The sequence below is a fragment of the Apteryx mantelli genome, chromosome 17 (genome assembly GCF_036417845.1).
Source record: "Apteryx mantelli isolate bAptMan1 chromosome 17, bAptMan1.hap1, whole genome shotgun sequence".
NCBI lineage: Eukaryota > Metazoa > Chordata > Aves > Apterygiformes > Apterygidae > Apteryx > Apteryx mantelli.
In genome coordinates, this window is record NC_089994.1 from 16209714 (window position 1) to 16327599 (window position 117886).

General features: G+C 47.7%; 8 protein-coding genes and 1 long non-coding RNA gene across 18 annotated transcripts; 6 read left to right on the forward strand and 3 right to left on the reverse strand.

Annotated features, from left to right (window-relative positions):
• The first annotated feature begins 4898 nt into the window (after positions 1–4898).
• On the forward strand, positions 4899–17295 carry ABCB9 (ATP binding cassette subfamily B member 9). 2 transcript variants are annotated; one of them, XM_067306986.1, is made up of 11 exons: positions 4899–5698; positions 6365–6479; positions 6908–7038; positions 8199–8404; positions 8599–8796; positions 10183–10311; positions 11525–11713; positions 12272–12445; positions 13540–13699; positions 13938–14074; positions 15174–17295. In XM_067306986.1, the coding sequence occupies exons 1-11, from the start codon at positions 5098–5100 to the stop codon at positions 15510–15512; spliced, it is 2379 nt and encodes a 792-aa protein (XP_067163087.1). In that variant the 5' UTR covers positions 4899–5097; the 3' UTR covers positions 15513–17295. The 2 variants fall into 2 exon arrangements, with proteins under 2 accessions (XP_067163087.1, XP_067163088.1); XM_067306987.1 differs by having other exon boundaries at positions 6959–7038.
• A 6126-nt stretch (positions 17296–23421) lies between these two features.
• VPS37B (VPS37B subunit of ESCRT-I) lies at positions 23422–38730 on the forward strand. The gene is made up of 4 exons (XM_067306988.1): positions 23422–23526; positions 32274–32445; positions 33119–33201; positions 34371–38730. Exons 1-4 carry the CDS (start codon positions 23422–23424, stop codon positions 34869–34871), a joined length of 861 nt encoding a protein of 286 aa, XP_067163089.1. The 3' UTR covers positions 34872–38730.
• A 3152-nt stretch (positions 38731–41882) lies between these two features.
• On the reverse strand, positions 41883–57379 carry HIP1R (huntingtin interacting protein 1 related). 2 transcript variants are annotated; one of them, XM_067306989.1, is made up of 32 exons: positions 57219–57379; positions 53939–54002; positions 53331–53473; positions 52702–52758; positions 52476–52556; positions 52259–52335; positions 51866–51927; positions 51090–51230; positions 50542–50599; positions 50368–50443; positions 50102–50239; positions 49215–49273; positions 49069–49141; positions 48650–48833; positions 48477–48565; positions 48258–48374; positions 48013–48114; positions 47653–47847; positions 47306–47453; positions 47122–47208; positions 46795–46902; positions 46528–46664; positions 46083–46193; positions 45797–45855; positions 45382–45412; positions 45189–45251; positions 44503–44603; positions 44148–44253; positions 43899–44022; positions 43749–43810; positions 43457–43660; positions 41883–42898 (listed from the first exon to the last, which is right to left on the reverse strand). In XM_067306989.1, the coding sequence occupies exons 1-32, from the start codon at positions 57309–57311 to the stop codon at positions 42851–42853; spliced, it is 3198 nt and encodes a 1065-aa protein (XP_067163090.1). In that variant the 5' UTR covers positions 57312–57379; the 3' UTR covers positions 41883–42850. The 2 variants fall into 2 exon arrangements, with proteins under 2 accessions (XP_067163090.1, XP_067163091.1); XM_067306990.1 differs by lacking the exons at positions 41883–42898; positions 43899–44022 and having other exon boundaries at positions 43581–43660.
• Positions 57380–59715: 2336 nt separating this feature from the next.
• CCDC62 (coiled-coil domain containing 62) lies at positions 59716–75675 on the reverse strand. 4 transcript variants are annotated; one of them, XM_067307050.1, is made up of 13 exons: positions 75201–75524; positions 74756–74948; positions 73918–74084; positions 73060–73161; positions 72561–72732; positions 72375–72476; positions 71393–71481; positions 70346–70446; positions 69027–69770; positions 64915–65095; positions 63826–63957; positions 62049–62141; positions 59716–59918 (listed from the first exon to the last, which is right to left on the reverse strand). In XM_067307050.1, the coding sequence occupies exons 1-12, from the start codon at positions 75234–75236 to the stop codon at positions 62055–62057; spliced, it is 2106 nt and encodes a 701-aa protein (XP_067163151.1). In that variant the 5' UTR covers positions 75237–75524; the 3' UTR covers positions 59716–59918; positions 62049–62054. The 4 variants fall into 4 exon arrangements, with proteins under 4 accessions (XP_067163151.1, XP_067163150.1, XP_067163149.1 ...); XM_067307049.1 differs by lacking the exons at positions 59716–59918; positions 62049–62141; positions 63826–63957; positions 64915–65095 and adding an exon at positions 75644–75675 and having other exon boundaries at positions 68897–69770; positions 75201–75374; XM_067307048.1 differs by lacking the exons at positions 59716–59918; positions 62049–62141; positions 63826–63957; positions 64915–65095 and adding an exon at positions 75644–75675 and having other exon boundaries at positions 68897–69770; positions 70346–70449; positions 75201–75374.
• A 1201-nt stretch (positions 75676–76876) lies between these two features.
• Positions 76877–84612, reverse strand: DENR (density regulated re-initiation and release factor). The gene is made up of 8 exons (XM_067307152.1): positions 84570–84612; positions 83195–83309; positions 82192–82211; positions 81815–81899; positions 81030–81113; positions 78762–78878; positions 77693–77832; positions 76877–77149 (listed from the first exon to the last, which is right to left on the reverse strand). The coding sequence occupies exons 2-8, from the start codon at positions 83298–83300 to the stop codon at positions 77105–77107; spliced, it is 597 nt and encodes a 198-aa protein (XP_067163253.1). The 5' UTR covers positions 83301–83309; positions 84570–84612; the 3' UTR covers positions 76877–77104.
• A 252-nt stretch (positions 84613–84864) lies between these two features.
• GPN3 (GPN-loop GTPase 3) lies at positions 84865–89107 on the forward strand. Its single transcript, XM_067307087.1, has 8 exons — positions 84865–84998; positions 85081–85189; positions 85727–85894; positions 86380–86504; positions 87286–87401; positions 87721–87817; positions 88228–88356; positions 88867–89107. The coding sequence occupies exons 1-8, from the start codon at positions 84951–84953 to the stop codon at positions 88927–88929; spliced, it is 855 nt and encodes a 284-aa protein (XP_067163188.1). The 5' UTR covers positions 84865–84950; the 3' UTR covers positions 88930–89107.
• A 1999-nt stretch (positions 89108–91106) lies between these two features.
• On the forward strand, positions 91107–96368 carry ARPC3 (actin related protein 2/3 complex subunit 3). The gene is made up of 7 exons (XM_013958634.2): positions 91107–91195; positions 92459–92558; positions 93791–93867; positions 94152–94220; positions 94504–94630; positions 95181–95275; positions 96083–96368. Exons 1-7 carry the CDS (start codon positions 91190–91192, stop codon positions 96143–96145), a joined length of 537 nt encoding a protein of 178 aa, XP_013814088.2. The 5' UTR covers positions 91107–91189; the 3' UTR covers positions 96146–96368.
• A 1519-nt stretch (positions 96369–97887) lies between these two features.
• Positions 97888–107460, forward strand: ANAPC7 (anaphase promoting complex subunit 7). 5 transcript variants are annotated; one of them, XM_067307000.1, is made up of 11 exons: positions 97888–98056; positions 98877–99063; positions 99463–99582; positions 101188–101299; positions 101546–101699; positions 101803–101945; positions 102755–102872; positions 103294–103490; positions 104935–105159; positions 105591–105741; positions 106569–107460. In XM_067307000.1, exons 1-11 carry the CDS (start codon positions 97956–97958, stop codon positions 106756–106758), a joined length of 1698 nt encoding a protein of 565 aa, XP_067163101.1. In that variant the 5' UTR covers positions 97888–97955; the 3' UTR covers positions 106759–107460. The 5 variants fall into 5 exon arrangements, with proteins under 5 accessions (XP_067163101.1, XP_067163104.1, XP_067163102.1 ...); XM_067307003.1 differs by having other exon boundaries at positions 103474–103490; XM_067307001.1 differs by having other exon boundaries at positions 98877–98961.
• An 860-nt stretch (positions 107461–108320) lies between these two features.
• LOC136993535 (uncharacterized) lies at positions 108321–110336 on the forward strand. Its single transcript, XR_010885884.1, has 3 exons — positions 108321–108675; positions 108856–109093; positions 110274–110336. It is a non-coding gene; the product is annotated as an uncharacterized lncRNA (long non-coding RNA).
• The last annotated feature ends 7550 nt before the right edge of the window (positions 110337–117886 follow it).

The following is a 117886-nucleotide window of genomic DNA, read 5'->3' on the forward strand; positions in this document are numbered from 1 at the left end:
TGCCTGAGACTCCGCCGGCCTGGCTTGAGAGGAGAGGTGGGCAGTGGCATGGCAACATGTGCCAAGGGCAGCAAGAGTATAGCCTGACGCTCTCCAGTGCTGAGCTGGCACTGCAAGGTTCCCTCGGGAAGCTGGGGGTGCTGCAGCTCAGAGTTAGGTGAGGAAATGCCAGGTATTAGCTTACCTGGTCAAGGCTAATGAGAGTATGTCTCAGCCTGCCCAGGACTCTGCCTTCTAATCTGCATCTCAAATCAGTCCTTTGTTAGGCAGGGACAAAAAAAGCCCTTTGGAACCTATCATGTAATGACTGTTAAACGTAACCCAGCTCCAAAATGGGAGGAGAGAAACTGGGGAGGCTGGGGCTGCGGTGAAGCCTAGCAGCCTTGCGGTATAGTGCTGGATTCAGGAAGCAAGGCCAGCAGCGTTCAGTTCCTGACTGTGCCTCTAATGTGCTGGGCGACCTTGGGCAAATTATTTTGTCTCTCTGTATCTTGGTTTCCTGACTTGAAAAATGACCTTGATGTCCTTTGTAAAGTGCTTGGAGATCTGCATGCCAAAAGGTGCTAGACAAGGCTCAAGTGCCTTTGTTTGCTCAGTCACTTCTTTGACCCAGAGAAGGTTATGTAGTCCTCTCTGATCCCACCTGGACTTTTGTAGTAAAATTGGGCAGGAGGGAGGAGGCCTGGGAGCTGAACATGTGGGATCTATTCCCAGCTTCTCCTTTTGACAGCTCAAGCTCACTAGCTCAGATTCCCCTTTTGCAAAATGGAGAAACACATGGTGACACAGGGCAGCAGGAACTCTGTCAGGCAGTGCCGAAGCATCCTGTCCTGTCCGTAAGGGCTCATCTGTCTCTCTGTCACTCGCCTGCTGACAGGCCACGGCCAGGGCAGGAGCAGGAGCTGTCATTAACAAGAGAATCTAAAAGCTTCCCCTGGCCCAGTGCTACTCCAGCCTAGATCCCCTTCTGCCCTCTACCGATGGAGAGCTAACAGGCCTTCTGAGCACAGAGATGAAATCATGATTTCTTTATGTAAGGTCTCATGCTATGTAAGGTCTCGTGCATTCTTGGTGAGAACGGGGCTAGGATGGACCTTGTCTAGTCCCTCCTCTGCCCTGAGGTGGAAGCAGCTGTGCCGGCACTTGTTGGCACAATGTCTTACGAAGCTCAGCTCCCCCGGAGCTCTGTTGCCGTGAGGCCTCTCAGTAGCTGAGCTCATGTGAGACAGGGGTGAGCTAATTTTTAAGCAGCATCTCAAGGCCCAACCCGAGCAATCTGCTTTACAGGTGATTGCCAACATGACCACGGCTTACAAGCAGGAGCGGAAGAGCATGAAAAGGAAAAGCCGAGGCCTCCCCTCTCTTCCATTCAAAGTGGAAGACAACGTGTTTGGGAGCAACGCTGCCACTTCCCTGAAGAAGCTGAAGAAGGGCCAGTTTGTGTCATTTCAAATCGAGACAGTCCTGCCACCTGAGCAGAGTATGTCCGGGGTGAAGAAAACCAGTTAGCCTCTGGGGTTTGTTCAGGGGATCTTGTCGGGGTGGTGACAGTAGCATGAACTGTTCCCGAGGTTTATGGCTCAGCCGTGTGGGAGTCCAGGGCACGGATTTCCTGCCCTGTCCTGGGGAGAAAGGAAGGGGGAGGTTCAGACGAGGGCGTCTGTCCAGTCCCTTCCAGGTCCAGATTTGCCCTTGGACCATCCCTACAACGTAGAGAAGCGGCATCATCCTCATTTATGCTTTGGCAGCAAGAGACCAAATCTTGCCGAAAGCTCTGCCTTGAATGTAACGTGGATCCTGCCCCTTTGGGAGTCATTGCATTAGGGGCTGCGGAGTGGTCTGGGTGCAAGTAAGAACCAGAAGCTAGACCCAGAGGAGCCAAGCTGCAGTGTGTTTGCCGCAGCTTAACCGTCCTCTTCAGCTTAAACTGGGAAGAGTCGCACCAGCATCCCCTGTGGACGTGGGGATGGCTTGAATCGAGCTTTTGTCGTTTTGAGCAACGATTAGCAGAAATAAAATGCAGGATAGAAAGTGAACATTTTTTGTGGTTATGCAAGCAGAGGGAAACAGTTTTTCTAACTCAGTATTGCCATTCTGGTCTCTCCTGAAAGGGGGTGAGCTCTAGGAATCCTGCTTTGCCTGTTCCTGTGCCAGGGGGGATTATACAGAGTCTACAGGGTTTATTTAAGTCTGGCACTCCTGAGACGCTGGGAAATCCTGAATACTGCAGAGGTGACCCAGGCCAGCCCAAGCGTCACGTTTGTAGCATATGAGGGCACACAGATGTCAAAGGGGAAGAGAATCAACGCTAGCGTCCACCCTGAGGTAGCGTGGGCTCGTTGACACTCGGAGAGAAAAACATTTACAAGCTGGGTTTCCCGAAACTGGCTCCCTCACTGCACTGCCTGGGTTAGGGGTTAATTTAAAGCCCCGCTAAGCGCCTGCCCCGTTTGCTTTAAAGCTGACTCACATTTTGTATTTTCCCCTTTGCTGGAGCGCAGTAGGAATAAACCGGACACGTTCCGCTCTCCGGTTGCGCGCGAGCTTTCTCGGGCGGGAGGCTGCGAGGCCGCCGGGGCAGGACTTCGCCGGGCAGCAGCGTCCCGGCTCTCGGGGCCTTGCTGCCGCCTCCGCGCCGCGGCCCGGGGAGGCTCCGCGCGGCCCCGGCCCCGCTGCGGCGCCGCCGGGGGGCGTGGCCGGCGACTGCCGGTGGGGGCGGAGCGCTCGGAGGCCCCGCCCCCTGCCGACCTTGTGCCGGGGCGGCGCCGCGGCCCCGGGACGCGCCGCAGCGGGTCGGGCCGGGCCGGAGCGGGCGGGCGCGGCCCCCACCGCCGCCGCCGCAGGTAAGAGCCCGGGCCGGGCGTTGCGGGGGCAGCTGGGCCCTGCCCGGTGCGGGGCGGCGGGGCCTTTCCCCGGCTCGCGGTCCCGGTGGCGGGTGGGGCGCCGGGACCTGCGGGCCGGCAGATCCTAATGTGCTGCATAATCCGCCGCGCCGGGGAGCTCGGGGGTGGCGGCTCCTCGGGTGCCCGGCGGGAAGCCGTGTGCGAGGCGAGGTCTGTGCGCAGCGGAGGGAGGCGCGGGCCGCCGCCGCCGCCGCTCCCCCCCCCGCGGCCGCGAGCCCCTCCGTCCCCTGCTCCCCTCGCCACCCCCGCGTGCCCGGCTGCCGCTCGCCGCGGGGCAGAGCCCGGCCCGGGCAGGGGCCTGCCCTCCTCCTCCTCCTGCTCCTGCTCCTGCCCCGGGCCCCGCGGGGACCCCTCCGCCGGGACCTCCTGCCGGGAGCCCCCCCGTCCCCATCCCTGCCGCGGGTGAGGACGCCCCGGTCCCCGGCTCCCTGTGGCCGGGATGCGCCTGCCTCCCCGAGGCCCGGCTGCAGGCTGGCAGGGAGCCCTGGCCGCCGCCGCCTCCTCCTCCTCCTCCTCTTCTTCCTCCCCTTCCCTGTGGCTGGGGCTGCGAGGGGGAGCGCGGGTGGCGGCAGGGAGCAGCCCGGAGCCCGGCCCGTCCTCGGGGGGACGAGACCAGCCGGCGGGACTGGCGCTCGCCCGCACCGTGCAGGGGACCCCTTGGCGGCGGAGCCCCCCGGGAGCGGGCGCGATCCCCCACCCCAAGGGCAGAGGCTGCCGCACGAGGAGCGGCCGCTGCGTTACGCTCACACGTGGGTAGGCCAGCGCACGAATTTGTCCAAAAGCACCCAAACCGAGCCCAGCCCGCGGCGCTGTCTTTGCCCTCTCTGCCCGCCGCGGCGAGACCGAAACGCGCTGGCTGAGGACAAGCCTCTGCTGGTGCCGCTGCTCGTCTCGCGCCTGCAGCCTCCTTCGGCAGGCAGGCAGCAGCGGTTTTTTCGGTCGCACCTCCTCCGCTGGCCTGCTCCTTCCCCGGCGTCCAAGCCTGGCATCGTGTTTGCTTGACGTTGGCCGGAGAGGGAGAAAGCTGAAGCAAAACTCCCAGGAGTTTCCTGGAAACCCGCGTGCGTGGCTCTGCCTTCGCTGCAGGGAGCAAGCCCCCGCGCCGTGCCGCAACACGGGCTCGCCCCCGTCTCCCGCAGACGGACCTCAGATGTGGCCTCCGATTCCCACCCCCTGTTTAACTTGCTTTTAGGCTTATTTGGCATCTCTGTGTGGCGTGCTGGCAGAACAGCGCGTTTAGCAGTTAACGTTTGAGGGGGTCGGGGACAGCGAGGCGCGGGGGGCTCCGCTGCCAGCGCTTGGGTGTTATGGAAAATCAGGCTCGCTGGCCTCCATAACAGGGTCCGACCCTAGGTTCCTGCTGAGGCAGAAGTTCGAAGTCAGATTGAAGAAAAATAAAATTTAGTGACATACGTGTGGTAATTACAGCTCGAGCTGGGTGCCTCCAAAGAGGGACCCCGAACAAAGAAATTCCTGGGCAATTATACCCTTACAATCTAAATTCCCCACCCCTTAAGCGATAGTTTGGACCAATAGTAACAGTTAGGTCTGGGGTCTTCCCCTTCTTCACTGGGCCCCTCCGTTGTCTCTAGGCAGGCTGCTGCTTATCTTCAAGGTTGACTGCTCCTGCTGTCAGTGTAGCTTCTTTATCTCTCCAGCTTGAACCGGCTCTGGGGCCCCCTTTTACTTATCTAAGTAAAAGTTCACAGCAAGTTCACAGCCTGAGGTCTAAGGCTTCAGCAAATTTAGCTACTAATGCTAAGCAAGTTATGCTAAGCAATTAATTCTAGACAGCTTCAGTTCAATATTCTCTAACATGGGTTACCGAGCTGCCGCGGGGTTTGGTGTCGCCCTGGGCTCGGATGCAGTGTTGCGCTCCGGAGGCGTCCGGCGGCGGGAGCTGACATAGCTCTACGTGCTGACGTAGCTCTAACACACCCTTTAAAAAGAGGGGGACCTTATGCTTCGATATGTCTTTTTTTTTTTTCATCCCCCCCCCCCCCCCCAAGCGCTCGGTTGGCGAGGCCGAGCGCTCTCCTCCCGCGTTGTCTTCCCGGCCCCTGGAAATCGGGGACCGTCCCCCGGCACCTCTCTTCACCTCCCCTTCCTCTTTCTCCCCCCCAGGAGAGGCGGACATGGCGGCGCCGTCCCCACGCTAGGGGCGTCCCGGCCGCGTCCCGGCCCGGCGGCCAGCATGCGGGCCTGGAAGGCAGTGGCCAGCACGCTGGCGCTGAGCGGGGCCGACGTGGCGGTGACCACGCTGCTGTACGCCCACGGCCGCGGCGGCCGGGCCCTGCTGGAGGACCTGCGCCACTTCAACGTCTTCAACTCGCTGCTGGACGTCTGGGGCGGCTGCCTCTACCGCGGCTGCGTGCTGCTGGGGGCCGCCATCGGGGTGGCCACCAACACGGCCTACGGCCCCCGGCGCCTGCGGGCCTCGCGGGCCTTCATCGCCGTCGTCTGCCTCCTCATGGGCATCTACATGCTGGTGAAGCTGCTGCTCTACGCCGAGGTGCGGAGGACCATCAGGGACCCCTGGTTCTGGGGGCTCTTTGCCTGGACCTACGTGGCGCTGGCGGCCACCTTGGGCCTGTGGCAGCTGCTGGCCTCGGTGACGTCGTCCCGCGAGGCCCTCGGCTCCGAGTCGCGCGCCGAGGAGAGCTGCGAGGGCGGCTCGCCGCGGCAGAAGCGGGAGGAGGCGGCGGGTCCCACCATCCACAAGCTGCTGGCTTACACCAAGCCGGACGCCTTCTTCCTGGGGGTCGCCTCCTTCTTCCTCCTCGTGGCCGCCCTGGGTGAGCGAGCGGGGCCGGGGGGCTGCCACGCGCCCCGCTCCTCGGCGGGGGGACGCGGAGCCACGGTGGGGGAGCCCTGGGGCTGCTCTCAGGGCTGGGCTGGGTGGCGAGTCCTGCGCGGGCCGGGGTGGGAATGCAATGGGGGGCAGGAATGCAATGGAAAAATGCAGTGGGGGGCGGGAATGCAATGGGGGCAAAAGTGCAATGGGAAATGCAATGGGGGGCGGGAATGCAATGGGGGCAAAAGTGCAATGGAAAATGCAATGGGGGGCGGGAATGCAATGGGTGTGAAAGCGCAATGGAAAATGCAATGGAAAAATGCAATGGGGGTGGGTTTAAAATGCAATGGGGCAGGAATGCACTGGGGGCAAAAATGCCGTGGAAAATGCAGCATCTCCACATGCTGCTGGGGGCTGGGCCTCCCGGCTCATCCTGCACGAGGGCCGGGTGGCTCCGTGGCAGGGATGGGGTTGGCGCCGGGCCGTGGCAGCATGCAGAGCCGGGAGAGCCGAGGCCGTGGTGGGGGCGAGCGTGAGCGGAGGAGGTCGGCAGACAGGGGAGGCGGCTCCGCACAGCCGGAGGGAGGGACGCTGGCGGGGAAAAGGTGCCCGGGAGCCCCGGGGGGGCTTTGCGGCTCCGTGACCCTGGCCCTGTGCTCGGCGGCAGGAGAGACCTTCCTGCCCTACTACACGGGGGTGGCCATCGACGGCATCGTGGTGCAGAAGAGCATGGACCGCTTCTCCACCGCCGTGCTCGTCATGTCGCTGCTGGCCATCGGAAGGTAACCGCGGGGGCAGCCCGCGGCCGCTCCGGCGGGTGCCTGCGGCGCCGGGAGGCTGTTTGCAGCCTCGAGGAGGGAGCGGCGTTGTCCGAAAGCATGCTTTTAGCTGTAGCTCCGAATTACCCGTGCCTAGGGCCAGGTTGCGCCGTGCTGGCGCTGGCACAGCCCCGTCCTCGCCAGGCCGGCATCGCACCGGCCCGCTGTACCTGCCAGCAGCACGGGCACGGACGGCGGGAATTTCTTCCAGGGCTTCGAGCCGGTGCTGTGGAAGGGGCTGGCCGCAGCCGAGGGGGTTTGGGAGGTCATCCGGGATGGAGCCCCAGGAGCACCGTGCCGGCCGCGCCGTGTCCCGGCATCCGGACGGGGTTGTGTCGCGGAGGAGCGGGTTTCGTGTCCATTGCTCTATAACGTTTCTTATCTGCAATTAGCTCATTTGCCGCAGGTATCCGGGGCGGCGTTTTTACGCTCATATTTGCCAGACTGAACCTTCGCCTTCGCAACTGCCTCTTCAGGTCGCTGGTGGCGCAGGAGATGAGCTTCTTCGACGAGAATCGCACGGGTTGGTGCCGCCTCCTCCTCCTCCTCCTCCTCCTCCTCCTCCTCCTCCTCCTCCGCGGGTTTGCCCTAACCCCCGGGAGGTGCCGGGGAAGCCCGCGTGCTCCCTCCCGCTGTGCCGGTTAACGTGGGGCCCGTCCAAGCCGCTACCTTGTCCCAGGCACGCGGTGGTTTTGCCCCATGGTTTTCCCGACCAGCAAGCAGCAGATTGGGGCCAGCCGGAGTTGGCATCCGCACGCTGGTGTTTTAAAACCCTCTTAGGCAAAAGGCGCTTCCCCCAGAATGAGGCGCTTTGGGGAATAACTGAGTTTTCTGTGACTATCGGCACGCTGGTGCCTGCTAAAACGGCCGCGGGATTGCCCAGTGCCCTGGGGCCGCCGCGCTGCCGCCGCGCGACCTGACGTCCGGCGATCCCGGGCCGAGACCTTCATCGCTGCGTATCCCAAAGTTTCCCCTTCCGGCACCTCCCTCGGGTGCCCCGCCACTCGCTGCTCCGGGCACGGAAAACCTTGCCCCCGCACAGCTGCCCCAGGGCTCTCGCGGCTTTGAGTCCAGCCCGCGGCAGCTCTTCCCACGTTTCACTTCTCCTCGACGGTATTTTTAGTTTGGAGGCCGTTGCCATATTTAGCGATCGCTGGTGCCCTGGTAGCCGAGGACACCGGGGTGTTATTTTAGTGGTCTGTGAGCGAGCCTGGACTAACGGCACGGGAATTCGGCCTGGCTGGACTCGGGCACGCGCCAGGCATTCAGAAATTCAGGGCGTTTGGATGCTCGGCTCCACCGAGGAACGTCGCGGGAGCTTTGGCCCTTAGGAGCCGCCTGCGAGAGCGCGTCCGCAGGGTCGCTCCGGCTGCAGGCACGCGGCTAAAACACACCGCCGTCCCCAAGGCTGCCTGGCGCTCCGGGGTTAGCTGTGCCGGGACCAGCAGTCCCAGGCTCTCCGTCCTGGTGAGCCGGGATGCGGCGGGTGCCGTCGGCTGCGTTGCTTGTCCCTGGTGCGTGCAGCAGTTTGGGTTTTTTGCTTTGCATCTGCAGCAGCAGGGCAGCCCCCTTCCAAGCCACCAGCAAGGGGCTGGGGGAGCCGGATGGGGACGCGGCTCGGCCAGGCCCTGCCGCGGTGACAGGTCCACGCTCTCCCCTTCCCCGACCCCCTCCTTCCCGCAGGGGACGTCATCTCCCGCCTGACGTCGGACACCACCATCGTGAGCGACCTGGTGTCCCAGAACATCAACATCTTCCTGCGCAACGTGGTGAAGGCCACGGGGGTGATCATCTTCATGTTCAGCCTCTCCTGGAAGCTCTCGCTCGTCACCTTCATGGGCTTCCCCATCATCATGCTGGTGTCCGACGTCTACGGCAAGTACTACAAGGTAGGTGGGAGCGGCCGGCGGGGCTCTCGCGGTCACGGCCGTTGCGCGTGGCCTGTGCTCTGGCCTTGCTTCCTGCCCAGGAGCCGAAGCCTCCGGGGTGAGATGGGAGAGGGCGCGCGGGTGGCCGCGGCGTGCAGTGGTTTGCCTGGCTCTGCCGCGGCCTCGGCTGAGCCCCTCTCCTTGGCTCCCCGCAGAAGCTCTCCAAGGAGGTGCAGAGCGCCCTGGCCAAGGCCAACAACACGGCCGAGGAGACCATCTCGGCCATGAAGACCGTGCGCAGCTTTGCGAACGAGGAGGCCGAGGCCGACGTGTACTGGCAGAAGCTGCAGCAGGTCTACAAGCTCAACAGGAGGGAGGCCCTGGCCTACACCTACTACGTGTGGTCCAGCGGGGTAGGTGGCCCGCGCCGCGCGGGGACAGCGGGCTCGCTCCTGGGGCGGCCGCCTTTCTCCTCTTCTCCCCGGCTTTTCGCTCATCCAAACTAGACCCTGCTCCCCTTTAGGGCGCCGTTGCATGGGGCCACCGAGCGGTCCATCTTCTGTGGCGAGCAAGAACGTAACCGATAAGCGCTCAAGGTCGCGGGAACCCCCGTGCGCCGTGCTGCTGCACTGCGTGCTTGTGCCGGCGCCTCCTCGGAGGCTCCGGCTGGGAAAGGGCTGCGGCGCCCGTGCGACTCTGCTCGGAAACCGCCCGCCTGGGGGTGGCGGAGGCTGCTGGGTTTCTCTGCAAAGTGCTGTTTCATCGCTCCGGAGCAGATGCTTTGGGACTTCTCCCGCAGCGCTGAGGCTGCGCAAAGCCCTCGCGCGAGGCTCCCCTTGTCCCCGCGCGCCCAAGGATCTGAGCGGCTTCTGTTGAAAAGCTTGGGACTTAGGACATCCTCGCGCAACCATGGGAGAGTCGGGGGCTGCCAAGTTTGGAGGCAAAATTAGAGCATTTCTAGCATCGTTCCTGAGCTTCCAGCGAAGGCAGTGGCAGGAACTGGGTCAGAGCTGATCCAGCTGAGTCAAAGTAGTCAAAAACAGTCAGAAACGGCTCCTGTGGGGTTCGTGTAAAGAGCAGCCGCCAGATTTAGCAGCGCCCTAGTAGAGTCTTCCTCGGAGGAAAGGTAGGATCTGGAGGTCAGATCGTGGCAGGGAAATAGAGGAGGAACCTTTTCCCGGTATTTCTGTCTGTAAATTTGCAGCCGACAGCCTTTCCGCCAGCTCGGAAAGGTGGTTGAGCAGGGACGGGCCAGGGCTCCTGCGTTCGCTGCCGGTGGGATGGACGCAGCACCGGGGCATCGCCGCTTTTCCAAGCGTGCCGGGAGCAGGGAACGGCATGGGCTGTTATCCGTTATATAAGGGCCTCTCCCCCTTCTCGTCAGAGTAGGTAGAAACCCACCTACGCGCACAGTGATCTCCAGCAACAGTTGAGGTGTTTCGGGAGCTTGTATGCACAAGGAGGACTTTCCGCATTAACTCTTGGCTTGTTTTTGTTTTCCGGATGAAAATGTGTCACGTTCATACAACACAAGGTTTATTTTAGTGATGAGGGGACTGTGTGCACTGCATAATCTGAGTATAATTTATTATGCTTGAGGACGTTAGTCCAAGAGAAAAGTTCCTGAGATGTTCTTGTTTCAAATTAATCCTTGGCTGTTGCTCCACTGGACTTTGGTTGAAAAATCCCGGTCTGACTCCTTAAATCAGCCCCATTAATGTTGGTGCTCACTGCTAGGGCTATTGCGTGAGTGCGTTCGGTTGTCCTCGCTGACGTGTTGGGTCTTTGCTTGCTTCCAGCTGACGCTCCTGGTGGTCCAAGTGAGCATCCTCTACTACGGGGGACACCTGGTGATCTCGGGGCAAATGACAAGCGGAAACCTGATATCCTTCATCATTTATGAGTTCGTCTTGGGAGACTGCATGGAGGTGAGTCCGGTTTATCCCTGTGGGCCGCCCTGTATTGCCGTGCTGTTTGTCTGGTGGATCATCCCAGCCTCTGCAGCTCATCCCCAACGAGGCAATTGGGGGCAGAGGGGGCAGGCTGGCCCCGCTGGCGGGGAAGTCCCGGAGTTCAAGGCTGCCCGTTACGTTTCAGGGTTCATCAAAAGCTTCACTGTGTTGCCTTTTTTCTTTTCCAGCAATTAGCCACCAGCTGCTAAGTTGGCAACGCACTAGCGGGACGGGGTTGTGGGTGGGACGGTGGAGCCCACCCAGGCTTGCTTTCGTCTTGCAGAGGCGTAAGCTTGGCTAATCAAGGCAGAACTGATCAAGCCCAGGTTTTCTCGCAGCCGAGCGTGGTTTCGGGGGCGCTCCCGCCTCCGTGCGGCGGCGGAGCCCAGCCGGAGGCAGCCCGCCTGGCGCTCGCCATCTGTTCAGATGGCTGCGGGCTCTGGTGGCGTTTCCAGGCTGTGGGTTTGGTGCGTGTTTTGTTCGGTTTCGGGGTTTTTTTTCCCCTCCTGGTGGGATAGGCAGTTGCAATACAAGCTGTTTTGCAGCTCTGAGCTTCATGCTGAGAAGAGTCGATGTGTGATGGGGGTTGAGCCCATCAGGGCTGGGGTTGGTGCGCTGCAGCTGCAGCTGAGCAGGCAGAGCGGTAAATGCACCAGGGCTCTAACCCTGCAGGCAGCAGCCGTGGCAGCTGCCAGATGGCTTCAGGCTGGACCTTTCAGGCAACCTCCTGCTCTGCAGCTGCAATACGCGTGCTAGGGAGCGAGCCGGCCGGTCTCGCAGGCTGGTGCGACGCGCTGGCGTCCATGGTCTTGGCCCAACCGTTGGGTGATCTGGGAGCTGCTGGCCTTGAGCAAAGAGATAAGGGTGGTGGATTTCAATCGAAGTTTGGGTCACGTGTGTCCCGCACACCTCTTCTCTTCTTCCCAATCCATCTGTTTCCTCTATCCATTCCTCCCTGTGTGTTCCCATGTGCACAGCCCCCCCAGATGCCCTTTCCCCACACAGCACGCTCCGTCCATCTCTGCACATCTGCATATCCCCGCACAACCTGGCGAGGGGGAAGAGCTTTCTTTCGCGGTGCCCGATTGCTGCAGCAAATGTCCAACGATGGACTCGGGAGCGTTTTGACCGTTCTCCTTGCGAGCGGTTCCGACGGCCGTTCCTGTCACCATTGCCTCTTCCCTTCCAGTCCGTCGGCTCCGTCTACAGCGGGCTGATGCAGGGGGTGGGAGCTGCCGAGAAGGTGTTCGAGTTCATCGATCGCCAGCCGACGATGGTCAACGACGGCTCCCTGGCCCCGGACCACGTGGACGGGCAGGTGGAGTTCAGAAACGTCACCTTCTCCTACCGCACTCGCTCCTCGACCCAGGTGCTTGAGGTGAGCGCTGCCGGCGCGGTGCCGTGCCGTGGCCGGGGTCTCCCGTGGGCAACGCTTGCTGCCCCGGGGGCGATGCGTGAAGGTAGGCTTGGTAGCACGCTGGGGACAGGATAAAAGGAGCAGCGGGTGTTTAGGACCTTGCAAGGAGTGAGATTTATGCGGAAAACCCTTGTTCCCGGCTAAGGCATTAAACCCGCCAGCGTGGTTCAGGGCTTTGTGCCAAGCCGCTCCGGCCGTTTCCCTCGGAGGGGGGCTGGGTCGTGGGGCAGGGTGAGAGAGCGAAGCAGTTAGTTTGCAATTTTTGGAGGTCCCTGCTCTCCAAGCAGGTGGATTTGAAGCAATTTTGGAGGCTTCTTGCTTCCTCGGAAGAGCTGGGGAGGGGAGGAAACGGCCCGTCTTCTGCAGGAGCGATGGCCGGGGCTGCGTGCTGCCAGGTCCGAGGGGGGTTTCGGGAGCTGCGTCTCGGCTGCGTCTCCTGGGCAGTGCCCGAGCCGCTTCCCCGCGGGACCCACCCGGGGAAGGCCGGCTCCTGAGCGCGCCGCCGCGTCCCCGTTGCAGAACGTGTCCTTCACCCTGCGCCCCGGCCAAGTGACGGCGCTGGTGGGCCCTTCGGGGAGCGGGAAGAGCTCCTGCGTCAACATCCTGGAGAACTTCTACCCGCTGCAGGACGGGCAGGTGCTGCTGGACGGGCGCCCCATTGCCACCTACGACCACAAGTACCTGCACTCCGTGGTACGAGCCGCCCGTCGGCGCCCGCTCGCTCGGGGTGGGGGGCCGCTCGCGGGGACGGATGGTAGCGTTGCGGGTCGCTTTGGGTGTGAGCCGGCAGCTCCCAAAATGTCCCGGAAGCCGGAGGCTGGAGCTGGTCCCAGAAACGAATGCAGATAATCTGAGGGGGCGGAAGGGAAAGGGGCGAAGCTGGGTTTCGTGGGGAGGGGGAATTCTTCCGAAAACAGAACGAGAACCAGGTTGTCTAGTATTTTTTGGCTAGCCCCCTAAAAATGCGGTTCTGGTTGCTGGATTAACTACAGTGTAAATTGGATTTGAAATAGTGTTCCGCATTTCTCCAGCACTTGATACCTTTGCATTTTAAAGGAGCTCCCAGATACTGGGCGGTTAAAGCTCCTGGTGTCCCCGGCAGCAGCTGGAGCGCCACGGGGGCTCGGGGCTTTGCTGGGAGCAGGGTCCCGGCCCCTCGGGCTCGTCTCCGGGTCAGCACAGACCAGCCCTCGTCTCCCGCGCGAGCACCTGCCCTCTTTGCCCTCCCCACGCAGTGACCGGCCTTGGGAGTCAGTGGGAAACCCAGAAAACAGCGATGAGAGCCGGCTTGGAAAGCCAGACTCCGGGCGGCTCATTTACATTCCCTGCCCGTGCGCGGTGGGGATCAAAAGACAGACGCGTCTTTCAGCTTAGGAAGCCTGGTGTGGTGTTAGGAGCGTGGGGAGAAGTCGATTAAAATATGAGCGTATCACGCTGTCTCTCCCGTTCTGAGCAATAAGTTGGAGGGTTTAATCTATTTCAGTATACAGAAACGTTTAAAAAAAGGAGGCTAAATTCATGAGTGAGCAGCAGCGGCTCTAAAGGCTGGACCCGGAGGCTGTTGCCAAGCAATTAAGGACTTGGAGCAACCGTAGCTTCCCAATTTCTGAATTAAACGATGCAGGAGGGCTCACGCGGGGGGCCCGAGCGCGATGGCTGGCCTTGAACGGGGAACAGGCAAGAGCCGGCCCAGTAGCCAGGACTGGCGCTGGTTTCCCGCGCTGGGAATGGCCCAGGCGGCCGCCGGGTCGCGGCGTCCCCTCGGCTGCCGACCGCCCTCTCCGCAGATCTCCCTGGTGAGCCAGGAGCCGGTGCTGTTCGCCCGCTCTATCGCCGACAACATCTCCTACGGCTTAACGTCCGCCTCCTTCGAGTCGGTGGTGCGGGCCGCCCAGAAGGCCAACGCGCACGCCTTCATCACCGAGCTGCAGGACGGCTACCACACAGGTACCGAAAACCCGCGCCAGGAGAGGCAGCGGTCGGGCGGGAGCGGCTTTACGGAGCCGGCTATCGCCCTGCCGGCACCGAGGGCACGGGGTTTGGGTGATCTCCCAGGCTCGGGGGCTTCTCGGCATCATCTCCATGAGCATCAGTCGCCGATGCCGTGGCCATGCTGTTGGCTGGGAGCTGGATTCGATGGCAGCTCTCGATTTTGTTTTGACCCCTTCTTCTCCCAATCCAACAGAGGCAGGTGAAAAAGGAGCGCAGCTGTCCGGCGGGCAGAAGCAGAGAGTGGCTATTGCCAGGGCCCTCATCCGAAACCCCCCCATCCTCGTCCTGGACGAAGCCACGAGCGCGCTGGACGCTGAGAGCGAGCACGCGGTTAGTAGGCGACTCCGCCGTTTGGGCCAGGGAGGCAAACTGGGCTCGGAGCAAAGGCTGTAGCTTCGGTTTCCAGCCTGCAGGCAGGCTGGGTCTCCCCATGGTGCAGTCGGTATACGAAAGGTTAGTGCAAGGCACTCGTTCCGGAGCGCGAACCGCTTCCGACCCTGCGCTGTAGCCACCAAGGGGGGCACAATCCTGTGCTCCCCGATCGGTGCGGATCGCCGCCTCTCTGCGAAACGTGGAGGGCGTTAACCGGCACGCGGCCGCGCTGCGCAGCCCTCTGGGGCAGGCCGCAGAGGAATACCCGGAGGACGGTGCTGCAATAGGGAGAGTCGAATTGCCCCAGCTAAAACCCAGCGGAGGCACCAAGCGAACGGCGCTGCAGGGAAGGCCTGGAGCTTTCTGTGCACTGAGCTGCACAGTCGGGCTGGGATGTGGCAACCGCACAGCCCTGCTGGTTCAGTAATGGCAGAAAGCAAGCGGCCAGGTCCTTTAGAAGCATTTGCCCGGTCGCGGAGCAGCTTAGGGATGCAAGGAAAAGCTAGGTCGAAGTGGATGCACGAGGGCTGCTCCTGGAGGAGGAGCGCTGCAGGCTCACAGGTCCGGGGCAGGGCTCCTCGGCGGCCTGGGGGCTGTGCTGGGCTCCGGGCTTCATCCCCCCACTACGGGCTGCAGCTTCATCCAGGGCGCTTTGGGAAGGTCTGATGACTGCACCGCCTATTTCCAAAGCTCGCTCTTCAGTGTCAAGGGTGGCAATGAAAGCGTCTTTTATAGCACAGCCTACATCTCCCCAAGGTTATGCCCTTGGTGTCCGCGGGCAGCCCTCGCAGCGCCCCGGGGTGGGAGAGGTGACGCACCCCCCGCGTACAACAGAGAAAGGAAAGAAATGGGCCAAAGCCAGTCTTTTGGGCCGCACCGTGAGAGCTGGGAAGGACCTGCCGGAGCCGTTAATGCTACGGGGAGCCCCGCTCCCGCATCCTCTGCGCGCCCGGGGAGAGCAAACCTCCCCTGCGGCGATTCCTTGACGCGGCGCCGCGGAGCCGCTGTCCCTCCCTCCAGCGATGCTCGCGCGCTAACGTCTTTCCCTTCCGCGCAGATCCAGCAGGCGATCTACGGCGATTTGCAGAACCACACGGTGCTCGTCATAGCTCACAGACTGAGCACCGTGGAGAAGGCTCACAACATCGTCGTGCTGGACAAGGGCCGCGTGGTGCAGCAGGGCTCGCACAAGGAGCTCATGGAGGAAGGCGGCCTCTATTGCAAGCTGGTGCAGAGACAGATCCTGGGGCTCGAGGCGGGCGGCGCGGACGGCCACCGGCCCGCAGCCCACGGCGATTCGAGGAGGGCGCCCGGCGGGCTGGAGGAAGAGTTCAGGATAGACCGTTCCCTGGCGGCTGTGGCACCAGACGATTATAACGCCACGGCTCCCAAGTGAGAGCGGCGAGGGCCGGCGCTCGAGACGCTTGCTGGGACGCCAGGGCAGGAGGCGGCTTGCCGACGGGCTCGCGCGCCGCGGAACGAGGCTCATTGCGCGCACCCCTGCGTGCACTGCGCACACATGCACACACAAACACACTATCGAGCTTCCTGCATACAGTCCAGCGGGCAGATGCCTGCTGCTTCAACAGGGAACCAGATTTATTCGAGGGAGTTGGGTCTTTAGCAATTCCCAGCATTTCTACTGGGTTTCTTTTTCTTACAGTCAGTAATTCCTCTTGTCTGGGACTTTTCTCCCACTGATATGCATGTGTAACTGCTCTTAACTGTTATGGATGTTAAATGCATGCATGGAGGGGAAGATTGAAAACCCCTTCAGGAATTTCAGGAGGTAGCTTTCGTGGCTGGATAGGAGAGCAGTGACTATAAAACAGGGTCCTGCTCCTGCTGTCAGTGTGCGGGGCCAATCCAAAGCCTGCCGAAGTCCGCGGGAAGCTCCCTGCGGCTTCGCTGGCAGCTGGATCGCTCCCATGGTGCGGAACGCCGGGGGAGCGTTGCACTGAGTGCCTGCAGGCTCAGGCCCGCGACCGCTGCTGCTGAGCTTGTATCACCTAGTGAGGAGCCAGGGGACCGGGAGGCAGACGTGGCTTTCGGATTTGCTCTTGGTGCTTGGTGGGTGTTTGTTTTTAAGGATGAAAAGTTTAACCATAATTGTGTTAGGGTTTGGGTTTTGTTCCCCCCCCCCTTCCCCCAATTAATATATTTCTGTGTGCATTATGCAATGTCTGTCTGGTTCCAGCATCCACTGAAAGTTAGTCTGTTATTTAAGTGGTTTTTTTTAAACTCACAACCCCGGTGCTGGTTTGAAAAACTTTATTAAAAACAGGCATAATACTAAAAGACAGCACTTTATAAATCCCACCAAAGCTTCATTCAGCTCCAGGCAATGCTAGCGACTTCACTGCATGGAAAATCCATACAATCACTTGCTTTGAAGTCAAATTTCAGCTGCCTGAACTTTAAAATGCATTTCTTTCATTATTTATTAACTTATTTTTAGTAAGAGGGAAGGAAAAAAATATGTTGTTCCTAGTCTTTTGGGGATAATGGCTCTGGCTTAGTAGTGTTATCCTGCCATAGACTGGTACAGAAACCTATGCAGCCAGGCAGGTGCTATTGGAAAATATGGGGAAGATTGTTTCGGACTGTGCACAGTTGAGAAATGACCTCAAGCACTTTAGCTCTCATGTTTTCTGATATTTGAATGCTGCTGTGTTTTACTTTTGGGCAGTTTTGCAGTTTTGTTGTTGGCGATGTTTTGTTTTTGTTCAGTGACGTTTTACAAACTCTTTAGTGTCCTTGAGGAGGGATGCTCTAAAAATAAAATACTACCTCTGCCACTCGACATCTGAGCCAGTCTAGTAGGGGGTGGGTTTTTTGCACTCAGAACATCAGGGTTTTCAAGGTAACGTTCATCTGAGATGATGGATGAATATAGAGGCATAGTGCACACGCTCTGGCTCCCTGTGGGGAAGGACGGGATGCGGCTCCTGCAGAGCATTAGGCATGCAAACAATTCCAGCATCCAGTGATGGCTGTGAACCACAGCAGGAGGTATAACCAGTTTAAGAACTTGTTTTCATCCCGGATCCCATCCGGTAGACAGTCTCCTACAAGAGGCCAGGCAATCTAACCCGTTCTCAGGGCACAGCGCTTCGTGACTGGAGTCCTTCTAGCTGCTTGCTTTTGTGATATGATAAAAATCTGTGCCTTGGAAGAACGAGAGCTCTCTGTCTTTCTGTGCTTACGAAACCTCCGTCGCGCTCCGAATGCTCCCCTAAGTCATTCCTCAGTTAGTTCAACACTTAAGTAAATGTCCTGGTATCTCCCTGCTTGAGGCAAATTTGCCCTGCGGGCATGAAGAGGTGAGGGGTTCCACCCAGCGCTGCGGGGCCCGGGGTTAATTCTGCACTTGGGTCAGTAACTGTGAGCAGAATGGGGCTAGCGGTTCATAAAAGTAGAATTAATTTCTGCTTAGTTGAAAAACTGGGGGGAGAAAAAAACCTGGGACTTGGGAAGTGCTCTTAGGACAGTGCTAGTTAATACGAGAGACGCTAGAAAAGAGAGCTAGCAGCCCTCCCAGAGAGCGCAGCCTGAACTGGGGGATACAAACTGGTTAGTTTTTTTGCAAAGACTATGCTGAATGTCAGGAAGAGTGCCTGCTTCCCAAGCCCGTTGGGGTGATAATCCCATCTTTGTACTCCCAGTTGAGATCCAAGAAGCTTCACTTGAGATGGCACATTGGAAACAACAGCTTGTCTCGCCTCGTGGCAGCAGTCCAACCTGATAACAGGGCCTGACGGTGCTCGTTGCCACGGGTGCTGAACTCTCTTGTGCATCCAAATCACTCGAGGCTACTTTCCTGCTGAGCCGTACGTCTCCCGGCTTGTCCGAGTCCTCGTACTGTGCTGTCAGAGGGCAATGACTGGACCTGCCTGCCTGCTAAAGCTGTGAGGATTTTCTTACAGCCTGGAAGCACAGTGGGAATGCTGTGCCCTGTCAGGGATCCAGTCGTACTAATCTAACGCAGACTTTCTCAGTTGGCCCAGTATCCAAACTTGTGCAAACCCTGGGAACGTACAGAAAATCCCGCTTTTCAAAATCATTCCAGCTATGACTTCTCTTTATGCTGGGATTCCCCAGCCTCACGGGGTGCTGCTTTATTTAGCATCCCAAGGTATTCCATCGCCCCTTGCTCAGCATTTAATTTATGTACACCACCGCTTCACTTTGTTTTCATGAGGACTGTCATGACGGGTCCGTCTGAAAGTCCTCTTTTCAGACCTCTCACTCTTACACACACAGCCTGTATCTCTCAAGGGAGCCTAAGAAAACTTGGATGGGGATTGTTTGACCGAATTCATAAGGGCTTACTTGGAAAACTGTGGCTAAATAAATCAGAGCATGAGTACGAACGGATATTCTGTGCTACGTCTCCATGCGAGCACTTGCTCCTCTGAGGGCATGTGTGTGATGTGAAAACCCCGGCGCAGGGTCAGCGATGCCTTGTAGCCAGCTGCCCTGGCGGGGAAGACGAGTTTTAACTTGGTGCAGCAATGGGAATTCCTTCAGTGCTGGAATACGAGCTGCCTCCTGGAGCTACTCGCTGTCCCTTGGGCCTTGCCGCTTGCCTGCAGCCACTGTCTGTATTTCAGGCTATTCTCTCCTGGAGACAAAACCACTGTTCCCTCTGAAACCCTGAACTGCAGCATTTTGCGGCTGCGGGTTTGCCCAGGGGTGACGTTTACATGGGAACATGAACAAGATGTGTTCAGGCGCTTCTCAATTACAGTGATGCAGAGAAAAAGTTTCTTCTCCTCAGAGAAGAGGCTTTTCCCCACAGGGAACTCGGATGGGTTTATCTGAAGCCTTAACTCATGGAGCACAGTTTGCAGACTGTCACAGCGGAGCTGGAAGCAATTAGGCATTTGAAAGCACAGCTGATTACAAAGGTCAACTGTATATCCCATCACATGTTGTTTTTCCTGCTATTTTCAGCCCTAACCGGTCCCTCTAATAGGTATAACCACAGCTTTATTTGATTTAAACATTGGAGACTCCTATCCAAGATGAAGTTCAAGAGTAGATCCTACAGTCTTAGCTATTCCCCAGGGACATATGTTTACCCCCTGCACCTTCGCACAGACAAGGTATGTGTCTGGCTGGCTGACCCAGTAAACGGGAGCACAGTGGAATGGAAAAAGCACAGCTGTGTTTATTCCAACAACCTGCCTCCTGGCGCAGCAGGCTCTGCCTCGGTAAGCAGTTGTGTTTATTCCAGCGGCTGGGCTTTCTAGGCCTGCAACAGGTCTGGAAATACCACAAGCAAATACACAGAGCGCTCCCAGTTCAGGTTCAAAGATGCATCTCAGGCTGGCAAGGAAAAATAGCACCTGTTCCAGCTTCACTGTGTACTTAAGGCAAAGAAGGTATATAAATCTCATCTTCTTTTCACCTCTGTGGCTCCCTGAAACGAAAAAATACCGACAATCAATTCTTGCTCTCTCAAACAGCAGTGGGACCACTGTTTGTCTCCCAAAATGCTGAATATGCAGGTCACTTTCATACAGGAAGGAATCTAGATTACGAAGTCTGAACAGAAGTGTGGGCTTTGATGAATATGTAAAAGGAAATTAAATTGCAGATAAGCCTGAAAACTTATCTGTCCATTGAGCAATCAGACTAATAAGGGTTAATAAACTCCAAAGATTAGACTTGCAAATTCAGTCTCTACGTAACCAACCAGTTTTTCCAGGAAAAGAAAAGAAGTTGTTGTGAAGGTGACTTGCAAAATATGTTTAAATCTAATAAATATGCATTGGTACAGTGCTGCTGACCTTAAAAGGATATGAGGTGACAGAAGGAAATCCAGGATCAGGTTTAAAAATAATAAAATCTAACATCAGGCAGCATGCCAGTTCTCGCCATGACTGAAACCTGACTCTTTATTCGCCATGCCATAGTTTCGAGGGTAATTCTCCCCCATTTTTTGTTCTGTTTCTCCTCTAACATGAAATCTTGAATTCTCTACCGTGCCTACTTACAATTGTAATATTTGTGAATACTGTCACCTTTCAAAGGGATTTTAGCAAAGATAAATAGGAACCAAGGCTTGGTAGCTGATAAATAGCCTGTAGCATATGTTTGATAATCCCTGTAGCTGAAAATCCTAGTATATCTGCTGTCCTTCATATTCTGCCCGAGTGAGGCGCTGTCACAAAACCTTTACCATTCCTGAAGACCGCTGAATGGAAGCGCACCCTCCTACTTGCCCAGGGCAGTAGGTAACTATACCAAAGCAACTGAGCCCTCCCTTGCCTCTCAACCTCAACTGCTCTTCCAGCCAAACTTAAGAACTCAATCACATACAGATGTGCTAAAGTACTAAAAAGCTGACTAGATGTTTAATACAGATACACCTTTCCAACATCTCCAGAACCCAAACATATCTACACAGGAAAAAGTGTTATTTTCAATAGGGATTGTACCTGAGCACAAATGAGTTATGTTCTCCCTATGCATTTTGTGAGGACTCCATTCTTCTGTACTGTGTCTTCTAACTTTAACGTAGATTACCACTAAGTAATTCAAATAATCCACACCTTGATGTCTAAAGCAGTGAACTTGCATGAACTCCATGCAACATAAACAAAAATTAGTCATAGAATATCTCCTTAGAAGGTCACTGTAATTCAGAACAATCTTCCCTGACAGGATGTCGACATTATAATGATTATAACACTGTACAGTAGTTGCCCTTCACCAGAGATGCTCACCAGGGTATGTCTACAAACGTTTTCCAGCATGAACTATTCCTCCCCACCCTCAGTGTGGGACTGAGCAGTTACTATTATTCCTCATTGCAGAAGACACTGTGGCTGAGGGAAGCTGAGCACTGCACTCAGGATCACACAGAAAGGCAGTGGTCAAACTAGATTTACAACATAAGCTGAGTCAAACTCTTCTAAACCACGCTCCCCTCCGACCAATTATCTAGCTATGCTATAAAGTTAAAATCACTAACGTCCTTGGAAAAAAAGGGTTTCTCCTGATCCCTCAACTAATTTCTCTCTTTATATATATATGTGTGTGTGTGCGTGTGTGCACTCATATTTACAATATGTTTTAACACAAGGGTGTAACTCTGTCTTTTTGAAGGGAATGAGGAAATATGGTATAAGATATTGTGTTGGTATGGCAACTTTCTGCTGGTTTTAAGTAACAAGGTCACACTGCAGTGGCCATGGAAACCCATGTCACTCAGCTGAAAGCACACAGGGGAGAGCTGCTTACTCGTCTTTGCTTCGAGCAGAGCACCCCACGCAAGGAGGAGCTCAGAACATACCACAGCAATATGCAGGTACATTGACGGATGAGTGGACACACGCCCTTATCACTAATTGCTGCCTCCCCACCCGGAGCAAGCTCACCTTCCGGGTGCACAAACTTCTCTCGCTCACCTGCCTCTAAATACACTCCGTTCGCAACATGTTTGTATTGTAAAGGGACACCAAAGAGCCAGAAGGCCAAGAAGTGCTCCACTAGCAGCGCCACGTTGGCTGTCCTTACCTCGGCTAATACCAGCAGAGGGGGGTTGGGGAGATAAGAGGAATGAACAGCTGAGTTTACTTATTGCACAAAAGAACAAACACATAGCTGTTATCTCCACATTCAGTTCTTTCAGGAAGTACTGGGTCACTTCCTGAATGTGAATGTAACGTCATTACATTTTAATAGCATTACATCAGAGATTGATTCAGTTCACTATACTGATTTTGTTTTCCAATTAGGTAAAAAATGTCAGAAATAAAGAACAATGACCACACGGCCATTTCTTGCCCGTTGCCTCTGGCTCAGGTGCTTATTCTGGTTCTCTCTCATGTTACACGTATAGAGACGAGAGCACTCACACTCCTTTAGCTACAAAAGCACACCAGGTAGGTAGTGCATGCCTAGAGATGCGTACAACCTAGGACATGTTGACATAATTATTTCCAGGCATAATTTTATTCATCAGCTGTGGTAACGTCAGCAGTAATTGGAGAGCTAGGGCTCCAAAGTGTTATCACAGAGTGCTAATATATTAAGGTGTCAGTGATATGTAAGTATTTAGCATATGTACTAAATAGATATAAATCAGAACAAAGATGAGCTATGATGTTTTAATTGATGCTTCTGAATCTAAAGCTCAGAACTTTTGCTACATTTCAAAATATTTTGTTTCAATTCACTGTAAAATACATCTTTGATAGAAAAATCTTTTCTTGACCTTCACTCTTGAAGAGGAAGTGCTTAAAAGTGACAGAAAGACCTAACACTCAAATTTGGCAAGATATGATTTTTAGCTATTTTTAACCTAAATAGGTATTCAGCCTAGGCTGAAGAACAATAACGCAGTCACTCTTTGGAGACTTACTGCAGCCAAGCCCTAACCTGGCGAGGAAGTGCGAGTGAAATAATTCTACTGATCTTCCTTCCTAATTTACAGCTGTACTAAAAACAAAAGGAGCACAAAAACGCCCGCAATAACTTTGGCCTGCAGCGTTGTTACTGGTGGTATCTGGGGCAGATGTGAAGGCTCAGAGTTCACCTCCCCGCGTCCTTCAGGGCAGAGGACACAGTCTGCTCGGTGAGCTCTCCGTGCCAGCCCGAGGTCTGCATGACGAAACGAAAGTATCAAGCCCTGCACTGCAGCGATGAAATGAAAGTATCAGGCCCCCCAAATCCCCAAGGGCCTTTTAATCCTGCCACTATCCCTACGGCCGCCTGCCCAGGGGACAGCGACGGCCTTGCGAGCAGCAGGCATCGCAAGCGCGAGGCGTGCAAGGCGCGCGCCGTTGAGGGACTCCAACCGCCGCCACCCGAGGCCCAGGCCTGGCATCGCTAGGAGAAGCCCCCCGGCCTCCCTCTGTGGGGCAGCCAGGCCCCAGTGCCAGGCGCCACAGCTCAAACACCCCTTCCTTCCCGAGAGGGCCGAGGCCTCGCGGGCCGCCAGCCGTTGGCGCCTTCCCCCAAAATGGCGGCCGCCGGCCGGGGCCCATCCACAGCCCCCCGCAGCACCCGGCCTCTCCTCCCCCCCCCTCGCCTGCCCCTCTTTGGTACCTTCCGCCACCACATTCCCCTCGCGGCCTCCCCCCGCCGCCGCGCCCCCTTGGTACGCCCCGCCGCGCGCCCCGCCCCCTGCCCCGCCGCCGCCCCGCCCCCCCAGCAGGGGGCGCCGAGGGCGGCGCCCACCCTGGGCCGGGGCGAAACCGCAGCGGCACTTCCGGTCGGCGGCGGCGGCGGCGGCGGGAGCGGGGCCGGGGGAGCCGCGGCGGCGGGGGCGGGGGGGAGCCGCGGCGGCAGGGATGGCGCTGGACGCGCGGCGCCTGGAGGGGCTGAGCCTGCAGGAGCTCAGCGCGCTGCTGGACGACGAGGGGCAGCTACAGGAGATGGCCCGCGAGATGGAGGAGGTGAGCGGCGGCGGCGGCGGGGCCCGCGCTCGGGCCGCGGCCTCCCCCCTCACCGCGCGGCGGGGCCGCCCCTGGGCCCGCTGCTCGGGGGAGGGGGGGGCCGGTCCTCCCCCCCCCGGCGGCGGCGCCCTGCCCGCCCCGCTGGGCGCAGGTGGCTCCCCCCTGCCGGGGCGGCCGGTGAGGCGAGCGCCCCCGCGCCCCTCGCCCGGCACCGGGAGGGGGGGGGGGGGTCGGGTCCGTGCCCAGGCCCCGCTCCCGAGCCGGGAGCCAGCGGAGGGTGGCGGCGGGGGGGGGGGGGGGGGTTGTTGCAGCGCTGGAAACGCGCGGTTGGTGCTAAATTAGGAGCCCCTGACGGGCCGGAGGTGGTATCAGTTTTTCCATTAATGCGGCCCTTGTTGGGCGCCTTGGCCGCGCCGGAGGGTTTTGTCGGGATGAAGCCGGCGCTGTTCGCGCTCTCAGCCCAACTGCAGCCTTAATTCAAAACAATATGAAAGAGGTTTCTGTGTGCCCGGCTTGGCATGCCGAGCGCGTTGACCACTGTCACCCCCCCCCCTTTTTTTTTTTTAACTTATTTGAAATATCTTTGTCAGTGTATTAGACTCCAGGCCGTGCGTTTGGATCTATACTTATTAAAACAAAGCGGGAGCCTGTTCTCTTTCTGCTGCTGTGATTGTCTTCTGCTGGTTTTTAGTCGTTCTCTATGTGGCAGCAAACAGTGCGTATTGTAGTTTCGATATGAGAGTGTCCCAGCTTTATGTGACCACAAATGCACCTAAAGGACTAAATGAGTAGTCAGCTGAGAACATAAGATGAAACCACTTATAAGAAAATTTCAAAAGAAAAAAAAATAGGCTATATTTCTCTGACCCTTGTTTTATATATATATATATATATTTTTTTCAATCTAGAGGATAAAAGCCTTGTGGGAAAAAAGTGACAACATATTCTTTAGAAAAAAGCTTAGTTTATTGAGTAAAACCGATTTTAATTGCTTTACATGAAACTATGATGCTGGCCCTTTCGGTACACTCAAATAAATCGTTCTGGATCATGTCAGACCAAATTGTTGAAGTATTACAGATGAAGAGGCCAATTAAAGGCTGAGATTGAGATAATAAGGTGTCCTAGGGAAGTTACTTGTTGCATTATGCAACATCTATATTTTGTACCTTGTGTAAATAGATTTGGGAGACATTGTCAGACATGATAACTTTTCCATGTGAGGTTATATTTTGAGAACTTAAATAGTTGAAGAAACAGTTACTGCTGCAATAAGGGCAATATATAAGATCATTGAGGCTGCACGGACTTACTGGAGGGCAGGAGTAGCTTTATAAAACAAGACTAAATATTTAAGAGAAATCAATAGGTTATAATGGGCTTAGCTTTGAAAAGGCATTGCTGATCTGGCAAGGTGTGTCAGTAGATGACCTGGTTCAGTGTTTTCTTTGTTTTTTTGTTTGTTTGTTTTTGTCAACACACCCTTAGCACTGTAGGTCAAAAGTGGCTGGAAACCTGTATGACCTTAGTAGAAAAGCTAAGCATTGTAGCACTAGACCGTATTCTCAATTTGACCCTCTGGTTTTCCTCCTCAGTTGGCAGCAGAAGGCTTTGAAATTGTAGAGTAAAGTTCTCCAGGCCTGAGGGAATATTTTGTGGTGTTTGGAAAGTGTGGCTAGGTTTGAAGGTATCCAAGCTGTGTGGAAATACGGCTATGCTACTGTCTGGTGTAATCCTTTTTTTATTGTGTGCCGAGGCTTTTACTAGAGTCTGTTCTACTAGAAATGTATCTACCCACCTTGGAGTTGGCCGTGCTCAAATACTTCTTTCTCATTCTGGTTTTGCCTTCACTGGATTGTTTACTTTGACTGTTTTGCACTACTGGGTCCCGATTTTTGACTATGAAGTATGCGGCAGGAAGAGGGAGAGAGGAGAACTCTGAATATTAAGGAGAAACCATAGTGACTTCACTAGTACTTAAGGTAGCTATTTGGTTGTCTGTCAGGCCATGTGTATCTAGGTTGTAGGATTAGTCCAGAGTCCCCCAAATTAGCAGTTTTACTGTGGGATGCTGATTAATCATGATTCCTTAGTCACTCCTCTGAGGTCACTTTTATTTTCAGCAAAATTGACTAAAGCTGATTATTCCATAATTGAAAAAACCTTTATTCGCCTTGTTGCAAGGGAAACCCTGCTCAAAAAACGATGTTTTGTGCACAGAGAGGAGGATTTGGAAAACCACTTGGCTTTGTTGCTAATAGCTAAAAATAGGCAGCTTCCAGCCTTAAAGAGAATGTATTCCTGTGCTGCATTTGAGCAAGCTTTGTATATGTTGTTGAGGGGTATATATGTGTGTGTGTGTGTGTATACTGCATATATATTACACTGTAATATACAGTGTCCTTCATGCCGTAACCCCAGGTATGTGAAAATGTGGCATCAAAGAGCTAGACTACTTTTTCTGTCTGCAAGGTTGTTTTTGAAGCCTCTAGGCTTTCAGAGCTTGAACAACGAACATCTTGTCTGTTAGAAAGAGGAAGGAAGCCAATTGTCTGGTACTGCTAGTCTTTTAAAATTGAGTTATTTTGATAATCCTTTGAGGTTAATCTCTGTAGTACATCTACAGTATTCATCTTCATGAAATAAAAGTACATTGTTTATAATATAAAGTCAATCTCAGTGTGATCAAAATGGCATAGATAAGAGTATTCGTGACCTGACACTGGTGGTAGATCAATGAGTTTTCTCTTGCTATATGTATTGGAACATTGCTTTAGCAACAGTGAAACATTTGTGCTATTGACTCTAGAGTTCTATTGCCAAAAATTATTTGCTCTTCAGTACCTTAATTACGTGAAATCAAGACGTCAAAAATGTATTGCCTTCTCATTCCAGGATTTTAAAGTACACTGGCAAGCCCAGAAGGGGTTTTCAAGTGTAGTTCTTCTCTCAAAAACCGTTTGAAAAGAATGGGCAGCGCAGAAAGTCCAAGTTTAAACTATGTGAATGCATGCCCAGATTTCTTGGATTCCTGATCTTGTCCTAAAACCACATTGTGTAAGTGGTTATGTTCTTGTTTGCCAAACATGAAATTTAGTTACAAAGTTAGGAATTAGACTTGGTGACAACTACAGAATTGTCTTTCTCAGTTCAGCATCAAATGAATAACCTGCCTGTATCTAATGAGCACAAGTTGCTGTTTTGTATGGCTCTTTCCTCCAATGTAAACATTTAGGAATCGCAACTTACCTTTTAATCTTTATTTTGTAATTTTTGAAACTAGTACTTATGTAATCAGAAGACCTAAATTTATACTCTTGCTGTGTGACTGTGTATTTTATTCCTAATTTACAAGTATGTAATGTAAGTGAAAGAGAGAATGTGAGAATGATGAAGGCTAGAGGAAGAGCAGAGAAGCCTAAAACTGCCATGTGGATTATGCTATATTTAAAGCAATTAAAATGCTGCGGTTTAGAACTCTTTTTATTTATTTATTTATTTATTTATAGCTACTTAAGGGACCTTTTCATGAAGGCACTGATAGACTACTTGCTGTGGTGCTTGCCAAAGCAAGCTCATAATTATAGCAGCATTTGATGGATTTTGTGGGTAGCTGGGATTAGTGTAATTCAGACTGTATCTCAGGAGGCATCTGATCCGGAATTGTTCTTTTGGGAACAGACGCTTTTAGATGAATAGGAGCAGTGCTTCTCAGAATCATTTTGCACAGATCACTCTTGCTGGATATCTGCTGTAAACTATTATTTTGGAATACATGATAAATAAGCTAGTACTAGCTTCTGTTTTAACTTTATCCAGCATTTTTCTTCCTTTTAGAAGTGGGGTGAAACAAAACTGCAGTTCATGTAAGTAGTAGGATCTGAATTCCCTGAAGCAGTTGCTGCTGCCGGTGCTTTTCTTGGAACTGCTTATTTAATCAATTCTTGAGTAAAACTCTTCATACTTCTTTTAACAAGATCCACTTTTTAACCATCTTAAATTTTGAAGTGCTACACAAGCTATGATTTTTGTCTTTATTAACCTGTGTGTGACTGCAGCTTCATGTTCTTGCCCCGTACATAGTTTGGTTTCAGAGTGGTCTACTCAGTGTTAAGCAATCCTACCATTAAAATCCATTTATAAGCAGCTGTTTGTCCCATTCATAATTCATAGTGAAAGTTCAGCAGTTTAAAAAAATGCTTATGTTCTCCGTAATATCAACCTCTCTCATATGTCTCATGATTCTGCCTGGTACTTTTCCTCTGCTTTTAGATTAAAGTTTCTTGCTTGTTGAAGTGCTCATGACCTCAAGAGTCTTGATAGCAATTCTGCGAAAGAGCTGTGTGCTATTTGCTTATTTCTGTTACTAACTTTTTTTTCCCCACTGCAGTGCCATTAGGTAGGTGAACATCTGATGCTATAGCAGTTCCCCACTAATACAAATTTTTGTCACACAACACGTCTGACAACAAAATAACTCAATATCGGATTTACTCCTTGCTTGTTCGGTTATAGCTGATGGATTGGTCTTGCCTTGGGCTCGTGACAAGCTGCGAATGGATGCTGAAAGGTTACGTTATGCTGCGTTGATAATCTTAATAGACTAGTCATGCTGTACCATATCTTTGACCCTTGCATGGTTTTGTAATTGTGGGTTTTTTTTAATCTTAAATGAGTCAGCAATTTTTGAAAGCTTCTTTCTTTTAGGCTAACTTAACCGCACTTGCTTTTGTGATTCCTTGACTTAACTTCTAAATGCAGTGAAACAATTGCAGAAAAGCTCGTTGCTCTGACTTCACATCGGTGCCAGAGGTTACTTTGGTTTGTAGAATTGTGACTGTGTTCAAGTTGGATTGCTTTGGGATTATTATTTGCTCTTTCTGTTGCAAAATAGAACTTACTGACTCCACAAAGTTCAAACTTTTAATGAAACAAAACATTTAAATGTCCCGAATAGGTTTTCTCCAGCTTCTTTTTTTTTTTCTTGAAAGCCTGTCTGTCTTTAGTTTAGCTTGTGTTTGAGCGACAGGTTCTTCTCATGCCTTGAGTACGATTCAGTATGAATTTCTCATCTGTTCACCTGCCCATTTTTTAAAGAAATTTGACACAGTGAATGATGCTGGAAGTGAAGACTTTGAGAGTAACTTTTGATTTGATCAGTAAATGTCAATCGTGTTTTCTGTTCAATTCTATAGAAAGATATGTCCATCTTAGAAGTGCTGGAATATGGACAAAGTTGAGTCATTAAGTTGTGTGTTCTAATTTCAAGCAGTGAAAATTAATGTGCAATTGAGAATGCTTTTTTTTCTTTTTTTTTAATTTTTAAAACATTTTAAAGACTTTCAGCTAAGTTTAGAATAATCAGTAATTGCTAGATATCAAACACGTGGTGCAGGAAAGGATGTCATTCTACATTAGATGCAGGTAGCTTGCCTGGGGTTGTCTGCATTCAAACCAGGTAAATAAGATTTTCCAAATGCTGTTATAATATTGTTTTTTTCCCCATATTTCTGCAAGACAGGTACATCCTGTTAAGCTCATGTTTCTTCATCTTTACACATTCATAATGATTTAGAAATAAAAGTTCTTCAGAAAAATCTTTGTGGAATTTAGACATTTGTTTCCTCCTTCGCCTCCATAGTCTTGCGGAGGGACATGATGGTACTTGAGTCAGGAGAGTTCAATTTTGTGCCCGGGACTGAACGGTGGAGGTCCTGACATGGTCACTTCACCTTGCTCACCTCTCCAAAACATGTTTTTCTATTTGTCTGTTTAACACAGTTACTTAGGGTTTTTTTTTCTATTATGTAAATCAACTGACTGATTAATTTGCGAGCTGGAAGATGGGAAGGCTTTTAAATATGGGTCTAAGCATTCCCTTATACTGCAGGCATATTTCTTATTCACTCAAGCGATGAAATATTGCCTAGAGTTTGGAAAGTCCTGTTAATCAAACTAAAGCCGTTAAACTGTAAAGCCCCGTGCAGTGACTGAAGCTTTGTCTGGTGTCAAAGACAGAGCATCTGTTATTTAAGAAGCCGTTTCTGAGTCTCATCTCACTTCAGGAAGCCTTTTCTGTTGTTCTCCCTATTTTCCCCAAGTTCTTTTGTCTCTTCCTCATTATATATGATGTGAGTTAAACATTCCTTTTCTTCTTGGGTTTTGCCCTCATGAAATGTGTATAGATTTGCGTATCCTTCATTCCACAAGCTTTTTCCTCTCTAGAGAAAAGGTAGGTAAAATGTTCTTCATCCTGAAGAAAGATCAAAGTCCACTCATAAAACTAGTCTTCGCAGACTGACTGGGCGACTACTCTGAAATGAGAATGTCAACCTTACAAGCACTGAAAATGTAATCGCCAGATAAAATTGCAAGTTGCTTAAAGAAGGTAGTTTTCTCATTAAAATGGTGAAGGAGGAGAGGCATCAGAAACTATTATTATTATTATTTATTTTTATTTTTTTTTACACAGTCTTCTTTGGCTGGTAGTTCAGAAGATAAATAGTTTACAAAAAGCTGTGATGATGGCAGCTAGTATGGTTAGAAATTAAGCTATTAAATAGTGTGTATTTTAGTTCCATTAATAATTGTTAGGAAAAATGTAAAATAGGGGGACTTCAGCTTTCTAAAAGTGCAGTCTAACAGTGTTAGGTCATATAAGAACGAATAAGTGAAAGCAACCGGTTTAATTTAAATTATTTTGCATTGGATTCAAAAATGAGAAGAAAGGATTTTCTTTTCATCCTTGGAAAGTATTCAAGTTGAACACAAGTATAGAGTTGAAAGCTTATTTAGTTTTGATGTGAGACTCTTGAGAAGACAAAACAATACTGCAAACACAGTTTGTCCCGTTTGTACAATTTGAAAGATAATTTTATTTTGATTGATGTAGAATTTAGGACTCGGTGTTATCCTTGACTTGATGGTTTTCTAAGTGGCTTAACAAGAGCAGGGCAAAAGAGTAAAATTTTGGCCCCAGATATTGCGCCTCAAATACCGAGAATGTGTTTAAGTAATACTGAGTCAGATTTGAAGTTAGCAGATTAAAGTATTGTGTATAAACATTTCAAAAGGAAATAATGGCTTTTGAAGATGCTGTCGCTACGCGTGGAAAATATTTTTACCTGACGCACCTAGTCTTGTGCTCAGACTGCCAAGAACACCTGAACCGTGATCATGGCCTTTTCCGGGGCTTTCGATGGCTCGTGGAGGGAGGCTCCCCTACGTCGAAGCACGAGTGCCAGAGGAGGAGAGCACTGTACTCTTCATGTGTGCGCTGAACTCCATGAAACTGCACTTAACTAAAACCTGTTCTATCTAAACAGTGATCATGGGCAAGGACAGGGCGTGTTAATGTAGAAGGTCACAAAAAGTACATAAAATCTTTCACTGAATTGGAAGGCAATTTAATAGAACCAATCTGTCACGCCGTGGGAAAATCATCCCATGTGTTGATTCAGGCTCGAAATCTGAGAGCAGATCCCTTGCGTCTCTCTCCTTTTGATGTCTGAATCTTTCAGTGGCTCTAGTGTGACATCCAGGGCGGGTTTCCTCAGTCATTCAGCTTTTCCAAAGTTCATGCCTTGATAAAATTGTGTGCGTGCGTGTGTATGAGCAAGCTCAGGATCTCGCCCGCAGTGCTTCTGTGAGACTTGTCATTTGTTCTTTAAGAACACCGTCTTCAGGCTAAGCAGAAGGATTAAACTGAAAAACAGGATTTTGGCATCAATCCAGGACTGATCTAACATAATTTAGGAAGAATATTCTGGAGAAGGAACCACAATGATGTGCTCCTCGATTTTTTTTTTTTTTTTTTTTTTTGCGTTTTAGTAAGATAAAAGAGGATACTCTTTTGCAGTCTGGTTGCATCTTGTTGTAGGGATTCAAAGGTTTTTAGGAACAAGTGTTGCTACATCTGTCAGCGTTCATCACGGTGTTGGGGGGAATGGTTAAGACAGTGCATGCGGTAGGGATGAAGAAGCATCTAGTTAAATAATGGATGAAATTTTATTCAGAACGGGTTGGAGTAGCAGGACGTGAATACAAAGCTGCGAGCTCGCGGAGCTGTGGTTTAACCAGCCGGTCAGATCTTATGTAAATTAGTGACAGGGATGAGAAGAAAATCGAGTGACACAAACAGCATTCTCCTGCCACTTAGCAGAGATGTCTAAATGAGCATCCAGCGCCTGATTTCCGCAGGGTCGCCACTGCTGTAGTGACAAGGTGAAACCTGCTTCCTGCAGACGGTTCCCCGGAGCAGGACCCCTGTTTCTGTTTGGAACTGGTAGAAGCTTTTCTTTCTGCAGGCTCATTTGCTGATTCCTCCACCCCTTGTCAAAGGAGAAGAGGTTCTGATGGATCCTTTCCCACGACACAAACTCTTCAAATATTTGGAATAAAAATAACTACAATTTCTAGCTTGGGGAAAAAACCCTGATTAATGAACTTTGTTTGCTGCCTGTGAAAAAATTGTGCAGGAAAGTGGCATCAGATTGGTACTTTCTCCTGTCCCAAAAGCGGTTAATTCACAGGTGTTCATATCTGAAAGGAGAGATTCATATTCTCAGTGCAATTGCTCTGAAAGTTTTTTTTTCCTGTGTTGTTGTAGGTCTAATGCAGTAGTACTGGTGTTTCCAGAGAACCTACTTTTGTTGATTTAGAAGTTTTGAAAGTCTTGTATTGTCTGCATAATGATTAATCTTGCTTCATATTACCAGTGTCATTTCACACACACCTTTCTTTTGCAGGCCCAAAATGTTCAGCACAGCAAGGACATGACTCTTGCCAGCAACCGCAGTCTGGCAGAAGGCAATCTTTTGTACCAGCCAAAGTTGGAGTCTTTGAAAGCAGATTTGACTCAAAAATATCAAGAGCTGCAAGTCCTTTTTGAAGCATACCAGATAAAGAAGACGAAACTAGGTAACATCTTTTGTTGATGATTCTTATTTGCTGTTTTCTGAGTAAATATAAATCTATATGTTTATTTCTCTGTGTTTATGTAAATATAAACACTTTGTTTTCTGTCTCTTGTTCTTAGCTGTGTGATTTGGGGCACAAAATGAAATGTCATTCTCAAGTAGTTTTGAAATAGATCAGGCTTCTACTGATTTCTTAAGTACATTTTACACTTAGTAACACATACCTTGAATTCTTTCTATTACTGAGGTGCGTACCTAGTTATTGCTGACCTGTTCTCTAAGTGGTCAAACTTGTCTAATAAAACGAGCAAAATCTAGTTTGAATTTTCAATGATTAATCATAAATCAAATATAATCTCGCATCTAACTTTTTCATTTCATACTGAGTTATGAAGTATTGTATGTCTTATACTGCACTTGCTGAAGTACTTTGGTTTTCGCTATTGTAATATTTAATTATAATTAAATTTCAGCTTTAGCACTGGGGCAATATTGCTGAAATTCTTAAAAGATACATTTTTCTCATTGTAAATCACCCTGTTTAGAACAATGGAGTATGCTGACTCTATGTATGTGCCTTGGAAGACTTTTTACGCTTGCTGCAGCTGTATAGCTTCAGTTGGCAAGTCACTTATAGCCAGCTGTCATTTACTGTTATTTTCATGCCATTGCAGACAGCCAGTCCAGTAATGCTTCACTGGAGACCCTGCTAGCGCTCCTTCAGACAGAGGGGGCTAAGATTGAGGAAGACACAGAGGTAATAACAGTATGCTTCACTTCTGCGACTTACACCCTCGCCAGAGACTCTGAATGTGCATAGCTGCAGTGTACTGTTGAACATGCAATAGACTGAAGGGATATTACATGGTCTGGGCTTTTCTTTGAACTTCAAACAACAGTCATTTGATTTCAATGAGAATTTTTTTGAGTAGTTTTTACTCAGATACTCCTAACATCTTTGAAATTTAAAAAAGAAAAGGCTGTTTAAACAGAGAAGAGAAAGCCAAACCCTCTTAGTTCCTTTGCATTTTCTTCAGACTAGTAGCATATAAACGTCAAATTCTTTTTAATGGCGTTTGCCTGGTGTGTATATATTAATCCATTACAAATGTCAATTAGTCACGTAACGAAAAACTGCATGCCTGTGCTGGTTATAAGAAGGGAGGGCTGCCTTTGCTGCAGTTCCAGTGGAATATTCCGTGATGATTTCAACATAGCTCTCTGAGCGCCTGTGGTGACCCCTCACTGCGATACAGGTGCTTGAAGGGTGGTTTGCTTTTAGAATAATGGACGTGTTTAGTTTTGTTTGCTGATTCACTTGTAGAACATTCTCTATAACTACATAGCTTGTTAGCATCAGGAAAAAACCTGCTTGTTGGCCCCAAGTTTGACATCACAAAAAGATATTTTCAGGACAAGTTGAATTTCATTATTGTATGTGTGGTCACTTCTTCTCTTGATTATTAAAATATCATTTACCCAAAGCTTTGCTTTGCCACAGGTAAGGGTGAGTACTACACCTGGCTTAGCAATAATCTGCCTCTCTGTACTGAGACTTGCAGGGTTCTAAATGTTTCTGTTGACATTATAAGCAGTACTGAACTGTAATTCAGCTTAGCTGGTGATCAGGAAAGCTGTTCAGCTTGATTTATTCCTGTCTCTGATGACCAGGAAAATGTCCAAAGCCAGATTCAGATGTTTTTACTGCTTTTATGTCAGCAAAATTTTAAGCAGAAAATTATATTTAACTCCCAATGCTTCTGAGAAATTACTAATTCAAAATTCTGCTTGGAATTCTTGGTGTGTCAGTTGTCCTCCATATCCAAGCTGGAAAATCACAAGCAAAATTATGATATTTTAGGATATAAGCCATTTAGATTCCCTTGGAGTGTGTTGCTTTCTAAGAGATTGTTCAATATTTGACAGAACATGGCAGAAAAGTTTCTCGATGGTGAAATACCACTGGATTCCTTCATTGATGAGTACCAGAGCAAGCGTAAACTGGCTCACCTGCGGCGTGTAAAAATAGAGAAGCTCCAAGAGATGGTGCTGAAGGGACAGAGACTTCCACAGGTTCAGCCACAGGCTCAGCCAAGAGCACCTGAGACAACACCAGCGCCTCAAGCTTCCTACACTTCGGATGCAAACACTCCTCCTTCAGTGATGCCCCGACGAATACCACCCCCTCCACCTTCGTCAGTCCCGGCAGGACGCTTTCCTACTCCTTTTACTGCAGCCATGAATTCAGGACCAGCTGTTTCTTATCCAGGTGCTCCATATCCTCCTCTCCCACCTCGAGTAGGAGTTCAGCCTGCAAGTCAAATGCCACAGCCAGGATACCCATCTCAGTTTGTACCACAGTATCCTCCAGCTCTTCCCCAAAGACCACCTCGCCTTCCACCACATCCTGGCTTTATCCTCCAGTGAATATTTTGGTGCGCCTAACTTGTGTATTGGTGCTTATATTTCCTTTTTTTCCCCCTGTCAGAGACTTAATATGTAGGCAATGGAAAGCCTCTGTTTTTTGCACAATGGAATACAAAATCCGAGCTGTGGCACGGAGGTTTGAAATTGCGTTCAGTAAATGTGATTATTTTTGTTTTCAAATATCAGTGACAACAGTGTTGTTCTTCTAGGAAGGTGATAGGGGCTAAATTTTGTAAATCCAACAAATTGTGAAACAATGTACAGTGGATTTACTCTACATTATAAGTATCTCTTTGAATTCTTTAGTGATAGTGAAATAGCATCCTCTTCTCTTTTGATATATTCCCATCACAGCCAGATGTATGTGTGGCAAATTGGGAGCTATTTGTCTCTCTAAAGAATTCTCTGTCGGTGCCGGTATTTGGATGGTAACAGCCATATCTGGATACTGGGCACAGAGTTGCGATGGAGCTCATCAGTGGCCTTTGCAGCGTGCCCGGGCGACTGCATTGGTGGCAAGGTGCACAACCTTTCCGAGCTCATTGAGCACACACTGTTGTCAGAAGATGTTTTATGGTTTTTAAACAGTGGAAGTTACAAGAGTTTAATTCCTGCATTTCAGTTGTTACCTTGGACTTTTTGTAATAAAAGTACACGTTCTTCCCTTTCACAAATAGCTTGATAGCTTGAAAGTCCTGGTCTCTTAAAATTAAACTAAACTGTTTGTAGTGCCAGTTTAGAGTTTTATAGAAATTTTACCAGGCATTTTTATTTCCTTGCCTACTATAACTGTTTCTTATGTTTTTTCTTCTCCACACCTTGGATATAGAAATGATTTTTTTTTTCTTTTACACAGGTGCTTAGTTTTTGATATATGATTCCAGGAATCTAGGCAGGGTATTTTCTTATTCAAATACAGGGTTTTCAAATCATTTAATTGCCCACTTGAAGCTCCACAATTTCATTTTATCCTTCAAACTCCATCTCTTGTTTGGAAGAACTATTTTTAACTCTCCCATTTCATTTAGATTTGCAGCATTTGGCACACTTATCTATCGAAAATTTGCAATTAACATGTCTCTGCAAGCAGTCAAAACAGAGTAGTTTTTTGAGCTCCGTGGTGGATGTTTGCATCTTAATCCATTTTTGACTTTTTATGCCACTGGAGGGGGAGGCTTTTTAGGGGAGTTCAGATTTCATTATCCATGTGACTCTTGAAGCCTAAGGTGCGGACACATGCTGGTGTTTTAATCTAGCATGGAGGGAGGCAAACCTTAGCACTCGTTGCTTGCTCAGAATATGTCCGTAAATTCATTATCAGTTTCTCGCATCTACAACCAACTTTTGCCTTTCAACTAATTGATAGTAATTTAAGGAACACACAATCCATAATCTGTCATATTCTCTGCATTATTTCAAAACACTTTCTTATCATTGTCCTGGAATGCACTACATTGTTTGGAAGCCTGTACTAAAAACAGCTTCAGTCAAAACAGAAGATCCGATTTTTTTTCCTCTACGTAAAGCCCTTGATTGTCCCTTAATCATTTCCTCTGGAGTGTGGTGGTTGCTAGCAAATACTAATCTGAAATTAATCTCATAACAGGAAGCTCCCTATTCTGAAAATAGGGTCGTTTGGCTTGTTTTGCCTTATGAAGACAAAGGGCAGAAGGTTGGTCAGCATTACTGGCATCTGAACCAGTTCCCCACTGGAGGTCTGGAAAGTTTCTATAGACGGGGGGGTTGTGAAACCATGTGCATTGGGTTCGTTTGCAAAGTGTGTTTTTTCTGTAATCTAGTGATGGTACAGGATGTGTGTTTTAAAATAGTGTAATATCTTTTCTCGGTATTATTTTCTCATTGAGGCTTCGTATAAGCATGGTTAATTATTAATTGTTTCAAAATAATTTTGCTGTGCTATTAGTGCTGGTATTTGGATGGCAACTGTTGTATCTGAATGCTAAACATAAATCTGCTGTAGAAATGATTTGTCTTAGAAATAATAAAAGTGGGTGGGGCTACAAGGGGGGTGATTAAGTTTCCAAGTCTGTGCTTGGAGCCTGCTACACAAAAGCTCAAACACTCTCAAATTAGTTTTGCTAACGTTTATTAAAAGCAACCAGGTATATTTTACACTTATCAAGTGCCAACTTTTTTTCTGAGGATTGAGAAACCTCAGAAGTGATGGAGGTGATAGATAAGTGTATTGTGAATTTGCACTGCATTTTATGTATCTAACTCTATTGGTATTAGTAGTCCAAAAATATTTTTACTACTTGTTAAATTTTCTGTCTTTTGGTAACTTTTGTGATAACATGACCATTCAGGGATACTTTATCTAAAAACAAACTCTTGTGCAAACTAAATACAAACAAAGCTAATGCAATTTTTCTGTCTGAAAGCAAAACAATGCATTATTGCATATGCATGTGGCTGATGTGCCTTAGGATCACTACTTGTGATTGTACTATTAGGATATTAGCATTTTTATCATTTGAATGGCCATTGCTTAACTCTAATTTAAGGGCTCTTCAAGAGCACGTTCTTTTACAAAAATTTTACCCTTATACTTTAGAATAAACAAAGGCGGTATCTGCTATTTGTAAGCTTATAGTTGCCTTCACTGATTGATTAGTTTGAACATAGGTAATATAACTAATGTGATGTTTCAGTTATAACAATCTCATAACTGAAATCCAGCTGCTCATGGGAAATGTTTTGCCATTAATTGTGTGTGTGTGCGCACAAACTAATATGTAAATATATACTTGACTGCTGGCAATGTCTAAGGGTAAAGGAGCAAAAGGACTGTGGAAAGCTGTTTAAATCCTTTCAGAAGCAAATGCTGTAAGACACTAATCTGAATGAGTAGGGCAAGAGATGTGTCAATGTTTTAGACCCATTGCCCCTGACAGCTTCTCCTGTTTTGTTACAGCTAATAAAATAAATTCTGCTATGGCTAAGATGTTTAGAATCATACTAATTTGCACTGTTTATAAGATAGTGAGATTAAAATGCCATAGGCAAGCTGAAACTTGAGAGGGGGTGGCTCAAATATGCTTGCCAAAATATATATTGTCTTAAGAATTTTTAATTTCTGCTGCAAATAGCACGTACTTCCCCAAAATAATTAGAGCGGAGAAAAATCTTTTAAACATGAAGTGAACACCAAGTTCAAATTAAGATGTGTAACATGGCTTTAGAGTGGTGGTAGTGTCGAAAAAGCTCTCTTTGGCTGACATTACTTTTGCCAGTCTTTTGTATGCAGTTTTGTAAGTTATGGTTAATTAAATTGTATGTGGTTAGGTTTTCTTGAATGATAATCAGCATTGAATGGTTCTAACTCTGAGATGAGTTTCAGTGCACTTCAGTGTTGTCTCCTAGAGGAAACGGAGTCGATTGTCTCTAACACAGCTGATCCGCAGAGGTCACATCTGTACCGGTGGCCTGGAGGGACTACTTTGAATATAAGCTTTCACGTGGTTCCAGGAGGCAGAGCCCTGGGCGCAGTCCCGTCATGGGTAGCTGTTACGTTTAGTGCCCCAACTTCCACAACCTCACCCTTGACCTCTTTTGGACTTCTCTGCCCTCCCAAACTGGAATAATGACTTGAACGTAGAGCTCAATTTGGGAATTCCTCTAGCCTGAATACAGAAATACTTGTCTAGCATTGAGTTCAGAGGAAGCAGAGTCGTCCTGGCACCTGAACGCTTCCTCTGTGTAAGCCTGGACAGTCTAGCAGAGGGGCAGTTTTATATGCCTAGCAAGTTGTGAAATGTACAGTGGATTTGTTTGCATAATGAGTCTTTCTGTAATCTACTGTGGTCTGATTTTAAATAAAATAGCGTATCTCTCTTGGTGTTGTGTTCCCATTGTGGCCTCATTTAATCACGGTTGAGTTATATTAACGCTATTCAATGCTAATGGTGTTTTGAACGTAGCGATAGTTGTAGATGAATTGTAGAACATAAATATGCAAGGACATAACCTGACTGTGTATAATAAATACATCGATCATGTCTTTAGTGACTGGGTATAATGAGTCTATTTTGTATGCAGTTGATTGGGAATAGGTATCCTCAGATTAGATTCTGCACATCTTAATAGGAGCAAAGCAGTAAGTGGGCTGTTTTGCCCATTAGAATCTCTTCACTTCTTAGTTTCTTCTGATTACCTAAAATAGTGGAAGTATCTAGAAGCTTGCCCCAGAAAAGCTGAAAGAAGGGGAAAGCCACTTTTATTTATTAATAGAAGAAAAACTTAGATTTAAACCAAGTCATGTTAGGAGAAATGAGTCAACCGAAGTTATTTAGGAATATGAGTCAGAAGGCGGAAAAGACCTCATGTAATTTTCTGTAATACCTGTCACTATAACAGCAATGTAAAATAGAAGTCCTACTGCAGAAAAACTGATGGTAATATTTGGAAACAAAAAATCCCTTTCTGAAGTTTTTTCTTGCTGTGTCCTGTTTGCGGTGGCTCCGGAGACGCGATAACCTCGCTTCCTCTAATGCAGAAATAGGAAGCTACAGCTGTGGCAAACTTGCTGTGCTGTCGGTGCGGGAGCCTGACTCAGTGCAGGGGGGCGAGGGAAGGGGGTAGCGTTATATAAAAGCTGCAGTCCTGCAGCAGAGGAGGCGATGCCGGAGCTTCGCAGCCTCAAGAACGTGCGCACGAAGCTGCAAAAAGAGCCTCTTCTGAGGTGCAGTTCAGACGGCCCCTCCACATGGTTCTCGTGTATCATTCGGGACAGGAAAGGTGTTTCTAATGCAAAGGAGAGAGAGCTAAGGACACTGAGAGCTTGTCCTAGATCCTTCTATAATGCTTGTTCCTGTAATTTGAGTCCTCTTCTAGTTGGGCGTTCTGGTAAAGCCTTTTATAGCTACCTCTGTTCACCTCTGCACGGCTCCGTCGCTGGAAATGGGATATGTATTGGTTTCCGGACTGAATTCTTTTCAGAGGTTTTGTCTCGGGTGAAGTTTCAGAGCAGCTTTACGGGGCTCTGTGGTGCCCCAGCTCACGTCTTGTCCCTGGAGCTGTCGCTGGCCTCTGGCCTCCTACCGGCTCTCAACCTCACCTGAACCCAGCTCTCTGCCTGTTCCCCAGCCACCAAAACAAATCACGGACACCTGAAGCTCGGAAGACTGGTGCTAGTGAATACCCTGATCCTAGCACCTGCTGTGAGCTCAGGGCAACCTGCTCACGCTATTTCTACCTCCAGCCTGTCCAAGGGCACTTTTTCTGCACGCAATGACGAGGAGGAATTTTCCTCTTTCATAGCTTTTCAGTATTTTCAAAGCTGAAACCTTTTCCTCTCGCCACATGAGGTAATTTTGCACCTTGAGGCTTCTCCGTAAAGGGCAGGTCGTTCCAGCTTGCTTACCTGTGAGCCACTTATTAAATGGTTGTGTTCTTCTGTATTTCTGGTTTGCAGCCGTACTGCTGTTTCCCAAGGGGTTTTGTGGCTGGGCTGCTCCGGAGCACCGTGCCGAAGCCCCGAGGTGCCCAGGGCGCGCGGGCGGACGCACGGACACACAGCCCCGGCTGAGCCAGCACGGGGCTCGGGCACTGCGGCGGGGTCGGCCCCGCTGGGAAATAACCTTTCACGGGGCGGCTGCTGCCCATCGCTTTCTTAAAAACAAACTTTTACAGCTTTTTTTTTTTTTTTTTTCACCTGACTTCCTAGCGCACATCATGGCAGTCTTTCCTGTTTGTGTGCTTAATTCCAATGAGTTTTTAAATGGTTTAGGAGACACGAGGCAGAGTTTAGTGTGCACGCTTGCCACCTTGCTTAGGCGGTGCTAGCCTGGCGGGAGGCAGCAGAAGGTGGGATGCCGTGTCTTCCTTGGCTTGGGTATGTTGCCACTGCTTTCTCTTTTTCTCTCTCTCTTTTTTTTTTTTTTTTTAAATAGGTATTTATTTAGTGAAATTTGCTCTCAGTATTGTGGTCTTCCCCTGCCCACATGTCCAATAAGGGTTTTTTTTTTTTTTTTTTTTAAAGTCATTAGCAAGCTGGATCTTGTACAGCAGGATGTCTTGATAGCATACCAAAATAAGCCTTTGCATACAGTTTGCAGTGTTTTTTTTTTTTTTTTTTTTTTCTTTTTCTGTATTAATGTCTGCTATAAATAGCAAATACATTCCAAAAAATAGTGGAGTTAGTTAGTTAAGGAATGGACAGTAAGCTTAATTTTGGTATAAAAATGGCTTTAGAACATAGGTGGCACTTTAAATGGCCTTTTTAGATATGTTCACTTATATTTATTTTTGCTGTTTATTTATATTTTATTTTGCTGTTTTTTTTTTTTTTTGAGAGTAGGTACATGCTGACATGGATTGTTTTACCTGTAGCCTCTATTGTTAGTATTGATTTAAGTAAGCAAATCCTGATGAAATACAGCAGCGCTGCTGGCCAAGTCACGTTTACCCATGCTTTTAAAGCCCCATTTTCCTTTACCTTTGAATGCTTTAAATTTTAAATATAGCCGTGGCCAGCCTTAGCGCAGTGAGCTTCCACAGTTAGCAGGCTCCATTAAGCCGTATTTCCATTATGCAGTTTTGCACGTGGTTAGGATAACTTCATTCTCCCGGCAAATTAATCCTTATTCCCGCCTATAAATAGCCCGAAAGCTATCAGGGCAAGCAGGTCCCCTTGCAGTGGAGGAAGGGGCACCGAGCTGGCCGCAGGTGCTGCGGTTACGGCACTGGCGCTACCAGGGCAGCGTGTCCTCGGCAGTGCCCAGGCGAGCTGGTCCCGGCCGCCCAGCGCGGGCGCGATGCCGCCCGGGAGCAACCCCGCGCCGGTGAGCTCAAAGGGAGCCCTCGGACCAGCCCGAGCTGCTGGCGCTGCCTTGCACCGGCTTTATTTAAAAAAGTGCTTTATTGCGGGCGGCTGCCAGGCACGCGGGGCTGCTCCCCCCCCCCCCCCCCCCCCCGCCCCGGCCCCTCCAGTCCCAGCCGTGAAACACCCAACGCCAACCCCGATGCTCCGACCAAGCACGGCAAAAAATGTAGTTTAAATATGCTGCTTTAATAATCTACGGCGTGGTAGTAGTTCAAAGAGAAGATACAGTATTTTTCTTATACCCGAGTGTCTCTTCCAGAGACTAATTCCTTATTGCTGCAGACTTTTCGTCTTCTAATATCCCATGGCTCGCATAGGCCACAGTTATATTTAATTCTGCTAATTATCTTAAATATAAAACATAATGGAACTGATCCCCTGACATTGCTGTAGTAATAAAAAATAGAAAAGGAAAAAAAAAAAAAAAAAAAAAAAAAGTTTGTATCCTTATTGCCAGTGTGTGCTAGTAACTGTTTTTTCTTCCCCTTATAAAAGCCCTGTTCCTTGCGCCAGGTAAAGCTAAATTGTCCCTCTCCTTTGAGAACCAATCCCATGCAGAAACGAAGTTAAATTATTCCTCCGGCTGAAAAAGGGTAATTAAAAAAACAATTGCGAGAAAAGATCAAAAAATTCCCTACTTTAAAAACAGTTCACATTTCTTTAAAAGGGTCCGAGCGGTACAGTAGAGCGCTACATTGACTGAGAAGTCCTAGTGCTGATAAAATTAGGGAAAAAAAAAAAAAAAAAAAAAAAAACAACCCAAACCAACCCCAAATTAAATTAAAGAGGGAGAGCTGCTCCGAGAGGCCGCAAGCAGACCGGCGTGTCCCAGCGCTGCTGCCGTGGCTGCGAGGCGCCCGGCCGCCCTGCCCGTAGGAATCAAGTGTAAAACCCCCCCCCGACCCCGCAGCCCCCCCGGGGCGGCGGCAGCCAGGGCAGGGCCCGCGCCAGCCCCGGCACCATCTGTTTAAAACACAGACGTAAGAGCGGGGCGCCGCGGCCGAAGCCCCGGGAGGGCGGCGGGCGCGATGGACCCCTCGCCCTGCCCCGGCGCGGCCGCGGCGAGGAGCGGGCACGCGGCCGAGCGAGGCAGGCCCAGCCGCCCGCGGCGCTGGCTCCCCTCCCTCCGCGCACGCTAGAAGTTTATGACGTGAGCGTGGAAAAGGCCAGCGTCTTGCTCCAGCTGGAATGAGAAGAGGGAAGGGAAAAAAATACATAAATATATATTTTTATATGTTTTTATATGTATTTTTATATATATATTTTATATATAGTATATATTATTATCTGTATTTTATATATATTTTATACATTATATACCTATTTTATATTTTTTCTATATTTTAGTGTATTTTATATATTATATACCTATTTTATATTTTATATGCGTTTTATATATTTTAAATATTATATACCTTTTTATATATTATATACCTATTTTATATATTTTTTCTATATTTTATATGCATTTTATATATTTTTAAATATTATATGCCTGTTTTATACATCACACACCTATTTTATATAAATTTTATACATTTTATTTTACGTATTTTATATTTTTATATATTTTGTATTTTATGTATATTTAATATATTGTATGTGTTATATATTTTATATATTTTAATATATAAAATATACTATATATATTTTTAAATATATTTTTATATACATGCATACATATATAAATATACCGCCCTATCTGCACATCGGCAGGTATAGCCGTGCCGGCAGGCCCTACCTCGCCGTCCTGCCTCTGCAGGTGTCCGGGCTTCTGGGCCAGCGGCGGCTTCTTGAGGATGCCGCGGCGAGGCGCCGGCGCCGGCTTGGCCTCAGCGTCCTCGGCGTCGCCGCAGCCGCCGGCCAAGGCGTAGTGCTGCCGCCGCAGCTCGCCCAGGCGCCGGCGCTCGCCCTCCAGCCGCTTCTCCAGCTCCAGCACCTTCACCTGCGCCACAAGCAGCCGCCTCAGCGCCGGCGCCGCCCGCCCGGGGTCCCGCCGCCACCGCCGCCACCGCCGCGGCGCTGGGCCTTACCTGCGCCTCCATCTCCTCCTTCTTCAGCTTGATGAGGGACATGCCCGAGAAGTCCATGGTGTCTGCGGGCAGAGGCGGCGGTGGGCAGCGGCCCGGCGACGACGCGGCTCGCCGCCCGCGCCCCGCCTGCCCGCCCGCGCCCAGTCTCACCCTTCTCCTCGATCTGCTCCTGGCCCGACCGCGTGGAGGCCACCACGTTGGCGGCCATCTCGTTGACGCCCCGCGAGCACTCCTGCAGCCTGCCCAGGTTCCCGCTGCTCTTGTCGGCTTTCACCTGCGCACGGCCGGCGCCGCCGTTTCCCACATCGGAAGCGGCAGCCCCCTCCGGAGACGTGTGTGTCCGTCCATCCGTCCGTCCGTCCCCCCCACCCCGGCCCCCCAGCCCCCCCGGGGAGGTACCTTGGAGGCGGCCACCAGCTGGGCCGTGCTGGCGGCGATCTCGTGGGAGCAGACGATCAGCTCCTCGTACTTGCCCGTGTGCAGGACGACGCGGTCGGCCGCCTCCCTGCGGGCCGGACGGCGAGGGCGACGGCGCTCAGAGCTCGCTTACGAAGCAAACCACTCAGCACCCCCCCCCCCACACACCCTTCCGAGAGCCTAAAGTTTGGGGTACAAAGCATCCAAGCGGGCAGGATCGCGCCTCCCGCCCCGCGATGGATGAAGCCGATGATGAGATTCGTACAGGTTTGCATCGCCCGCCCGAGAGAGCCCCCGCGTCGCCCGCGTCGCCCCGCCGCGCACGGCCGGTACCTACACGAGCTGCGTGGCGCCCCAGCCCACCGCCTTGGAGGCGGAAATCAGCCCCTCGGTCCAGCGCGAGTTCTTGGCGTAAAACTCCTGCGTCGTTGCTGCCCCCTGTCGTCACGAGAACATCGCGGCCTGGGTGAGCTACGACGCCTTCCACGCTTATTCCCGAATAGGCACGAATATAACGACACGCTCATTAAAACCGGTTTTTGAAGTAGGTTAGTTGTATCGGCGGGTTTTGTTCCCCGGATCGGGTCCTGCGACATGCGGGGCTGCCTGCTCTGGGCCGCAGCGGTACGAACCCACAGCACAAGCAGTAACTTTCCAAAGCCAAGAGGTTCAGAAAACTGAGCCATAAAGCAACGGCAGTGGCACGTTTCAGTGCTCTATGAGCCACTTTCACTGGTCTGCTCAAATTTGGGTTGAAAAGCCTCACTTTAGAGCCCTGAGTCTGCCTATTTGGTTTAAAACAGGCAGGACTTTGGGCCATCATCTTGAGATGGACAAAGCTTTGTAAAGGCAAGAGCAGGATCTGCTCAGCACAGAGCTGAGATATCTGTCTCCATCAAGGAGGTTCCCCACAGCACCATTAACACCAGAAAGTGTGAAGTTCAGCTGATGTTTCTGCAAGTCATGCAAAATTCTCCCATATTTCACGCCAGCGCACAGGGAAGAGTGGAGGAAAGGACTTACCCGGCCACTTTCTACTATCTCCTTCTGCAAGCTCGTGGATGTCATTACAAGAAGTCGAATTGCCTGGATCAATAAAAAAAAACGGATTCTCGTGTTTGACAGAGATGTCATACTGAAGGGTTGATCTTGCCAATGGTGATGAGTCAGAGTTTTGCATAGTTTTTGCTACAAGCCCAGTATCCGCAGTACTGACCTTCATTAGGTCCGTGCAAGAGTTCAGGATTCTGCAGGAAAACAAGAGAAAAGTATTTAGCATCCTCAGCATTCAGGAAAGGAAGACTTTGGTCTGAGTTAGAAAAAAGGTTTTTCTGCAAAGACCAGCCAGCGTGCAGGTTGCTCTGCAGAAGCCCACAGAAGGTAACGGAGAGAAAGAGAAGCCATGGTCAATTGGCTTGCCTGTTCAGCATCCAGAAGATGCAGCACCAGATACCAGGTGAGGTTTTTGGGGCAAAATACAGACCAGCAGGTATGATAAGGATATGCTTTTATAGCCACCACGTAATGGACACGCTGCACAAACATGATTTGCCAGCGCTTTCTTACAGCCGCGCACACGTGAGGGTGTTGCAGGCTGGCCAAGCCTGCCCGCGTTAACCCTCTTCACTCACCTCTCGTTCACCTCGAGCTGGACACCGGAGCTTTCATTCCTGGCCTGACTCATCATCTCCTGTGGGGAAATGCAAGAGGAAGAGCTCAACGCCACATCATGGCGATAACTAGGCATGCTAGAGGTGGAAAAAAGAAGACACCAAGGGATAAATGGAAATTTTGTCCCCAGAACTCATTGTTTTGACCCATGTCACAGACAGGTACCGTAAGTCTCCAGTTGGTCACTGCCTTTGCCCAAGGGCACATGTTGAGGGTTAACGTGCCAGTCCAAGAGCTTCGTCTCACCTCTATCCGCCTGACGGCATCTTCGATAGCTGCCGAGGTAGAGGCCATCTCCTTCTCAACCATGTCCCCCAGCTCCTCTTGCTTGATGTCTAAGCTCTTGGGTCTCAGCTCCTGCCGAAGGGGGCAGGAGACAGCAACGAGTCAAGGGAGAGAAGAGAAGAGTGGTTATAAGGAATGAAACCCAAACGAGGTATTAGACTCCTTTCTTCCTCCTAAATAAATAAAACTACAAGACTAGTGTTCTGCAGACAGCTGGGATGGAGCACATCTACCACCACTGTGCAGCAGATATGGGCCTCAGAGGCATGACATGTGCAGATCTCCAAAGGACTTGGGAGAGCTGCTAGTCTCTGAGTTAATAGGATTTTAATGGAAAAGACTAATAGGGGTTTCCAAATCTCTGAAAGTTGGGAAGTTTTATAGTGCAGTTTATTAAGGCTCCTACCCGGGCCAGCTGGAGGACGCCCTGGAGCGCCGTCCGCACGCCCGCCAGCTCAGCCCGGCTCAGCGACTGCCGCTCCGTCAGCTCGCCCAGGTAGTCGAGGCTCTGCTGGCCGCAGTCGCGGCAGGTCTCCATCAGCCCTGGTGGAGAGGAAGGGTTGGCGCCGGGTGTCCAGGACCGACGCTGGCGGGAGCCCCCGGCCGGCGGCGCAGGGGGTTCCCACGCGGGGCCCCGGCGAGGGCGAGCTCCGCCGGGTGGTTTCTCACTCACGGTCGGCGTGGTCCGGGGGAGCCAGGCGGGACGTGGCGCTGCCGTTCACGATGGTGTCGGCGGTGAGGTGCGAGAAGAGGGCCAAGGCGCCCACCAGCCCGGAGGCATCTGCGCGATGGGAGCGTTGGGGTCAGGCGCCGCCAGCCCGCGGGCAGCTGCCTTCCCCTTGCGTGTGGGCTGCAGAACCCCCCCTCGAAGGTGCTCAAAAACCAGCGTGAGACCTCAGAAACGTCGGTATTAACCCCCTCTGTATTTAAACCTCTGCTGAAAGCGAAGCCTGATGCAAATGCAAGCGAGGTTGGGGCGATGCAGCAGCCTGGCGCGTACCTGCAGCGGTGGCCATGTAGCGCGCGTGCCCCTTCTCCACGGCGCTGGTGGACTCCAGGGCCGCCTGCACCCGGCTGAGCAGGTAATCTGCAATGACACGGGCGCCGAGGAAGGGGGTTTTGGGCTGCTTCACCCCTCCGGGAGGTGACGTGCCGAACGCGCCGGCGGCGAAGCGGCCGCCTACCTGGGGAGCTGGTGCAGCGGATGTGCAGCGGGTCGTCCAGCTTGGCCACCGCGTCCCGCACCACGGCCGCGGCCTCCCGCACGGCCTCCTGCAGGATGCCGAACTGGTCGTCCAGCAGCTTCTGCTGCAGGCGCTGCTCCTGGTTGCTCTGTGGGGCGCGAGGGATGCGTTGGCCGTGCCGCCGGGGTGCACCGCCGGCGCGTCGTCCCCCCCCCCCCCCCCCCCCCCCCAGAGCCAGGTCATGAGCAGAAGTAGGAGAAACCGGGCGCCCCAGCTCCATGCACCCTCCTGGATGCTGTCACCGCTGCTGGGTGCAAATCGGGTCCGTTGCACGTGCTTCACCCTACCTTCTCCAGCAGCCGCCCGTGCAGCTCGCGGACCTCGCCAGCGGCCCGCTCGGCCTCCTGGCTCCGCTGCAGCTCCTGCTCCCGGAGCAGGCCCTGCGCCGCCAGCAGCTCGCACTCCTTCTCGCTCGCCGAGCGCCGCAGCAGCTCCTTCTCCTCCTGCAGGGCCTCCACCTGGGCGCCCAGCTCCGAGCCCGCCTGCGGAGACCCGCGTCAGCCTCGCGCGCCGGCCAGGCTGGGGGGCTGAGGACGTGCCCAGCTCGTGACACAGCGGCCGGCGCCGTGGGGCTGGGCCAACGCTGCCTCGGCAGAGGCGGGAGCGCGCCCGCACCGCGTGCCCGGCTGCGCCGCGTGCCCACATACCTGCTTGGCGTGGCTGAGGGACTGCTGGACCTGGCTCAGCTCGTCCTTGCGGGCCTCCAGCTCCTGCCGCAGCTGCTCCAGCTGCAGGCTCTGGTCTTCCAGCTGCAAGCGCACAGCGGTGCGGGGGGCTGAGCGGCCTCCCCGGGCGCCGCGGCCCCGCGCTCCGGCCCCGCTTCCCGCCGAGGTTGCCCGCGTTTCGCCGGCGGGAGCCCATGCGGGCGCGAAGCCGGGGAGGGCACGCTCACCTTCATCTCGGACTCGCGCTTCACCTGCTCCACCTGGAAGGCCAGCTGCTCTTTGACGCGCGCCACCTCCTCCTGGCTCTGCTGCGTGACCGTCAGCTGCTTGGCCGTGTCGGCGTTCTGCGCGGGAGACACGCGAGTCAGCGGCCTTTCAGAGGGGCTCGGAGCAGGTGACCCGCGTGGGAAAACCATGCCGCCGCCCGGCCATCGCCCCGGCGGTACCTTCCTCAGCAGCTCGGCGTGCGTGTTGACGAGCTCGCTGTGCTTCTCCTTCAGCTTGGTGTAGCGCAGCTCCGTGGCGCTGGCTTTCCCTGCCGGGCCAAGGAGACCGTCAGCAGCCGCCCCGGCGCGCGTCCTCCCGCGCGCCTCCTCCACGGCCCCAAGCCTTCGCCTACTTTCGGCTTCGAGGTAGAGGCGCTGCGAGCGGTCGCCGTCCTGCTTGGCCCGCTGCAGCCGCTCCAGCTCGTCCCGCAGCTGCTCGTTGTCCACCAGCGCCTTCTGCTTCTGCTTGCGCTGCTCCTCCACCTCGCCCTCCAGGCTGTTCACCTGCGCCTTGAGCTGCGTGACGTAGCGCTGCGCCTGCGCGCGGGGTCCGGCGTCAGCCGCCCGCCCCGCCCCGGCTTCGCGCGCCCCCCCCCAGCCGGGCAAAGCGGCCACGAGACAGGCCGGAGACCTCTCCACCACCTAGACCTCCAGGAGCTTGGTCCAGGCGCCGGGAGAGACCGCGTGCCCGGCACCCGCCTCCGCGGGCTCCCCACGCTCCGGGTCTCCACACCAAAGCACCGACGTCGGCTCGTCCCCCGCAGGGCTTTACCTCCAGTTTGATTCTCTCCATCTCGGCGCGAAGCGTGTCCACCTCCTTCTTCAGGCTCTCGATCTGCGCGTCCCTGCCGAGAGAGGCGGGTTTGTCCCCGCGCCGCGGCCGGCCGCCCCCACCGCCGCTGCCGGCCCCCCCCTTACCTGTCGTCGCGAATGCCGTTGGGCGGCCCGAAGGTTTGCTCGAATATGTCCGAGGTGACCTACGGAAGGCAGAGGGCACCAGGTAAGCCCCCTGACACGTGGGTCCCACCACCTGGGTCCCACTGTGGGTTTCACCGCCTGTCCCACCACCTGGGTCCCACTGCCCGGGTCCCACCACCCGTCCCACTGTCTGTCCCACCACCTGGGTCCCACCACCATGGGTCCCACCACCCATCCCACCACCTGAGTCCCACCACCGTGGGTCCCACCGCCCATCCCACCACCTGAGTCCCACCATCGTGGGTCCCACCGCCCATCCCACCACCTGAGTCCCACCACCGTGGGTCCCACCGCCCATCCCACCACCTGAGTCCCACCGCCCAGGTCCCACCACCCATCCTACCACCTGAGTCCCACCGCCCAGGTCCCACCACCCATCCTACCACCTGAGTCCCACCGCCCAGGTCCCACCACCCATCCTACCACCTGAGTCCCACCACTGTGGGTCCCACCGCCCATCCCACCACCTGAGTCCCACCATCGTGGGTCCCACCGCCCATCCCACCACCTGAGTCCCACCACCGTGGGTCCCACCGCCCATCCCACCACCTGAGTCCCACCGCCCAGGTCCCACCACCCATCCTACCACCTGAGTCCCACCGCCCAGGTCCCACCACCCATCCTACCACCTGAGTCCCACCGCCCAGGTCCCACCACCCATCCTACCACCTGAGTCCCACCACTGTGGGTCCCACCGCCCATCCCACCACCTGAGTCCCACCGCCCAGGTCCCACCGCCCATCCTACCACCTGAGTCCCACCGCCCAGGTCCCACCGCCCATCCTACCACCTGAATCCCACCGCCCGTCCCACCACCCGGGTCCCACCGGCTGCTCCACGGCAGGGGCCGTGCTGATCTCGATCAGCGTCTCCGGCTCCTCGTCCTCGGGGGCTTCCTCGGGGATGACGACCACCGGCTTCACGTGCTCCGCCAGCGCGGAGGCCCGCAGGAAGTTGGGGGGGCTCTGCCGGGAGAGGAGGACGTGGCCGTGTCTCCTCGGTGCCTGGGGACCCCCATGGCCCCCGGCCTCTCCCGCGGGAGCTGCCCGCAGCACCGCGCGCTGCCACCCCGCCGTGGCGACGCCGGCGGTACCTCCGGCAGCCGGGGGATCTGGATGAGCCGCTTGAAGTACAGCATGTCGGACGCCCTCTTGAAGAAGTTTTTGAGGCTGGAGAGGGGGAGAGAAAACCCGTCCGAAGAGGAGCCGGGGCTGGGAAGGAGGGGAGGGTGCCTGGCGCCCCGTGCCGGCCCCGGCACCCCGGGTACCTGCGAAACTGCTCGTGGAAGCGGTCCCGGTGCCCTTGCAGCGTGTCGGCCGGCAGACCTGCGGCGAGAGGCGCCCGCGGCTCAGCCGGCGCTGCAAAGCCGCAGCAGCGCCGCCCGCGTCCCGCCACCGCCCGCGTCCCGCCACCGCCCGCGTCCGGGGGGGGTTCGGCCATAAAGAGCGGCCGGTGTCCGGCGCAGCGACCGCCGAGCCAGCCCCAAGCCGCCGGCGGGAATTAATTTGCTGGGAATGGAGCGGGCGAAGCCCGAAAGGGAGCCGCGCGCGCGGCTCGCCCTGAACACCCGCGGCGGTATCGCCGGGCCGTGCAGCGAGCTCCTCCGACCTGCTGCAGGCATTTATTTGGGAAAAGGGGAATTGCAACCCCGAGCGCCTGTCTCTGCCTGCTGCAAGCAGCAGCCCAGCTGGGGCGGATGGAGGCACCCGGACCAGGACGGATGGACAGACAGCCCCGGAAGGGAGCGCGCTCCGCTCCGCGGGAGGCAGCGGCGTGCACAAAAGCGCCCGGGGCCCTAACGCGAGCCGGACTCACACGAGTGCAGCTTGAACATGAGCTTGACGGCGTAGTGGTAGAGGTGGCTGCAGTCCTGGATCACCTGGATGAGCGGCGCCAGGCGGCACTGCACCGCCGACATCTGCGACACGGCCACGGCCGCGCTCAGCTGCCTGAACACTGCCGGGGAGAGAGGGCCAGCGCTGGGATCGCCCGGCCGCGGGCAACGCCGCCGCGGCTCCGCGCCGCCGTGGGTTTTGCTCTGCTGCGTTTGATCCCGCCGAGAGGTTGGGACGGGGCCCCCGGGCTGCCGGCGCCACCGCGCACCCCGGCTCCAAAAGCCCTGGGAGAAACGCAGCCGGCACGCTGACTCCCGCTGCTTCCCCGTTCAGCTCTGGAGTATTTATGGATATAAACCCTCGGCACAGCGAGGCCGAGAGGAGAGGCGGGTGGCCGGCGGGGGCCACGGTCTCACCAGCCGCGTCCCGCTCCCCGGGGCAGCTCCGTGGCCCCACCGTGCGATCAAAGGGAAGAAGCCGCCAGAAATTCCTGGCGGAGGAGGCCGGGGAAGCAAACAGGCGCACGCTCCCGCGGCAGCGGCCTTCGCTCCCGGCACCGGCATTGCCCACGAGGGCAAACGAGTATTAGGATAAGTCTCCGAGCCGGATTTCCCCGCCGACGCTTTATTTCCAAAATCTCCGCGTCTCCTCCGAGGTGGAGCAGGAGGAAGCTCGGCTGCAACCCGATTCCCGGCCAAAGAGCGAAACTATTGCTCAAGTGCCCCGGGCGGCGCGTGGCCCGGCCGCCCGCCTCACCCGACTCCGACAGCTTCAGCTCCCAGTCCAGGTAGTCGAACAGCTCCACCGTCAGCTGGAAGCTGCAGAGCAAACAAACCACCCCGTCACCGCCGCCGCGGCCTTTTTTCCGCCCTCGGATTTAGAAGACTCGGCACGTTCGGCCGCCGCGTTCCCGGGCGGCGCGGCGGCGTTTCCCAGCTCTTTGCCCCAGGCCCCATCCCCAAAGCCGCCGGAGCTTGCGGCTGCGCGGGCGGCTCTAAGTGCAAAAAGCCTCCGAAAATCAGGGTCGCGGGGCTCATTCCCGACGGACGACGAGGGGGTTCAGCCCCCGGCGGCTGCCTTTCCCCGGAGAGGGGGGGCTCGCGGGACGAGACCAGCCTTCACGCGCTACGCGTCTCCTCCGCGGCTTACATGTTATTGACGTCGGTCCCGGCCGTCTTCTCCAGCAGCTCGTCGGTCACTTCGAGGCCCGGGGGGAACTCGGGGTGCTCGCAAAAGAAAAACAACAAAAAAAGGGAAGCTGCAGACGGTGCCGCCGGTTCGGGACGCGTCTCCCCGCGCCGCCGTCGGCGGGCAAGCGGGCGCTGGGGGGCGAGGGGCTGCCGGCGGGCGGCGCGCCGTGCCGTACCTTGACGTGGAAGGAGATCTTGGTGAGGAGGAGGCGGGCGTAGATGCTCACCAGCTGCCCGTACCTGTCGTGCAGGTGGCCCTGGGGGGAGCGAGGGGCAGGCGCCGCTCAGCGCCCGCCCCGAAAGCCCCCAACTCCCCCCCCCCTTCCTGGAGCAGCCGCCGAAAACTCGGTAAAAAGACCCAAACCTCCGCCGCTCTCCGACCCCGCCGCGGGCATCGCTTACCCACAGGTCTCCCGTCTCCCGGATGTTGCTCCGATACCTCTGGCAGTCCTGGAGGACCTGGGGGACAAGGGCACGGGGATGGGGCTCGTGCGGGGCAGGCTCAGCGCCCATCCAGGCCGCCCCCGGTGCTCCCGAGCCCCCGGCCTTCGGGAGGCGGCTCCGGGCGGAAGCCGCGGCCCCTCGGCAGCAGCCGGCCGGAGGAGGGCTCCAAAGGGGCCGGGGAGCCGCGGCGTGGGATGAGCGGGAGCCCTGTAGCCCCAGCACCCACGTGGTGGCCGGACCCGGCACAAGACGACGGGGATTTTCCTCTCCCCCCTCCCTCCCCGGCCATCTGCAAACCGAGGTCGCAGCATCAGCCGTAACAGGAGATGCCGAGACCTGCCGGAGCAGGGAATAAAAAAAAGAAAAGTAGGACAAACGCTACGGGCAAAACGTTTTACTCAGCAAGGAGGTGGAAAACGCGCCGGGAGGCATTTCCCGACCCCGCTGCGGCAGCCCGGCCGCCTCCAAAAGGCCGAGGGCTTTCCGGCGTTAGGGAAGGGCGACCGGCCTGGAAGCACTCGGCGGGGAGCCGCGGGCCGCGGGAAGCCCTGCCGCGGGAAGCCCGCCGCGGGGCCGCGCGCACTCACGTTGGGGTGGCCGTCGCGCAGCACCTTGTGCAGGACGTGGCAGAACTTCCAGCTGAGGATGGCGCTGCTGGGCAGCGGCAGCCCGATGGCGTAGGACCAGAAGGTGAAGGCGCCCTTCTCGTGGTGGGTCCCCAGGATGATCCCTGGCCGCGAGTCAAGGCCCGGGGGGGACGCCGGAGAGCGGCACGCGCCGGCCACGCGCCTCTTCCCGCATCCCCCACCCCGGCCAGACCCTCCTCTGCCGGGCACAGCGGGGACGGACTCTGCTCCTCTTAAACGTGCATTAGAAAGGGGACCAAGCGCCACACAGGCCACCCGCGAGATGCTGCACCTGCATTTATTCCACTTATTCTTTCCTTCCACTTATTCTTTCCCGGATGCACCTTCTGCCCCTCCAGGACCTGCCCGCTCCCCTCGCAGCTGCTTGCCGCAAAGGTTTGCAGTCGCCTCTCAGCGCGTTTGCCCCTTCTTTGCTTTTCTACCGATCGCCGCGGGGACGGAGGAACGGACGCGATGGCAGCCCCGAGCGAGCGGAAGCGCTGCGCCGGCGTCCTGGCACGGCGGCCGCCGGTGGGGCCGGGAAGCCCCCGCCCTGCGGAAAAGGATACGGCGGGCATGTTTCTCCTTCACCGGCGCCTCCTGCGCGTTGATGGCTTTGCTGATGCTGACGGCCTGCGGGGGAGAGCAGCGAACGCGCTGATTTTACGACGCCCTTGTCGCCTCTGAGCCTCTCCCACCCCGGTGGTTTTCCTGCCCTGCTCCGGCACATCCGTGCTTGGCCTCAGTGACTTCCCCAGCTCCGCGCCCCCCCGCCGCCTTCCTTCCTTACGGGTTTCTTTGGCAGGTGCTGCTCCCGCGCGGGCTGCCAGCCACCACGGCCCGGCCCTGGCCTCGCCGGCTGCCTTGGGGGAGCATCCGCACTTCCCCACTGCTGCCCCGCGCTTGGGGCTCACCGCGCGCCGGCCCGGCCCCGGAGCCGTTGCCGGAGCCGTAACGCTCCCGAGCCCGTCGGGGGGTCAAGACCGAGTGCAAACCTTGGGGCAAAAGGGCCAGAGAGGAGCATCCCCGTCTCCATCCCCATCCGCATCCATAACCCATCGCCGCCCAGGGACCGCACTCGCGCCCCAAGCTCCAGGCTCGGTTATCAGGGAGCTGCAGGAGGAGCTTTTCCCCCTGGGCGTTTTGGATGAGCTGGAGCCTGAGCGGGGACGGGGAGAGCTGGGCTGCAGCGAGCCGCAGGACGGCTGCCGAGAGTCGCCCCGCTGCCTCCGCGCCGGCCTCTTCGGGAAGCCGCATCCAGAGACGGGCAGGTGCCGGTCGCAGACGCCGGGGCCGGGCCGAGCCCCTCGCATACCAACCCGGTGACTAAAGCGGGGGTCGCGGCGCCCCAAGGCAGGCACGCGGTTTGCATCCACCCTTTCTTTCCAGGCTGCTGGTAATTACGGCGGCGGCGTTTCCGCCCACGTCCCCCTGCTGCCAGCCGCCCGCCCGGCTCCGGTGCTCCTGCTCCCCGGCCGGCAGGCAGGACCAGCGCGGCGCCGCATCCGAGAGCGGCTCGCGGCAGTGGCACGTCCAGCGCGAGCCTTCCCCTGCGGTGGCACGAGGCTCCCAACCGCATGCAGCCTCGCCGACGCTCCCTTCCCAATACCTGCTCTCCCCTTTCAAATAAGCCAAATCACACCCAAAAAGTAACTCAGTAGTAACACAAATTACGCTCCTGGCTGGTATTTAACTCGCTCCATTCTTAACCTTCTGGCAGAGATGTTTCCATTAAGAAAAGCAAAAGAAAAGCAGGTTTGGCTTCATGCTACGCTGCCAAGGCCGGTGATCTCCAGCCGGGGAGCCGGTTTCAAGGGAAAATCAGCCCCGGCCCTAAGGAAATGACTCAGGAAGCAACCGGGCCACGAGGACGGGCTCCGTCGGCCCTTCTTGGCCTGGCTCCGGAGCCGGCATGCCGGCAGCACAGCCCTGCGGAGCGAAGGGGCCGGGGCGCCCAGTTTCGGCATCCTGGCGGCGCGGTCGCCTGCACGCATCACTCGCCCGCCGAGGAGACTCGTGCCACCGGCCCGGCCGGCCTGCGGCAACCACGGCTATAATTAGCCGTAAAGGGCACGTCAGCGACGGGGTATTGACGCCGGGACGGCTCGGCTCTGGCTGCGCGCGGCAGGCTTCGCTACGGGGAAGCGCGCCGCAGTGAAGCTCCTCCAGGCAGTTTTGCAGCGGCAGCAGGAGGCGAGGGCAGTTCTGGGTGGTGCACGGGGCTGTCAGCCAGCGACCGCGGGGTTTAGCTTCGGCTATCACCCAGGGCGAAAGCAGCCCCCTCAGCTGGCTTTTTGCCCTTTTTCCCCTTAACTCGCCCGGTTTCTGCCCCCAGTACGGTTGCACTGGTGCCTTTATGCCATGGGGACGGAGAGGGCTGTTCTCACCGAGGCTTTCTGCCCTCCCTAGCACCGGGAGCAAACCTGTGTGGAAAACACCAAAAAGCCAGCGGAGGGAGGAGGGAAAACGCTGCCTCCGGCCCCTCCTCGGCCCGGCCGGCGCCGGCGGCCTTCCAGTGCATGCGGCAGCACTAAGGACGCGATTATTTATCAGCGCTGCCCGGCCGGACGACTGAAGGAGACGCGTCCAGTAGGAACCGGAATTGCAAGTTTTCTTTTGTTGCTCCCCAAACCCAACGATCTCCGTTTCCTACCAAAAGCGGCCGAGGGGCACCTTGACCCCACGAGGCCTGAAATCGCTGCCTGCCTTTGCCAGGACTTTGCAGGGCAAAAGCAGCCCGGGGAGCCGGGGAAGGAGCAGCAGAGCAGAGTTCACAGCCTGCGAACGGCCTGTTTGCAGGAGGGGGCAGGCGAGGAAGCAGCTTCTTTTAGGGCGCCCAGAAACTGCCCCCAGCGCAGGGCGGGCAGAGAGCGGCTCCGGGGCAGCCGGAGGAGCTGCTTCTCCGGGCTGAGGCCGGGATGGATCCGACAGCAGGCGCAGGAAGGGGCCGCGTGCCGGTGGCCGCTTTGGCACGAGGCAGAGCCGCCCGGAGAGGGGCAAATCGGAGCGGTCAAAGGACGCGCCGGGAGGTCACCGGTTTTTGGGCTGGTGCCACCAGCCGCTCCGCGAGCCCGGCGCCTCCGTCATCTGCCTCCATCGTCCCCAGCCCCGTCTGAAACAGGCTGTTTTAACCCGAGGTTCAGGACAGAAAGCAGCTCTCTGTGCTCCCAGGGGGGAAAGCGCTGCCGGAGAGAGGCTAAGGACGGCGCCAAGGCTGGGAAACCCTCCGCGGCTGCCGGGCGAGGCAGGGGATCTCGCCGCGGGGCGGCTCGCTGGCCGCGGGAGGGCTCCGGCCGCACCCGCGGTCCGTCCCGAGCGGGCTGCCCGGTCCCCGCGGCCGGGCCCGGCTGAGCCCCGCGGGGGGCGCGAGCGGCGCCGCTTTTACTTTCCCTTCGCGCCCCTCGCTGCCCCCCGGGGCCACGCAGCGAAGCGGGCGGAGCCGCTCCAGGGACCGCGGGGACACGGGACACCCCGGGGGGGGACACGGGACACCCCGGGGGGGGCGGCCCCGGCCCCGCTCCCGCTCCGCCCGGCGCAGCCGCGCACCTTTCCCTGTTCGCCCGTGCTCACCCCACGGCAGAGGCCGCCGAGCCGCCGCCGCTTCCCCGGGACTCGCGCTCGGCGCCGCCGCGGGGGTCGGGACCTGCCGGCGCCCACGCGGCGGCGGCGCGGGAGGAAGCGACGGGGCGGGCGGCGGCGGAGACGCGCGCTCGGCGCCGGGGGCACCCACGGGGCGGCGGCGCCGCGGCTCCCCGCGCCGAGACCCGACCCCGCTCCGCTCCGCCGCCCGCGGAACCGGCCCGCCGCGCCGGTGCCGGTGCCGCCGCCGCCCCCCCCCCCGGCCCTTGCCTGGCTTTTGTCGAACTGCTCCCGCTCCGCCTCCAGGCTGTGCCCGCCGCGGCGGCTCAGCACCCGCGCCGGCACGTTCTTGATGCTGTTCATGGCGGGGCACCGCGCACCGGGCAGGCAGCGAGCACCGCCGCCCGCAGCCCCGCCGCCTCCCGCGGCCGCGCACTGCACCGCGCCGCGCCCGGCACCAGGGCGCCCCCCGCGGCCGCGCCCGGCACCTGCGCGGCGCCGCCCCGCCGCGGCTCCCGCCGCCCCTTCCGCGCACGGGGACAAACGTCCGGCCGGAGCCGCCCGGCAGGTGCCCCCGCCCCGCGCCGAGCCCCGCCGGGCTCCTCCTTCCCCCTCTACCAGCGCTTTAGCGCGCGCACCGTTCTGTCACCTGCTCTTACTAATAAACACTCCTGTGTCTTTCTTTAAATACACCCTACAACTACACCTACAACATACTGAAGGGACTCGGGGCTTCATCACCACTTTCTTAGTCTCCCATTCAGAAAGCCAAGTAGCAGAGAGCGTCTCCACGCCCGTGGAAAGCAGGCTGCACTGGAACAGAAGCTTATTTTATTTAATAAGAATTCAGTACAAGACTACAGTAGAAAGGGCACTCCCTGCAGGGCAATGCTTCCAAAAATAAGGCAGCGTTCTTCGCCAATAGATGCAGTTTCAGCTTCAGCCTCAGAGCACGGTAGATAATATAGTTGTTTTGCAAGTCACTTAATGCCTGAATAAATAACCCCCAATATTCTGCTTCTTCCAATTTCTGGATGGCAAGCCCCCCGCATGCCGGGAGAGCAGAGAACTGGAGGAGGAGGGGGCTGTGGGAGGGATGTACTGTCCAGGCAGGAATTCAAAGCAAAAACACAGCAGCAAAACAAACACAGAACAGCCCCAATACTAAATCCTACGGCTCTTCTTCCAATCCTTGTTGCATCACTTTAGCACAGTTTTAAATACCGATTTTAATCTCATGGGTACAGCATTACCATTCTAAATTCACAAGGGCAATTCAGCGTGTTTATCCAGTGGCGCTAAACACACTGAAGCTGGAAAGCACAGTGCACGCTAGGAAGCTGTGTGGATTTCTCCCGGGATTGATATACCAGTTTAACTCACCTAGTGCAGCATTGGTAGCTGGACAGCTTCAGAATGAGCAGCACCACGGTCTCGCTAGCAGTGGGGTTCTGGGGGGAGTTTTTGCCGTGCCCACAGCAGCAGACTGAGTACAGCGCCTGGAAAGCTGCTTAGCAGGCAGAAGAATCAAACATGCTTTAAACACTTGTGTAAACTAGCCCTTCTCTTATAAAAAACCTGGGAAGCAGAGATTACCTCTCCCCCTACAAGCAGTACAGGCAGAGGGGAAGAGTTTGCAGTCCAGAAGCTGCGATCAGAGTTGGTCTACTAATTTTAGAGGCCATTAGTACATGACGGAAAGTAGGCTCTCATTTAGGTAATGAAAGAGAAAGCTGAGAATCATATGACAGAGTTGACAAGAGGAAACCAAAGCGTAAGTGTTGTATTTCACTGCAATGAATTCACGGCAGTGGACGGGGAGGATCCTGCGACCGCACGGAGAACCCATGGAACGGATGCGCACTGGCGGCGGAGGTGACGCATTGCCCTGTTGCCCTGAGCCAATGAGCCACTCGCCAAATCTTCAAGCCAGTAACTACTTGGGACACGCAGCAGCGAGCCTGAGGGGTCCCTGCTGCCTCACCCCGCACGGCTAGGGACGTCGACCACCGAGCGGCTCCCACACGGGCAAAACGCTGGCGCTGGGCACAGCGACGTGGACTTGGCACAGGTGCCACCAAACTGCTCACAAGTCACACACGGCAGAGTGGCCATCCAAGGCCAGCCCTGCCCTGTGCTCGAGGATCTGGCAGCTGGGGTCACGTGGCCCCCAGAACTGTCATAAATTGTCCACTAAATCTGTTGCACAGTGTGTTAAATATGCAAGAAAAAGATAAAGCACACATCACCTTTATTAGCCTATTTGACCTTTTGGTTAAAAAACATGTTCAAAATGTGATAATGGAAAACGTCTCGCCCAATAGGTCAAGGCTAAAAATAGTTTAAATGCTCCAATAGCTGGTCACATTATGTCTGTCTGTCGCCATATAGTGCCGAAAGAGGCCAAACACCTGAGCTTATTATAAGCTTTTGTTAGAAGAAGAAATAGCTCACGACTGGGAGAGCTGTTTTGCCCATCTCACGGGTGACAACTCTCCAATTTCAACAATGTAGGAGGTATTTCCTGGTTACCACACTAATTGGGAACTTCCTATAAACATTATTCATATCTCTTTACATGGTAAGAACTTCAGAAGAAAAACCATAAACTAACAAAAAATGAACTCTTGCCTGTGTCATACACTATAAATATTTCTGAGTCACCATAAAAAAGGTAAGAAAAATAGTTCCTATGTCATAACAATTACGCATTTTAGATTCTTAAAGAACAAACTACTATTTAACCTAAGTTCTCAGCTATAAAAAGTTCTGTTTATCTTGGCATAATTCTAAGTTTTATTTCACGATGTAATACATTCCAGCATAGTTGCATCTTTCTGGCACTTGTGAATCTTTCAAACACTCACAGAAGAACTATGGTAAAAAAGTTAGGTGACTTTCCATTGTAGCTGATGGATTGATAATCTTCAGTTCTCAAAATTAATTCTATAACGGAAACATCTTCATCCACTGCAGAAAACAAAGGTTTGGATTAAAAGACAGGAAAAGTTCCTCTAAAATATATTATATGATCACATATACATCATTTTACTGTACAGATTTTCATACTGCAGACAGAAAAAAAAATATAGTAAAAGAAATAAGAAACGAAGAGGAGAAAGGTGAGCACACCACTTCACAGAGGAACAAGAGTCTCCGTGACACCACTCAAGTGTTGTGAAATAAAATCTTTCCAGTTTGCTTTGCAAAAAGCAATGATCTTTTTGCTGAAAGCTACTGAATCAGAGTTTACAAGCAGGGGCACATGCTACACTGCCTAAAACTGAATATACCCTTTTTCTCATTCCTTTTCTCCTTTGTGGGGCTTTTCAACTCTCCCCCGCCCAATCTGTGTTTCTAAAGAAAAAATGACTGACTGATGAAAATGGCCAAATCACTGTTAGCTAATTAGGAAATAACCTAATGCTTAGTGCACTTGCCATCAAATGATTTCAAAGCAATCAAGAAAAATCAACTCAATCACTTCTCTATAAGAAATTGAACAAACATGTTAGTTATTTCTGGACTTGCTATGAGCTGTGCAAAAACTGCTTTTTATTTAACTAATCACAGTGATTCAGTGCTTTTTAATAAAGAAAGAAAGAAAATAGGAATTATGCAGCAGCCAGTGACTTGCACAGTCACTAAATCTTGTCACAGATTCACAGCAAATTGTGGGTACATTTGTTTCATCAGTTCTTTCTCACTTGAAGTAAATGAGATTATTCCTGTAGGCCAAGCATGTGCTTACTGCTTTGCTGTATCAGCACGGTGCTCAGCACTTTTGGGGATTTGCTCCTGAAACTTTATAACATCAGTAGTTTCAGGATGCAAGTCCCAGTGCTGGTTTTGATCTATAAATCTCCAACTTCTGCCTAGTTTAGGGCTCATCTTTGTAGAGAAATTAGGCATCCCTAGGCAGGAATATTACAGCAATGTAAGGTAAGGTATTCTGGCTACTCTGCATCAATTTTGTGCGAGAACCCTATTAGCGTGCAGTAAACAGACCAAAGTCATTTCGAAGGAGGAGCATCTCCAGACTTAATGCAAAAAGTACCCGCAGAAACTACAGAACATTAGGGTGCTATAACCCATGCTGCTCCCCACAAGGCACGAAGGGTTTAACTCCACTGGAGTGAAACAGCGAAGGACAGCAGAATTTGAATACACAGAGAGAGAACTGAGCACCAGCTCCCCACTGGACCCAAGCTATTTTGTCTAAAAGCATCCCTGGTGTTCCCCTGAAGAATCGCTATGAACATCCAGTGCCCCACAGCTTGACGCTCTAGCTTGCTGTGGACTAACTTCCCTGTGCAGATAAGCCCCTGGGTTGTGCCAGCACTAGATCTCCCTTTTGTCAATTTTCCTCCCATTGTTACTAATTCTCATCAAGTCCCACGTGGTTTCTGGCGTTTTAACCATATCTGGTTACTCTTTTGTCCTCAGAACCAGACAACATGGTGCCTACTGCAAGCATCCACATTGTCATGTGAACGTGCAATTCACATTAATACAACAAATAATCAGACAGGGAGAAATTCCCCGATTAAAAAAAACAAAAACAAAAACAACCTGCTATAGGCAAGGCAGCTTTTCTATTCTGAAACATTTCTATTCAATACTTCTGTTTTTGGAGATCAGAGCCCAGGAACAATACGCAAAAACAGCCATTAGCCATGGCATTGAAAAACACTTCCCAATCTCTTATTCAACAATGCTCATATCCTTGATCCTGTTATCTGTAACACACAGAAGGACTCCAACTACAATGAACTGTGTGCAGGTACAAGAAAGACTGCAAGATCCGGAACGGAGCTGCACAATACAACTGCCCAGACTTTTTCTGGGCAGTGAGCATGAGGAATATGCTTGAGAACAGTATTATTATTTGAATAAAGGAAGTACAGGTTGCTTTAATATTTGTTTGCTGCTAATGTTATCTCACAAGAGTTTTATTGGAAATGCACTCAGAGCGGTGCACTTAGAATCTTGTGCCAGGCCCATCTCAGAAGTGCATACGCTTGTATTAATATTGCAGACGCACTTCTAAAGAGGGAACCAAAATAAAATCAAGGGAGAAAAAAAAAATCTCATACTCACTCAAGATCATAGAGAAAAGAATGGCAGCTTAGCCTCGCTTTCTTCTGCAGCTGGTAACGGCGTTCTGCAAAGAGCCTCTGCAAGTTCTGTTGTCTATATTGTAATGCAAAAACACTACATGGAAATCACAGAACTTAAAACAGGTAACAGAAAGCTGCCAGACTCAAACTAGTGAACAGCAAAGATACACTTTTTAATCCTCTTTTCTCCTCTCTCCCCCAAACAGGGGACAGAATCCAACAGGTACAAATTCTTACTGATCAAATACTAAGGGTTACATTTAAGGTATACTGTATTTTAAAGCCCAGTTTAAAACACCCTCAGGTAAAGCTGGTTTTAAGCACAGTTGCTTGGCCTGCATAAATTAAACAAAACACGCTTGACAAGTTTGTGCCCAGAATTGCTCTGAAAGTAGATCAAAGTCCTACAGATGTGGTTCAGAAGCTGCCCCCACCAGTAAATATGAGCCTGCTTTATTTTCTATCCACTGAAGCAATCTTTCTAAATGAGAAGCCAACTTCCAAGCTCAAAAACGCAGTATCAGGTTATAAAGCAGAGTCATGCTCTCTACTAAAGGAGAGCCGGTTTAGTCAAGCTGTGATATGCCAATCAGAAGGCAGGAGCCAGACATCTGATGGGGCTGCACAACAGCCACAAACAATCACTGCTTTGCAGAAGGTTTTTCAGGAATCCACTCTACAAGATAATCTTTGCAGAAGACTATGCTGCTGCTGTCTTTTGCACTGAATGAAATCCTGCAGATGAACTCCTGAACAAAATATTGTTTCAGCTCATGCAAACACTGGCACACAACCTTTATGCTCTGTCAGTCTGTCCCAACACAGTTAAGAATTTCTGGTTCTGAACACTATCGAAATTATTTTTATCTGTTACTTACAGTAATATTGTTCTGGCCAAGTTCATCTAAGTATATAAGGGGTGCAGCATTTGTAGGGAGAGGTAATACCTTTCACTGGAAAGCACCGCTGAGGTTTCAGCACATACCCGTTTCATTAAGAGTCTGCTTTAAAACCAAAAGCCCACATTCTCACTTTATGACATACATCAGTGCACATATACTCATTTCTAGTGAAAAGTGGTGCAATACCCTTGTCATAAATCTTGTCAAACATGGCAGAAATTCTTAAGGATATTCGCGAGAACAAACAAATGCCCCACTCCAATTACTTTTATTGCCCATATTCTGAGGACAAGAACCTCCCTGGCAGGGTTCAAGCTTATAAAATACACTGCCATGACAGCTACGTGCAGGTTATTTGTTTTGCCCATTCAGTACGTTCTCAGGCCCTGCAATGAAAGAACTGAAACTATTAACCTACAAAAACCTTGTTATTTATGCTGAGAGTCTGATTTATACTCAAATACAAAACTATCGTATATATCACTCCTTCATTTCCTATAGTGTCTTCCTTTCCAGAAACACACCTAACATGATAAACCAGTTCCGAATGCAAGTCATACTTGTGTTCACTTTTTTCTAGAACTCCTACAATTTGCTCCAAAATGACTTCTTCCTTCCATCTGTTTAGACACATGCAAAAATCAAATCCGGTCATGACCTTGAGGAGCCACAAAGAATCCAATAAAAAACGTCTCAGGTATTTCATGCTAAGGCACGCAGGAATTTTTTCTCTTCAGCAAAGTGCGAGGAGGATATTGTTTATAATGGCATAGCACAGGTCAAGCAGGAAGGAAAGGCTGTTCATGATGACTCTTCCCAGCTACCTAAATCTAGTCATAGGAGAGCAATAAATACCGTATTAACACCGCTGCTGTTTGGACTGCAGCGAGGGCTTGCGTGGAGGAGAGTGCTAAGCTCCAGATCAGCAACCATCTGTCGAGACTCGGCCAGCAAATGCTGCAGCTTACTTGTGCGGGAACAGGCTTCCTGGGTGAGACAGAAAGTAAGCCAAAATTATGAAATGATCTCTTTGGAAAAATTCCAAGGGTTATAACATACTAAGAATCATCACTTTCATTTCAAAATGTCTCAGTTCAAAATACTACTATATAACACTGTTCCAGAGTCTGTCATTACCCGTCTAAATGCTGACACTTCTGCTAAACAGGTAGGTCTTTCCTAGCACCAGCTTTCTAATAGATACTCGCATGCATGTGTGCATAGCACGACAGCTGAAAGCACGTGCCACTGAGGAGACAAAGCTAGTGTTTCAAATGGCTGAAAAAAGCAGCAAGTTTATTAGCAGCTCGAACAAGAGAATTTATCTTGGCAGCTGACAGAGGAAAGACAGTTGGTGACAGCTCCAAATGTCACACCAACCTCTTCCTCTAAGTCCATGCTCACATAAGTAATGAGCACAGCTGCAAGCTTGGGCAAACACTTCTAACCCTCAGCTCTTCAGGTTTCCGAGTTGGCCTGAAGTGTGCCATGTAAGGGGGCCGTGCAGATTTGGGGGTGGCTGCTGGGGCTCCTCTAAAAGCATCTGTTGAACGATACAGAGTTGGAAGCTGAGGCTAAACTTGGAAAAACAAACAACCAAACCCCACCCCACCAAAAAACAAACAACCAAACAAACCAAACAAAGGATGTTCCCAGACATCCATTCAAGCAGGATGGGGTGGAGAAAGAACTCTCTCCCAGTTTCTACTTGTATTTAGTAATTTCAGAATTCCCAGACTCAGCAAGCAGGGTGCTGAACTGCACTCCTGACCAAACTGCAGCCCCATGTCCGTACAGGACAAAACAGAATGTGCACAGTTACACAGCCAGCCAACCTGCAATTTGAGTCCCTACTTCTTGCATGATGATGCACATTCACCTTCCTTCCACCAATTGCAATTCCCCCTAAAATTAATGTAAGACATTCTGCAATAAAATACTAACTTGGTCAACGGTAGGATTGCAGCATCTTTTGGTTGGCTGAATCACTGAAAGGTTACTGATCTCCAGAGGGAAGTCTGCATCAGAGAATTTTTCATATCTTTGAGGCCTGTCTCCTTTTTGGGTGGATGTCAAACAACAGGGAGAATCCAAGTGAAAAGAATTCAGATCTGCATTTTCTTCACTGTTAATAAAATTAAGACATTGCCAGAAACAGTATCATCATTCTTTCTAAACTTTCAAAGAAAAACCATGGGACAAGATACTCATGGGTCCTGATCCAAGGCAATAGTCAAGCATGCGAGATTACTCTGTTCCTTAGAGTTGTTCCCACATTTAACAGCTTCATTATATCAGTTTCTTCCTCTGATGAACATTCAAGCTGTTTCAAGAACACCTCTATTACCACATGCTTTAATAACTATTTAACTTTACAAAGAGCAAACACATAAGGCAATACCTATTTCCTCCCAGTACTCTAGTACTCTTTCTTCTCTCAATCCATTCTCCCATTTTTTTTAATCAACCATTAAGCAAACTTAGTATTTGTAGGTGCACTTTTAAAGAGAATCTTACAGACTTTTAAAGTCATTATCTCACTTTGGAGATCACAGGACAGTTTCCTCCAAGAGACTTTATTTATTTATTTTTAATACAGAAGCAAACTGTACATTTGAAGTGCAATTTTGGTAAACTGTCATTAAACCCAAAACTCAGTTGCTTGACTACTATTTCAGTGTAGAGCTGAAGCCTAAGAGCTATTGGCATGAATATTCCCCAAGGTTTTAAAGCAAAACAAAGTATTAATTTAGCACCAAATACATTTTAGTCTATTTAGGAGTATCTGAAAAGCAAATAAAATGTCAGCTAAAGCAACAAATCATACCCAGCACGTTATTACTGTCCAAACACGGACTCACAACCACCACAAGCTTGCCCTGATACAAAAGGTCCTTTAGCCCTTAATATACATGTCAAAGGATTGAAAGTTTTCTCTGTTACACTTTCTCACACTAAAACTTAACTTTGTTATAGCCTAACCCTACAGAAACAGTTCTTAATTTTAATTGCTTAAAGGTCAATTTTATCACTACGTACCAAATTCCTCTCACAGCTCCAACACCAAATAATCACAGGTTAGAACTAGAATTAATAAAAGCTGTAGCACATTAGAAATCATCTCGATCATCTACTCTAGCAGTACAGGAAGCCAGCAGCACCCTAACTATATGTTAGGCCCCAAGGATTAGAATAACTGCCAGAGGAACGAAGTTTCAGAGAATAAGAGAAGTCACCTGCCCCCACGCTAAGTTTTCATACAGAACCGAATGCAGCCTGGAGCTTGGTCAAAGGTACGCCCGGGTATCTGCTGGCAGTTTCAAGTTATGCATTTCATTTTCATATTTCATGTTCATTTTCAACAGCTAATTTCTGCATCATACAGGTTTAAAACATGTATTATTCTTATTTGAAGAGTGAATAAAATAGTGGCTATCTCCCAAAATAAAACATTTCTGTATTCCTTACTCTTCTGAACACAGCAAGATTTACTAGTCCTGCCTGATCAGTTAAGTAACTAAAAAAAAATAAATTTTTAAGAAAATACTCTTTTCAAATTTGTAACGTTTCATTAAATATTCTTTAGATATTTATTTGGGTGAAACAATACATTCCATACCTGGCAAGACTGTTACAGAAAGGTTTTTTTTTAAATGACATTCCATCTAAGAAAAAGCCCATCTGAGAGATGCCAGCTCAGAATTGTATGCTCTGCCTCGTTTTACTTCTCTTGCAAAACACTAGAACACAACAGGCTTTTAAGAGAGAGGAGTTCATGTCTGCAAGCTTCTGAGAAGAAAAGGCCCTTTAGGAGAGATCTGACCAAGATGTAGCAGCCTCGAAGTAGGAGATAGAGGTTATTCAATGAACACAGCCAGTTTTGAAGAATACGCAAGTGGTGGTGGCGGGGGGGAGAAATAAACAGGTCTGGTTTTGAGGCAGTGAGCTGTTCTAGGGAACAGGGGGAGTAGGCCAGCAGGAGCACGCAGAACAAATAACTCTGCTGAGGCTCCAAATTTAAAAACAGAATCTGCATTAACATCCAAAGTCAGCAATATTTCTCCAACAGAAATGAAGTCAAACCAAGTCAGAGCACAAAGAAATGATTCCTGCATTACAGTATTTCACAATCACTCTTGCAGTTAGATAAGGTATTTCAGTAAGTTAAGAGCCTTCTTGTTAGCTGTTCCAGAATTCAGGAACTCATGTCAAAAATATTTGCTGGGTTGACAGGGAGGTGCCAGCACCCTCCCCTACACACCAAATACATCATCAGCACGAGGAAGCCAGCAATGGAAAACTGGAGGATCCACATTCAAGTCCCAGAAGGAATGTCATGTTGCCATTAATGCCTGAACAATAAGTCCACACTGACGACTGCAACACTAAATTTTCCTCCCATTTAAGGGGAGAGAATGTATTTGGTGGCAGATGAGACAGTCAGCAGTGGCTGGACAGCAGACAGTTTGGGGGTTTTCTCCAAGGAACAGAGCGCCTAGGAACAAATGCATGTATTGAGAAAACTTGACAGCTCAGCAGTAGCAAATCCCAAATGAGTAGAGCGGCTCTCCCTTGCTGAAGGAAGTCTGTTCTATCTACATTGTCTGTGTTGAATTTGTTCCTTCTCCCCCTCAAACCACCTCAGGAGCAAGACAAAAACTTGAAGCAGTTTTTATCTCAGAAGAGATTTGGAGGCATGGGAGTGCGTCATTTGTGCTGCTGGGGTGAGCAGATTAGAAAAGATCAGGGTAGACCTAAGGGGAACGGATAGAGCCTTTCTTATGATTTAAAGAAAACGGAAACCAGACAGTCCGTACACAATGTGAAGCTCAGCTAAGTTGCGCGGGTATGTGCCAAGACGGCACTCTTTTTTCACTGGCTGCCCATTCACCTTGTTTCTGAAAACATCTGTCTTTCTGCAGTAACAATTTCTGTAATTTCTTTTTTTGTTTTAAAACAATACAGAACAAAAGCATTGGTACATCAGGCATTTCCCTTCCAGAATGCTAATCTGTTCGGATGCTGGGCCAGACTTGCTGGTAAAATTCTTAGCAGGTTTAAACAGCTGTTCATTTACTGTACTCAAACTGCACCAGCTGAAGAACTGCTCCTCTTTCTCCTCCTCCTCTCTAAAAGGCAGCTATGAAATCTCTGTAAAACTTCAGAAATCCTTCTAAAATACAGTTGGTAATTGACCAGTAGGTTAGTTTTTTTAAAGGAAATAGAGGAAATTAACCTGCATGAGAAATCCACAGAAACATTCACAGCTTTGAACGTCCTTGCTTGTGCAGGCATAAAAACAACTTCTATAAATGTGAAGCAGCATTTATATCCTGGAGACGTTTGAAAACCACTGAGACATGTAAGTATTTTTATGACACTTCCCAGCATTAGAAAACTCATTCTGCTCATCTCCAACTACACATCCCTTTTCTTCCCCCAACACAAACACAAGGATACAGTCCCAAGACACACCAGAGAGCTGACAGATTGTTGTACTTTAAACTTTGCCATCTCATTTTCTTGCCCTGAGTGAGGAAAGCAGCCTGTATGGAAGAGACCTGTCCTACATTCCTACCTCGTCACTGTGTGATTTCTCAATAAAAATAACACAGTCACTATAGCATCACACAAAATACAAGTTTGTTTCTTGCCTTACAGAAACGTCACTTCAGAAGCCCAACTCCGGACTGAACATATTTTACCCAGAGTTAAAAGCAACATCTAGGCTCTCCAAAAATCAGAAGATTTTTAAAATCTGTATTTTTCCTCCTTAATGAGTTTATTTGGCAAATTATGCAGTATTGCAGCTTTTCCTGCACAGACAGCTCTTGTGGGTAAGAGATGTGAAAAAATAAATGCATAAAAATAATGATACCTTAGAGCTATTTTAACTTATTTTAAATTTTAATTTTCAAGTCGGTAGTCTAATTTTAAAACAGAAGTTACTTTCATCATCACTCGAGATAATGCAAATTATTGATAGCTTGTCCACCAAGTTTCTACATAATTATAGCTTGTACCAATCTATTTCTTAAATGTAACGAGTACATAACCTTTTCAGGCTGGCACACTTTCTCTCTTGTGCAGTCTTGAGAGAGTTGCAAGTTTTTCTGTGCCATGTATTTCCACTTCCTTTTATGGGTTTGAAAATCTTCATCCATTCCAGATCCGATATGGGCTTCCACCATGCAGCTTTTTTTATGATGAAGTTATTACTACAGGAATCAGATTCAGGCTTGTGAGTTGTACTAAGAGTCTCTCTGCTTTTTTGGCTGCATAAAATTTCATTTCTCTCTTCCCAGATTTTATCTTCATTATCAGTTTTGTCAGATAAGATAGTGTCCTGGATCAAAGTACTTTGTGAATCTACACAAGATTTAAAGTTGGGCCAATGCTCACATACAGGTAAAGATGACTCAAAGGTTTGATGCTCTCCACTTTCCAATCCATTCTCGGAAATTTCCCCATCTCTCAGAGGTCTTACGTTGTTTGTATCGCAAAATGCTTTGCTGTCTGGCTCATCGGAGCTTGATGCAACATCCTGCTTTTCCTCTTCTTCCATAAGGACAGCCAAGCCTTTCACAACTTTTTGACACCGATTTAAGTTTGCTGAGATAGTTTTCTCCAAGTCTGATGCATTCAGTAACAGTCCGTTCTCTACTTCGCACACCTCAGGGATGGTTTTTAGCCTACACTTCTGAACTCGTGCAGTTCCACCTTCCTCACATACGGTGCCCTCACTCCTAACCGTGCCTGTTTCACTGTTACTTTCAGGGGCAGGGAATGCCATACCGATGCTACAACGGCATGATAAAGAACCGTCACAAATATTGCATTCAAAGAGCATACATAACTGTACTCAGGGTAAGCCATACATTAACCACAAGCTGTAGCCACAGTTCAGCAGTAGTTTACAGACAGCCGTATCCTGCCAGAACCCTACAGAAGCCTGCCCGGATTTGACTGTAGGTTACTTTGCAGAATCACTCTGAGAGTTCTTTCATATTCTATATAGTGTGGTAATTCTGTCTGAACCTCTAGGGTGTGCACCAGTTTCCTAATTTGAAAGCAAAATAAACTTCGATTTTTAAACAAAAGAAATAGCAGGCCAGACTAATGCCCTTATCACCTGACTAGCCCATTTTTTAAAACAGCATGAACTGATTTGCATACAATACTTTATTCTATGACTGATACTCATGGCGTCTTCTGACCCCATAAAACAGGTATCTGACAACTGCATTGGGTATTTGTGGTTGAGCCCAGCAAAGTCTTGACACAGCACACATCTGTTTCAGAATGCTAACTGCAGCTGAACAGTAAAACATCTGTTCTCAGAAAGTAAGCTAGTATAAAAAATAGGTTACTTTACCTCATTTCATGTGTCTTCTTTTCATGCTTTTGCCTTAATTCCTGCGAACTCTCCAAATTGAAATGAAGAAATTGCAAGTCACGTTGCTGTTTTACATAGATCTGCTTAAAAATAGAGACGCACTTTAGTGAAAGTCTAAAGTACAAGAAACAGGTAAAAACACACTGCTTTTTATCCAAAAACATCCTCAAAATATTTTTTAGGCCAATATCTGTAGCCAAAACCTGCCAGATCTGAAGGGCCATCTCAGCATGTATTTAGCAAAACGTAGTATGCTTTGCCATGTTATGTGGATAAGGACAATATAAATTATTTCTATTAGAAGATTGCTGTGGTCTTCTAAAATAGAACTAATACAACAAATACAGTATTATTACTGTTATTTAATACTTAACATATCTTGTTATTATGTTGTTCAACGTTCTGCAAATTACAGCACAAGGATCGAGGATCATGGTGTTCAGCTTGCACTGCAGGGAATTTTGTGTAGAGGTAACACAAAAGTTCACATTGATCAACTATTAGCAGTAAAAAAAATTGAATGTGCTTTGGGAATCTCAAATGACTGCAAGCAAAAGCACTAGTTTTAAGTCTCTTTTGAAGCAGTTCTTCTAGTACACTATGCCTCTCCAAGCTGCAGGAGTTCACCTTGGGCATGTGTGTGAGGCAGCACACTCACAGCCCCCACTGCCTTTCACGTGACTTCTTGGAGCCTGGCACTTTCTGGTTATAAAAGTGCCCTGATGAACTGTTTATCTAGATAGGGTGCCCCACTTACTGCTGCGAGGGTGATATTTACTCATTGCAGTATTGAGTAAATACATTTATAACTCTAAAGGCTAACAGCACATGTAAATATAAGGATTTACATCATGGGTTTTTAATTAAAAAAAAAAATCAGCATTCTATAGTGATCCCAGCAGGGCAGCAAGAAGAAATTTGATTTTTTTCTTATTTAAGAACAGCTACTTCCAACTTTTTATACCGTTCTATACAGATCTAATGTTACTGCAAAATTCCTTCATAATCTCGTAATTAGGATTGTACCTGCCGCAAACTTGATAGTTCTGTGTCAGTCCGTACTTGTTTAGATTTGGCAAACTGAAGAAGTTGATCCTTTCTATTTGCTTTCTCAGCTGTTTCAAAACACACAGTTTTCAAATGACTTACTTTAATTGAATAGATACACACCAAGTACATTTGTACATGCATCTGTCAGTAGTAGCAGAAGCAAATACATAAACAAAATAAAAGCATTTTCTTAAGTTCAACAGGATCTTTTCCCCCTCCAAATAAAAAAACCCACTAAAATCATGAGACAACTAAACAGACCAAGTATTTTCCTAGGACCTAGGATTTTAGTAGTGGCAATATTTTACCTCATTGACTAATTTATTTTTATTTTTGATATTCTTTCATGGAAAGGAAATGACAGCAATCAGTTTTATTTCATGTCTGTACCGGGAAGGGCTACGAAATACTTCCCGTTATTATTATTTTTAACATAGTTATTCATGGGATCAATATTTGGCAAAGATAATGGGAGGAAAAAAGGGACAGGAAAGTAAACTGTCTCCCAGTATGGGACATCTTTGGTCATCTAATTTTTCAAGGCATACCAATTGTCTGTAAGAGTATTGAACCAACAATTGGCCTTTTTTCAGGAATAAACTATTTTCTATGCAACTTGCGTCAGGAGGAGGAAAATCACCCCTATCTTTTATATTAATACCATAGGCAGACAAGAGAGTCCCAAAAACTTTCAAGAGAGAATCCTCTGAGCTGTTTACTCCTCCACGCATTATCACATAAAAGCACAAAGTTGACTAGAAAGATTTTATAAACTGCTCTTGCAGCAGCCCTAAGATATTGCTTTCATAAAAGAATGACACACAGAGGCATATACCTTTATTAAACTGCAATAAAGGTAGGTAAGAAGCTGCCTCCTTCCTAGACATTAGTGGACTGTTATCTAAAAGTCTCCCATGTGCTGAAAGTTAAGGCGTGAAAGCCAACTGCCCACACTTACCACTAAGTGCAAGCTCATTCTTCAAGTAGCCATTCTCTTGTTTGAGCTGCATGATTTCTTCCCGCTGCTCATTATTTTCTTTCATCTTTTCACAGAGGTCATCTTTAAAACAAAATATAATGCTTCCAGAATGAAAAGGAAGCACACTGATTTATACTGAATTCAGTGCCTGGTATAAACATTTACCTTTCAGCTTATTTGTTTCAAGCAGTAGTTCCTTCAGTCTCAGTTTAAAGTCTTGCTTTTCTTTGTTGATACTGAATTCCTCTGACTTAGCTGCACGCAATGCACTCTCCAACTGTTTGAATTTAGATGTAAATTCAGTAATGTGATCAGTTGCTTCAAGTATATCCTTGTCCTGAAATATGAAATAAAATATATTCTTCACTACTGTTTTATCTTTGTGTCACGGATCTTGACAAAACAACAGTACTGCAGTAGTTATAGCTACTTCACAGCTTTTATTTTAGCTCTAGGGAGAAGGAAAAAAAAATCAAAGCCGGGAAACAAGCATGTTTTTGAAAGTAAATCAGTTTCCTGTTTGTTGACCACTTTTCCCTTCTCAAACAATTCTAAGAATGAAACAGTAATGTGATCAACAGTAACAGAACCACTGTGGTGTAGTCACTAATAACTTCACTGCAGTTTGACCATATTTAGTGCCTGATAAGACGACAGATACTACCTTCAACTTGAGCATAGTAAGAAGCTCCTGCTCTCTAGCTTGCAGCTGGCCTATTTTAGCAGACAGTTCCAACACGGAGCAGTTGAGATTTTGATTTTTCTCCTAGTGAACAAAAATAAGCGTCAATTACTACTTCAGTAATTCAAAGATACTATTTTTCCAGTAAATACATGCACAACTTTGTTTAAACGTCAGGAATGGGAATGTGCGATTCTGTGGGGATTTGGAGAAAGAAGAGTAAGAGTCAGCCTTGTTCCCCAATCCATTACAATCAAACTTGCTTGCCATCAATGGTCTTAACATCCTGCTTATCTTAATTTAAATTGATAAGATGCATGAAAATGAGGCGTACTGCCTTATTGTACTGTATACACAGGAAAAATTATCACAGTAAACACATTATTGCCAAATCAGTTTAAAAAAAAATCTGGAATGGTTAAACACCAATTATTTTCATGTTCTTAAACCAGTTACAAGATGTTACAGTTTGTAACAGTAACCAAAGCTGTAAGTAAAACTTTCTGGAACTTTCTAACCCAGTGGCAACACTGTTTCAGGGGCCAACACTGCCTTTTACAGTCAAAATGCCTTACATTTTGGAAGCAAGTTGGTGCTGAGCAGTGTTCCTCCAAACTAAGCAAATAAACAGCAAACTCCAAATCTAAGCTTGGGAAAGCCTTTTTTTTTTTTTTTTAATGAAAATCAGAGCCATGCCTTAATCTAACGTTATTGCATTAGAAGACAAATACAGTTCAGAAGCCTTAATCTGAAATATTTATTCACTGGTGGAACTCACAAATGTCACTGGCATTCTATACATGCATGGACTGTGAAATCATGCTATCACTCAACTCCTACCTCCAGAACTTGACAGTGAAGAGTTGTGTCTGTTGTTTTTTGAGATAGCTCTTTAAACTTCTGTTGTGTATGTTCAAGTGTTGTCTTACTGTCATTCTGCTGAGATTCTAAAAGCTTTAACCTTTTGGTTAGTGTTTTTATAATTTCATTTCTCTTGTGCAGCTCATCTGGAAAAAAAAGCAAGGAAGTATTTGTGAGAAAACAGCTCAGACACTACCTACGCAATCTTTAAAATGGCAGAAATAATTTAATCTAGTGTTTTAAAATCACATAATTCAGAAATGGATGCTAAGGTTGCACATGCTGAAGTAGAATCACATACTTGACATTTTTTCCCCTCCTAGATTGCATGTTCTCATATTTCCATTGTTACCAGGTCAGACGGATTATGAATTCTGTTCTGACCTATCTTTTGAGTATGGCTGTCAAACAAGACTATTCAGAGCTTCGAGGTGGTTAGCTGGGGTGGCTTGTGGACAGTGTCAAAACTGTGCAGCTGAACCTCAGAGCACAGAGCTCTGCAGTATACCACTATGTTTGCAAACTGCTCTCTTCCCCCATATGTAATTTATCAATTTTTTTTTTTTTTAAAGAGTCCACAGAAACAGCTTACAAATTGAAATGAGAAAGTGTTATCCGATTATCAAATCCACCTCAAAATCACGACCATTTTTGGTCCATCTATTGCATATGTTTTGATCTCAGAAAGGAGACGACCAAATTTAATGCTGAAGGGTAGGAAGCCATTCCTTAAAGGATGGAACACTGTTATCCAGGGGTCTAAGCACCTGAAGGTACTTACAAGACCAGAGCCTTGTGCTCTACGCACACCACTCACTTTCCAGTAAGTTGCACCGTTCTGCTAAAGTCAGTATTCGTTGCCGATCATCTTCCCAGGCTAGAAGCTGTCTCTGGTGCACTGCAACCATGTCATTGAGTTCCTTGTCACGATCTTTCAGTTCTGCAATTAAAAGCTGGAGTTCATGCCTCTGTTTCTGAATGGTGCTGTTCTCAAAGCTGGGGCTAAGTTTCTATAAAAGATAACAAGCGGGACACGTTTCAGCATAAAGAAAAAGTGACCAGCTCTCTGATAATAAACTCCAGGTTTGAAGTTATTCTAAAGTAAAGTATTATTTCTACATTTAAAAAGGAGACCATCCCAAAATGTTCCTCACACTTGCCATACCACCTGTGGCCCTTGACTGAAACCATTAGTGGTGCAACTGCTACTTTCGTGTCAGAAATAGAGTGCACTGATGGTTAAGCTTATTTTCGTTTTTTACCTGGGGTGAAGCAGGAGGCGGCAGTGATGAATTCATAGGGGTCGGGGGTCAGACTTCCACCACGCGCTGGTGGATACTCATAAATATTTGCGACCTGTAACATTCAGCTTGGAGGCTCCATCTGATTTGAGCGCTACATGATTACCCACCAGCACCGCTTCTGATCCGGCAGCCCTGCAAGGATAAAAAGCCGGTGAGAACGGAGGGAGGTCGGGGCACAGCCCGCGGCCTCGAGCAGGCGCCGCGGCCTGAGGAAGGCGCTTGCCGGGGCGCCACGAGCTTCGGCTGCCGTCGCCTCGCCGCCGTTCCACCCTGCTCCGCGGATCCCCCCCGGCCCGCTCTCACACGGAGAAGGGCCCGCGGCCTCCCCCTCCGCCCGGCGCCGGGGGCAGCCGAGCCCCCTCCCCCCCCGCGCCCGTTACCCCGCGCGCCCCCAGACCCACCGCCGCCCCCGCGCCTGCGCGCCGAGCCCCGCCCCCCCGGCCGTTAGGCCGAAGCCCCGCCCCCGGGCGGCCGTTAGGAGAAAGCCCCGCCCCCATGCCGAGCGGCGGGGTCGCGGGTTCGAGTCCCCGCGCCGCGTATTCGAGTCCCCGCGCCGCGTATTCGAGCTGCCCCAGGCCCCGGAAAGCTTTCCACGGCCTGGACCCCAGCACGAGAATCCGACTGGATGTTAAGAAATAAAGTAATAACCCCGCTCGGCTCTTTAAGGGGAAGGGCCACAGAGATTCAATTACCTGATTATATATGTTATTCCCAATTAACAGATCAGCTTAAAAACAAACAATCAAAATCACAGAAAAAGGAAAACAACTGGCAGAGGCTGAAGTATCCAACATGTCACCCGCTTCGGTTTAAACCTACCTAGGTTTGACAGTGACTAGAAAACATCAACTCCAGGATGCCGTTGCCAGGGAATATTTAATGTGATCAAATGGAGCCGTGAGATACACAGCACCAAATCTATGCTTGAAGCTGTCTGGTGGAAGTATGAGGGCTCCCACCCTTCACTTCGCCTCACCTACTGCACGAACGCGGTACGTGGAAACAAACAGCAGTCGCTATAGAGTTGTGTCGCTTACTACCGTTCTTCAATGCGCAGTACGCTTAAAAGCATAAAGTCAATGACAATGCCTCATCTAGAAGACTGGCAAGATCAGGAGTTAGTTCAGAATTATGGAAATAAGCTATTTTTAAAGCCTAATGTTCTTTAGTATTTCACTTAACACTATTAAGATCTTTTTTACATTCAACAGTTTTCTAAGAACAAAATATTAGGTTAAATTTCCTATCAGTTTTACACTGGCAGCAGAGTTGTGAGCACAAATTACTTCAGGCTCTTGTTGCATGTGACTTTACGAAGCCCGTACAGTTAGCTTGACTTGGATGACCTGTGCAAATGTTTGCAACAAAAATTGAAAAATAAGTCCTATAGTCTTATAAGTATCATCTTCCTTTACTATGAGCAAATCTTCAGCATGTGTCCCCCATTCCGACTTCTCAGTTTCTAGGCAGGTAAGTCAGAGGTATCGATTTCTGTTCATGAGACACCTGCTTTAAATATTCACTTAGTTCAGCAGAAATGATAGTGGATGAGAAATAAGCTTTTAATTACTTAAGTTATTATTTTCCTTTATGACTGTTAGAGGAAAGTAGCTCTAAAGAAAATAGAAACTGTATTCAGTGAGGAACATTTTATTTAAATCTACTTCATGCATAAGCATGATAAAAACCCAATTTAACTTTGGCAAATATCACAACAAAAAAACAAGCAGCCTATACAGAATGGTGAAAATGCCAAGGATATGGGTTCTCCACAGTTTCACTGCAGAATAAGTGTATTTAGAAGCCTCGCTTTGGCTACATCATTTATAACCATATAATTAAATAAAGGTAGTCTTTCACTATCACTTCTTGACTTCTCCGAGATCTTCAATGCTATCATCATCCACCTAGGGGGGAAATAAAAAAAAGCCAAAACACATCATATTAAGTATGCTTTCTTCATACATCTCCCACTCAGTACCCACAACTGAACAGGTAATGGAGTGTGGGGGAGAAAAGTATACAGCCCCATCCGATATTCCCTCTGGAAAATTCTATGCAAGTGACATGTGCCTTCAGGCACATTGACTTTTGAAATACTTTAAAAGACATTTTGAAACAAGAGGATTGCACTATAAGATTCCTTAGGCATTCACTGTTAAGAAACATTCAGGAAGAAGCCACAGATATTTGACATGCCTTCCTCACTGTAGGATCCAAAGCACCAGGCACTACATGCTTACCTAGTTAACATTCTTTGGACAATGAAAACAATATTTGACTTCAATTTTAATCACTCCTTAGCTTAATCATTCATAGGTAGGAGTTAAACTATTGCTCTTTAATTTTTGCACGTGTGCTGTGAATATGAAAACATTTTTCAAAATCATTGGAAAAAACAGAGGCTTCCATGGAAAACTAGAATCCTCACGAAAGAAGCAGTTTATTACCTCAGGCCACTTTTCCTGGATTACGTCGATAATATCATCTGTAAAATCCCCCTGAATGATGATTTCATCTTCTCCTGTTACTGAGGCACCGCAGGAAAATTTCTGAGCAAAAAACCTTTGTGCTTCCTTAAGATCAATTTCTGTTGACAGGAAAATTAACAGTTTAAGTACAGTCATTGTCATACAAATGTCTTCTCAATTTAAAAAAAAAAAAAAAAAACAGAATTTAAATCTTGTTTTCACTGTTGAGGGATTAGTGGCAGTTTAGAGTTAAGGCCATGTTACAATTTCCAGTTAAAGTAGAAATAAAGCCTGTTATTCACATACAGAACAATTCACTCCACAAATATGGCAGACTCCTTAAGGCAAAGTCATTGAGCGGCCTCTATATATTCTGTTCATGCAGGTCTGTGCTATATACAATCACCAGAAAAAAAAAAAAAGCAGAACTGATTTAAAAAAACTCTCTGGTTCTGAGTAACTTCCACAGTTATCTAAATAGCTTTTCCATAGACATGCTGAAGGATGATCTTTTTTGAAACATTCCTCAATGATTTTTGAGTTTGGCTTCTTGCAAGAATATACATATCCAGTTCAGATCAAGCAAATGCAAATTACTGTTCCCTCAAGAAAACTGATGCTACTTTCACACAGATGGTATGTAACTTACCTTGTTAATACAACCAAGGTTACAGCTCATCTTTTTACCAAATTTAGTGATCAACAGTAAAATATCATAGATGCGAATAACGTGATTAAGATGTTTGCAACTGAACTAAAGCTATGCAGAACAGCATTGTCAGCTTACTTAGGTATTGATTTGTCTGCCTTACTAGAAAGTGCACTTAATCAGTCTCAAGAATAGGTAAAAAATAATCCTGAGTAAGCAAACAAGAAAGGGAAATAAAAGGATGGAGAATGAGATATCTACACAGCAGGGAGAGAAACAGCTTCAGACTTGAGATCTTTTTTATTAACATTAAACAAGCTAAGACTCTAGCTAATACAATGAGGTTAAAGGCAAGCACATCTAAAACCTACAAAAAACATTTGACAAAAGCCAACTCACCAAATGTTGCCAGGCCACATACTCTTGTGACATATTTTTTCTTTGCTCTAGGAATTTTAGCTATTGTAACTTTCTGTGGTACAGTCTTCTTTTTCTGTTTTATCTGACCTCTTCCACCTTTAAAACAGAGTATAAAGTTAGATTATTGGTTAAATGTTACACTTAAAGAAAAAAGCCTAGAAGGTCAGATTTCATCACTATAAACAAAGGAACTATTATTTCTCCGTCTCTGTTTGTAAACAAATATATATTTTACACATTAAATATCTCATACTCAGATTATTTTAGAGAGGTCCCATGGCATCAAAGCACAGTATTACAAGAAACAGCAATACATGCATGTCAAATTTGCATTAAAAAACAGCATGCACAGCAGGAGTCTGTTATAATTATGAAAAAGGGACTTTCCCATGCTTTAATTACTGACCACTGGATTTGGTCAACATTTAGCCCCTTTCAGGAATTGTTCTTTAGTAGTTAAGAACAAATGGTTACTTTTATGTTTTTCACGAGCTTAGCGTACTTAGGGTTCGTGTCTGAGACAAACCGCTCATGTCCATTTATTGGTGCCCCAAGGACTTGCCTACTCAAGCTGCTGAGTTAAACAGCAGGCTAAGTTCTAGCTATCTGCATGTATCCTAGCACAAAACACAAATATGTGTTAGCAGAAAAACACCGTGCCTGTAAAACAGAGGCCTGCTACAGTAGCTTTACTTCCACATGAAGTAATATCTTCTTATTTACTATTTGTTTCTAGGTCAACCTGAGGGAACACTCAACATATCAGGCATTTATTAGTCTGAGCAAGGCATGCAAAAGATGTAGACAGCTCATTAGGATTCTTTAAGTCAGATTAAGATCTCAGCTAACTGCATACACTCATCAAGTTACTCCAGGGTAACCAAAGCTTTCTGTTCTAGAGCCTTCTCAGCATGAAAGCCTTCAAGTTGATGACAAGCAAACAAATCCCTTCCTATTAAGTCTACCAGCTATTTTTCTAACATGCAGCACTCTCAGTTCCACATTACTAAAAATTGATATCTGATAATTTAAGACAGTAAATTTCTGCCTTAAAATTTCTTCAGTAAATTTCTCCATTGTCTCAATTTTGCTCATTTTCCTCACCCTCTCTCTCTTATATTTAATCTTATGTCATCATGCTTAACAGTTTACCCTATCATACTAATTTCTTGTGAAATTTTTATATTCTTAGATTTTAGGAGAAAATCAAAGTAGTTTAAATATTATTTTATAACAAAAACAGGCTGAAAACTAACCCTGTCACCCCATACAATAAATTAATGTTGAAAAAAAAAAATGTTCTGAAGTCTGTGGAAAAGCATCCGATCTACAGAATGGAAATTACTGTCTTCACTACACATCCTACTGACAAGGTAAACATAACTGGTTAACAAGACAAAATCGAAACATCTGCAGTGATGTGTGGCTTACAAGCTGAAGCTTACCGGGCTATTAACAGCCATTTATGAAGCACTACAGACACAATTGGCGCTCCACAGGCAAATACATATTAACAACCCCAGCATTCTGATTTATGATGGAAAGTATGTTAAACAGAAAGAACTCTAATGAAGACAAATGTGTGTTTAAGCTACTTCATACATTTTATACCTTCCAAAGTGTTTTGGGAAATGTTTTTCATTAGCACTGCCACAAAAAGACATAGTAGTTAATGGAAGTAGCGGTAATTCCATTACACACCTGCTCTTTGGGATACTTAGTGTTAAATGCATAAAAACAAATCCTGTTACATGAATACTGGGCAGGGGTGGAAGAGAAGAAGGGAGAAAGCAGTGCAGTGAGGCATTATGATAGGAAGGCAACGTTTGTTCTAGTCTGCAAGCTGTCCTATAAACTGCTGTTAAACAGGACAAAAAGAAGTATTTCGGGAGGCATGCCAGCTGACTTTAGGTTGAGAAAAATTGCTTCCTGAATAAGTGCCGTAGCAGTGACAAGAACAATCAGACAGATACACAGAGCAGGTCATCTTTCATTTGCTATCATTACTACACTTTTTTTTTTTTTTTTAATCAGCATATCTAATTGTCCCGTCACCGTACCAACTGTGCTACTAACTGGAAGAAACATTTATATATTCAATTTCTTTTGTGCAAAGTCATCTTAGGTACAAAGTGTAGGTAACAACCAAGATGCAAGGATGCTGTGCCACAGTCCAGGCCAGTGATTAGAAAAGGATTCCCCAAGCTGCTTATAAATCAATACCACAATCAACTATGTAGACCTTGCCTCTCTTTTGCTTCTTCTTCTCTTCTTCTTCTCCTGCAGTTCCTTGGCCTTCTCCAACCCCAGCTTCCTGTTTAGGTGAATTTTCTTAAATATATCAGAAAGAAGGGAGAGAGGAAAGAGTAAAAGAGAAATTAGTGGCCAGACTACCACACTCTTACACAAACAATTTAGGGATTTAACAAAGTATCACTGTACAGCACTTCCTATTTCTGTAAGTGTAGCTTGCCTGATACTAGTTACATGTACAAAATAGCATAGCAGTTGTCCAAACTAAACTTCTGACATTCAGAAAAGCCTTCGCTCAAGGATATTGTTATGATTTCAGAACAGTCTCTTCACATAACAATTTACACAGACAGGGACAGAAATTAATGACAGTGTTATTAAAATTCCATATGCAAATCAACACACAACATCGTTAATGACCCTTTCTTCAGCAATTCACAATAGACAGGACAGACATAAATTTGGATAAACTAATTGCATCAGTTGATGGGAAACAAGTGCACGGATGACTGGCTGCAGTAGAAAATTTCTCTCTAACCCCTAAGAAAGCTCAAACATTATTTCTGTAATCACATATCATTTGTCCAGTGTTTTCTGACCTTATCAAACTGTTATTTTTACAGCAACCAAAGCATGCTAGACTCTTGAAAGACTGATTTAATTTTCAGACTTGATACAACTGCAAGTGGGAAGAGCTGAGAAGTAGAAAATGTCAAAGATTTATGAACAAGTCTAAGGGCACATACCTTCTCAGTTAGAAAACAGAGAAAGATTCTTACCTACTGTAAGTTTTGCAAACTCATCTGGAAAATTCTTTTCTAGCCATTGTCTACATTTAGTCACATCAGGCATGTATTCGCAGTACTAGAGAAGAAAGACCAAATAAATGTTGTTAGCCAAGTAACTACAAAATATGTCACAAACAAATACAGACCATTTGCTATTCAGCACAGCCATTTCTCTTTAGGGTGATTAAATACCAACACAGTACGCTATCGCACAAGAAGTTTCGTGACACCCTAAGGAAGACAGTGGCTGAAGCACAGAACTGTTACAGTTAAAGAAAAGCCAGCAAAGATCAGAAATAATCATCATAATCAGAAATCGTAGAACAGAAAGAAGATGAAGAAACTCAGACAACAAAAAATTAACTCACCTCTGTTGGCAATGAGCAGACTGGAGAAAGATGGAGAAAAAAAAAAGATTACAAAAAGATTTATAAGTAGTGTTAAATTGAAAATTATATTTTAAAGTTTTGGGTGACTTATGCCAATTTCTGGTTATAATCACACTAACTCAAAAGATTATTGATATCACTCAGAGTTTCAATTTTCTCTCAGTCGTCATTTGCTCAGACACTGTGCATTAGGATAAAACTCTCACAGTGAGAGCAATCAAATCAACGAAGGAAGCAAAGATGATGCTTTGGTACAAGATACAGAAAAAAACCACCAGCTCTACTTGAAGCAAAAGATATACCTAATAAAATACCACATGATTTGGTTTGTTTTCCTTTTTACGAGCGCAGACAGTGTCCAGGAGATGAGATCAACCTTAGAACACATCCAAACAAACTGTGCAAACTTTCATACAAAACAGGGATTCTTTCCCAAAGCCCTGCAATTGTATTCAAGTCCAAAGCATAACAACATAGTTATCTAAAACATAGCTTTCAAGATTATTTACTTTCTTAAAATTCAGCCATGTAACTACAAATGCAGCAGCGAGCAAAGCAGAATTCTAAACACAGTGCAACAATTTCATTAATTCTAATTTCATTTCTTATTACCATACTGATTGTCAGAGGCCTTTTTTGTGCTAAAGATTTTACTAGCTTTCTGCAGGAACAGATCACTGTGCCACAGTTCATAATCTGAGCACTGTCCCGTCAATGCAACTGTTTACATACAGAAAGATGTTAGTACCTCCATCTTTCCGACAAAGGGGGAACCCATCTATTCCACCATAAATGCTTTAGATGGAATACACAGCCTAACCTATTTTAGAAAGAAGATCAGAAAGGGCAAGCTGATCACTGTCTATTTGCTGAATAAAAGCTGACCAACAGCAGATCTCCGATTCTCTCATTCTTTCTGCTAGGCTGCCCTTATAAACAGCATATCATAAGAATCACAGACAACTGCCCCTTCAACACTTGCCTCCACAGTAGAGAACTCGAAGAGGATAGTCAGCATCTGACCTGGCACCGCTCCTCAAATCTCCTTTGCAGTCAGGGACCACAGGCTCAGCTACATCTGTAGCCATCTCACAAGCCTGCAGGTCACAGAAGGAAATAATCAGGGCTTAAGTTTGGATTTAAAATTATTCACATCCTTCCCAACACAACAAAAATCCCAGAGATTGACAGAACTAACAAGATAGAGAAAAGGTGCAATCATAAGAATACCAGGATAATCAGGGGAGGAGAAACAGGATCCCAGAAGTAATGAAAAAACATGGAGACGGTGGTTGCAAAAGATATGAAGCAGTAAGGAAACCCAGTACTTAAAGGAAAAAACGAAACACCAGGAAATGCAACAGAAAATGAAGAAAGATGCGTGAGAACAAAACATGGGAGCCACCAACATGGGTTAAGCAAAATGTTAAGTATCACATTAAGTCAATGGCAGGCGAACAGTGGGTACACTGGAAGGGGGAAGGTACAAGTATATCAGAAAGGAAAGGCTGTCATTTAAATCAGCATCTGAAGAACCCAAATCTGATACTGGGACACCGGCAAAAAAAAAAGGGGGGGGAGGCACAACCCACTAACACACTCAATAACGGTTTACATGCACGCATTTTCCAGGGAAGAAGCATAGAAAATAAGAGTCAACAGACACCAACGAAGGGGGTTGCAAGGCACAAGGATGCTCCGCAGGAACATGAGAGCAGGCTGCATGTGTGGAAGACTCAGAGCCAGGTTGTTGTAAGAGCTGCGTCTGGGCAGCGCACAGAGCTGAGGGAAAACGCCAGGGCACCAGAAGTTACGGGGTTCGTAGCAGGGGGATCACAAGGAAAGACTGTGGAGGATCACTGCTAGCACCAGAAAGGATGCTGGGGAACCAAGGGAGGTGATAAACGGGGGAGGAAGGGTGCTGGGGGCGAACACTGAGAGAGGGCTAGGGAGGGAGAGGGCGTACTGGGTCCCCAGAGAGGATGAGGGTCACGGCGAGGGAACACGGCGGGAGAGGGGGTCAGGGCCGGGGAGACGGAGGGTGCTGGATACCGGGGGTGGGGGCAGGCTCGCAGCAAGAGCAGAGGAGGGGGCTCAGAGCTGAAGGAAAGGAAGCTGTGGGGAACCGGAGACGGGAAGGAGGGTGCCGGGGCACAGGAGGTGAGGGGCGGTCGCAGCGAGGGGCTGGTCGCAGCGAGGGGGCTCAGCGCGCAGCGCAGGGAGGGTGCGGGGGGGGGAAGGGGGTTGGGGCGCAGCGCAGGGAGGGTGCTGAGGCGGCGCCCTCCCGGCAGGGAGAGGCCGGGGCAGGCCGGTCGCTGCGGGGGGAAGCCGCGGAGGTGGCGGCGGCGTGGCGTTACCCGGGCGGCCCCTCAGGCCGCGGCGGCGGGGGGGCGGCGGGGGGGCGGCGGCGGCGGCGGCGGCTCCTCCTCCTCCTCCGGCGGCGGCGGCGGCTCCCGCACAGCGCGCGGCACGTGCGCCCACCCCAGCGCCGCCGCCGTCTCGCGAGAGCCGCGCGCCGCGGGAGCGTGACCGGCGAGGGCGGCGCCCGGCGCTATGCGGCGAGTAGCGTTTTTTGAGCCTTCGGGCGTTCCGTAACTGAGGGGAGGCGGGCGGGGGTACGCCAGCGCACGCCATAGGCTACAGCAGCACGTGACGTAAGGCGCTACGGGGCGGTAGAGCGGCCAGCCGCTGCCGCTTCGCCGTGGCGCGGAGCCGGGAGGCCGCCCGCCGCCGCCGCCATGCCTCGCTACGCGCAGCTGGTGATGGGCCCGGCGGGCAGCGGGAAGGTGAGGCGGGGCGGCGGCGCGGGCGGTGGGGGGCGGCGGCGGCGGTGCGGGCGGCCCCTGACCCCGTGTGTGTGCCTTGTAGAGCACGTACTGCTCCACCATGGTGCAGCACTGCGAGGCGCTGGGCCGCGTCGTGCAGGTGGTCAACCTGGACCCGGCCGCGGAGCTCTTCAGCTACCCCGTCATGGCAGGTGAGCCCCGGGGGGGGGGGCGGGCCGGGCCCCTCCGCCTCGGGGGGAGCCCCGGGGGGCCGGGCCGGGCCGGGCCCCTCTGCCTGAGAGGGAGCTCCGGGGGGGTGGGCAGGGCCAGGCCCAGGAGTAGCTCTGATCTGACCGTAAAGGCAGGATGTGCCCCACGCTAAATGTAAGCTTTAACATTTTGTATGTATTTATAATAATTTATGTGTGTGTGTGTATATACATGTATATCACGTATATATGTTGATGCGCGGGGCCAGGCAGTGTAGGTAAGTAACAGGCCGTGCTGTCACTGTGGTTTAAGACCCTCTTTCCTACCTTGGTACAGCCTGAAGACGCTTGACACAGGAAAGCAGAGTGAGGTTTCTGGAGTGTAAATGGTATCTGAGCTGCCTGTTGCTCTTCCTGCTGCTTTGTAATACCTAGATTTCAAACGAGAGTTCTTGTGAGACTTGAGCGTATTACAGTAACCGGCCTCTGTGCATCACTATAAACACGTGTGCTAGAAACATATTGTGTGTCTTGTTCCAGATATCCGCGAGTTAATAGAAGTGGATGATGTTATGGAAGATGATTCCTTAAGGTTTGGTCCCAATGGCGGCTTGGTGTTTTGTATGGAATACTTTGCCAATAATTTTAACTGGCTAGAGGAAAGCCTTGGTCATGTGGAGGATGACTATATATTGTTTGATTGCCCAGGTAAACAAACATATGTATTTTAGTATCATATTGTGTTATCATATTTAAATATCATATTTCATATGCAGTATAAAATTAACAATATATTTTTGCTGCTCACAATCACTCGTACATTTTTTGTGTTGTAAACAGCTGTCAGAGTCACTTTCAGATGTTTCAGTAGGGAACCTGATCCTGATTAATTTGGATGGCTGCACAGATTTTTGACAGTGTCATATGCTGTGGCAATACCACAGCAACTGCTAATGCTAATTGGAGGTCAACAGAGGAAAAGAAAACCTTTATCCTTCTTCCATTCCTCCAGTATAAGTTCATCCAAATACAGTTAGACTTGTCTGAAAAGAAAGATCATGCTTTTTATAACAGCTTTTATTCATTTTAAGAGTAATGCCACTACTTGTATAATTGATAACTGTGAACTAGTATATGCTTCTTTATGTGTTAGCTTCACATTTCTGTATAGTAATATTCTAAGTGTGTCCTAGGTCAGATCGAACTCTATACGCATTTACCAGTGATGAAACAGCTGGTGGAGCAGCTTCAGCAGTGGGAATTCCGTGTCTGTGGAGTTTTTCTTGTTGATTCTCAGTTTATGGTGGAATCTTTTAAGGTATCCATTTGAAATCTATTGTAAAAGTTCATATTAGTAGAGAACAAGAAATCCGAGTAATGTAGGGAGCTGGGTTTGTTTTACCATGGAGATTGCTAACTGGGTGTGGGGGGTGAGGGTGGGGTTCTGATTGCTGTTGTCACCTGCCTACTGAGCAGTTATGGAGAAGATCGAGACATATCCTTCTTGAAGATGCCCAGCAAAAAGATTAGAGGCAACAGACACGAGTTGCAGCAGGGGAAATTCCAGTTGGATATGAGGAAAAAATCCTGCACTGTGAGAGTGGTCAGACTGGAACAGAGGCCCAGAGAGATTGTGTAATGTACGTTCCTGGAGTTAGTCAAAACGTGACTGGATGAGATCCTGAGCAACCTGATCTGACCTTGAAGTTGGCCCTGATATGGACCAGATGATCTTTAAAGGTCTCTTCCAATCTAAATTGTTCTGTGATTCTATAAAACTTTGTCAGATCTGCAAAGAGAGCATGCCCCTTTCCCAGTCTAGCAGTGAGAATCCTGAGAAGGGCTTTGAGTTTTGTTAGATGCCACTGGAAGGGACACAGATCCAGATTTGAAACTCTGGAAATAGATGGCAGATGGGAACTTCAGCATCTTCCTTTTCCAACAGAGATAATGACTCCCACTTGGCCTTCTGTCTGTGTTTAATATATTCAGTGGCTAGTTTTTGGTCATATATTCAGTAGGTAGTTAGTGGTCATGTCCTGCATGTTGGTGTTGTGTTTGTCTGTACTTAAATATGTCATTTTTCATATTCCTGTAAGTTTATCTCTGGAATTCTGGCAGCACTCAGTGCAATGATATCTTTAGAGATTCCACAGATCAACATCATGACCAAAATGGATTTGCTGAGCAAGAAAGCGAAAAGGGAAATAGAAAAGTAAGTTCCCCAAATATTTATTGTATAGTCTAACATCTGGAGGTAAACTTCACTCAAAATTCAGTCTAATGTTTCCCACAGTTAAAATCTACTCTTTTGGAGTGGGAAAAGATGCTGTTGTTTTATGTTGAGCAGAGTCTTTATATGTCTGGGATAAGATGCTTACAAAAGAGTGAAAAGGCTAACTCCATGCATATACATATTTATCTTTTTCTCTAATTATCTTCTGTTAAATCATTATCTAAAAGCATAATGACTTACTTGTTCTTTAGCAAAGGATTCTTTTGACGTTAATGATGACTTTTTTTTTTCCCCCTAGGTACTTAGATCCAGATATGTATTCCATGATTGAGGATTCTACAAATATATTAAAAAGCAAAATGTTTAAGAAACTGACTAAATCCATATGTGGTTTGGTAGGTGTATTGCTTTTCGTTCTAACTGGTACTCATAAATTCAGTCCTGTATTTATAAACCATACTATATGGCTCCTGGCTTCTTTGCTGTTATAGATACTATGTATACTATAAACAATTTTTTCCCCTAAAACTATATATTTACATAACAGACTTGCTAACAATACCAGGATCTAAAAGATTAGCAACTTTGGAAAACAGGTTTATCTAATGTGTAGGACTTGGGACTGATGGGCAGGTGTTCTAATTGGGGGAATGCTTCTGGTCTGCAGTGTGGTTTTAAATGGTATGTTGGGAGTCCAGGCAAGGAAGATGTAGTTTGGTTTAAAGAAGTGGCTTAGAGTGCTATGAGTGTAAAAGAACTAACTTGCTGCACTCTCTTACTAATGTCTTCTAAATGTTTTCTCTAGATTGATGACTATGGTATGGTTCGATTTTTACCGTTTGATCGCTCTGATGAGGAAAGTATGAACATAGTTCTGCAGCACATAGACTTTACCATTCAGTATGGAGAAGATCTTGAATTTAAAGAACCAAAGGTAAGGTCTGTCTGATGATAAGATGAAAAAGTTAAAAGGATCCATAATATAAGTCATAATATAAATATGTCCTCATAGTATAAATTATGTGTTTTGACTTGTTCAAAAAATGCATTGAGCCTGTGTGTTGTGTATACGCTATAGATCAGGAATAAGTTATGTCATGTACAATACAAGAAGACTGGTGTCTTAAAATCAGTTCCAAGTCCAGTCTAATTTGATTATTCAGATCATAAATCCTAAGGAACAAATTCAATATTTACACTCCTTTTTTGTACTTGTGGTATGCAAAATACCTGGATCTAGATTTTGACCCATACAATTTGGATAGCTCTAGAAACAAATTGCTTCCAGAGTTTTGCTACTTGTTTTATGGAATCATAGTAGACATTGTTCCTGTTGTGGGTTGTGTTTTTTTTTTTACTAATTAAAATGCCAGAGAACAGACAAATTATTACAGCTACTGGGGGGAAACAGTCAGGTTTTACTTTTTTGTTTTCTCTCTGGCAGGAGTATGAAGAAGATAAATCTGCTCTTGTTGATGAATATTTTCAAGATCATGTGGATGAGTAAAGTGCGTACGTACGTTCAAACGTATGTTTTCGTCAAACGAGGAAAATATCTTGGTTGTAAAATATGTCAAGTATCATGTTTGTGTAGTTTGTTTTTTATATATAAGTTAACTAAAATTTCTAATGAAAAGTGATCCTGTATGACCTCATAATTATTTTAATAAATAATTTCATTCTTATGTCTGTGTGGTATAAAATATGTATGTATTACCGCTGCTGTATCCAAGTTCCCAACATATAGTTGTCTCATTTAAGCATAGGAACATTTGGAAAAAGTCAGTCGTTTGCAGAAGAGCCACAGTCCAATACAAATAATTTACAAAAATATTTATCTCCAGTCCTGTGTAGTTTGTTCCACTATTAGATGAGTGAAAAACTTGTTTTAAAGGGTAAAGAATGTACTTAACTAACTGAATCTGCAGTAGGGAAGGAGATAACTGGCAGCTTCAAAAGGAAAACTGATCAGTAGGTGGACTCTTGACCTTCTTGAAAAAGGTGAATATTTTACATTCACTTTGGTGGATCCCATATTTTAGGCCTTCTTTTTAAGGCTGTTTTTGTACAACTCGCATGCGGCTTCAAGTGGTTTTTACATTGATAAAATCTTAAACACCGTAAAATATTAAAAAAAAAATTAGCTCAAATATAAATCAGTGCTGTTCTTGTACAGTCACTGCAGAAAGTGTGTTACTTAATGAGGAATTCAGTAACTAATAAGATAAGTAGCTGCTTTTTTGCCCTGAATAGAGAATTCATACTCATACTATGGACATTGTATGTGACCTGTATAGTAGAATGTGCATTGGTTTCACAGAGAAGCAAAATGAAAGCACTTTATCTTGGAAGAACATATTCACTGAAGTAACTAAGTACAAGTTAAAATAATCCTAAGAGGTATTGTTCCATGCCATCTGAGCAAATGCAAGGGTACCTCGGTCCTGCATGTGCATCGCCCCTCATCAGTATTTGTGTGCTCAGCCTTGCCAGCTTTATGAATTCTAGAACAAATCTCTTAATATTCACCATTCTTAAAACCTTACCTCCCAGAGTCAGACAATTATGAGAGCTGAGACCTCAGTTTTGTGATAGTCATCATGGTCACCACAAAGAGCTGAAAAACCTAATTCCTCAAGGCTTAAAAACATAGTGCAAAAAAACTGAATATATTTATTTTTAATTATTATTGTGGAGGTTAACCTCATTATGTGGGGAGTCTTTTATACCTGAGCGTAGCTAATCACATCAGCAGGTGCTTATGCCTGAACTCTGCCTTGGATTCAGCGACAGGTAGTCAGAGGCTGATGTAAGTTTGCCAGTGCAAACCTAAATGCAGGCATGGGCAATTTTAAGTTGTACTGGCTGAATTAAGCCATGCAAATACTGAGGAAGCTTTGGTGGCTTAGCTAACTTCCAAGCTTGCACATCCTTGGGGTGAGTCATGCTTGTAGGGCGTTGAAAGGAGAAACCTAAGTCCTATGGTTGGATTACTTTGACTCAGTTTCCACATCTCCCCATTTTTTCTCCCTGACTCATGCAATGATGTTATGCTCAGTCATTTGCCTGCGGACAAATGAGGCATGCTGGGTCACAGGGAAAGTTATGGCTAGGCTTTTAACAGGAGTGGATAGCTCAGTGAGGCTCCAAAAATAGTATACCCCTCCAAACCCCCAACCCAGTGCAGTAGCCCCACTTGTGTGCTTCCTCATACCCAGTGCAGCACCAAGCGCTCACAGCCCAGCCTGGCTGGCTGCACTTCGCAGGTCAGGTCGCAGCAGGAGGGGCACAGGAGTGCTGCCCATCAAGCACGCACCACAAAACTGGCTGCAAGCAAAGGGCCCCGCTCTGGTGGCCGGTGCTTTCCGTGCTCTTATCAAGCTCTGATCCTCGCAAGGGAAGGAAGCTCGCCTGTGTCAGCAAGGAAGTGTGATCTCACAGCTGCTTGAAAGAGGGCAGCATAGCACAGAGGACTCGAGAGGGCTTTACTTGCAGTGCCAGCCAATGCAAAGGGAGAGGGAGGGGGGGAGCAAACAAATCCCCCAACCGTGTGCGATTTCAAAGCATATTCTCCTGCGTGGCTGTGTTTCTGCAGGGAGCTGCGCTCCCTGGGCGGTGCGAGCTGCAGGCCTCCCCTCTGGCTTCCCCTTCTCGCACCGCCTCTGCTACCTCATTTCCTGCAGCACAGGCAGAGCAGGAAGGTTTACTGCAAGCTGGTCACCGCTCCCCTCTGCCCGGCCCTGCCGAATTGCATCCTGCCCTTCGAGATGCCGGTGAGGGGGATCCGCTGCACTCGCACCGGCACGCTGCGTGCTTGGCCTGCCCCAGCTGCTGGGAGAGAGGGCAGGAGGGCTTGGGGGAGGGCGGGCAGGCCTGCGAGGGCAGATGGGTGTTACACCCACTGCTGGGTGTAACAGGGCTGGGGTAGGGGGGAACAGGCTTTACTGCTTGGGTCTGACCATGGGCAGCTGCGTGCAGGAGAGACGGGGCTGTAGCTGCAGGAAGCCTTGCTGGGAAAGGGCAATTGCTGTTTATGGGAGGCTGCTGCGAGGCTGGTATCCTCCTCTTCCTCTTCCTCCTGTGAGGGATCCTGCCTGCATCTCTGGGGTGCAGCTAGCTGTGTTTCTGCAGTTAGGAGCCTGGCAGTGCCCCCCCAGCCACATCTCTGGGCACTCCCAGCTGGCTCCCCTGAGAAAGATGGCATTAAAGCAGTGCTTTACCATGGTTTAGTTCATACCATCTTCCTCATGATGAAATAAACTGATTTCCTGCTAGGTGCTGCTTATGCTGTTGCTGCCCCTCAGTTGCACTCCCCTGCTCCCCAGACCCCTGCAAAATGACTGCTGGGACGAGATGAAGGCTTCCTAGTGGCCTGGAACTGCACAGTGTGAATGTTTGGAAGGTGCCTTCAATTAGACTCGTCAGTTTTTAAAAATCTGTTTCCCAGGAAGAATCTTGTCTTTTTTTTTGTCACTGACAAATGCCAGTTTTAAAGTGCACAGGCTGGTCTATTTTGGTATTTTGTGGATATGCGATAAGCCTGGATTTGTTTATTATTATCTACTATTATTAGTTAGACATGGAATAAAATACAACTTTTTTTAAGGACCAAGTAACTTAAAAAAATTAATTTTCCCTCATACACTTCTATAATGGAAAGCCCAGTAACTTAGGCAGGAGAACAGGGCTGTTACCACCTCAGAGCTGTGCCGAGTGGGCTTAGACAGCCTGAGGGTAAGCAAATGCATGTAGATCTACCATACCAGTTTTATCATATCTTCCACCACTGCTACCATAAACAGTGTCTGTGATGATTCTTTTATGGTCTTCACCAGAATGTCATCGAGAGTTAGGCCTAATTTGAAAAGAGGCAATCGTTTGTGCAAAGTAAAATTGCTGGAAGCATCACTAACTAAACTCTGAATCCTATTTAAGGGACGCCCAGGAGACACTTCAGAACAATTTATGTTGCCACGAGGACAATGAAATGCCTATTTTCAGTAACATTCATAGCTAGCCTTCCCCTCTGTCCATAGGCTTACCATTCAACTTTAATGGATTCTGATACCAAGTTAATTGGAAACATGGCACTGTTACCCATCAGAAGCCAGTTCAAAGGCCCGGCACCTCGGGAAAGTAAGTTTACAATAATCTCTGAAAATTTGTTTTCATATTGCTCGTAATCACGTCACAGTTTCTTCAAAGCCAGCTCTAGCACTGCTCTGGTATACTGGGCATCTCAAGTATATGCTTTCTATCAATGTCCCTGAGCAAATGGGATGAGAAAATTATGACCAAGATTTAACCAGGCCTTTTAGATCTTGATTCTCAGAGTGAAGAAAGAAGCCATGGTTTAACAATGGAGTGCTTTTCACTTGGTAGAGGAGGAAAAACATTTTTAAATGTTTAAGTGGTGCAAACCAGGAAAAATAATTACTATACAACAGTTATCTGGAAAAACTGTGCTGCCTACTCCCTAATTCTCTTGCTTTAGAAATTAAAAAAAAAAAGCCTACAGTTACTATTTTCATGCTTCCTCCTCGGGTGCTCTACAGTCAAGTTCTACTGTGGTTTTTCAGTAGGCTTTGAGGACTTGTAACTGGTGTGAACCCTCTGACGTAAGAGGAAGTAGAGGTTGAGCTAAAGAGAACTAGCACTTTGGGGCTGAAGCTTTAGAGTCTCTGCTGTGCTGAAGGATGAGGAGTAAGAGAGAGAGCACTTTAGGGTACGCAGCTTCAGAAATTGAAACTTAAATCCTGGCATCCAGAGTCCACTGAAAAGTTTTACAGGTAGCCTGAAACAGATTCCACTTCAGCACTTCAAGTAGCGCTTCCCAGGCATATCTCACAGTAGTGTGGTGTTTCAGTTTGAAAAAGGAAACATTTCTGGATTTAGGCAGTCTTGTGTTTTAGCAAAAGAAGGTGAAAGTTGCAAGTGAGCTTGCGACTATATATTGTCCCCTCCTTTTTTCAAAGAGGATAATGAAGAAGTTTGATTGTGGTGTTGTACTTTCTCCAAAAGTATTTGTCTGCCCTCAGAAGAATTTTATGCTGATAAATTACTCAACTGGTAGCAGGAAACAGTATGAAATTGCTGAATTGTTGCCCTTTGTGAAGTGAGAAGCCATGGGGGAAAGGAGGAGAAGGGAATTAAAATTCCTGCTAAAAGTAGGAAGCTTAAATATTAAGGTCTGAATTCACCAGTCTTTCACACTGCAATAGTTACAGCATACTGGTGTTTTCTGCTGTTTGTAAATAGCAAGATATTTTCTTTGCAAGAATAATTGTTTATGTACTTCAGTGAATGAAAGTTATGGCTGAATGTAGTATGCTGGTCCACTGTTTAACTCTCCATTTCTTTTTTGTTAGCTAAGGACACAGATATTATAGATGAAGCCATCTACTACTTCAAAGCTAATGTTTTCTTCAAAAATTATGAAATTAAGGTAATTTTTTGAGATACTGTGCATTCAGAAAGTCTTCAGAGATTTGGTGCTGTGCATATAAATTTATTTGCAATACAATAGTTCTACCAGTTAACAAAAACACTCCTTCCTCTCACTTAACTTTTTAAGTTCGGTAAATGTCTTGAATTGCTAATTCCTCTCTTGTGAGGAAACTGTAGGCCAAAAATGGCCTGAACTCATTCCTGTTTTAAACTTTTATCAGTTCTATAAAGTCTTCCTTACTCTAACAGTGCTTGAGAACTGTGCTTACTTTTATTTTGCAGAATGAGGCTGACAGAACATTGATCTACATAACCCTGTACATTTCTGAGTGCTTGAAAAAGCTGCAAAAGGTAAGAGAACAGAAATCTGAGTGAAGGAGGGAAACTGAATCTGTTCTGGAGATTGCATTTAGGAGAATGTTTGATGATATTCTCCTCCTATTGGCACAAATAATACTGTTCACCTCAGTCCCAGTTGTCAGATCCACAGATATTCCAAAGCTGTGGATTGCCAAAAAGATGTTACATTGCTATCCTTGATGAATCCTTATACGTTACAGATAGATGAAATGTTTGGGTCTAATGCTCCGTAAGCTTTTGTTTATATCTTTAATCATTTGCCTGTTTTTTCCAGTGTAACTCCAAAGGCCAAGGAGAGAAAGAAATGTACACATTAGGAATCACTAACTTCCCAATCCCTGGGGAGCCTGGCTTTCCACTTAATGCCATCTACGCCAAACCTGCCAACAAGCAGGAGGAAGGTAAGAATAAAAAAAAGACCTCTGAAGGCTTGCTTTGGCCTGGTGTTTACCAGCTGCATTCTTGTGGCTATGACTAGAAAAGTGACCCATACAACTGCACCTTCTAGATCTGTAGTTCTGTCTTTGAGTGCACCGTAACCCAGATTTTCTGACCTCGGGGGCCCATGACTCCCCTGAATCTATAGATCCAACAGAACCAATAAGGAGTGACTCTGCCTCTTACATTAACGTAATCGCTAGCTAAATCCTGTAACTGAGCCCAAGCCAACTGCTGTGCTGGCAGAACAATAGGAAGCCCACAACAATGAGCAAAGGTAACTAAGAGAAGAAAACAGTTTAGATGGTTGTCTTTACCGATACAAGTATCGTAACAATCCCAAGTATGGCTGCAATTTGAATAAACAGACTCAGCCAGCCAGTGAGTGCCTGCAGATGTGCAAACTTGCATTTTCTGCTTTAAGCAGTTATATCTATTGCTTCCCTGTTAAATTCAATTTGACTTGGTGCTGCCTCAGTTTACACCCTATTTTTCGCTTCTGCTGTGTTTCAGAGGTGATGAGGGCCTATTTGCAGCAGCTGAGACAAGAAACTGGTCTTCGGCTTTGTGAAAAAGTATTTGATCCTCAAAGTGACAAGCCTAGTAAGGTAAGAGTTTAATGGGATATTCACAGAATTAATGAGAGACTTGGTTTGTCTTTCCAGAAATATGTGGAGAGAAGTAAGATGATGGGGTGAGGGATGAGATGTGGGTAACTTTGGAGCAAGCTTCCCTGGTTTTACAAGGCTAGTGCAATAGCAGACTGCAATTTATCAGTAAATTTAATTTGTAATGTGCCAAAACAGCAAATGCCATTTTAGGTTACTTTAAAAAGCAAGGTGGTAATAAGTGTGTCTGGTTAAATTCTTTAAAGTATTGCATACTAGTTGTTGGCTGAGGATTCTTTAAGTTTTCAGGTAGAAATTCTCAGGCATGGAAGATACTGTTCATCTTTCCAGTGGGCTCTGATTTGATGACTTCTTTGAAGTATACCAGTCTGCTTCATATCCAGATTAAAAAAATAGACAATCAAGGCATTAATTACCTGCTGTCTGTGCATACATTTCATGTGTAAACATGACTGCATTTAACATTAAAATTAGGCTAACTTTGTTTCAAAAGGATAGTTTGCTGATGCATCCCTTTTGTTTATTATTATATTGGAACAAATAGTAGAAAGTTGAATGTCCGACTTTATTTTGATGTCTACAGCCCTATATTATAATTCCTTGGGTCCACTAAGGTCATCTTGATCACCTGAAATTCCAGTAGAAACCAGCATGGAAAATTGAATGTGCAAAACTGGATTCTTAACATTTGCCATTTGTCAGAGGTTGAACACCTGAAGTTCTCATTTTGTTTATCTCATGGAAGCTACTGTTGTGTGTCTTCTGATTTTGTACTTGCTTTTCCAGTGGTGGATCTGCTTTGTGAAGAGACAGTTCATGAATAAGAGTCTGTCAGGTCCCGGGCAGTGAAGAAGCAAAGCAGCAACAATGTCAGGCATTTCCACAAGTTGTATAAAGTATTTTGCCTTTATTTCGGATATATTTTGTACTATGGAAGAATTAAGTGCTTATGAAGAAAAAAAAAATCAGTCAATGAGAAAAATACAGAGATGAAACAAAAAGATCATTTGAGTACTGTAACCCAATATTATTAAGCTGGTGCTTAATAAATGATTTCTAATATGCTGTTTCAGATGCAGGCTGCTTTATTATCAGTGGCTACAGCTAGCATTTAAAAACAGGCTTCTGTCTAAAGAGAGAGATGTGTAGGGGGCTGTGTAATTGCTCTGCTGGCTAGAGTTTCGCTGTCATGTGTCCCTGGAAAACATGCCTCTCGTGCTATGTTGTCAAGTGCAGTGATTTTTACTTTTTTTTTTTCCCCCCCAATAAACTTAGCTTGTAATTATTGTGGTAACTGCTTTACGTCTTCAAAGAAATCCAAGTTTTGTCTTTGGGAAAAGGCCTTCATTACTGTGTAGTGGGAAAGTAATCAACAGGAAGTGAATCATTCCTGTGAAAACAGGGGATTAATACCAGGGCTGTAGCCTGCAGCAGTCTGCAGTACATGTTTTCTAACAGGTCCTCCTTTGCAGAACAGTGCTCCATTGTAGAAAAACTCCTTCAAAGGGTATCATGAACAGATTACATACAACTTAGTCCAAGGCTGCCTTTGTGATGGCAGGTTCAGTCAAATACAACCACAGCATGATCCTGGCAAAACCTGAGAGTTTTGATCAACCAGATGATTTACTGAAAAAGTGTGAATCTGAGTTCAGCATATTCTCCTGAGCTGTTCCTTTCTTTTCTGGTAGCACTTATGGCTCTCTCTCCCTACAGTACTAACATGCTTTTTTTGTGTTACTACCACCGGACTTCATATGGAGCAAGGTATGGCCTGGCCCATTTGTCTTTTGAGAGCTGTACTCTTCCCCAGGCAGCTACTATAACAGCATGTTCTTAGAAAACCAAAAGCTCCCACTGGTTTAAATGGGAGTAGCAGTCACAGGACAGTCATGTTTTGCATTCTCCTTTTTGCAGTAAATAATAAAGGGGGAAAAAAAATAACAAACAGTTTGGTAAGCATACAGAAAAAAAATCCCTGACATGACTGAATTGATGTTGTGTGGCAGTTTAACTGCAGTTTTACTGGTGTGTGGAGTCAGCTTTCCTTTCAGCTTATACCTCATAGTTAATGGGGGCCCCAGCGAGGCCTCTCCCCTGCTCAAGGCCCAGAAGAAACCTGTGAGGGTTCCTGCCTGTGAGGTTACATACACTGCACGCTAGTGGTCTTTTAAGGATCTTTCTCCTCAGTTACCTATTTCTAGAGGCAGGTGCTTCATGATCTCCGAGACCTCTGTCACACTTAGCTGCCATGGCCAGTTGATTTAACAGCCTCGGGAGGAAGAGGGCCAGCCGCAAGAGCTGTGCAGACAATGGGGGTAGCACGAACCTCTTCCCGGAAGCCGCACGGTGAAACCGAACTGCGGCTTCGGCGCTCTAAAATGGAGTCGCCCCCCTCAGGCGGCGAAACCGCCCCGCCCCGCCCCGCGCCTCAGGGCGCCACCGCCCGCTCCTGCGCACGCGCGGCGGCGGCGGGGGCCTGGCGCTGTGCCGGGCTGCCCGGCCGCGTGCCTGTCGGACAGCGCGCCTGTCGGGCAGCGCCGCGGGCGGCTGCGGGCGGCGGCGCGCGAGGCCCCCTCGGTGGCGCCATTTTGGAGTGGCGGCGGCGGCAGTGCCGGCGGTGCCTGGTTCTCGTCCGCGTCCCGCTCTCGCCGGCAGCATGAGCGTGGTGGAGCACGTACGGGAGATGGCGTCCGCTGGGCTCCACTCCAACGTGCGGCTCCTCAGCGGGCTGCTCCTCACTATGAGCGGCAACAACCCGTGAGTGGCTGGGGGGGGGGGGGGAATGCTGACAGGACCGGCGCCGCCGCGGGCGCTGAGGGGGAGGCCGGGCAGGAGAGCGCAGGGCCCGCTCCTGTCCCCGGCCCTGCCCGGGCTTCGGCCGCGGGGCCGGGGAGCCGCCGCGCAGCCCGCGGCGTGTGGGGGCTTCCCGGCAGAGAGGCAGCGGGTTTCTCCTTTCCTGCCGAGGGTGCCCCGCGCGGGGCACGGCTCTCCGACTGACTCTGGCGATTGCTTTTCTCTCTCAGGACTTCCCTGTGAGGTAGCTTCTTATATTTTGGATGGTTTCTGAGGAACTTATTAAAGCCACAATACAGTTCTGAAACTTTAACTTATTAACATTTCTGTAAGCGCGTTGGAATTCTTAAAAAGATCGCTTGTAAAATGTAGGATGTAGATTGGGGCCAGGATAGCTGTACAGGAGCTGGGTTGCCTTTTAAGCCCGAGTCTGTTCAAGCAAAATGTGCTTTAATGGGCCTTTGCAACATACGGCTTGTTATGGGGAGGATGGAGGCCACTCCATTATGGAAAGCAGTGGCCAAGCAGCTAAATATAAGTTGTTTTTGCTGATGATGTGTCAAAAATGGCTTTTACCTTTGTATGGTGATATCAGAAAGTGGCAAGATGATACCTTTGTGAGGAGATAATACCAGTTATCCTGGGACCCTTCCAATGTAGTAAAGAAGCAGCAACAGTTGGAAGTTGAAGCCAGATAAACCCAAGCTAAAAATACTTTGGATCTGTAAGTTTTTGTTCTTATGCGGCTAGCTCATCTCCACCTCTCTGTTTGCGTTTCTTCTAGGGAATTGTTTTCACCATCTCAGAAATACCAGCTCCTTGTATATCATGCTGACTCTCTCTTCCATGACAAAGAATACAGAAATGCTGTAAGTAAGTATACAATGGCCTTGCAGCAGAAAAAGGCGTTAAGTAAAACTTCAAAAGTAAGACCTTCTACTGGGAATGCTGCATCAACTCCCCAAAGCCAGGTATTTAAAAACTAACTGATGTGCTACATCAGATGGTCATGCACACCTTACAATTAATTTTGCTAACTTAATATTGTCGCATCAGATAAGACTTGCATTAAAGAAACCAGATCTTTAAGAATGTTTTATATTTAAAATATCAGTGTAGTGCTTTCTAGTGAAAAACTTAATTTGATCCTGAACATGAGATTTTAGTACATGTAATTCATGCTTTTCATTTGTAGACAAAAGCAATATGAGCTAGCAGTAGGCTATACTGGTAGCTTTATTGCACTGCATTTTGTTAACAGTAGTGTAAACATTAATGAGAAGCTTTATTCACATTTTTTTAGACAACTAAAACAGCATCATGCTTCAATGTTTGTTTGTTTGTTTTTTTTGTTTGTTTGTTTTTTTCAGTGTTTACCATCTGAAATTGAAGTGAAATATAAAATGGCTGAGTGTTATACAATGCTGAAGCAAGACAAAGATGCCATTGCTATCCTTGATGGGATTCCTTCCAGACAGAGGACCCCAAAGGTTGGTTCTGGCAGACATTGGTCACAAATACTTGATCAGCTTGTCTTGAATCTGTAGTCAAAAATGAAAATGTAGCTTATAGGTATAATGATATTGTGTGTTAGTATTTGTTTTGGGTTAGTTAAATGTTGCTTGGAAACACTTTGTGAAATTAGCTTAAGTTAGTTGAGTTTATTTAGTATCTTTTCTTTAAAACCAGACAAACGTTGTATTGCCTCTGTTGGAAAGAATTCACAAAAAGGTGAGGGAGTTAAATATTTATCTGCATCTTTACTCATTTGTGTGAATTGCCTGGTTAACTCTTCAGTACTGCACATGGCAGTTACAGAATTTTGTTTATGTACAAGGATGAAGAAACCTTTTTTGATACTGAGAGTTTGTTTAATACTTGTATATCCACACATAAGGTTTGAAATCTCTACTATCCATAAGTGAACGGTGGTCCCTTTTTGGATGTTCTCATATGTTGTTTTCATTGGACAAAGAGTAGTAGCTGGTCTATACGAAAACAATGTGGATTGCATCTATAGAAATGCTTATGTGATTGCAAACAGTTGAGCTACTGCAAATTAGTAAGTGATTCCCACATAGCAAAATAAATAGCTTGCTGCAGTTCTGAGGCAAACATATAAATATGAGAGCTTAACCAGACGTTTAAATTACTGTACTGTCCTTTGTAGGAGGAGCCAGGTACAGTCCTAGTTTCCATGGAGGAACACTGGACAGGAGGGACACACTGTCCAAAGCTAGTGTGGAAGCGAAGATATGTAGCCTAGTTAGCTCACAAGGTTAATTGTTCTGTAGGGCATCCACTGTTAGCCAGCCAAGGTAATTTGCTAAATTGTGATTGTATTAAAACATTTGTTTGAATCGTGCATAGTTGCACCAGAGAATGCAGTGCGTAAGAAATGAAGTGCTACTCCTCATCACAGAGTGTGAGCCATGTGAGATCCTTGAACATGTTAACAGTATTCCTGTATTGTGTTAGCAGTGTATCTGGCCTGGATTCTGGTAATGTCTAGGCGTACTGTCCAAATGCCAACTTATAGAACAGAAAAAAAGGAAGGATTGAGAAAAGCAAACTTTTTACCCATGCACACTAGTAAAATAAAATACTATAGCAAAAACCAACTAGTTGTGCTGTGTAGAGCTCAGATCGTTTCTGTTCTTTCATCATCATCATCATTTTATTCAGAAGCTAAATGGAAACTTTCTCTGCCTTCCTAAGCTAATTCTCTCGAAGACTTCCATTGGTATGGAGAGAACAACTGAAAGATGTAATGTAATGGATATGCAGGTCCTTCTTGGCATCATATATAAACGCTTGCCCATCTTATGACTTCATATATGCAAAACACTGAGATTTCAAGATGCACTGTGCAAATAGAAAAGAATGTAAATTTTATCTTTGGACTCAGAAAGAAGAAACAATTTTAATTTTATAGTATGCAGTATGTTATAGTGATTTTGGAAGAACAGGTAATTTTATCTTCTGCCCAGAACAGGTGGGAGGGAGGCAGGCATGCTTGAAGACAAAGTTGTGACTTTTTCTTAGTATTTCTCCTTTCTCATAATTGACTCTACCAATGCTTCTATTGCTTGTAGATCAATATGATGTTGGCAAATCTATACAAAAAAGCAGGTCAAGAACGCTCATCTGTTACGAGCTATAAAGAAGTACTGAGACAGTGCCCTTTAGCACTTGATGCCATTCTAGGTAGGTATTCTGCACCCAGTATTTCAGTATTAAAGTGTTATAATTCAAATTATATCTGGGAGTTGCCTAACTCTCTTCCATTTGCATGTAATGTGTAATGCCTATCTTATGCAAGTTATAAAGAACACTGTAACAAACTGCTTGTATATGCTTGCCAAGGGATGGAGTTTTTGGTCTTCAGACAATTAACTTGTCTCAAAAGCAGTTTATAGTGGCTGAAACTGAATCGGGTGTCTTTCTGAACAGGCTTGCTCTCGCTCTCGGTGAAAGGTGCGGAGGTGGCCTCTATGACAATGAATGTAATTCAGAGTATTCCCAACTTGGATTGGCTTTCAGTGTGGATCAAGGCATATGCTTTCGTACATACTGGAGATAACACTAGAGCAATCAATACCATTTGGTAAGAGTTCAAAGAGCAGGATGTAATCAAATAATACATAATATTTATATATAATTATATTAAAGATGGCACTCATTTAACAGGCATTTGTTTTCTCTTGAAGCTCTTTAGAGAAAAAGTCACTACTGCGGGATAATGTAGACTTACTGGGGAGCTTAGCAGACCTATACTTCAGAGCCGGAGATAATAAAAACTCAATTCTAAAATTTGAACAAGCACAAATGCTGGATCCTTATCTAATAAAAGGTGAGTAACTGTAAATCCTCAAAGAAAGGTTACCTAGATCTTGTTTAGCTAATGATCTTGTGGGTAACATTAGAGCAGCAGATACATGCAGTTAAGCATTGAGTGAAATATTGAATATTGCTGTACTTGTTTATCAATTCAGAATTTACATTCAGAAGTTGTATATGTTAAACAGTTGCTGGTAGTTGCACAGATTAAAGTAGGTGTTTGTGTAGAGGGTCATTTAAAACTGTAATTGTCAAGAAGATAGCATAGTTATATATACGTTTTGCCAAAGAAGCATATATTGAGAATAATTTAGTGCAAGAAGCTTATGTGTTTTATTTCTTGTGAATGAACTTTGCATCTTTGGAAAAAAATTAGAATTTTTAAATGTTTCTATTTCCTCCTACTGTTCTGTTGGAATGAAGCCTGTGGTTTGTACTGAGTTGTACCATAATTTCATCAGTAGTGTTTTAAGCCACCAGTACATCCTTCTGCTCCAAATAAGTGGCCCTGTTCTACATTGTCCCCTTTTCTTGGCACAAGTAGGGTTGCAGTGAACTGAATCAGGAAATATTAACTGGTTAAAATCTTTTGTGAGGCCGTAGCGTTTCCTCACTTTGTGTTACTGCACAAAAAGTTTATCAGAGAGGGAGTCTTAGTCCTAAAAAACATAGGATTTCAGAGGAGCTGGTAAAAAGTGTTATAAAACATTGGCTCTTGTGCTCAAATTCCATTGGGTCCTTGATGTTTGTATGCCATGAACGTTTGAACTTTGTAATGAATAACTCTGATAACATGATTGATCTTGAAATGTTTCATTTTAGGAATGGATGTATATGGTTATTTATTGGCACGCGAAGGTCGACTAGAGGACGTAGAGAACTTGGGCTGCCGTCTCTTCAACATTTCTGATCAACACGCAGAACCCTGGGTGGTATCTGGGTAATTTGTTTTCTTGCCTTTCTTCCCTTTTTTGCCTCAACTCTTGATTTGCTGCATGAAGTGGGTTACACATGATACAGGGGATTCAGCTTTTTGTGTTCAGAAGGTGCTTTTCTACCCTACATGTTCTGTTTTGGGGGTAACTTAAATTAACTATAAATATCTATTTTGGTTGTTTTCTATATGTTTAAAGCTCTTCAAGTTATCAGGTTGGTGATATTAAATAGCTGTAACAGTTAATATTCACATTGCTTCTTTCGACTTTTGAAAAAGAACAATTTCTTTTTTCCTGAACATTTTTTTTAACTTTAAATGCAAGAAGTTACAGTTGTCAGTACTCCCCCCCCCCCCCCCCGCCTCTGTGAATGTATGTAGGCGCCACAGGCAGTACATGTTCACAATCAGTCTCGTCTTTTCATAGGTGTCATAGTTTCTACAGTAAACGATACTCCCGTGCCTTATATTTAGGAGCCAAAGCTATTCAACTTAATAGTAATAGCGTTCAAGCTCTGCTACTGAAAGGAGCTGCTCTTAGGAATATGGGTCGAGTACAAGAAGCAATTATACACTTTCGTGAAGCAATACGTCTTGCACCTTGCAGGCTGGATTGCTATGAAGGTAGGTGAAGTAAAGCTACTCCCATGCAGTGTTGGTTTGGTGCTGGTGCTAAAGTTGGTGTAATTATTTTTATTGGCGGAGGAGGGAATAGATTGGAGTTCTTCGACCCTGCTAGCTTTCTAGTAAAGGAAGTAAAGGAATTATTACCACCCCCAAACCTGTAAAGCTCTGGTAGAAGCAATCAGATGAGAAGATCTAGGGAATGCATGTATTTATAAGTATGATTTTTCAGTGAGTTGTTTTTGAATTTTTTTGAGCTTGTTTAATCTGGGTATAAACAAATGTAAGTGTTTTGAGCAGACCAGTTTCAACTGATGACGTTAACTGGGAGTTGTACCCAGAGCTTCATTTTGTCATTCCATCTCCTAAATAAGAACAAGTTTAGATGACCAGCAGTTGAGAAGAAGGAAAAAATATTCATGTTTCCAGAGGAATGTGCATTTTCTTGCAGAGCTAAATGTAATGTTAATCTTCTCTTAACAAAAAAACAAGATGTGCAAGATTAAATAGAAATGGATGATACAGGTCCAAGTATGCTGTTTTTTAACAGTATTGTGTGTTGCTTGTGGAATAATTCAACTGTTTTAGTGAATTGTCATACAAAACTCTTGCTATGCTATGTAATGTGTTTATTAGAACTCCACTGTAGTTCTCTACTGATCATTTACCTATTTTGTATGATGACTAGCATCCAGAATTGCCACTTTTTCCACATCTTTCCCCTTGTTGTGGTCAGTTAATCATAGCAAATTCAGTTCAGGAATGGCTTACCATGTAAAAGCTTTATTGCTTTTAACCAGCAGTTATGAAATTATTGGTTAAGTAAAAACAAGCTGATCATGCTCTTGTATTCAGCAGTGAAATTAAAAAAAAAATATATATATATATATATATATATATACACATATATATATATATTTTTTTAATTTGCTCAGAATGGAAGTTGCTAATCTGATTCACCTGGCTCCTCCAGTTCTGCATTTCTTGCTTTGTAGTGGGCACAGCGTTGTAGATTTCCTGCTTCCCCGTTGAAGTGAAATGCATGTATTTAGAAAAACTGTAATGCAGTTTTATTTGTTTGAATGTTTCTTGTTTCCCTGCACTTAAGGAAGAAATGTGTAATCTGTCGCAATTTAGTCTTTTGTCAGATGTTGGCCTTGGAAAAAGGTCATCCAGGGGGTCTCATACCTCTGTCATAGGTTCCCTGTGAAACTGTGTGTTGTTTTAATCTATGTCCAAATTTCCCTCTCTGCAAGCTTCCTTGGCTTCTCTCTTCTGTCCCTCCACTTCAAAAATTCTTGGGTACAGTCACTTTCTCTATTGCAATTTGTTTCTGCTTATTGGAGTGTCAGTTTTTTGGAGCCTCTGAGTGCAAATAATTGAGGAGGGGTGAGTGTATACAGTACTAACTCAGCAGCTTTAATGGTTTCCTTTTCATCATCAGGTCTCATCGAATGTTATCTAGCATCTAACAGTATCCGTGAAGCTATGGTTATGGCAAATAATGTGTATAAAACTCTGGGAGCAAACGCACAGACGCTCACTCTGTTAGCAACAGTCTGTCTTGAAGACCCAGTCACACAGGAAAAAGCAAAAACGTTATTGGACAAAGCACTGACACAAAGACCTGATTACATTAAAGCCGTGGTAAAGAAAGCAGAACTTCTTAGTAAGTTCCTTTTTTCCATGTCCAATTTATTTGAGGCCTACTGTTTTATATGTACGTGTTCTGCCACCTCATCAGTGAGAAGAATGTTGCACTGATGTTACAGTTCAGGGATTTAGCAGTTCTATTCTGAAGGAAAAAGTACAGGAATTAGTTCAGTTTAGCAACTGACATTACAGAAGCACTTAAAACAATTGCAGACTAAATGTTTTGGCTGCAAAATATATGTATTCATGAGTGTAGCAGTTACAGCAACAAAAAACAATGTTAGGAGTTAAGCTTACAAAAAGTAACTTGCTACTATCCAGCATGCTGATAGTTCTGAGAGAAGAGATAGTTGTCTGTTGTGGTGGCTCTTTGTGTAGATTCTTTGACCTTTTTGTAGGAGATTTATCTAAACTATTAATTAAAACTATAGTTCTGCGTATAAACAGGTAGAGAACAAAAGTATGAAGATGGAATTGCTTTGCTGAGGAATGCACTGGCTAATCAGAGTGACTGTGTTCTGCATCGAATCCTGGGAGACTTTCTGGTAGCTGTCAATGAATATCAGGAAGCAATGGACCAGTACAGCATTGCCCTAAGGTAAACCTGAGACCTCTGAGATTGCAGTGTGCTTATGAGAACCAGTAGTCACTTGACTAAATTAAAAAATTGATCAGGATATTCATCAGAGGTGAATTTATGTTATTATCCTTTGAAACAAACAAAAATATTTAAATAACATTGTGTCGATCATCAGGTTTTGAACTGACAACTGCAAAATTTAAGGAGACAAGTCAAAATTGCAATCTTAAGCCTATATTAGTGCTAAGCATGTCACCAGGCCTGCAATTTCTGGACTAACAGAAGGATTAAGTCATGGATTTGTTTATGGTTACTAAATTACTGTATAGTCAGATACCTTGGGCTCCACTCCTTTAGACTGGAAAGTGCTATATAAATGTGCGCACCTAAGTAAATTTAAACAGAGTGATTCAATGAAACGTCGGGAATCTAAATGTTGGAATGTTATCCTAAGTCTAGTGCATTATGGCCACAATAATCTACACGATTAAATGGGACAGCTGTTTTTACCTTGTATGAGATATATTTGGTCATAGTCGTTTAAACTGTAACCACTTTGTCTTACTAATAATAATTAGCATTGTCCAGAAGAGTTGGCTAACTTTTCTGGAAGAATATGATGCTTAAATAGGTGCATTCTTGGCGTTCAAAATAACTTGTATAAAGACGCAATGCTTGGTGGTGTTATCAGCTTGAGGTGAAGTTGTATCATCTTTACTAAATTGAAATTCTTGATGTTAAGCAGAAAGTGCAGCAAATAAGATGAGACTTGGTTGATGATGATTTTCCTTATATTGGTGGTGTTAGGTTTTGGAGCAATGCTTTCTTTTTCTTTCTTTCATCAGTTTGGATCCAAATGACCAGAAGTCATTAGAAGGAATGCAGAAAATGGAAAAAGAGGAAAGTCCAACAGATGCAACCCAGGAAGAAGACGTGGATGATATGGAGGGAAGTGGAGAAGAGGGTGACTTGGAAGGCAGTGATAGTGAGGCAGCTCAATGGGCAGATCAAGAACAGTGGTTTGGCATGCAGTAAAGGATTCTCTTACTGATGCTTGTTTTGGCACTTGAACATACCATTAGGGCCATTCTTCTTTGAAGAACATCAAATACAATTTTATAGTAACAAAAGACTTTTTTTTTCTTAATGGACACTGAAACCATTTAATAGTTCTGTGCATCTCAATGCCTTGAAGATTCTTGATGCTTCTTATTTATTAAGTGTAAGGGACTAACTATGTTAGAGGTTATTTGCAACGTGTTTAAAAAAGTTTGTGCTAAAACTAAAAGCATTAGAATCCAAAATGTTTAAAAAGCCTATTGTTAATGGTGAAAACTGTCCAAATTGTGTTTGGGGCTAAGTATGCTTGATCCATATGTAAATACAGTGGTTTGTATTCCTTTGTGAAGAAGGTCTTTCTCTGTTGTTTGTATGCTACCATTTGGGCTCACACTCAAACTCCTGTTGAAGTCTGGAGGAGCTGCTTGGGTGTGACTGAAAGCAGCACTTTCCTTTTGCTGTGTTCGTTGAATTAATTTGTCTTTTTATATGGCATTACGTGTGCTGTAAAGGAAAAGTTTGGTACTCTAGGCATCTCTGACTTACAAGACACTTTTGTAGCTGGCTGATTTCTATGTTTACAGAGTTGTACTAGTGCTGGAGAATTACAGCAATTTCCCCAATCCTTACTAAAACCTGTAATCACTTAAAGTCTCAACATGAACATTTATTTCTAAATGCAGTTTAGATTTATTTCAGCCTGTTACTAAAAGGTTGTACAACAATGACTCAAAGCACTACACATTCTATATACAGCACTGACAGTTAGAATGATATAAGAATTCATCCATTTTCACTTGCATTGCTGTAGAAATGTTAAATTTTTTCAAATACGTATGGTATTGGTTTTGCCATGTTTATACACTTCATGTTTCTGTCAGATAACATTTGAATTCATGTGTTTTCCCTCACCTCTTGAAGCAAAGCTGCATTGCTTCCAGTACAAATTCTCAACATCATCCCTTCAAGGGACTTCAAACTTGAAATTTTTCTGTGGAATACAGAAACCTTTTCAGTTCTGTTGGCCTCACTTATAGGAGGAGGAATTACTTTTTGCTCTTATTTTTCTTACATTTCTGGTCTCCTTACTTTTTACCAAAACATTTTTTTTTACCTTTATAGTGGCAATTTAATTCCTATTGTATTTATTCTGTTGTCACAGGTACACTGGAGCAAGCAGACTATGTTTTAAGGCTAAATAGTTTTCATATCAGCCGAGGAGAAATTCATATTTTGTACAAATACGTGTCACACGGAAAACAAGCTTTCCCCTAATTGTAGATGTGTAACACGGATAAGGGTAAAGTATATCTGCCTCTGTGATACACATTATATAAATTAGAAAAATGCACAATAAAAGAACAGGCTCATGAGTTCTGCTATGGCCTTTTTTGGAAATATTCCAGGGTGTCATATCTTACAAAGAAAATGACTAAATAGTTTATCCATTAACACCCCCCCGCTCCCCAAAAGAAAACAAAAAAACCCCAGGTGGGTGTCTGTTCTCTTTGGGGTTTTAGACTTTCCGTAATATCAGATTGAATTATACTTATTTGAAGACTGTTTGGAACAGAAGAGCATGTGCTACAGTCTTGGTGATTGAATTAGCATAAGCTGTGACTGGTATTTCATAAAATATACAAAATGGCTATATTTCAATTATAGCACATGTTTTGGTAATTGCATTTTGGTATATGAGAGGCCTGAGCCTGAAAAATTTAGCTGTTTATACCATTGCTGTGTGACACAGTGAATAGATTTCAGCTCACTACATGTCTTCCATTACAGAAAGAAACGTCACGCATGTGCAAGCAAATTCCAAATACCTTTTTCTGTAAACTGCCTTGTTTTCTCCTCACATTCATCAAATTGCATTCTTGTTCTGAAAATTAGGTAGGTTCATTAGCTTCTTAGTTGTATATTCCACATCTATTGTGGAAATATTAATAGTTTTTGATGTTATTGAACTAAAGAAGGGCAACGTGTTTAAGATTGGATGAGAGAAGTGTATGAGATATGTGATATGTATTGTTAGCTGCTCAGCCATCTTACTTCAATGATTCCTTTAAATAGGTCATTAATCAGAGCTGCCTTCACAGCTGGAAACCACCAGCCTCATGCATTTCTCTGAAAGAGTATTTACATAGAAGAGGAAACCTGAGAACCGCAGTCTCACTGGCCCAATCTGTAGTATGTTTGTGGATAACCTGATAAACTCTCCTCTTAGAACAGAGGTGAAACTACTTCAACCTGAGCATGCTGTAAAGAAAACATCAGTGTGCATCTATGCAGCTTTAGAGAACAAGTCCAGGTACGCTTATTAACTTAGGATGGCTGTCAAAATACAGTGGTATCCTTGATACTTCATTTTTCTAAGAGCTTGCCTAATGGAAAAGTTTAGTTGGATCCTGCAAATAATAGCTCTGTAAGCAACTGCTGCATTAGGGTTATATAGTTTGTGTGTAGTCTTTGCTAATAACTGTACTGTAAGTGAATAAGAAAATTCAAGATGCCATATGTGGATTGCATTTGAGATTATATAGAGAGATATATTTAGCATTGGCTTCAGAATTCTGAAGGGAACTTTTTTACCCATTAACGAACCTTCATTAGCATTCCATTTTTGGAATGCAGTCTCTGGTTTTGTAGAGATTTCGTACTGACAAATTCTGTGACTGTTATTCTAGTTTAGGGAATACAACACAGCCCCTAATAAGCAGCTGACTTCATTCTGTCCCTTAATCCTGTGTTGTGCCCACCAGAAAGATCATAAAACCAAAACCCGAAGTTCAGACTGTGTCAAATTTCCGATGTAGGCTCCCAAAAGTGAAGCAATTCTCGGGTGAGGCTGGAATGCTGTTGCCGTCCAATTGCATTGTGCAGCACAAGTGGTAGATTACCCGCTCTTTGTCATGGCTGCGAGGGCCCGTCCCTGGGGCTGGGTAAGGATAGAGTTTCGATGTTTGTTTGAATTCTGTTTGGCTGTCTCCGACTTGGACTTTAAATCACAGATGTCATTAACAGGTTTTAATTCTTTCCTACTTTAAGATAGGAAAAACACGGAAGCGATGCAAAGGGACAGAATTTCTTCAAACTTAAGGCGCTTACAGAGACTTAGTAAGGTCTTAATTTACCAGAATGTAAAAGCAATATGCATTGACGATGGGGCTAAGAATTATCTAAATAACCTGTGGTTTGTAGCAAGCCATTTGCCCGTGCTTTATTCTGTGAAATACTGATAACATCTGAAATACTGGCAATATTTATAATTCTGATTCCAGATCTTGGGAATCTAAGAATTATGAAACAGAGATAATAGAAGGAACTGAAAACTACTGGCCAATGTAAATGTTCTTTGTCTAATTGAAGTGTTTTTTCCTTTTCTGCTACTGCTGATTATAGGGAGATTTCTGATTAACAAGGACTTTATTTTTTTCCTTTTAATAACTATCTTCCTCACTGAGCCTGTTTTTTTTTTTTTTTTTTTGTAGTGATTCTTGCAGCCGTGCTTTTCAGGAGCTCAGTGATACAGAAACTGAGCCATCAAGGGCAGAAGCAGTGAGTATTTCTTTTTCAGCAATCCCTTCTTTCCTCGCTTAGATCTGAATTGTAAGGGAATGTAAAGGCTGTGTCTGTTGCTATAATTTCAGGTTACACAGGTATACCTTAGCCAATTACCTCCTAAAGACAAATTTAATTGTTGCATTCTCCAGGGGTCTTAAACCTAGTGGCCTTAGGTGGGCTTAAACTTAGTATAAGCCTATCATTTCAAATTAAATAGCTGTGAGCAGGGCTTAAAGTAGCATATTCTAGGTAATTATGTGTGTTCAGTCAGCACCATTAGATAAGTTGGCACAACTTTAAGTAGTACCCAGCTAAAGTCAGTTATATCACAGTTAATTTTGCTGTGCTTTCCTCATAGAAAGCATTCAGTGCAGGTAGGCAGAGTTATTCCCCTAACAGTTACCTTCCTGTACTACCTGTTTTGCCAGGGTAACAGTTTGAAAAGTAATCCTGTGAACCAATTCCTGAACTTACCTGTCTCAAAAATATTCACATTCCTCTCCTCTCCTTCTGTTTATTTATTTATTTATTTTTGTTTGTTTGACTCAGCAAACCTTTTTACCAGGATATTTGTTAAGCTTTTGTCTGTTTGTTACCAAAAGGCTCCCGATTTCGGTGACATGTTCACTTTGCTGCCTTGCAAAAGGTAAAAAATGGGTTGATGTACGCTGAGGAGGAGATGGCTGGGAACTGTAAGGTTGTTGTTGAATTGCTGTGTTGGAGCTGTGGCCTAAGGCCTTGGGGATAATTAACATGTTTGTGACTCAGTCCAGTAGCCAGATCGTCGGAGGGAGCGGTAGCATGGTGGGAAGAATGCTGGTGTGGAAAAGGGGAGAAAAAGGCTAGTGCTGCCACTGCTGCAGTTCTAGGACCGGCAGATTCATTGCAAGTTGGAAGCTAACCAAGGGGAGGCAGGGAGATTCCTAAGGCTGGATATTTGGGTGCAAAAAGAAAGAGGTATTCAAGTACGACCACAGCTCGGTAAAGAGTAAAAATTAAAAACGTTCATGTCGTGAATTCCAACCGTATAACAATTTCCCCATTCCATTTCTCTTCTCAGACTAAGTAAAACAAAGCTGTTCGACTGGTTTGTATCTACCCCACTGACAACAACAGAATGGAAAGAATAACTAATCTGTGCATTTTCACTTGCTGTTTTGAGCCTTCCACTTATGTTGCTAACATTAATGTTAATTGTTTAGTGCTCTGTATGGAATGTGCAAGGGAAGTTTTCACTGTGGTTGGTCACTGAGAGATGTTTACACTGTTAAATCCTCCATTTAAAATAGCTTCCCAGCTTTGAACAAGCTCTCAAGAGAGGCCAAGGACTTTATAAGTTTGGAGATCAGATCCCTTTTCCTTCTTTCTCTCTGTCATCCTATCAAAATATTGATGCCTATAAGCACAGTGATGGTTTTGGGAGCTACCCATAGAAGTACAGTATCTGACATAGGAATTTTAAAAAAGATTGAATTTGCCACATCTGTCCTTTTAGCAGACAGTACCATTTCTTAAAGACAGCGGATGACGCTTACTGAGATGGCTCTGCTGCAGTGTGCCCTGCCTGCAGTATGTTTGAGCAGCGTGTGGCATGCCAGGAAACAACGATCTTCCCTTCGGAGAAGCTGCCTTTGAAAACCTGAACTGTCTTTTTCTTCCAACTTGCCAGCTACGTGTCACAGAGCGCCGTGAGCCTCAGAACGCGTGTCGAGAGGAAAAAGGGGGGAAAGTACCATGTCCCGAGACTTGGGCTTGATCTAACTTCTAAAATATTTACAAAGAACAAAAAGTCCAGTTACATCGCAGTTGCCTGCCGGGGAGGCAGCAGCACGCTTTGCCTAGCTGACGGGGGCTGGTGATTTGGACCGCTTCCCGGCTGGGATCCCTGGGCTGGGATTTTAGCAGTTGGGAGAAGTGAGATACTTACTTTGGCAGTTGATCCAAGAACTTGGGTTGACACTGGCAGCACAAAAGGCCTGTTCCTGTGTTTGCTGGGGAGACGGTACATTACTTTGTGCATAGCTGTAAAGGCCATCAAGATACCAGCTCTTTCCCTGAAATATTTATTAGATTTTTTGTTGTTGCTCCTGCTTTTTTCCTGGTGTTTGGTGTATAATATTTTGTATTTTTTCTTGACATGGTTTGGTATGGTTTGATGAGTTGAAGCTGGTAACTTGGCTTTGTCTTGCTGGAATCCTAAGTAGTTTTCCAGTAAACTTAAGCATGATGACATCAGCAGAGCAAGGAAGAACAATCCGCAGATACGAATCTTCCTTACGCTGGTCTGTGTAAGCTGCAGCCCATGTGGTGCTGGAGATAAATGTTTGTAAAGCCGGTTTGTCGGGAAGCCAGTAAGAAATTGCAGTGCAGTCTATGATTGAGGAGCTTTTTTGCCTTGCAAAACTTGATGGGGTCCTAGTTAGCCAATGTCCATGTTGTCAGACTGAGTGGGAAGATAACGTACCCTAAGTTTGTTTTGTTTTCCTGCTTTGGTCCATAGTGAGGGTAAGAAAGGGGCAGTGTTCCTACGGACCGAGTTGTCTCTGTGGATCCAGTAGTTCCTTGTGGCCATCCAGGTCACTTCAGAGCTTGTTCAAAGCGCGCACATTAATGCCTTCTGCTAGCTCAGACGTCTCATTTGCTGACGTATCTGTTTAACTAATGAGGGGAAAGTTTGTCATTACTCTGAAAAATAATAATTCTCATAGTAGCGTAAGTTCTAGCTAACCTGGAATAACTGCTGGATTCTGGCTTTGCTGCTGACTGTTACAGGAGGAGGAACAGCGCATGGAGACAGACTTTAACCTTTCCTCAGCTCACCAGCACAGCTTTTAATGGGTGCGAGAGAAGGTGGCTCCAGCCAACCTTTCCGCCTCTGTTCTGCAGAGGATAATGTCACACTGAAACTCGGCCAATTCGATAAGGCTGGAGGATTTTGTCAAGTGTTAACTCTCCTCACTGAAATACTGGGCTCTAAGAAATTTTGAGGACCTCGCACCTAGTAACACTCAGGCTCTAGAAATATTTGAGTTTCTGCAAAAGAGGTTTAACCCTTCCTGTGCTGTGCTTTGATTTCTGCTTTTGTTTCTTCCTCCTCCATTGCCTGGAAAGGGCGAATGGGAAACGGGGTCAGTTTAATCTCCTTTGGTGCTGTGATTTACTAACTATGCCATAGAAGCAGAAAGTAGATGCTCTTGTGGTTTAGGTTCCACACGCTCATTAGACAGTTCTCTACCCCAGTGGGCTTAGGGAAGAGCTAAATGTGGTGCTGTTCTCACCCAGGCAGCTCTGGGTATATGAAGAAAAGCAACTTCAGGTGTTTGAGCAATTTCTGAGAAGAAAAGAGAAGATTCCCAGGGGGAGGCTGTGCTCTGGGGTCAGTGTCATCTTGAAAAAGGCATTTTCCAGAACTTCAGTTTTAAATGCTTGAGTTTGACTTCAACCCCTTTACTACCTCTGTCCGTAAACGCAAACTATGGGAATGCCTTATTCCCCGCTACTGCAGCCAACCGCCAGCAGCGCTCGCCGCTTTCTTTGGCGTAGTCATGTGTGTTGATGTGGATATAGTGTTGCGGAGTGGGCACGTTCCCTCTTTAGGCTAGTTTTGGCATGTTACTTATAGCTTTTTGCTGTTTTATTGCAGAATCTGATTGACACAATGCTGGGATGTAGGTGGACATTTCTGCAATGTTTTGGGAGGTTTGGAATTCTGTAAGCCAGAGAACTTGTTAAAACAGGTTCTGGATGCTTTGGGAACGGCCTTGCTTTTTGACAGCTGTGGCTTGTGTGCATTGTCTCACTGATTGGAGATTGAGCCTAAACTGTAGCAATTTCTTTCTGTTTTTTTTTTTGCTCTTTGAAAGGTTTGGGAGTTGTGTGCAAGAGGAGCCTGGTCTTTGGAAAGCAGCCGGTACGTTCCGGTTGAGGTTGAGATCTCCAGCTCTGGCCTGCTGTCTTGTGAGCGTGGCTAGGTGTCTGCAGTCTGGCTTCTGGTGTTAACAGCTCGCTGTAGGTACAAAGCCTCCCAGAGGGATGTCCAAGAAGCAGCTGCCTGCACCCACAAACCAGAGGCTTTGATTTTTATAGTAGTAGGATTTAGCACCTCTAACTTGCATCCTGAGGTAAACTGTACCCACAACAAGGCAGCCCCTGTAAAACAGGCCTAAAATAGCCAGTTGCAATATAGTGAGGCAAGGAATATCTGGCAAAGCTGGAAAGCTAAAGAGTTTCACCAGGAATAGGATCTGCTGTTGGCAAGGCAGCCAAGAGTCACCTGGGCTGCAGGCGGTGAGTAACTTTATTCCCAGGGAGTCTGATCTTCCAAGGAGGGACTGGACACACGTTTGGGTGAGTTAAAGGCTGGTGGGAGCTCACCTGCCTGCCTGCGTTGTGCCTGGTGAAGGTCCAGCGTGCCTAGGCCAAAGGTCTGCATTGGCGCTCAAGTCCTGCGGGAGGGCAGTGACAAGAGAAAGTTCTTTACAGTTCACGAAATCTGTCTGGGTTGTCCTGCCTCGCTGAACGCGGGGCAGGAACGCGCGCGAGATCAAAACGCTCGACGTGCGGCGATCGCAGTGCGCTGGAGCTGTGCGACTCCGTTACGAATGCGTGAGCTGGTTGCAGCCTGATTGTTGGCCTCAGATGTTATCTTACCCTGTAGTAAAGCAATGTTCTCTGCCTGCCTCTGTAGGAAAAACTGACTCTGCCACCTGCCTAAATAGCACTGGGTTTATAGCAGCCTGGGCTTGTCAGGTTTGGTGTTTTTGTTGTTTCTGGACTTTATTTTAATTTATTACGGTAGCCTCTCTGCTGCCAAGAAGCTGAACTGGACACGCAAAGCTGACCTCGTTCGGAGCTGCGCTCTGCGTTTGTAGGGACACAAATGATCCCTTTGGTTCCTGGTGAACTGCGTGTGTGCGATGGGGAACTCGCACTGCGTGTGCTGAACGCTCCTGCCTCTCAGCTGCTTTTCTTCTTCTCCTGATGCTGCAAACGTTAAATTGGCACAAGTCCTTCCCTTTGCCATCCCTGAAGAGCAAGACTAGGAAATTTTACCTCTCTTTTCTTGCACAAAGTTGGTGGTATCAGCAAAATCCTTTCTTTGGATTACGTGCGTAAGTCAGCACTATCCCCAAAGAACTAACTGAAGGGCAGGTTGCTAGGTGCTCTCATGGCACTGCCTGTTCCCTTCGAGCTGCTCCAGGAGGGGGAAGAGGATAACTCTTACTCTAATAGATTTGGTTCCTGGTGTCTTTATTTAAACAAATGGCAGAGGAGTTGACCTTATTAGGGAAATAGCCCGAGTCTACTAAACTAACGTCAGAAGGCTGTTGTGCGCTTCTGAGAACGGTGACTGATGATTACTGGCAAGGTGGTTTGGGTTTGAACTAGCATCTCGAGCAGAAGAGTCTCCTAAGTCCTCTTCTTAATCGTCTGAGGCGGTGCAGCCCCCCCATGGCCTTTTCACTCGCCTACGGGCAGGCGAGGGAGGACGAGCTTGCGGAGGCGTCGTGCGTGCCGCAGTGCCAGGCAGCACTGCGCCGGGCCGGGCCGGTGTGCAGCATGTGGGTGCTCTGCTGCAGGCTGCTAAAATAGATCACAGCGCTCTTCTCCGAGGTGAACTTGCAGGGTCTCTTCAGCAGGCTTGGAGGTGACCTACATTTTTCGTGTCACCTCCTGGCTGCCAGGCTTGACTGCCCCGCTTACCTGAGCTGCCTTTTCGGGCAGGCGTCCTGCCGTATGGAAGCTGCAGAGCCTCTGGGCGCAGCTGCAGTTGGCCAGTTCTGCTGCTGCCGTGACCGACAGCAGCACCCTGAGCACATGGCCACGATCGGATTTGCCCCCACACTAGTTATTGGGCGACTTTGTTTTTAGGGCTAAATACTGCAGCAGCAGCCATGTGCTGGATTACTGGCAAGACCATGGTGGGGAATGTGCAGCTGGAGTATGAACGGGGCCAGGATTAGGTGGTGCTGTGATAGATTTTGGTTGGTTGGTTTAGAGTAACTAAATAGATAGGGATGAAATATTTTAGAAGAACTCTTCAGGTGCAGTGGCAGTGCAGATTGCTACTTCTTTCTTCTGCTTCTTCTATGGCCCCATCCTGGGAATTTTCAAGATGCTGGTTTTCCTAGTCGAGTCTGTGAAACGCATTTGCTATCTATCATCTCCTCTCCTGTATGCACTTCCTATTTCTCGTCCACCCTCCCTGGGGTGAACGTGGCTTCCAATCTCGTACAATAAGATTCACCTCAATGAAACATGTTTGAGGCTGTTTTGTGCCCTCTGTATTCGGCGTTTGGTCCAAGATGCCTGTAAAGCCTATTAACAGGGTTGGCTATACCCAACAGTTTCTCTCCTCGGTGATGGTCTGAGTGAGCCCGTTTGTTCACGCAGTGCTTCAGCGCCAGGGCTTTGCCGTGAGGAAGGCGGAGGGGGCTGAAGCCGTTTAGATAAAGCATCTCTGACCACATACTGTTGCGCTGAGTACCCAGAAACCCACTAAGCTGCTCCAAGTGTTCGTCCTATGGCTGTATTCCAAAAGTACTGCTTGCCGTTCAGTTGGGTGACTAATTATGCGTTAAGCTTGCAGATGATAATGATTAAAAAAATGTTTAAAAGCAAGCTAGGAGTTTGGTCTTAGTTAAGACCAATACCAGCAGTGCAGCCTGCACACTAACGCTGTTTCCCGAGTCAGGCCCTCCTGTGCCCACTCAGCTCTGCGTTGGTACCAGTGGTGTTGACAAAGTGTTTACGCAAGTAGAAGAAGGGCCACCAGCGGAGTAACTTTTACAGCGATGCTTTGGTGCTACGTGGGAGCACGTATTTCTGAGAAATCTATCTTCCAGCAGCCTTATTTGCGAAAGGAATGAGCCTCATTTTCTGTTTTCCACAGGTCTCAGCAAGGGCTGAAGTGTTACTGTGGCACTTTCTACCAGAGTGTTTCGAACAAATGATGATGTGTAAAGCAGGATGGGAGGCTTGCCACTGCTGCCTGGTGTTAATGGTACTGTCAGTAAGGGGACAGCTTGGAAGATTATTTGGTGACAGTGTTGTGTGCTCTGAAGAGTCTATAAATAAGGTGGGGGAAAGAGCTGCAGTTGTAGATAAAAGCCAAGGGCTGAACTAGGTTCTGACAGCTGCAGCCCAGAGGTTAGGAGCAGAGCTCAGCTTGCCTAGAACAACACTACCATAGTAGGAAGCAGCCACAAGAAGATAGTTCAGGCTTATGTATTAACGTATCCTCAACTCTCCAGCATCCTCTAGGAAAGCAGAAATGATGGCATTTTACTGCAGTATTTTTAAACTTCATGCTGTTGTGTTCGAAGCATCTGAAACACTTCACCTAATTGGGTAATAGCATTTGCTAGCAGTGTGCTGGTATTGTGAGCTAGAGTTTAAAAGGCCTTACATTTAATTAAAAACTTATTACTAAAGTTGGTTGAAGTTGCATATTCAGAGAAGGTCTCCTTGTACCCTTGTCCTCATCATCTTACTCCAAACAAAAGTCAGTTTAGGAGCTTTGGAAAAGACCATTATGTGA

What these genes read in the sequence shown, in the direction of transcription:
- ABCB9 (XM_067306986.1), top strand. Translation starts at nt 5,098, where the DNA reads ATGCGGGCCTGGAAGGCAGTGGCCAGCACGCTGGCGCTGAGCGGGGCC. An exon ending in CTTCGACGAGAATCGCACGG is followed by an intron (nt 7,039 to 8,198) that starts GTTGGTGCCGCC and finishes TCCTTCCCGCAG; the next exon opens with GGGACGTCATCTCCCGCCTG. An exon ending in TCTTGGGAGACTGCATGGAG is followed by an intron (nt 10,312 to 11,524) that starts GTGAGTCCGGTT and finishes CTTCCCTTCCAG; the next exon opens with TCCGTCGGCTCCGTCTACAG.
- VPS37B (XM_067306988.1), top strand. Translation starts at nt 23,422, where the DNA reads ATGGCGCTGGACGCGCGGCGCCTGGAGGGGCTGAGCCTGCAGGAGCTC. An exon ending in TGGCCCGCGAGATGGAGGAG is followed by an intron (nt 23,527 to 32,273) that starts GTGAGCGGCGGC and finishes TTTCTTTTGCAG; the next exon opens with GCCCAAAATGTTCAGCACAG. An exon ending in GATAAAGAAGACGAAACTAG is followed by an intron (nt 32,446 to 33,118) that starts GTAACATCTTTT and finishes ATGCCATTGCAG; the next exon opens with ACAGCCAGTCCAGTAATGCT.
- HIP1R (XM_067306989.1), bottom strand. Translation starts at nt 57,311, where the DNA reads ATGAACAGCATCAAGAACGTGCCGGCGCGGGTGCTGAGCCGCCGCGGC. An exon ending in AACGGCATTCGCGACGACAG is followed by an intron (nt 49,142 to 49,214) that starts GTAAGGGGGGGG and finishes CTCTCTCGGCAG; the next exon opens with GGACGCGCAGATCGAGAGCC. An exon ending in CAGCTCGAGGTGAACGAGAG is followed by an intron (nt 45,413 to 45,796) that starts GTGAGTGAAGAG and finishes GTTTTCCTGCAG; the next exon opens with AATCCTGAACTCTTGCACGG.
- CCDC62 (XM_067307050.1), bottom strand. Translation starts at nt 75,236, where the DNA reads ATGAATTCATCACTGCCGCCTCCTGCTTCACCCCAG. An exon ending in TTCACTGTCAAGTTCTGGAG is followed by an intron (nt 73,162 to 73,917) that starts GTAGGAGTTGAG and finishes TTTGTTCACTAG; the next exon opens with GAGAAAAATCAAAATCTCAA. An exon ending in AAGTGTGCCAGCCTGAAAAG is followed by an intron (nt 65,096 to 69,026) that starts GTTATGTACTCG and finishes TTTTATTAACAG; the next exon opens with TGAAGAAAATGCAGATCTGA.
- DENR (XM_067307152.1), bottom strand. Translation starts at nt 83,300, where the DNA reads ATGGCTACAGATGTAGCTGAGCCTGTGGTCCCTGACTGCAAAGGAGAT. An exon ending in TCTGCTCATTGCCAACAGAG is followed by an intron (nt 81,900 to 82,191) that starts GTGAGTTAATTT and finishes TTTCTTCTCTAG; the next exon opens with TACTGCGAATACATGCCTGA. An exon ending in TCCAGGAAAAGTGGCCTGAG is followed by an intron (nt 77,150 to 77,692) that starts GTAATAAACTGC and finishes TTTCCCCCCTAG; the next exon opens with GTGGATGATGATAGCATTGA.
- GPN3 (XM_067307087.1), top strand. Translation starts at nt 84,951, where the DNA reads ATGCCTCGCTACGCGCAGCTGGTGATGGGCCCGGCGGGCAGCGGGAAG. An exon ending in GCCCGGCGGGCAGCGGGAAG is followed by an intron (nt 84,999 to 85,080) that starts GTGAGGCGGGGC and finishes TGTGCCTTGTAG; the next exon opens with AGCACGTACTGCTCCACCAT. An exon ending in CAGCTACCCCGTCATGGCAG is followed by an intron (nt 85,190 to 85,726) that starts GTGAGCCCCGGG and finishes GTCTTGTTCCAG; the next exon opens with ATATCCGCGAGTTAATAGAA.
- ARPC3 (XM_013958634.2), top strand. An exon ending in GCTTGAAAAAGCTGCAAAAG is followed by an intron (nt 94,221 to 94,503) that starts GTAAGAGAACAG and finishes TGTTTTTTCCAG; the next exon opens with TGTAACTCCAAAGGCCAAGG. An exon ending in TGCCAACAAGCAGGAGGAAG is followed by an intron (nt 94,631 to 95,180) that starts GTAAGAATAAAA and finishes GCTGTGTTTCAG; the next exon opens with AGGTGATGAGGGCCTATTTG.
- ANAPC7 (XM_067307000.1), top strand. Translation starts at nt 97,956, where the DNA reads ATGAGCGTGGTGGAGCACGTACGGGAGATGGCGTCCGCTGGGCTCCAC. An exon ending in CCAGACAGAGGACCCCAAAG is followed by an intron (nt 99,583 to 101,187) that starts GTTGGTTCTGGC and finishes TATTGCTTGTAG; the next exon opens with ATCAATATGATGTTGGCAAA. An exon ending in CAGTACAGCATTGCCCTAAG is followed by an intron (nt 105,742 to 106,568) that starts GTAAACCTGAGA and finishes TTCTTTCATCAG; the next exon opens with TTTGGATCCAAATGACCAGA.